Source organism: Equus caballus, chromosome 2 (genome assembly GCF_041296265.1).
Source record: "Equus caballus isolate H_3958 breed thoroughbred chromosome 2, TB-T2T, whole genome shotgun sequence".
Classification (NCBI taxonomy): domain Eukaryota; kingdom Metazoa; phylum Chordata; class Mammalia; order Perissodactyla; family Equidae; genus Equus; species Equus caballus.
In genome coordinates this window covers 31,125,879-31,264,834 of record NC_091685.1, presented here as the reverse complement: position 1 = coordinate 31,264,834, position 138,956 = coordinate 31,125,879, and the positions used below count along the sequence as shown (strand labels likewise).

Here is a 138,956-nt window from a genome sequence, read left to right as displayed (position 1 = left end):
GCAGACCCCCTGAAGGTCCCCAGAACCATTGTCGCAGGTCGTGTTCAGTTGCAGCTCTCCATGTGAACTCGGCAGGTGGTGACTGTAGCTGTCACAAGGGCTGTGTGGAGGCTGCACCACACGCTCTGGGATGCGCAGTGGTCTTCAGTGATAAGGGGAGGCCAGGAAGGGAGCACTCCAGTGTGGTTCTGAAGCCTCAGGCACATGCCTGGAGGAAGAGGAGGGAGGAAGGCTTTCCAGGTGGCATGTACAGAATAAACCAAGGCCCCGAGGTGGGGACAGGAAGCAGTGCGGCTTGACTGACATGCAAGACACGTGTAAGTCTGTGTGTTTGGGGGAAATGCTGGGAGAATGGTGTCAGGCAACGAGGCTGTGGAGGCAAACTGGGAAATCCGTGGAATGAATTTGAATTTCATTCTGTCCCAAGCTTCTCAGGCTTTTCTGGAAAATTCCCTAGTGGCAGAGGAACATAAACACACATTCCAGAGGGTCCTGAGTTATGTGCAACTTTTTTGACTCCAGAATATATCTCCGTATTTTTAACTTATAGACTTAACAGCAGCTACCATTATTTGTTGAGCTCTTTACGTGTGCCAGGCGCTATGCTAATCTACCCAGAGCATCTTATTTAACTTTTATAACAAGGCAACGAGCCAGATGCTATTATTGTCTTTGTTTTACAGGCTCAGAGAGGTTAAGTAGCACGTCCTAGGTCCCACAGCTTCTAGGGCAGATTTGGAATTGGAACCCAGGCAACTTGATTCAACACCTTGTCCTTTCAGCCACTCTACAACTGATGAAGTAAAATTAAAATGTTCAATAAAACGGGTGGTCCCGGAAGATGTTTGGTCGATGATTTCATGTACCCTACCTTGTGCTATGCTGTGCCCTCCTTGGGGACTTGAGTGCTGCAGTTTGGGAAGCCCATCATGCAGTCTGAGAGGCACTTGGAGTTATTGCTAATTTTTAGAGTGACAGTGACCAGTCACATCTGAGTCGTAGAAGAGGTGCCACGGCAGGAGGACAGAAGAGGGACTGGAAGTGTGAGCCTAGAGGCTGGGATGCTGCTGTCTAAAGCCCCAGCCTCCAGGGTGGGGTGGGGTCCCGGGGCATCACCCTGGTTCCAGGGCTCTGCTCCATCCCATTGGGCCTGGTACTCATCGTACACATCTTCCTATGGTCACCCATTCCCACCATGTGGACATGAGCCTGGCCATCGTGGGGAACAGCAGCAACCTGGTCCCCAGGGCCAGCACCTCCAGCGATGCATGTCCAGGGCCTCCGTGTAAGAACCTAACACAATGCATCCTCCCAACACCAAGGTGCCACGCTCCCCTGAGGCCACCCCAGGGTCTCTCTTCCCGGGTTTATGTCTCCACCCTGACTTGGGGTCCTGGAGCTGCCTGACGTGAAGGGAAGCCTCTGGCAGATGAAAGCTGTTGTCAGAGAGGAGGAAACTCCCATTCAGGCAGAGAGCACTTGAGCAACAATATCAGTTACCATCCTCAGATGTGTTTTCCATGTGTTGTCCCATTTCAGATATAAAACGCTTTCAGCTCATTTAAGTGTTGCAAAAACTCCAGGGGTAGGTACAATTATTCACTCTATTTTAAAGATGCGGAAACTGAGGCTCAGAAAGGTGAAGTCACTTGCCTGAGGTCACACAGCTCATAAGTGCCACAGCAGGGATTTGAACCCAAAGTCCAGCCTCTTAATCACTATTCTAACAGCCTCGTCTGAGCCTCAGTTTTCTCATATGTAGAAGGGGAAAACAGTGTCTCTAGTGATTATTAAATTACAAGTTTAGGTTCAGTGAGAGGTGGGAAGTGATGGGAAGTTCTCTGGACTCAGATAGACTGAGCCCTAATCCCAGCTGTGCGACCTACTCATTGGGTGACCTTAGTGATATCACTTCCCCTCTCAGAGTGTCGCTCTGTTCACTGTTAGAATGAGGACACGTGCTTGTCCCTACCTGGAAGGATTGCTGGAAGGAGTCAGTGTGGACGTCCACTGGCAATGAAGCAGGGTGTAGACTGTGGGGTTGGGGGGCGCTGTAGGCAGATGGAACAGCCAGAGCAAAGGCATGGAGGGTGTGTGTGGGGGGGGAAAACTGTGGTAAACGCATTTCATGAGATCCAGCTTGACTCAAACCTCACCTGCTGATGGCTCAACTCCCAGAGGACACCCCCATGCCCTCTGCCTCCCCAAGTCTGGTGGAGCTGTCTATCCAGCCTGCCTTATTCTGTCAACAAACATAGTCACGGCTGGGGGTGGGGGTGGCATCGTGGCAAAGGCCTTAGGAGATGAGAGACTTGTATTCCAATCCCTGCCCCACCCCTTACGGGCAGTGTGACCTTGCCTGAGTCACTTCACCTCTGAGCCTCAGTTTCCTCATCTGAAAAATGGTGAGAATATCGACTAACTGGAGGGCACTGTGGAGAGGGTTGAGTGAGCTCAGGTGTCAGTCCCCCTCTGAGGGCTCTCCAACCCTCCCACGTTGCAGGGACTGTGTACAACTGGAGCTCAGACACACAAGGCCCCCTGCTCAATACCTTCTTCTACGGCGTCCTTGTCACCCAGATCCATGGTGGCTACTTCCCAGGCACCTTCAGGTGGAAGCGAGTCCTAGACACGAGGCTGCTGGTCTCCTTGCTCAGCGTCCTGGTGCCCACACCCCGTGCGGGGCCCTGGCTGCCTCGTCTCTCTCCCGCACGCCCTGTGGGGCTCACACAGGCAGGTGCCCACCTCGTGGAGCACAGCCCCGTGCTCAACCAGAAGGGCTGGAACCCAGTCCCCAGCTCCCAGCTCCCACTTTATGAGGAAGCAGAGGCAGCCCTTACAAAAACCTTTTGGTTTTTAAAACTGGCATTACAGATATGCAGTACAGCAGTACCAGTTGGTAAATTATAAAAATATTTCTCCTCCGGTTGATAAATAGCAGCTGCCCCAAACCCTGTGAGTACCCCCAGCGCCCTGGCAGCCTCAGCTCACCCCAGAGACCCTCCCACTGTTGTAAATAATTCTCGAAAACATACTCCTGTGATTATATTGCCTTTTTTTTTTTTTTAGGAAGATCAGCCCTGAGCTGAGCTCTGCCTCCAATCCTCCTCTTTTTGCTGAGGAAGACTGGCCCTGAGCTAACATCTGTGCCCATCTTCCTCTACTTTATATGTGAGACGCCTACAGCATGGCGTGCCAAGCGGTGCCATGTCCGCACCCGGGATCCGAACCAGGGAACCCCGGCTCGCCAAAGTGGAACGTGTGCACCTAACTGCTGTGCCACCGGGCCGGCCCCTGCCTTTTGATAAATACTTAGAATTGAGTTACTGAGGCAAAAGGATGCACACTGTAAGGCTTTAGACCCATATTTCCAAAATACCCTGCAGAGAGTTTACAGCAATCGAAATTCCTGCCAGCAGAGTATGAGAGTGTCCATTTTCCCACAACTTCCCCAACAATGGTTTTCATAGTTTTTCTATTGCTTGACAGCCTGGGAGGTGAAAAATCGTATGTTTCAATTTGCATTTCTTTGATTGCTAGAAGTGTTGGAAGCTCTTTCTTGTTTTACTGGCTCTTTGCTTGTTTGCGTATTTACAGGGCCTCTTCTTCTTGGTTTGCCAGAAATCTTTGTATCTCAAATGATGCAACTGCAAAGTAACCTCTCCTCTTCCTCTCTGACCCCCTCCAGCCTCCTCCATGGAGTCAGGAGAGGAATCATTTTCACTCAATACAGGAATGATTTTTACGGGAGAAATCTTGAGAAGGTGGAAAACAAGAGATACTGAGAGATTCCAACTGCTTTTTATTTTGGGGGATTTCCCTTTCCCATCTACCCTTCCTCGCTTCAAACTGCAGAAAGGTTGCTGTATTCTTTGTAGCCAGAATAGCTGAGTCATGCCTCATGATAGGGCGTGATCTTTCTGGGCCAAGTGGGTCCCACCCAGCAAATCTCCTCACTCTTGAGTTGTGCTGACAGGTAAGACCCAATTTACTGTCATCTCACCAAGCCCTGACTCATGGTGTCTCTGCTGCTCACCAGCTGTATGTCCTTGAGTGGGTCCCTTAACCTCTCTGTGCCTCAATTCCCTCATCTCTGAAATGGGGTAAACACTAGCCACCTCTCGAGGGTTGTTGTGAAGCTCAGACACAGTAATGTGTAGAAGGCACTGGACACAGGGCCTGGCACAGTGTAGGGGCTTCAGAAACTTCTGTCAAATTAATGACTGATGGTGGTTTTCCTTTCAGTTTGTTCTTGTGTTGTGTGTGTGTGTGTCTTTGTTTAGCTTTCTCTTTTTTTAATTGACAACTTATTACTCAACTTTTCAGAAAAATAATAAACGAAATTCTGTGCTTTCACCTATGTGGTCTAGGTGCCTTTGGTGACAAGGAACAGAAATTAACTAGAGCTGCATAGAGAAGAAGGAAGTGGGGAGAGTTCATTACAAAGACTCAAGGGTGTTGCACAGACTCCAAGAGCCTGAGTGGGGATTCTCCTCTCTGCTTCTCCCTGGAGGTCTGGTGTCTTCCTCTCTGTTTCTCTCTCCCTCCCTCTTGACTGGCTTTCTCTGCCACAGTGGCCGCCAGCTCCCGCTTCTCCCAGTTACGGTCCCAACCACCTGCCGAGACTCGCTAACTGTCCCTAAATCCCAAAACCAGGTTCCTGTTAGAGAGGCTGTGATTGGCCCGGACTCAGCCGGTCCAACCAGATGTTGTCCCTTAAGAAATACACAGCGGTCACTGCCGGAGGGCAAATGAGTTACTCAAAGCTCCTTTTTATAGGCAGGGAAAGACTCGCTGGCTGAGAAGCTTGAGTTCCCCCGAGAGGTTGGGGCAGAGGTGACTAGAAACTGAATTCAGAGCTCACAGACTAGACCCCCGGAGGTCGGAGCGTGAAAGAGATCACGTATTACCTAGTCCGACCTCTGCCGCATTCTATACAGAAGGAACGAGGACAGAGGTGTGTGGTGCCCAAGGCTGCTCAGAGCTGGGACCAGAACTCAGGTCTGCTGGCACCTTGACTCAGTCTCCAGTTTTCAGAGGCCCAGACTTGATTTCTCCAAGAGCAGCGCTGTCTGATAGAACTTTCTACGACGATGGAACTACGTCCATGCCATTCAATGTGGTGGCTACCAGCCACATGTGGCTCTTGAACCCTTGAGATGTGGCTATTGTGGCTGAGGAAACTGACTTTTAAATTTTACCTTATATGAATTAACATAAACTTAAATAGCCACACGCGGCTTGTGGCTACCCCGTTGGACAGGACTGCCCCAGAGCTTGCAACCTCCAGCTCTCTTCGGAAATAAGACACCAAACCCCACCAGATAAAGAGCCAGAAGATAAGAACAGTTCATGCAAGAAGATATATAGGGAAAACTTATTTTGTCAAAGCATTTGGTAATTGCTGATTATTATGGAAATAGGAAACAAAATTGCTTTAAGCTCTCTCCTTTCTGTTAAATCAGTGAAAATAACAGATGTAAATTATAGCATTTAATCTCCCAACAACCTTGAGAAATAGATCATTTGCAATGTTCTCAGAAGGCCTGGGCAAGTAAATCATGTGTCCATCCCTTATGATCTGTGTGTTCTTGGACAAATGACTCCTCTTTGCCTCAGTTTCCTTATCTGTTAAATGGGATTAATATTACTACCGCCTGATAGGGTGTTTGCAAGGGGCAAATGAAAGAACGCATGTGAAGGGCTCAGGGTACCCGGCATGTGGGAGGCGCTCAACATACGTAAGCTGGGTTATTATCTCCATTTTACAGGAGGCTCAGAGAGGGCAACTAACTTGCTCCAAATTGCCCAGCTATTAAGGGTTGGGGCCAGGATTCATACTCAGGTCTCTCTGGCTCCAAAGCCTTCTTCCAAGCTGCCTCCCTGCACGGCTCAGAGTCCCCTAACACCCTCCTCTTTGTCCTCACTCACCCCTTCCTCACTCCCCTGCCTCCAGACCTGGTGATTCCGTGGGGTCTCTAGGCTCTGTGTTGTTCCTCAGACTGGGCTCTTGAGTGCCCCTGGGTACACTGGGAGCTGCCTGGGTTACATGTGGTGGGGCTGCTGAGCGACCTGCTGGATGGGGACAGAGCTCTCCTCCACCCTGGGAGGATGGGCCCTTGAAGGTGGAGAGGGAGAGCAAGGCTGGGCTAGGGGAAAGGAAGAGGAGGGGAGGAAACGGGAGCAGGAAAGCCGAGGATGGGAGAGAGGAGAGAAACACAGTGAGGAGAAGGAAGCCCGAGAGCAAAGCAAAGAATGAAAAAGGAGGGCACCCGTGGGAAAGGAGGGCAAGCGCCAGGGGAGAAAACGAAGCACATCTGCAGAACTCTTGCTCTGCGCTCCACGCTGTGCTCACCACTTCCCTGCCTCTTTTCATCCTCACCAGAAAACCATCACAATCCCCTTCTCTCAGGGAGTAAACCGAGGCACAGAGCGGTCAGGTGGCTTGCCCAAGGTCCCCCACAGTGCCACAGCTGCGGTCTGAGCCTGAGTCCCAGTTCTTCCCGTGAAGAGGGGAGGTGGGGAGGAGAATGGGAGAGGAAGATGGGAAGGGGGGGGAGGGGAAGTGCAGGAGGAGGGAAGGGAGAGCACCTGACCCTGGACAGGCTCCCCCTGGACAGGCTTGTCCTGTCCGCTGTTTCCTCCAAGAGCGCTGGCCACCCAGCGTGCTGGTTGAGGCTGAGACCACCACTTGGTCATCTTGTTTTTTCTTTCCAAGAGCAGGCTTCTCTGTGGACCTGATGGACACTGCCCCCGGGTGAGGCCTCTCCTTCCCCTCCCCCTTCCCCCTGCCACATCCACCCCTCCCACCTGGGTGAAGGGCAGGCTCTGATGGGATGTAAAAGGTCCAAAGTAGAAAACCCAAACAACGGACAAAAACTGGGACCCACAGGCTAAATCCGATACTCAGAGGGATCTGGGTTTGGTCCAAATAACCATTTTGTGAACTCTGAAACACCTGAAAGAACCAGGTCTGACAACACCAGAAGTAGTGGCCAGCCCTGTGTGTGGGTCTCCTGACCTTTAACCCTGCCTTTCATCCTGCTCTTGAGGTTGTTTGTCCTCATAGTAGAGAAATAGTTCTCTATGCCCCCGTTTCCATCAAACGTAAGACAACAAAAGCCTAAGTGGGATGGATGTTTCAAGGAAAATGGTAGCATCTTTGTGAAAGGAGGCTCATTTCTACACATTTATTTTAAACAAAGTGTCTGTGTTGCCAGAAGACAACTGATGAGTTTCAGCTGCCTGGCCCCTGGAGGGACTGAGTTTGCAATCTCTGTCCTGGATGGTTCTAGCAAGTGTTTCTCAAAGACGGGGCATTTTGTTGGGCAGTGCTCTCTCTGTTGGGTGGGAACATCTGTGCGCTGAATGATATTCAGCATGCCTGCCTCCCCCCTGCAACAGTAAATGTCAGTAGCGCCCCCCAAACCATGTAGGGTGTCCTGGGTGTAGGTTTTGACCCAGAAGCTCGTTGGGGGCTGGACCAGCATCTGGCTAGCCATAGCACCCAGCCCCGGGCCTGGCACAGGCTTAGTATTCAGCAAGCCCTTGTTCTGTTCTGGTCCGTCTTTCACTGAGGACCTACTATGCACCAGCACCATCTAGGCACTTCATATCTGTGATCTCATCTAATTGTTACAACATCCACTGAAGTCAGTATCAAGAAGCCTATTTTAGAGGTAAAAATGCTAAGACTCTGAGAGGCTAAGAAAAGTGCCCAGGGTCTCACAGCTGTGGAAGATCAAGGCCATTATTTGAACCCAGGCCTCCTGACTCTAAGACTTTTCACACCACAGCTGTGGGTCAGGGTGATCAGCAAAGAGTTGTAATAACAGCCCCCCAGCAGTCCCCCACTCCCAACTGCCCTGGTTGTTGTAAGAACATTTTAATCTGTGGTTTGTGGTTAGAGCTCCCCCATGTGTTTCTACTTTGTCATAAGCTTTTTAAAGGACCAATTATCAGCTTCATCAAGATTTATAATGAGGGGTCGTTGTATCTCCTTGAACAACCGCGTCGCAGAGAGGTAGGTGGAAACCCAGGCTCAGAGGGGCCAAGGGACCACGAAGGAGAAGAGTATGGCCGGGATGTGCGATCAATTAAGTCGGCCTGTCTCGGAAGCCTGTTTTCTCTGCCACGTTTCCCCGCATCAGATTGGTCTCCAGGCACGGAGCGCGGTCCTCAGGAACTGAGGTGTGGGTGGTTCCAGAACCTCTGGAGGACACCAGCTTAGTACTGGCCTCAGACTCCTGTCCAGGAGCTCCGAGCCTCAGCCCTGTGGGCAGCCCTTCCCTGAAGGAAGACAGACCCCTCCAGCTCATCATCCCCCCAGGTCCCAAACTAAATATTCACTCAGAAACCCGGTGCTGGAGGCTGGGACCACAGAGATGAACAGGGCTGGGGCTGGGGTCATGTCCCTTCCTTCCTTCCTGTCTTCAGACATTAATTCACTGGGAGGCAGAGCTGCGTTCTGGCTAAGATTCTGGGGTCAGACATCTTGAGTTCCCAGCCTAATTCTGCTGCTCTCTCACCAGTGTGGTCCTGTTCCTGAGCCTCAGTTTCCTCATTTTTCAGATCGAGCTAGGAGTAGCATAAAGGTGATGGTGCATACCGGGGCCAGGGCCTGGAAGGTGGTAAGCAGTCATTCTGCATTGTCAGCAAACTCAAGCTTCGCCACGGATCAGGCTCTGTGCTGGCTGCTGGAGAGAGGGTGAATCCACGTGGTTGGTGATGCCCAGGACCACCTAGGAGGCAGGTGTGTAAAAAGCTAGAGCCCCCACCCTTTCCTACCCACACCCTCAACGCCCAAGGACAGCGAACACAGGGACCTCCTCCTGACCCCAGGTCCCTCCTTTCACCTCCCACCCCGAGGCCTGCCTTTGACCCCAGGCCACCTTGTAGTGCCCAGCCTGGCACTAGGGGTGGTGAGGAGGATATCAATCATCATCTCAAAGGCCAGAGGCCTTTTGGTGGGCAATGTGCTCCTCTTCCTCGCCACTTGAAGCATGAGAGCCTATCCGGTGCAAACTGGGCTGCTGGGCTTTTCCCACAGAGTCCGAGAGCCAGCGGGAGCCAGTGGGGACGTCTGGATGCAAGGGGTGGGCCTGGGATGTGGGTTCTGAAAGGGGGGTGGGGTGGGCATCCTAGGTTCGAGGAGGCGTGAGGGGAGGAGCTCTGGAGGTAGGCACGTCCTCCTTGGAGCGGGAGGCAGGGGGGAAAGACCAGAGTATCCTCCCCAGGTGGGTTGGGGAGGCCAACCCTTCACCTGCCTTGCTGGCCATCTGTTTTCCTCTCCTGACTCACCCTCTGCTGGCTGAGCTGGCCTAGTCCCAAGGAAGATGAGCTGGGGGCAGGGGGTGGTCAATTCATGCCCTGAGCACCGCTGTCCTCTCTCCGAGCAGCCCCCAGCATGGGCAAAGAGAAGACCCACATCAACATTGTGGTGATCGGCCACGTGGACTCGGGCAAGTCCACCGTGACTGGGCATCTCATCTACAAATGCGGGGGCATCGACAAGAGGACCATCGAGAGGTTCGAGAAGGAGGCCTCCGAGGTGAGGCTGCTGTGCTCGAGCCTTCCCCCATTTCCAGCCTTGCTTTCCCTGGGAGAGATGCCTCATGGTGGGGGAGGGGACAGCCCCACCCGCTGAACACCTGCTGGGCTGGTGGATGATTTCCCGTTCCATCATGTCATGCAGGTGGTGCAGCTGCCCTTTTCCAGGTGAGGCAAATGAGGCTCAGGGGGTTAAATAGCTTGCCTGAAGGTGGAGCCAAGGTTTAAATTCTAGTGTGCGACAGGTGCCACACTGGATCTCAGGAAGTAAAGCTGCCAACATCCCTATTTAAAAGGAGGAAAAGGATTTATTTGCCATGCTTCTACCATGGACCTTGGGGTAGCCCCTTGGGATAAAATGGTGACCATAACAAGCCTTGGCCTCCCCCGACCAGGAACTCCTGGTCACGAACCCTCATGTCACACAACAAGCTCAGTAACGGGGTGGGTGCTGTGGGATCCCAGGGGAGGGATAATGAACACGGCCTGGGAGGCCCGGAAGACTTCTCAGAGGAAGGCACCTCTGCGTCTTGAGGAAACGGGGAGGGTGTCTGTGAGCCACGGGGAGACTAGAACACCTCAGAGCACCTGAGCTGGAGAGTGGCTGTTTGATGACAAGGACATAGGCCTTGAAAGCTCTGCTGAAGGAACCTGGCCACTGTCCCCACGGCCACTAACGGGCCGCAAGCATGGGAGTGAAGGGATCAGATGAGTCTTGTAGGAAGTGCCTGTGGGCTGCAGCACAGGGAGGACGAATGCAAGGGCCCAATGCTGGGGGCTGGGAAGCCAGTTTGGAGGTTGTTGCAGGTACTGGGTGAGCAAGGATGGTGGCCGGGGCTCAGGCAGTAGCGGTGGGCACAGAGAGTAATGGATGGAATCGAGAGACATGGAGGTAGGGAATCCACAGAACTTAGGGGGTAAGAGAGAAAGAGGAGTTGAGGGTGACCCTCAAGTTTCTGGCTGGGGAAATTGGATGGCCTGTGAATACCAGAGGCAGAGCTGATCGGAGGTCGCAAGAAGTGAACTTTAGATGTGTGACATTTGAGGCGTCTAGTGGGCAGTTGAATATTGAAGTCTGGAGCTCAGGATGGAAGCCCAGGTTGGAGACTAGGCCATGGAATGAGCAGGGACATGCCGTGGGAAAGGGAGAGGGACAGAGCCCTGGGATGGGTGGAGAAAGAGGAGCCCATGCAGGAGAATGAGAAGGGAGAGCCAGGGAGAGGGGTGGAAAACATCGGAGAGAGTTGAAAAAGCCTCTCAACGAGATAGGAGCGGTCTGTGGAATGAGCCGAAGTCTAAATAGGGAAGACTGGAAAGCGACCTCAACAGGTCATAAACTAGTGCCATGGGCTACATAGATCCCATTTTTCTAATCTTGACTTTCCAAGGTGTAGTCAGAATTGTTGTGGGGGCACCTACGTGGCCGGGGCTGTTGAGGAAAGCTTTAGAACCCCGAGAAAAGACGGATTGGTCCATACCCAATATGGTAGAAGCATAACCAAGAAGGTTATGGAAAAACAAATGATCTGAGGTAGAGGTTCTCATACTTTATGGTCTGGGGAGCTCTTTATGCGTTTAAAGGGACCTCAAAGAATTATGTAAATTAGATCTATCTATAGTTACTATATTCAAAATTAAAACTGAGTTTTAAAAATATTCATTTAAAAATAATGGAAATAAACCCCTTACATATTAACATAACTATCACTTTTTTGTGTTCGAAAAGTAACTATTTTCCAAAACAAAAATCTTAGAAGAGTGGCATTGTCTTATATTTTTGCAGGTATCTTTAATGTCTGGTTTAATAGCAGACAGCTGGATTCTCATACCTGCTTCTACATTCAATCTGTTGTAATTTCACATTGTGTGGCCTCTAGAAAACACGTCTAGGGGACCCTGGACCATTCTTTGAGAACTGCTTGTCTGATGTATATTCTAAACTATGAGGGACTTCATAAAAGCTCCTATTGCACCAAAAGCCAGGATATTTGGTTTATGTTCTCTCTCTCTCTCAATATGACCTAATTCGTTTTCTTGAAGCCAGCTGGTCTCTGGTCTTTCCGGTTCTCTGCTCTGCCTGTAGGGTCTAGCACAGCGCCGTAATTAGAGCTGAAATGAACAGATGCCCAGGATCTCTCAGCTGGCAAGTGGTATCATGGACCCTAGACCAATGCAGTAAACTGTATATGCTACAGACTTTATAGCAGCCTCATTTTTACCAGTGCTGAAAGAAGCTGAACTTACCCAAGGTCCCTGTAATTATCCGTCAAAGCTACCATTTCACATGGAGTCGTGGGTAAAAGCTTGAACTTTAGAGTCCGATGCCTTGGGTTCAGATCCTGGCACTGCTGCTTATTAGCTGTGTGCTCTTGGGCTAATCAGTGAATGTCTCTGTTACTTCCTCTGTAAAATGGAGATAATAAAACTTCACTGAGTGGTTGTGAGAATTAAGTGAGATAATCCGTGTTAAGTGCTTAAAACAGCACCACGTCCATTGTCGACATTACTTACGTGTTTGCTATTACTAACTTGAGGGCTTGCTGACTGTGTTCCAGGCCCCTGGGCCAGGGGAGGCACTTGATCATACGGCTCTGGGTCACTCTGACTCTAGAACCTACTCTAAAATAAAAAAGTATGCAAGTAATACATTCTATTATTTAAAAATTCAAAGGCGTCTCCATCACTGCCCTGTTACTGTCCCCTCTGACTCTCAGCTTATTTGGGAACTTTCTTCTTGGTCGATGGGTGGCTTTGGAGGTGGGGTGACCCTGGGGTTGTCCCTCCCACTTCTGGCCGAGATGGGCAAGGGCTCCTTCAAGTATGCCTGGTGCTGGACAAGCTGAAGGCAGAGTGGGAGCGTGGCATCACCATTGACATCTCCCTGTGGAAGTTCAAGACCAAGAAATACTACATCATTGTCATCGATGCCCCGGGTCACCATGACTTCATCAAGAACACGATCACAGGCACCTCGCAGGTACCACCAGGGTTGCCTCAGCCCTGCTCTGGGGGTGGGCAGTGGGTGTCCCAGGCCAGGTCTGAGCTGGGCCTCCTTCCTCTCTCTGTCCGTTGGGCCAGGCAGACTGCACTGTGCTGATTGTGGCAAATGATGTAGGCAAGTTTGAGACTGGCGTCCCCAAGGATGGGCAGACGTGTGAGCAGGTACCGCTGGCCTATGCGCTGGGCGTGAAGCAGCTTGTTGTGGCAGTCAACAAGGTGGACATCACGGAGCCTCCTTACAGCAAGGTGCGCTTTGAGGAGATGAGCAAGGAGGGAAAGGTCTATATCAAGAAGATCAGTTACAACTCTGCCTTCGTGCCCATCTTGGGCTGGCACGGGGACAACATGATAGATCCTAGCGCCAAGGTGAGGGCTGCTGGGGCAGGGCCAATTACGTGAGACTTTCCAACTCAAATCTCTGAGCTTCTCCTAGAATATAATACCCAGGATTTAGAGTGTGCTCATAGGCCAGTCACTGTGAATGATCTCCATCCCCATGGGATATGTGATTTGATCCCCATTTTACAGATGAACAAACAAAGGTAACTCAAGACTACACAACCAGTAAGCATAGACCTGCGCTGTCCAGTGTGGTAGCCACTGGTTACATGTGGCTATCTAAATTACTAAAATCAAGTAAGCTCAGTTCCTTAGTTGTATTAGCTACATTTCAAGTGCCCAACAACCATATGGGCTACCATACTGGACAGTGCACTTATAGAATATTTCAATCATTGCAGAAAGTTCTGTGGGGAAGTGCTGACAGAGTCTAGAATTCCAGCCCGTGCTCACAGCATCTAAGCCATCCTATCTCTCAAGACGGGTTAGGCAGTGTGGGGGCAATATGAATGTATCTATGATATGGTCACTGTGCTCGTGGATTCCAAAATCTAGAAGGGTTTAAAATTCCTAGAAGAGTGTCTCCCTACCAAGGAAGTCTAGCTCTAGCATCAGACCTGGGTTCAAGCCCCAGCTCCATTCCACAACCCCAGTAAAGAGATGAGTGAGGTATTAACACTCTGGGCCTTAGGACTTACTTCATGGGCTTGTGAGAGTTACCTGAGAGAGACTCCACAAGGGCATCTGTTCATGCATACAGTTGGTGCTCAAGTGCTAACTGCTATTAGTTGGTACATCGCTAAATCTTACCTTTTCTATAACTGACTTGAGGATTCTTAACCTTTTCCTCCACATGTACATAGCTATGTTTTTCTGATTATAAAAGTAGTGTCTAACATTTTTACAATGAGCATTTCATGTAGATATAAAGCATAAACTGCAATCTCATGGCTTATAGATAACCTAGTTTTCTAGTTCTTTCTAGATTATCCACAGCTGGACTCAAACTATACATAATGTTCTATAACACTTTTCACTTTTAAAATTTCCCTTGCCATTCATACATGTTGAATACTTAATGGGTGTTTTGTATTGCCTTTCAGACGTACAGTAGTTTGTTTAGCCATGTCCATTATTAAATTAAAATGGTAATTAATGATTGGAGAAACTACTATGTGCCAGACATCAGACGAAGCACTTTACATATACACAACCCCATAAAGAAGGCATTTTATTCCCAAGTCAAGTAAGAAAACTGGGAGAGTGTAGTTAATAGCCCAAGACCACCAGGTTCTAAGAAGGTTGTTTCTAGTTTTATTAAAAACTGCCATAAGCATCTTGGTAAATAAGTCTTTGCATGTGTCCTCAATCACTTAATTAAAGTAACTTCCTAGTGAAACAAAGGGTAGGCATTATTTTGGAGTCTTCTGACATAGATTGCCCAATTGTCCTTGAGAAAGATTAGAACTGCTGTTGGCAGTGTGTTCGTTTGGATGCTATTTGAATATTTGTGCACTGGGCACTGTCCTTGGTGCTGAGGGTACAGCAGTGAATGAGACACAACCCTGCTCGTGGCGTTTACAGTCTTGTTGGGAGTAGAGATAATATAGTGGATGATAAGTGCTGAGAAAAATTTAAAAGGTGTGGGGACATGATATGAGAGAGTTACTTTATATTGGGTGGTCAAGAGGGGCTCTTCTTAAATGGCATTAGAGCAGAAATCTGAAGATTTTGACGCCTGTTTCCCTATACCCTGAGTATTATGACACATCTCAGCTAGTGAGACAAAGGGGGTTCATTCTCCCATCCTTTTGAGCATTTATTAGGCAGCTGCTATGTTCTAGATGGCAAAAGAACACAGCGTGCAGCCAGTGGACTAGATAGTAAACTTGGGGTTTAGACTCAGCTCTCAAATGTCATCGGAGACCTTGGTTTCTCCATCTTCAAGTTGGGGATGATGCCAACCTCATAGGCTTGTTGTATGGGTCTTTGAATTACCAAGCTCATCAAACTGATGGAAGAGCTCATCCTCACTGATGAGCCTTGTGTCTGGGCAGTCAGCCTCATTATCAACTTATGGTTTGGCCATTTGCCAGTCATTGGGCCTTGGGCAACCTACTTCTTCTGACCCTCAATTACCCCTCTAAAAAGAAAGAATACTTTCTTTTTCTTACAAGTTTGAATTATTTATATAAAATTGCTTATTAAATCTTTTCAAAGCCTCCTACCTTCCCCTTCTCCCTCACCCTCTGTGAGAGTTGAGTATTAATAGAACTGGTAGCTTTCTTCCTTGGGCCACCAATTTTTGAGTCCATGAGGTGTTCTGTGTGGCTTCTGTACTGCCTAGCTCTGCTTCTCTTCCATGAAAGAAGGCTTCCTTGACTTTTGGTGGGAGCCCACCCACCAAAGCCTTCCCTGATCTCCCTTCCCAGCTCTTTCTCCCATGGCAGTTGCTGCCTCCTCCCCCTACTGAGAGTCTTACCAGGGACTGAGAATGACTGTTCACTGAGAGCTTGATGTGCGTGACCCGGGGGCCAGGGCATCTCTCCCAGGTCCTGCCTCTAATCTATAGTGCTGAGGAAGGGGTGGTGTTTCCTTTGACACTCGTGGGAGACTGAAGTTTCAAAGCCTAGAGATTTGCTCAAGAACTTATGGCTGGAAAGGAGGAACTTCATCAGGATTCTGATAGTCTACTTGACCTAAGGCCAAGCTTTAAAAAAGTGCTGACCAGCTCTGTGGCTTGGTCTGCCTGCCCACTTGGCCCTTAACATCAACCATTTGGTTCTTTCTGTACCTTGTCTGTCCTGGATTTCCAGTTAACTGATATGTCTTTGAGGGCAAAGACGGTTTCTCTGATGCACTCTGGCCAGGGTTTTTAGAGTTGAAAATATAATGTCTGCTTAAAAGGCATGTATACAATGCACTGTCATTCTGAATGTCATCCTCCTAGGTCTTATACTCAATAATGCCGCCTTTGCTTATAAGTGTGCTTCCTTGGTCTTTTGACCTTACAGCACTTTTTTTTTTTTTTTTTTTTTTTAGGAAGATTAGCCCTGAGCTAACATCTGCTGCCAATCCACCTCTTTTTTTCTGAGGAAGACTGGCCCTGAGCTAACATCTGTGCCCATCTTCCTCTACTTTATATGTGGGATGCCTACCACAGCATGGCTTGCCAAGCTGTGCCATGTCTGCACCCGGGATCCGAACTGGCGAACCCCGAGCCCCAGAAACAGAACATGTGCATTTAACCACTGTGCCACTGGGCTGGCCCCTGCAGCACATTCTTTAGAATACTTCTGTTGGGGAACATCTTAGTCTTCAGAAGGTATGAGTGTTAGAGTATTTGAGTCTTGTTTTCATTCTTACTCCCCCAGTACTGACTTAACTTTGCTGTATGTTAACAAGTCCTTTCTATTCTCTGGACCTCAATTTCCCCATCTGTGTAATGCAGATGGAATGAGATCTAAGGGCTATTCAGATTCTAGGAATCTAAGCTTCCTGAAATATATTGGCTCAATTCTGGGGCCATGCCTGTGAGAGTTAGAGTAATCGCCACCATTTAGTGGGCACACGGTACGTGTCAAGCACTGTGCTTGGTGAGCTGCGTGTGGTCTTCTGTGTCTTTACACTGGTCTGCAAAGTAGGCAGTGATATTGCCATGTCACAGATGAGGAAGCTGAGGCTCACAACGCCTAAAGAAATTGCTTGAGGTCCCATGTTAAGTGAGGGCAGATGCTCTCAGGGCTGTGTGAGCTGTACCCTTGGTGATTTTTCAGACGCCCTGATTCACTGGAAGATCACCAGGAAGGAAGGGACCATGGTAGGCATGACGCTGCTAGAAGCACTGGATTCCACTGTGCCCCCTACCCGCCCTATGGACAAGCCCCCGCAGCCGCCCCTGCAGGATATGTACAAAATCGGGGGTGAGAACAGGCCATGTCGGGGTACTGGGGATAGGGACTCACTGGGGTCTGGCTGCTGATGGCCTGGTTGCTCTGTCCCTCCAGGTATTGGTACCGTGCCTGTGGGCCAGGTGGAAACTGGCTTCCTCAAGTCAGGTATGCTGGTGACCTTTGCCCCCTGCAACATCACCATGGAGGTCAAGTCGGGGGAGATATACCACAAGGCCCTGGCCGAGGCCTTGCCTGGTGACAATGTAGCTTTCAACGTGAAGCACGTGTCTGTGAAGGACATCAGGCAGGGCAACGTGGCAGGGGACAGCAAGAATGATCCGCCCTTAGAGGCGGGGAGCTTCATCTTGCAGGTGGGAAGGCCCACTTAGGGGTGTCCTCCTGAGGTAGCCATACTACCTCATGCACAGGATGGGTCACTGGTCATTCAGGAAATGGTCACTGAGCATGTACTCTGAGCAGGGCACTTGACAGCAGTGCAGGTAGAGTCAGTCTGGGTTAGAATCCTGACTCTGCAGCTAATTTGCTGCTTGCCCTTGAACAAGACAATGAATTTTGCTGAACTTGCTGATTTCCAGAACGTGGTCTTGAGGCCTTAGAGTAGTTCTCAAACCAGGTGGATTAGAATCACCTGGGAAGTGTTTCAAAAATGCAGATTCCTAGGCCTCTCCCCAGTTGTTCTGATTCAGTAGGTCTGTAGAGAGCCTGGGAATCTGTATGTTTGGACCTCTCAGGTGTTTCCTTGGCCCAGAGTTAAAATATGAAGCCCTTTCTTAATGGAGCGTCTGACACATTCCTACATGCATGTAGAGGCTGGTGCGACCTGGCAGTGATATTGGGAGCATCAAATGAGATGATGTATAAAACAGCTGACCAGGGGCTACTTAACAAGTTGGTAGCTGCATATATCATTTTTCTAAATGGCAGGAGAAGTAGAACATATGATAACATCTATGTGTGTAGGTTTTAGTATCATTTATGCTCAGCTCTGCCACTTCCTAGCTATGAAATTTTGGGTAAGTTACTGAGGCTCCCTGCTGTGAAAATTAAATTGCAATGCATGAGATTTGCTTTGTGTGGAACTTGGTATACCCTATAAATGTGCAAACGTTCACTCTAATTCAAAGTGTGTCCAGGGGCTGGCCCCGTGGCCGAGTGGTTAAGTTCGCGTGCTCCGCTGCAGGCGGCCCAGTGTTTCGTTGGTTTGAATCCTGGGCGCGGACATGGCACTGCTTATCAAACCACGCTGAGGCAGCGTCCCACATGCCACAACTGGAAGAACCCACAATGAAGAATATACAACTATGTACCGGGGGTCTTTGGGGAGAAAAAGGAAAAAAATAAAATCTTAAAAAAAATAAAAAAAATAAAGTGTGTCCAAGGCGCCTGACCCCTTAGCTGGTTAGGGCCACCTCCTTTGAAGGATGCTTGGCTAATGCCCTCCCTGTGTTCCAGGTGATCGTTTTCAACCACCCCAGCAGCAATGCAGCTGGCTACTGGCCAGTTCTGGACTGCCACACTGCCCACATTGCCTGCAAATTTGCAGAGCTGAGAGAGGTCGACCAGCCCTCGGGGAAGAAGCTGGAAGACACCCCCAAAGCCCTGAAGTCTGGGGACTCAGCCATCGTCCAGATGATCCCAGGCAAGCCCATGTGCATAGAAAGCTCAGAGTTCCCGCCCCTCAGTGAGCCCAAGAGTACCTGGCCACCGGGGCTGCCCCTTTCTACTCCTGGCTCCAGAGAGCTGGTTGGCCAATGTGTGTCACCCAAGCCAGGTAGCAGAACTTGGTCTAAAGAATCTGAGTGCCAAGTTAGAATGGCCCAGAAAGGGAAAGCCTAGTGTCACAGAGCAAGGCAGGGGCCACTTTAGAGGCTTGCTACTCAAAGTGTGGTCTGTAGACCAGGCATCCCCTGGGAGTTGGTTAGGAATGCAGAATCTCAGGCTCCCTCCAGACCTGCTGAACTCAAATCTGCATTTTAACAAGATCCCCAGGTAACTGGCATGCCCATCAGTTTGAGAAGCACTGATCTGAAGGAGGCGAATAGAGTAGAGGTCAGTAGGGACTTTCTTTGTTCTTCCTACACGCTACTGTGGTGGTTTTCAAACCTGGTGAATTGTCAGAACCTTGATGGAGCCTATTAAACCCAGAGGCTCAGACCCTGGCAGACTTACCTGGTCAAGGCTGCAGCCTAGAAGGCTGTTTCTTAGATTCCCCAGGTATGGTATGCATGGCTTGGCTTGAACCATTAATCTAGAATGTTCTGAACTCAAATATATAGGGAATAGGCACTTATGTGAAGTGCTGGGTTCTGGGCTAGATATTTACAAATAAAGAAGTCCCTGCCCTCAGGGTCTCCCAGTTAAGGGGGAAGGAGATAAATTTCAAAAGCCTAATTTCAGGGGTAGGCCAAAGAGGCTGCGACATGAATCTTGCAAGGCTGGGTTAGTTCCCCCTACCTCTGCCAAAACTACCATGAGGCTTGAAGCCAGGTGCCAAAGCCCTTCCCTCCACAATTTGAAGTCAAGGGAGCACTCAAGAACCCCCAGAAGCAACTGTCAGGTTCACGGTTGAAGGTAAATGAGATCGATCCCATGGGTTGTAACGGGCACAGAGAATGTGATAGTCGCCTGGAGGCTGGGAGGATTAGGACGGCAGGGTGGTGGGTGCACTGGAAGCAAAGCTTTCTCTGACTTTTATTTATGGAAGCAGGACAGTCAGATGGCTAAGAATATAAGCACTAAAGCGTGAGACTTCTGGGTTTTCAACCATTAAAGCCAGGTACCGTCAATTTCTCTGCCTCAGTCGTCTTATCTGTAAAAGACATGATAATAATGAGAGGTACTGGGAGTCATTGGGAGAATTAATCAGCCTGCAAGTACAACTCAAAGTATCACTTACATGGCTCACTTGACCTCCTGTGCAAGTGCCCCAGAGCTTGTGCCCTGACCGAGTTACCCACTTGTTTCTCCGTGCCATTTGTCCTAGGTCACTTTGCTGTGAGTGACATGAGGCAGACAGTGACCGTCGGGGTCATCAAAGCTGTGAAGAAAAAAGCAGCGCCTGGTGGCAGAGTCACGAAGTCTGCCATGAAAGCGGCCAAGAAGTGAGGGGGGACAGCTGCTTTGGGCCCTGCAAGCCTCGGGCAGCCCCAGCGGAGCCACACCTGGGAGAGAGCCATCAAGGAGAAGCCTTGCGCTTGATCTTCTCTTGCATGGACTGCCCTAAACCTGCCCCTGCTCGCGCGTGTCTCTCTTTGCGGATGAGTTCGAGGCCTGGGAATAAAGCACAGCACGTCTTTTTTCCTCTGCCTCTACTGACCTTGATGTCTGGAGCCAGGAGGGAGCAGCTGGGGCGCTGGGTCTCATTCTGCCCCTCCACCTTCCTTCTGTGGGCCTGACGGGCGCAAGAAGCAGAGAGCCGGGCTCACGGGGAGGAAAAGGTGTGAAGGGGGAAGCGGGGGCAGCTTTGGCCCTGGTCTGGTTCATCAGCTGCTAGAACAGGACTGGACCCGGATGTTGGACCGCCTCACCTAAATAGTGTCTGTGAAAGTCACTAAACTTTTGTGAGCCTTGCCTGCTCATCTGTAAAATGGGAAAACAATGGTAGGTGCCTCCACAGAGATGTTGAAGGTTAAGTGAGCCAGTACCTGCTGGGCACAATAAATGAGCTTTAATTAGCCACTCTCATTAACACAGCGTGGGCGCCGGAACCAAGTGACAGCTATTAGGAGGAAGTTCTGTTGGATAAAAGTTGGAGGAGGGAAGGGACTGAGACCCAGCTTTGGAGGGTGAGCCCCGTGGTATATCTTCATAGATCCATGTTTCCCTCAGGGGACCTTCTTAACTTCACTATCACAATTTCAGAGCTAAAGAGACGTTGCAAGAAGTCCCATGTATCTTTCACTCAGATTCTCTAAATCTTAAATTTACCACATTTGCTTTATCCTTTTCTCTCTAAATATACATTTTTGTGTATGTGTGAGGAAGATTGGCCCTGAGCTAACATCTGTTGCCAATCTTCTTTTTTCCTTCCCAAAGCCCCAGTACATGGTTGTATATCCTAGTTGTAGGTCATCCTAGTTCTTCTCTGTGGGATGCCACCACAGCATGGCTTGATGAGTGGTGTGTAGGTCCCTGCCCAGGATCCGAACTGGTGAACCCTAGGCTACTGAAGCAGAGAACATGAACTTAATCACTCTGCCACAGGGCCAACTCCATAAATGGACATTTTTTTTCCTGAACCATTTGAAAGCAGACATGATGCCCCTTTACCCCAAATACTGAATGTGTATCTTTTAAACCCAAGGGCATTCCTATATAACCGAGGTCAAGTAATCGGAATGAGGCCATTAAACTAACATGGGTATATTTCTCAAATCTAAAGACTTTATTCCAATTTTTTCCAGTTGCTCCAATAACATAGCAAAGGAAAATCCAGGATCGTGTGTCGCATTCAATTGCCTTATCTCCTTAGTGCAAGTTTTGAAGCAGCCCCTCCACTCGCTGGGCCGTTCCCTGAGGTCTGGCTGAGGTCTCAGCTCCAGGCTAGCCAGTGGGAGCTTGATGGAGGAGGCTCAGAGGAGGGGCTTTTTGTCTTCTCCCTCCTCCATCAGCCCAGCTTCCCAGAAGTGCCCTTTTGTCCCTACAGATGAAACAAGGGGAGCTTGGGGCTTCTACCTCCCCTGTGATGATGAGAGAAAGGGATTATGGCAGCAAAAAAAAAGGAGCTTGGAGCCTTTTCCACCAAAGCCCTGAATGTTCTTCTTTTCCCATTTGCTCCTGATAAAGGAACTGGCTGACTCGAGGCCAGCTTCTGCCTGGGATGTGGATCCTGGCACTCCCTTGGGTCCCGCTGCTGGGGATTTAGTGTGAACCAGGGAGCCCTATTACTGTCCAGGATTGGAGTCCCTGTCTGTCAGAGACTAATCTGCAAGCTGTCTTTGTGCCTGCAGGATGACCCTCTCGAGGATGTACGGTATCTAACATTTTGTGGGGAGGGGTCGTAGCTTGGATAGAGTAGGTTTATATTAATAACAAGAGTAACTACTTATTGTGGGCTTACCATGTGCTCTACACAATTACCGCATTTAATTTTCACAACAATCTCATGTGATAGAAGCACCCATTTCAAAAATGAGGAAAACTGAGGCCAAAAGAGTTCTGGTTAGTAACCTGTCCAAGGTCACATAGCTATTAGCTAGCCAAGACAGGACCACACCTGCCTATCTTCACAGCTCAGGATTCTTAAACCACCGCTCCGTTCTAATTGTGTAAGTTCTATTTGTTTACATTGTTACAGAATAAATTATTTGCTTCATAATTTGCATAATAGATTTAACGTAGTTCTGGCTGTCTCATCACAAAAGAAGCACCAATGGGCACCGGAAGCTCAAGGAAAGGCCAGTTCCAGGAGCTTTAAAAACTATTTTTGGAAAACCCGGGTCCCGGTCTTCACCCAGCGTCGCCTGCAGTTGCCAGCGGCGTCCACGAGGGGGAGCCTGCGCTACGCTGCGCCAGATGCGCCTCTCTTCCTCTCCCTCATCTCTCTGGTTAGCTTGCAATAAAAGCCCGCCTCCTGGCCCATAAGGCTCTGGGCCGGAAGCTTCACTCTCTCTTCCTGTTCCTCGCCATGGCGGTAAGTGGCTGAAGCCTGGGTTTGCTTCTTTTCATCCACCTCCATCCACGGCCGGCCGAGGCCGCGAGGGCTGCCAAGCCCGCGGCCCGAGGAGAACGGAGCCCGCGGTGCTTGCCATGCCGAACCTGGTAGAGGCCATGCGGGCTGAGGGCGCGGACCTGGACCCTGTCGCCCCTCCTCCCGCCCTCTTAGGAGCGGGCTCGGGGCAGCGGCCGGGAGGGAGGGCTCTGGAGCCCGGCCCGTGCGCTGCAGCGAGGGCGAGTGGCGCGAAAGGAGGGGTTTGGGGCCCGGGGCCTGGCCCTGTTTCCGGTCCCGGGGACTTGAGACGCGCCCAGGGCTCGGGAACCTCAGCGGATCCCTGCACTTAGGGAAGGTGTCAGCGTCCGGCCGGCCCCTAAGCTGCTCTGGAGCGGGATGGGGATGTCTCCCCGCCACGTGCTTCCTGAGCAGTTACATTCTGTTTTCTGCTCCCCCCCACCCCCCGGCCTTCTGATGGGCGCGCTCTCCGTCACTCTCCACGCTGAGTCCCTTGGGGTTCATCCTCAGTGTCTTGGGTGCCTGTTCTAAGCTTTTGCTCATCCGTCCGTCAATGGGGAAAGGAGGAACGAGCTCCCGAGCTGTCGTCCTCCTTGATGCCTCGCAGACGGACAGGAGTGTGCCTCTCAGATCCTTGGCTTTTGTTGCAATTTGGGATGAGCGGAAATAAATAGGTCGAGTGTAAAAATACCGGGCGCGCGACTGTGGCGGGGCTGAGCGTGTTGACTCCTGCCCTTGCCTGTTGCAGCAGGATCAAGGTGAAAAGGAGAACCCCATGCGGGAGCTGCGTATCCGCAAGCTCTGCCTCAACATCTGCGTCGGGGAGAGCGGGGACAGGCTGACCCGGGCCGCCAAGGTGCTGGAGCAGCTCACTGGCCAGACCCCGGTGTTCTCCAAAGGTGAGTGGTGGCCCCGCGGTCCCCTGGATGTTTCTTCACTCCCTTCCTGTCAAGCCCGTTGAGCGCCCGTTTTGACAGCACACCTTAAAAACATTCCCTTCCGGAGCTCCCCCAGAAGTATTTTCTTTTCAAGATTGGACGTGGGGTTGAAATAGCAGGTTTCACACGAGCGAAGAGGAAGGCTAGCCCAGGTAAAGAGGATGAGGTAGAGTGGAAACGTTGGGAATGCAGTAAATGGTGTTAGGTCTGATAAGCGGTTGGGGTTGTGTAGGCTAGTTAGGAACAGGGCTGCGGACCTAGAGTAACTGGGTTCAAATGCTGGCTCCACCACTTGCTAGTCTGTGACTTTGGCCTGTATGGACTTCAGCTTATTTGTATCAAAGGAATGATGATGCTTGCTTTGTAAGATTATGCAGGATAGAATGAGTTAGTGTATATGAAATGCCTGCTACATACTGAGCACAATGTGGGCATTCCTATTGTTTTGTTACCTTTTTTTTTTTTTTTTCAAAGTTTCATTGCTTTAGGATAGTGGAATATGGCAAGTTCTTGGGTTCAGATCCTGCCAATTATTACCAGCTGTGATCTTGGGCAAGTTAATCTCAGAATCTTATCTCTAAAATGGGGATAACAGTACATTAAGGTTTTAGTAAATATTGGCCATTATCAATGTTTTGTTTTCTTTAGAACGCAATGATCATCTTCTTTTTGAGGGCCTATTTTCATCTACCCATTGTTGTGAACTTGCCCTTTTTGAGACTTTGACATTATGACTCAGAGCTCTTAATTGCTTAAGGATGGCTGAGTGACTTGGAAGTTGGAAAACCTCTTTTCTCTGAGATAAAACAGATGTAGGTGACACTGGTTAGAACACCACCACTCAGTGTAGATTGCTACTTAATGTCTCTCTAGAGTCATGGAGATGATGTCCTGGGGAAGAGGTGAGTGCAGTGGGAGTGTGACAACACCTGACTCCTTGTTACCCCTTACCTGCAGCTAGATACACCGTCAGGTCCTTCGGCATCAGGAGAAATGAGAAGATTGCCGTGCACTGCACAGTCCGTGGGGCCAAGGCAGAAGAAATCTTGGAGAAAGGTCTAAAGGTGAGGCTGATCCCATCATAGTGATGCTAAAGTGCCAGTGTAACATGTGTAGATGATTATAGTGGCAGTGGTTATACAATGTATTGTCTTTGGTGCCCTGATTTTTTTGAAGTTCAAAAGGGCACTTCAGCAGGGTTAAACTATATTTCACTATATTTGATGCTTTCTCTGGGTTTTTCCCGGCCCTTTGAAAGTTAGGAAAGTTCTATGAAAGCCATAGTTGGGATGTGATTTGGTGTAGTGGGAAAATCGAATTTTGTTCCTGGCCAAACGGTATCGAATTAGATTTCTGGGTGCTGAGTGTTGGAGGCTAAGCTAGTTATTTGGGGGGATTTGGGTTGACAAGGAGTGTGATTGCTGCATGTTTCTCTTCAGGTGCGAGAATACGAGTTAAGAAAAAATAACTTCTCAGATACTGGAAACTTTGGTTTTGGGATTCAGGAACACATCGACCTGGGGATCAAATATGACCCAAGCATTGGTATCTACGGCCTGGACTTCTACGTGGTATGAATATTTAATCCTTTCCACTCCTGGTCTGTGAGGACAGTGGAATCTCCTTTATTTCATCTGTGCTCTCTTGATGCTTAAATGTTGGATTGAAGCTTTGAGTATTGTCTGCCTTTGTCTTCTCCTGGGGAGATGTGCCTTGTTTGGGGCCGGTGTAGGGCTCCAGCACTGGCCTGGGTAGATGAGATCCTGCTGTTGTGGAGCTTACAGTCTAGGATCTGGCAGCAACGATAAGGTTAAAGGTAGATGAAGGAAACCATTCCACGCAGCCGCTGAATTGGAAATTTGAGAGTGTATTAGTGCTGCATTTGTTGTGTGGGTCTGCTGCACTGAGGCTGCTGTTTCCCTTAGCCCCTGGTGTTGGGGCGGCTTTCCATCCAGAGGATATAGAAGCCAGTGTTTGGTGGTGCGGCTGTTTGCTCAGGATTGGAATTTCACTATAGAAATGACCATTTTATGTTACTGCAATGTTTTGGTCCAACCATAAAACTAAATAACAAAAAACCGGGAGTCCTGACTAGCACAGAACCTGAATGATGGCTGCACTCATTAGATTTGAATATCCAAACATTGATGGGAACTGGGTGCTCACGGGGAGTTTGGGAATAGCAAACCTTTACGAAGCACTTTTGACCTGAAGCAGGAGGGAAATAGAACTATTGCTTTGTGCTTCTACAGTGCGCAGTTGTACAGTTCTGTAGTGCACAGCTTCTACAGTTTTCTGCAGTGCACGTGGTGGTGTAAGATTTTTTTAATGTTACTTTTAAAAATAAAAGTGCTTTGGAGATGGGAGAGCCGTGGTGGAGAATCCTTAGCTACCGTCGGAGGTTAGGAAGTGGGGGGGGGGTGTTGCAGGTTCCAGCCTCCAAATCAAATCTATAGTATGGTGGTGTGTCGTCCAGGATCCTGGTTACAGGTCCGTCAGACACTGAGATCATGGGTCTCTGCTCCGGAATTCATTGGGCCACCAAATGGACCCCTGAAGATGAGTCAGTCCAATGTGTGCGTCTTGTGCATGCGCTCTGGACTCTGAGCTGGCCGGGTGACTGTTGGTTATTCCTGGGACAGGTGCTGGGTAGGCCAGGTTTCAGCATCGCAGACAAGAAGCGCAGGACAGGCTGCATTGGGGCCAAACACAGAATCAGCAAAGAGGAGGCCATGCGCTGGTTCCAGCAGAAGGTAAAACTGATTTCTCTCAGGTGAAGTGGTGGAATGTGGTGTTGGTGAATGGAGTTGGGATTTGGGGGTGCCAAATCTAGCACCATTTGGTGGGTAGCAACGTTAAAGATAGAATATTTGGGTGCCTTGGCAAATGGGGGCTTCAGGGTTGGTGGTTTAAAAGAACACCCAGGACAAGGCCTTCTCCCTGCCCCCACGAATGCAGGTAGCTGGAAGGGGAGGAATATGGCTGTAATAGGAGCCCCTTTTTTCTCGGGGTATAGTGCAGTTTTAATAACTGGCCAGCTTCCAGTTTAGTCCAGAGAGGGACATGGGATTCAGAGCTGAAGTTCATGTAGCAGATTTGAATTCTCAAACGTTAGCCATTGCTGCAATCTTTGCTGTTGCTTCCTGTTCTGAAAACATAAAATCTCTTCTCTTTCAGTATGATGGGATCATCCTTCCTGGCAAGTAAATTCCCGTTTCTATCCAAAAGGCCAATAAACAGTTTTCAGTGAAATGTACATTACTGTTGTGTGTTCTGTGAAAGGAGCCTGGCCATATTCAAGTCATTGGACCTCAAGCCACTTAAAGCTTCGATGGGAGTAGCTGGTAACAGCCCTGTCATCCTCTGATCGGATGCCAGTGTTTCCTGGCAGATCCGAGCCTGAGCTTCGCAGCATTGCCTGTGCTCACCACACCCTTGTTGATGGGCTGTGGTGCCGTAGTCCCAGGGAAACTGGTCTTGGGGGGGGGGCATTGGGGCTGGGGTTTGCATTTACAGCCTTAATTAAAGGTGGGGGGCCGTGCTCCCGTGTTTCAGCGGGCTCTCCTGTATTCAGTGATTCTCTTCTTGACTGGAGACTTTACCAGTGCTCATGTTTGGTGAAGGGATCACAGGCTTTGGTGTGGTTCTTGGGATTAAATTTGTTGTAACTATTCAAATTTGGTTTTCCTTTAAGATGAGGAGAATCTATAGGGTTGTTGAGAGGCGTCAGTAGAGAGGAGGGTGGTGGTCTCTGAGGCAAGTTGCCTGGATTCAATTCCCTGCCCTCCCTTTTGTTAGCTCTTACCTTAAGGAACTTAATCTCTCTGCCTCAGTTTCCTCACTGTGTCATGGAGGCGATAATAGTGCTGTCTTCTGGGGGGTTAAATGATTAAATAGCTTCTAGAGTGGTTAGGCTTGGACCAGGCACGTGGAGCTCAGAAGGGGCTAATTTAATGTTTTTGTTATATGAGAAAAATGAACCAGTTTGCTTCCCCTGTGGTGTGAAAGGGGAGTTTTCTTGCCTGTACTTTTCCAGGTCACTGAAGCAGGGACATTCAAAAGCCGCTATTTGCCTGTTAGACACAATACTTGGCCAGTGGTTTATAGTTTTCAAACTTGAGTTTAAATTTTGAGCCATGTTAATTCAGTTCAGCAATTTATTCACTTGTGACTAATGAGTTAAATTGTCCTCAGTCCACCTTTCATTGCTGTTAAATGGTTCTTTAATTTATCTGCCTTTGTAGGTATTTTAAAACCCAGAGATTATTTAGTGTGCCTAATTTTCTATGAAAAAAGGACTTATTTTGTCTTCCTGATAATAAAGTCTTATCCAATAAGATCAGATCCGGATGCTTAAAGGGGAGAATCATGAAGTGTGTTACTGTGTACTGTTTGTTTCTCTTAAAATATCAATGTGCGTTCCCTTCTCAGTCTTTCACTGTAGGACCAGGGCCACCACTTGTAAATGGAGTGAAAACTTGTGGAGGAAACAGATTCTTGTGATTCAGCTTCGTTTTTATAGGAGAGAACCTCACTTGTTTTAACTTCTGTAATTACAGTAACAGCTGCAAATGAAATAAACATCTTTGAGAACAAACTAACTCTTGGTGAATATCCAACTAATTAGTGCTGGGCGCTGGCTGCTTGGAAAGTCGTGCTGGTTTCGTCTAAATCATTGCAGAAATATGAGCTGTAGAAACCCCCGAAGGCTGCTGCCGTCCTTGTGCACTTTCCTGTTAGCCCTGTGCTGTGTCTCTGGGATGGCTTTTATGTTTGCATTATTGTTTAATTTTAACAATGTAAACCTGCCTGCCCTTAATTTGATCCTGCTCTGTTATGTACTCAGTTGAGTTGACTTCCCGTTTAAAAAGAATTAAACTGCCTGGGCTCCTGGCCCAGTGGAAAGAGGGCTCCTGGGAGTTCAGAGATGTAACTGGATTTGAGTCCTGGCTGTAGCAGAGATATTTTAGGTGAATCGTGAAACTTCTTCAGAACTGGAGCACCTGGGGCTACTTCTCTTAACCAGTTTAGAGCAGCCAGCGCAGGGTGGTTAGAAGCTTGGCTTCCAAACAGATGTCACACTGAAGTCTGAAGCGTTGATGTGTTGGGTTGAGCTTGCTAGAAAGTGGATTTGGATCACCTCTTGAGCCTCACCTCAGACCAACTGAAGAATCTACCTTTTAACAATATCCGCAGGTGATTGGTTTGCACACTGGAGTGCAGAAGCACTGCCCACATCCTAACGCTAAACAAAGGTTGGAAGGACATACTATCCAAGGAGATTTCTTTAATAAATTTAGTTCTGTGAAGCTTTTGCTGTGTGGTTTTTTTTTCCTCATTTCTTCAGCTGCTGCCCATGAAAACTTGGATCAACATTAGGTGGCCCTCTACCCCCATATCACGTTGTGGTGGTTGTCTTCAGAATAAGTTAGTGTCCCTGGTGGGCATCTGTCTGTGTCCCAGTTCCAGGCCCAGAAATACTGGATGCTGCGTTGCTGAATGAATCTTCTAGTCCTGCAACTGCCCTTGAAGGCAGAGTTCTTATGCTGGTGCAATAATACCTATCCCCATCCTAGGGTATTTGAAGATTTGTGGGGTGAGCTTTTGATTATCAGAGTAACTAGGGCTGCTGTTGGCGTTAGTGCCCAGAGGCCAGGCGTGTCAAATTTCTGCCATTAGGGATAATCACACAAAACAAGCGAAGTGCTATGGGTTTAGGTAGTGGGTTGTCACTGATACTTAAGTAGATACTTGATGGGGCCAGCCCCCTGTGCAAACTCTAGGAGGTCTCAAGTCTGGTTGAGAAACAGCAGAGACTATAACTAGAGAAGAGAGTAAGTGGAGGAGAGTAGATCAGGCTAGTGAGGTGCCAGATCACAGAGCCTGCCATTGGAGGCTCCAGCTGCTGTGGCAACACTTTAGAAAGGGGAATTAGGGCAGAAACAAGGAAATCAAGTTACTGTACCAGAGTACTGGCATTTTCATCCACGTAGGATGGCCAAAGAGGAGAAATCAAAATCTAGGTAAGAGTAGTTAAGGGTTCTTTTCAAAGCTGTGATCAAAACCTTTAAAAAATTGTGTGTACATGCACATGTCACTGTTTTTTTGTTTTTGAGGACAATTAGGCCTGAGCTAATATCTGCCGCCAATCCTCTTTTTGCTGAGGAAGACTGGCCCTGAGCTAATACCCGTGCCCATCTCCCTCTACTTTATATGTGGGACACCTGCCACAGCATGGCTCAACAGATGGTGTATAGTTCCACACCCAGGGTCCGAACTGGTGAACCCTGAGCAGCTAAAGGGGAACCTGCTCACTTAACTGCTGTGCCACAAGTCCAGCCCCCATATGTTACTGTTTTGAGCTGTTAGAAGTAGAAAATATCAATCCACAGGGACTGTCTTTATGTAAATAAATAAACAAAATTTACACGCGGTAATCATAGGGCTAAGGACAGTAGGTTCTCTCCCCCACTGGAAGCACTAGTGAACATGGCTAGTGTTACTTTCTAGGCCTTTGTAAAAAAAAATGTTTAACATTGAGAGGAAACTATATCTAGAATTTTAATTTGTGTGTTTTTTTCCTCTACATAAGTATTCTCATGTCGTTACAGTGGCTCCAAATTATGCCATCTTTTGGATGTGTAGGACAAACTGCCTTATCTGTGCAGCCAGCACTAAATGTCAGGAATGGCAGTTCCCTGGAGCTGCTCTAGTAGAGGCTTTTTTTTGTCCTCTTGTCTTGGCCCTGTGTCCAGCGAGTTATCTGTAAGGTCCTTGCGTAGTATTTTTTTTTTTTTTTTTGAGAAAGATTAACCCTGTCAATCTTCCTCTTTTCTTGCTGAGGAAGATTGGCCCTGAGCTAACGTCTGTGCCCATCTTCCTCCACTTTATGTGGGATGCCTGCCACAGCATGGCTTGATAAGCAGTTGTGTAGGTCCGTGCCCAGGATCCGAACCAGTGAATCGTGGGCCACCAAAGCGATATGTGTGAATTTAACTGCTGCACTGCCAGGCCGGCCCCTGCATAGTATCTTAAAGCTGTTACATGGTATGGTATAGTTGAAAGAACACTAAGCTGGAAGGTCATCTATGTTCCAATTTCTGTCTTGTTTCCCCTCTTACCATCATGATCATAGGCAAGTAACAAGGTAACCTGCAGCCTCTCTGGCCCTCTCCAGCAGACTAGCCTATTTACTTTTGTGTATAGCCCTTTGTCTTCTGAATTTTGTGCTTTTGCCTTTTCCTGCAGCTTAACCACTCACTAGTGCCAATCTGTTAGACTCCAGGCATGTGCCGAGGTGCCCCAGCTAAATGGTGGGCAGAGACTGCAATCAGAAGGCTGCCAGAAGGGCTTGAGTCCTAAAGGGTTAAAGCCCAGGTCTTCTAGGTGAGTGGGGGGGTCAGAGCCCAGAAGCACCTACAAATAGTTGAAGCTGCCAGCCTCTGGGGACCTAGCTGGTGCCTGGGGGCACAGAACCACTTTCAGAGCAGCTTGTTATGGAAACCACAGTTCTGGTTGTCAGGGGAACCTGGCCTAAGGCACCGGGGGTACCAAGAGGACTGAACTTGAGTCTGTTCAAGATGCAGGTGAGGAAAGCTTGGAAAACAAACGCAGATGGTTTTTTTCACAAATCTGAACAAGAATGATGAGTTGTGAGTGTACCAATTGAGGACTTTATGTAACTTGATTTTAGAATATTATGTAATTATATTTATCACTTGATTTAATTTGCTGTGTGATAAATATGTCAGTAGTTACCTGGAGACAGTAAGTAGCTTGAGAGGCGAAGGCATTCAACAATTCAAGCGGAAATGATGTTGTAGACGTCCTCAGTTACCCAGCTGAATGTATTGCTTTGTTAACAAGACTTTTAATACCATGGTGACTGCCTCTGGAAGTATTTTCCTATAGTGTATTTCTTTTTTAAAAATTTTATTTATTTCTTTATTTATTTTGAGGAAGATTAGCCCTGAGCTAACTGCTGCCAATCCTCCTCTTTTTTTTCTGAGGAAGCCTGGCCCTGAGCTAACATCCGTGCCCATCTTCCTCTATTTAATATGTGGGACGCCTACCGCAGCATGGTGTGCCAAGCAGTGCCATGTCTGCGCCCAGGATCTGAACCGGTGAACCCTGGGCCACCAAGAAGCTGAATGTGTGCACTTAACCACTGCGCCACTGGGCCGGGTCACCTATAGTCTATTTCTATCTTTTGCTTTTAAAGATTGGTTCTGCTCAAACATTACATGGTATATCATAGTGGACAAGACACAGAGTTTGGAATTTAAACATCTCAAATCCCTTGCAGGTCCCTGGCTGACACTGTAGGTTTGTTTTCTATCATGAGTCCCAGTAGTTGCCACCTGGCCCCTCTTCCAACTTTAATTTTAGGAAATAGTTGTGCAATGGTTGGTACTCTCAGGGTGGTCATCCAGGCAAACTCCAGAGGAGGGCTATGCTTTCCTGGAAGTTGTTGGTATTCTTTTGTGACATGCACACATTGACCCACTTGGTTTTCACAACTTTATGAGGTTTACAGTGATGAGGACACAGATCGCGGCATAGACAAGGAAATGAATTGCCCAAAGTCACAAGTGGCGGTGGAACCAGTCTTCAAACCAAGGCAGTCAGACGCCAGAACCTCTAGACCTGCTATCTTTTTGTACAGGTTTATAGTTCTTAAGTAATAAGGCTAAACCACACGTCTGCCTCTTGAAATACACTTCCATCAGATTTTCCCTGAAATTAAGTTGACCAACATACAAAATGCTGTTTATCATTCTAGCCTGTAATTTCCAAGTTCCCAAGGAGGGCTGGCAATCAGAAGTGGAGTTGGTCTTTACTTATCAACAATTGAGTCTACGGGGACAAACACCCAGGTAGCCCCTGAATTATAATGAAAGGAAGAAACTTCCTCAGAAAGGGAGTTGTGTGCATTTTGTAGCTGACTTTCTGTGTTCTGAGTCATGAGGCTGTGTCTCATTGTGCATTCCCAGTGTCTGACCTTTGAGACCAGCTTGTTGGTCAGATTGGGCGCAGACAGCAACACTGCCACTTACTACCTGGGTGAGACCTTAGACAACTCAGCCAACCTCTCTGGGCCTCAGGTCTTGTGTAAAATAGGTCAGTACCTACCTTGCAGGGTTATTTTCAAGAACTAAAGGGAGTTTATGTAAATCACTGGGCACATGGTAGGAGATGTTGTCAGGATGTAAATACTATGTATGTATTGAGTAGGTATTCTGTGGGACCTGTTGTAGGCTTCAGTGTAAGGGGTGTTCTTCTGTGGCCTGAGTGCTACTGTTTCCTGGGAAAGTAAAGAAGTTGAGGGTGGGCGTTATTCCCTGTAAAGGTATTGAGTGAGCTTGGATTCAGGTTTCTTTGCCAGGCTTCTCTTCTTTCAAGGAGTTCCTAAAATCTAGAAGGAACTGGGCTTTGGGAGCAACAGCAACTTGGGGAGGGACCAGGTAAGCTTCCTGTTCTCTCGTTGGGCATTTCTCTCTCTTGTCATTCAGTCCACGAATATTTGAGTGCTCACCTACCTGAAGCATAGCATTGACCAGACATACAGTCCCTGCTGCTAAATGGACAAAAATACCTGCCCCTCTTCCTCCTACGTTTCAGGAGGAAAAACATCCAGTACCACTTTAATGTTATAAATAACAAAATAGGGTTCCTCCCCAATATAACAATACAATATTAATTATGCTTCTCCAAATCACCCCTTATTGCCACCAAGAAAATGGGGAGTTGGGATTTGCTCCTCCTGAGGGCATTCCATCCCCCTTCTCCCCACGCCAGTATTGAAAAGCACTGGATGAAAACTAGGGACAGGTTTGAGTTCACAGAGCGCAGTAGTCTAAGTGTGGCCTAGAGTCACCTGCGTTAGTTACAACTGCAGGTTCCTGAACTCCACGCAGGGGCTTGAACTTTGTGGGGCTTGGGAATTTGCGCTCTTAAGGACTGAAGGTTGAGATTTACTGTTCTCTTGACAGCTTTCAAAATATTTAAACAATTTTTTTCTTTTAAATTTTTTTGAGGAAGACTGGCCCTGAGCTACCATCCGTGCCCATCTTCCTCTACTTTATATGTGGGACGCCTGCCACAGCATGGCTTGATAAACGGTGCCATGTCCGCACCTGGGATCCGAACCAGCGAACCCCAGGCCACCTAAGCAGAGTGCGCCAACCTAGCTGCTATGCCACCGGGTCAGCCCCATCAAAGTATTTTAACCACAGCCCATGATAAAAAAAAAAAAAGAAAATTTAGGGGCCAGCTCGGTGGCATGGCGGTTAGATTCACATGTTCCGCTTCGGCAGCCCAGGGTTCGCCGGTTCGGATCCCAGGTGCGGACATGGCACCGTTTATCAAGCCATGCTGTGGCAGGCGTCTCACATATAAAGTAGAGGAAGATGGGCACGGATGTTAGCTCAGGGCCAGTCTTCCTCAGCCAAAAGAGGAGGATTGGCAGCAGATGTTAGCTCAGGGCTAATCTTCCTTAAATAAATAAATATTTTATATCACCGTTTATTACATATATACACTCACCTCTGAAAAATGTTTTGTGAAACAATACCCTTACCACAGGCAAAGTATCATCATTTTATACTCTGTTCTGTTTAATTTTTTTCCTAATGCTGATTCTAACCCATTAAATCTGCAGTTTGAAAACTCTGCTACACTGTGTAGTCAATGACTGGTTTCAATCACCAAGGCAGAATCTCTGAGCTGGAAGCCCTCAGGGGTCCTGTGGTCCAGCAGGCCCTAGTCCTCATCCTTGCCCAGCACTGGGCTGGTTACCGGAGAATCACATAAGACATTTATTTAAAATATAGATTCCAGGCCCTAAACCCAGAGAGCTTAGAGTGAAATATAGGAACCTATTTTTTAACAAGCCTCCTAGATGATTTGTATGCACAGCCAGGTTTGAAAATTCTGGGCTGCATCCCGTGTGCTGTGAGGTCCTCTAGAATGGCGGAGGACTTGAATTTGCCCGTCTCTGCTGTATAGAGGGCAGGGTTCCTCAATTTGCATATCACCTTCAGATGACTTATGAAATACTATTATTTACCAGATATTTTCTTTAAAAGTCACAAAAGAGCCTGTCACTACTGAATTTACAGATTTGACATATTTATTATATTACTTTCTAATATGCTAAAATAAATATGTAACTGTCTAAAAAAATGTCTCCTGTTAAAGTCATTTGTTCAATAACTTCTTCGTCGAGTGCCTGGGAAATGCTTGGCACTGTTCAAGGTTCCTAGGACACAATGTGAACAAAGATCCCTGCCTTCGTGGAGCTTGCAGTTTAGCGGAGGGAGATGGACAATAAGCAGTGCAGGAGTGAATTAGAAAGTATGTTACAAGATGAGGTATGCTGCAGAGAAAAGAAAAACAGAGTGGGGGGCTGGTCAGGATAGGCCTTGCCAAGAAAGTGAAATTTGAGAAGGCTTGAAGGGAGTAGGAGTTGGCCAAATGGATCCACGAGGAAGCGCTCTCTAGAGGGAACAGCTGGAGCAAAGGCCCTCAGACAGGAGCACGTGGCACAGAGACCAGCAGCGCTAGGCAGGGTGAGGGGAAGAGTAGGGGGGGATGAGGCCAGAGAGGTGGCGGGGGAGCAGCGTGGGCCGTTTGTAGGCCATTGTAGAGACTTTGGCCGTCACTCTGAGTGAAATGAGTCCCTGAGCAGGGCATCCCGTGATCTGACTTCATTTAAAAACGAACTGCCATGTTGATACTGGAACGTGGGGAGGGCATGGGTAGGAGCAGGAAGAGCTGTTGGTACTAGTGCAGTAGCCCAAGCGGCCGTGTTGGCTCTGGCGTGGTGGGGCATTGGAGGTGGTGAGGAATGGTCAGATAATGGATACGTTTTGAAGGTAAACCAGCACCATTTCTTTGAATGGATGAGGGATATGAGAGAAAGAAAATTCAAGAATGACTAATTTCTAGCCTATCCAGTAGGAGAAATGGAGTTGCCGTTAGTTTAGATAGGGAAGGCTGAGTGTGAAGCAGATTTAACAGGAAGCTAGGAATTCCATTCTGAACATGTTGAAGAGGTCTATTAATCATCCAAGGGGAGATGTGGAGTAGGCAGCTGGGAGGCTGGAGTTTGGGCCACAGATATGTGTCTGAGGGTCTTCAGTGTAGAGATACCCATATTTAAAGTCTTGAGACTAGATGAAATCATAAGGGAGTGAGTGTGATGAAAAGAGAAGAGGACCTGGACTGAACCTTGGGGTATTTCAGCATTAAGAGAGCTGGGAAAAGAAAGGGAATTGGCAAAGGAGACTGAGAAGGAGGGACCAGTCAAGTAGAGGAAAAAACCAGAAGAGTTTAGTATTCTGGAAGTCAAGTGAGAGTATGTGAAGGAGGAGGGCACGATGAACTGAGGAGTGTGCTGCTGACGGGTCAGGTAAAATGAGGACTGAGAATTGACCATTGGATTTCACAACGTGGAGGTCAGTGACCTCGACTGGAGCAGTGCTGATAGGGTGACAGGCATGAAAGTCTGAGTGGAGTGGGCTTAAGAGAGAATGGTGGGAGAGTGACAGGAGACAGCTAGTATAGACAGCTCTTATGGGAAGTTTTGCTGTCAAAGGGATTGAAGATGGTAGAAATAACTTTTTCTGGTAAAAAGTTGGAAAAATCCAGGAGAGAGAAACCTCTATGTGAGAGAGGGGAGCCTTGCGGTAGCAATATCCTTGAGTATGTGAGGGGGGTTGGCTTTTAGCACACAAGTGGACGGATTAGATTTTGATAGAAGCATGGCTGGGGTGTGGTAGTAAGTCGAGAGGCTGAGTATGTGGGTGCAGATGTTGGTAGGTGGTAGATGTGGAACAGAGCTCTGCGGAAGTTCTCTTCTGATTTTCTCAGTGAAGTAGGAGAGTAAGGATGGGGCAAGAGGTGTTAGGCATTAGAAAAGGATTGAAAGAGTCACCTGGAAGAGTCCTGCACCAAATATGGGGGAATGCTACTGAAGCACAGGTGCTCTCTCAATGGAGAACCCATGGATGAAGAAACAGGTTTGAGAGGTGAAGGGCTGTGTTCAGGATCACACAGCTGGTTAACAGCAGCACCAAGCCTCACCCGAATTGCCTAGTTTCCTGGTCGCATACTTGATCCGCATGAAACTAATCTTTTCCAAGGTAGAATCCTCTCGGCGCTCCCTGGTAGTGTCTCAACCTGCAGCTCTGTTCTGACAGAGAGAGCTGTCCTGTGAGCGGCTTTCTCATCTCTGCCCTTGTTCTCTGGATTCAGTCTTGGCTGTCTTCCAGCTTGGCACTGTATCTTTGTGCTGTGGATCAGTGATGATTGAACTGGAGTGTGTTAGAATCTCCTGTAAGACTTGTGAAAACTGCATTGCTGAGATCCCACCCTCAGAGTTTCTGGTTCAATACAGTCATGCGCCACAGAAGGACATTTCAGTCAACGACGGGCTGCATATACGACTGTGGTTCCGTAGATTAGTACCATATAGCCTAGGTGTATAATAGGCTATACCATCGAGGTTTGTGTAATTACATTCTATGATCACACAACGACAAAATCACCTAATGACATATTTCTCAGAATGTCTCTGCGTCCTAAAGTGACACATGACTGTAGATCTGGAGTGATGTCTGAGAATTTGCATTTCTTTTTTTTTTTAAGATTTTATTTATTCATTTTTTTCCTTTTTTCTCCCCAAAGCCCCCTGGTACACAGTTGTATATTCTTAGTTGTGGGTCCTTCTAGTTGTGGCACGTGGGACGCCGCCTCAGCGTGGCTCGATAAGCGGTGCCATGTCCACTCCCAGGATTCGAACCGACAAAACACTGGGCTGCCTGCAGCGGAGCACGCGAACTTAACCACTTGGCCACGGGGCCAGCCCCAGAATTTGCATTTCTAACAAGTTCCCAGGTGATGCTGAAGCTCCTGATTCAAGAACTATGCTTTGAGGACCGCAGAACTAGACTAGACATTTCTCTGTTGGGTTTAAGTTCGTGAACTTGGATTCTGTCCTTTACCGTGCCTTAGGAGTACGTCCCATTGACTGAGTTCTAACAATGTTTGCTGAGCTCATTCATTCAGCAAATTTATACTGAATACCCACTGCCTATGTGTTGGGATCTGGAGATACAGCAATGGAAGACAGTCTGTCCTCAAAGAACTTGGAATGTAGTGGGGGAGACAAATCAACACCAGGCTTCCCCAACTTTTTTTCCCCCAGATTTATTGAGGTATAATTGACCAATAAAATTGTGTATATTTAAAGTGTACAATGTAATGATTTGATATGTGTATACATTGTGAAATGATTACTACAATCAAGTTAATTAACACACCCATCACCTTCCATGGTTACCTTTTATTTTTTTGGTGAGAACACTTGAGTATACTTCTCCAACTGTATTTATTCCAATACTGCCTTCCTTTATTATTTTTATTCTTGCCGTATCCACGTATGACCTGCATTATTACCTAATGCTTCTTCTAAATTGACACTTGTTAAGTTTATATCTGTTTATTTTCTGCTGTAAATAGAACATCGCTATCACTAGCTGATTGGATTCTGTTGCCTGCTGGCAGGCTCTGGGCCTGAGGCTTGCTGTCTTCAAGAATGAGTAGCAGTAGTTGGAGAGGTGCTAAGGAGAATTATTAATAGCTATCTGCTCCTGAGCTCGCACCACGTGCAGGCAATGTGTCGTTAACTCTCGATCCTTAGCACGACCCCGTTTGTACTGTTGTCATCTGTGTAGGACCGATGAAGAAGCTGAGGCACAGAGAAGTCAGTTGTCTCTCAAGCAGCACAGCAGGGGTTGAACCCAGGCAGTCTGGCTCCGGGCACCATGCTCCTCACCACCACCTAGTCCCCACCACACAGTGAAACCTCCTTGTAGGCAGAGATGGAAAGAGAATTGGAAAGAGAATAACTTTCTCACTTTGTCGTTCAATAATATTTATTGTTGTGTCCATGTGCCATCTAAAATCATGCGTGCCTCCACAGTACTCCCCCCACGCTTTAGGATATACAGCAGGTTAGAAGACTGTAGCGTGTGGTGTGGCAGGGGTGTGCTTAGGCTGTTCTGTGAACACTGTATGTGTGTGTTGTGGGGGGCCGGGAGAGACGACAAAAGTCTCACTTGACTTAAATCTCAGTGTCACGAGTGAAGCAGGCAAAGGGAAGTGTTAAGGAAAGCCTTCAGGCAGGGCAGTAGTGATCACTAAGGTATGGAGCAAGAAGAAGGATGTTGAGTTGTTTGGTGTGTCTGGAGCTGAGAGAGGCATCGGTGGCACGACAAGAAGGCTTCAGGAGGCCAGTCAGCTGTATGCGGAGGGCACGGGCTCCGGAGCCACAGAGATCTGGCATGGAATCCCAGTCCTGGCTCTTAAGAACCTTCTGATCTTGGTGAGTTTCTTAATTTCTCTGAATTCAGTTTCTTCTTCTTCTGTTTTTTTTTTTTTTTTTTAAGATTTTATTTTTCCTTTTTCTCCCAAAGCCCCCCCAGTACATAGTTATGTATTTTTAGTTTTGGGTCCTTCTAGTTGTGGCATGTGGGACGTGCCTCAGCGTGGCCTGATGAGTGGTGCCATGTCCGCGCCCAGGATCTAAACCGGTGAAACCCCGGGCCGCTGAAGCAGAGCATGCGAACTTGACCACTCGGCCACGGGGCCGGCCCCCCTTCAGTTTCTTCTTTGGTAAATAGGGATAAATGTTCCCATCTGACTCGGTTTTTATGAGGAGTAAAAGTAAGTGAAGTTATCATGACGTTAATGGTCATTATTATCAGTGGCCTTTGTGTTTAGAAAGTGCATCCTAGCAGCAGTGTACAGGGGCATCAGGTCTGGGCAGAGGCAGAATGGATTGCCACATTCCTGACGCGAGATGGTGTGGCCTGACCTGAGGCAGTTGGAGAGGGGATGGCAAGGAGGGGCAGCTGAGTGATATCTGCTGTTTGCAAATCTTAGTCAAAATTACTGCTGTTTGCAAGCAACCCTGAAAGTCTGTAGCAAATTTTAATTTGTGATTTTTCTGAGACATCCTAAGAGATGTCTATTATGAAAATCATTTGCTAGTGAGAGTGAAAAGAAAATGATGTGCTCTAAGGAAGATGGTTTCTGAGACAGAAGCCAGGTAGGGACAGAGTGGAGGTCAGACTCAGCAGGCTTGGATCCGTGATGTGAGGTGGCCTCTGTGTGGGCAGAGGACTGTGCACTCTGCAGTGAAGACAAAAAGCCGTTTATTTTCCTCCCTGTACAAATTACTCATCCAAGGAGAAGGGAAAGGCCAGGCAAAAGCTGAAAAGAGAATTTGCCAGCATCATAAAGCACTGTGGTCCTGGGTTTATGTGATCAGTGGGTATATAAGGGTCTTTTTTTTTTTCCTAGTTATACTTTGATATTTTGGAAGCCATTATATGGAATATAAATTTGGGGAATTCTCAAAAGTCTCCTATCCCTCCAGAATATTAAGTGTTCTCTGTAGAGTTGGTGGGCTTTGGTCTGTAGTTTTCAAGGCTGTACTTTTCTCCTGTTTTCAAAGACGGCAACAACAAACGAGGAAGTCGTCAGGTGCAGGTTCTGAAAAGCAGTTAGAGGCCGGGGAGCTTAGCTTGGGGTATGTTAATGTGGTATCCTGATCCAGCCTGTCAAGGAATTTGCCTCTGATCAGAGCGTATCTGCAGGACTGTGGTCAGTTTGGGGGTTTATATTTTAACAGGGAAGTGGACATATTAAAATAAGGCCCAGGGAGGGACTCCACGTATAAAGGAGAAAAGGTGTCTGGACTGTCTGGGATCTTTTGTACAAATACAACTCATTCATCCAAGCTAGAAACATATAATTGTCCAGACTAGGGGGTTCAGCCCAGACTGACGCCCACTGAGCCATAACAGCTGTTAGAGCTGAAATAAAAGGGCCTTAAACTCAGACCTGCCCTGTACTGTTGAACTTGAGCTTCTGCATTAACCTCTCTGAGCTTCAGTTTCCTTATTTGCAAATGAGAGATAATGCTGTTGCACAGGATTATTGAGAACTAAATGAGATCGTACCTGTACAGCATCTGGCGTATAGTAGGTCCATAACAAGCGTTGGCTCCGACACGCTTAACAGGCAACTTCTAAACAGCCATTGTTTAGAAGAACGAATAGAATGGGTAACATCTATCTAGTTATTCCTCTAACAAGTATTTATTGGAGACTACTGTATTTTGGGCACTGTTTAAGCTCTGGGTGTACCTACTCTCGCGGAACTTGCATTTACTAAACCAACAAATATATAATATCAAGCATTGATTAAGTGGTATGAAAGATAGCTGGGTAGAGAATGATGGAAGGTGTTAAAGAGTGGTTAGGAGAGACCTCTGAGGGGCTTACATTTGAGAAGACCTGAAAGAAGTGAGGGAGGCAGCCTTGTGAATATCTTAAGGAAGAGCTAATTCTAGAGAGAGGGAACTTGCCGGGACCTTGACATGAGAAAGGACTTGGCCACTTGGAGAAACAGCAAGGGAATGGAGAATGGAAAGAAAAGAGGCTGGAGAGACCACTTAAGGACTCTAAGGCCGTGGTGATAAAGATTTCGGATTTGTGGTGTGATGGGAAGGTGTTGGGGGAGGTTTGGAAAGGGAATTGAGGTGATCTGATGTAGCGCCCACCCATGGCATTTCATCTACTTTACCTTTTTTTTATCTTTTTATTTTGAAATAGCTTTAGACTTACAGAAGAGTTGCAAAAAATAGAAGTCACACTCACGCAAATGAGTACAAGTAAAATGGGGAAGATGGGTATTGTATCAACGTTAGTATCCTGGTTATGCTACTATACTATAATTTTGCAAAATAGTACCATTGGGGGAAACTAGGCAAAGTGTGCAAGGAATCTCTGTATTATTTTTTACCACTGCATGTGAATCTACAATTATCTCAATAAAATTTTAAATTAAAAAAATAGTAGAGAGCTCTTATATACCCTTTACCCCGTTTCCCTTGATATTAACATCTTATGTAACCATAGTACATTGGCCCAAATTAAGAAGTTAATATTGGCACAATACTAGACTTTATCTGGATTTCTCCAGTTTTCCTACTAACGCCGCTTTTCGGTTCCAGGATCCAACCCACACCCCACATCGCACTCAGTTCTTCTCTAGCCTCGCTCTTACCCAGTCTGTGGCAGTTCTTAGTCTTTCCTTATCTTTCATGACATTGATACTTTTGAAGAGTACTGATCAGTTACTTGTAGAATGTCCCTCAGTTTGGGTTTGTCTGATGTTTTCTCATGATTAGATTGAGGTTAGTGCATTTTGGGGAAGGATATCACAGAAATGATGTGCTTTTCTCGGTACTTCATGATTGGCGGGTATGTAATGCTGATATTTTACTAAAGAGGTAGGAAAAGAAAGTATCTGACTTAAATAACTTTGGAAAATAATGTTTGATTGGACATTGTAAGGCTAAAGACAAGAAGAACTGTACACTACCAGCGCAGTATTTTAGTTGGTAAGTTTGTTTATTAGACTGGGAGGGGGGGAAGAGAGAGGAGGAGTCTGAGTTAGCAATTCTGAAATTATATTTCTTCTAGGATTGAACCAGAAGTAAATATATTGGAAATAATGAGAGCCAGGTTTCTCAGGGTTAAAAAAGAAGTGATGAAAAGAATTCTCAGTAAGCAAAGGGGAAAGGCTAGAATGAAGGAACCCTGTGGTGCTGGATGGGAGTTGGAGGTCTTGGCTGGAACTCGATACAGAGATGTGTGTGCGTGTATATACATGAGTTTGTATAAATACATAAGTTTCTAACTCTTTCTGCTGAGATGGCCCAGCACCACCTTATCCAAGCGATCAAGATTATCATCACTAGTAATAAGACATATGTTTTTTTCTCTTTTCTTTAAGATTTATTTTTCCTTTTGCTCCTAAAGCCCCCCAGTACATAGTTGTGTATTTTTTTTTAATTGTGGGTCCTTCTAGTTGTGGCATGTGGGACACCACCTCAGCATGGCTTGATGAGCGGTGCCATGTCTGTGCCCAGGATCCGAACCGGCGAAACTCTGGGCCACCAAAGCCGAGCACGCGAACTTAACCACTCAGCCATGGGGCCGGCCCGTGTTTTTAAAAAGTAGTTGTGAGGAGAGCAGGCTGTAGGGGTAAGGACTGGGTGTGGAGGCCCTTGCGATGAGAGTGAGTGACTGGACTAGGTTGGCCGTGGTGAAGACACTGAGCAGGGTGAGATTCTGGATGTTCGATTCTGCATCTGTTTGAAGATTGGATTGACAGGATTTGTTGATGGATTGGATCGGATAAGGGGCCTGAGAGAGAATGACATCAAGATTGCCACCTGGGTTTGGCTTGAACAGCTGGGTGAATGACTGTGCTAGTTCCCAGTGGGGAAAGACTGCAGAAGAAGCAGGTTCAAAGAGAGCAAATCAAGAGTATGGTTTTAGACACGTGATATCTGAGATGTCTTTCAGTCATCTAAATGGAGATGTTGGATAAGTGGGGAAATAGGTATAAACCAGGGAGCTACCAGGATACAGAATGAATCAGTTTATGCATCGTGTGTAGCAAACTGCTCCTCAAACTTTAGTGGGCTTACAAATCCCCTAGAGCTTAATTACAACAGAGATTCCTGGGCCTCCCAGGGATCGTGATTCAGCAGATCCGAGGTAGAGCCGAGAATTTGCATTTCTAACAATTTTGCAGGTGATGCTGATGCTGCTGGTCTTCCAAGCCTGTTTTGAACAGAACTTGGGGCTGGCCTTTTCCCCTGTGTATTCCGTTTTTCCTTCCTCTCTCTCAAAGAAGGCAAAATATCATACTCTGGAGGACAGGTGACTGAAAGCCGTATGCCTCAAGTAATTATTTCTTTTTAAAACAGATAACCTGAGTTTCCTTTACTTTATTTTGCATAAAATCACAGCATAAGTGAAGGGCAGAGTCAGAATTTGAACTCAAATCTCTTGAGTGCTTTGCATTATACCCTCTGCCATATGCAGGACGCTCAACCTTAGACAAGTCTTTAAGCTCTCCCTCTGTTTCCTGCCTGGCTCAAAAGAGATGGTACACGTGAAAGTGCCATGCGAACTCTAACACAGCGTACCCCTGTGAGGGTCCCATTATCACCATTTCAGACGGGGTCAGTGTTTGTCAGTGTGCCTGACCCTTCTGATCTGGGAGCAGTAAGGACTCAGCTCTGATTGTGGACTGAGCCTCTGTGGAGAGAATGTGTGCAGTATAACGAGTTCCTCTGTGCTCTAGAATATGTTCCTTTGGTCTTTGTTTTAGAAATTGCCCCCATGGTGATCAAAACCACAAAGGCTTTCAAAAACAGATTATCATGCCTCTCATCTGAGCACACATGGTATGGCGGGGGACAATTAGGGGGGAGACAGGGGGGAACTGACATTCTACTGACAGCATCTGCTTTGTTCCAGGCCCTTTCCGTATTGAGAGAATCTTTACAGTTGCTCTGTGCATTATATAATATTCCCATTTTACGGATGAGGAGAGGCTCAGAGCCACCACCAGGAAGTGGGGGAGCTTGAATTCTAACCCTGTTCCTTCTGGCTCAAAGCAGCTTTCACCTTGTGTCTGTTGCCTCAAGAGGAAAAGCGAAGCATAGGTACTTGGGCTCAGTTTTATATGATTCTACCTAAAAGCTTCAAGTTGAAGACCATGGGGAGGGTGAGCCCCACGAAAAGGCATGAAAACCTAAAAAAGTGGGGAAAACAAGAAAAACGTATGGGCACCCTCCTTGGGACCTCTGGGAGTGGAAACCCCTGTCGGGAACTGCTGCCCCTGCCCTCTGTTTACATCCGCTTCAGGCTCCACCCTTCACCCAAGTCGGCTAAAGTGCCATTTGTCCAATCATTTAACAAACATTGATTGAAGCACCAGCCTGTGCTGGTCCCAGAAGGAAGACAGACCGTGGTTCCTCCCTCATGGCACTAAAGGCTGCAGTGGAGGAAGGGGACAGGGAGAGTGTAAAAGAATGGACAAAAGCAGGATATATTAAACATGCAAGTACCATTTGACCCAGCAATTCCGCTTCTGGGTATACACACAAAAGAATTGAAAGAAGGGGAGCAGGTATCTGTACACCAATGTTCACAGCAACGTTATTCACAAGAGCCAAAAGGTGGAAGCAACGCAGGTGTCCATAGATGGACGCGTGGATAAACCAAGTGTGGTCATCCATGGGATGCTATTTGGCCTTAAAAAGGAGTGGAATTTTGACACCTGCTACAACATGGAGAACCTCGAGGACATTATGCCAAGTTAAATAAGCCAGACATGAAAGGACAAATATTGTATGATTCCACTTACGTGAGGTACCTGTAGTAGTCAAATTCATAGAGACAGACAGCAGGACAGTGGTTACCAGGAGCTGGGGGAGGGGAGCATGGGGGGTTACTGTTTGCTGGTGTTGAGTTTCAGTTGGGATGATGAAAAAGTTCTGGAGATGAATAGAGATGCTGGTTGCATGACAATGAGTGTACTTAATGCCACTCAACTGTACCTAAAAATAGTTAAAATGCAGGGCTGGCCCCATGGCCGAGTGGTTAAGTTCACACACTCTGCTTTGGCGGCCCAGGGTTTTGCCGGTTCAGATCCTGGGTGTGGACATGTCACCACTCATCAGGCCATGCAGAGGCGGCATCCCACATGCCACAACTAGAAGGACCCATGCTAGAACACACAACTATGTACTGGGGGGCTTTGGGGAGAAAAAGGAAAAATAAAGTCTTTAAAAATAGTTAAAATGGTAAATTTTATGTTATGTATATTTTACCACAGTGAAAAAAAGTAACACATTTGGGGCTCTGTCTTGAAGAAAATGAAATGAAAATAGATTCATCTTACATTTAACCAACAAAAGGTAATATAAATAGGCACATGGCAGCTTTCATGGTAAGTACTACAGAAGTGCTCCCGGGAGCTGGGAGAGAAGAGAACAGGTGAACCTGCTCTGGGTAGTAGGTTAGGGAACCGGGACAGGCTTCCTCAAGAGAATGGCATTTAAAGCAAACCCTGAATGAGTCAGCTTGGTGACAGTGGGGTGGGTATGTGTGGAGGACAGAACTTTGCACGTGGAAGGAAGGAACAGCAAGGGAGGCCAGGAGCAATACAGGCCCTGGTGCAGCGGAGGCATCGCAAGGTTTGTGTGCAGAGCAGAGAGGAGGAGGCAGAGTGGGGAGGGGACGCTGGGCTTGCAGGGCCTTGCAAAGGATTTTAGGCTCCTCCCAGGAGTGAATGGAATCCACCAAAGGGTTTGAGCAAGCGATTTTTATTTCTAATTTGCAAGCCCACTGACTTAGTTGAGACTAAGTAGAAAGAGAAGGACATAAAAATTTATTGAGAGATTACTCTGAACTAGTTAGCTGCTTCACCTACCATTCAGCTGTCGTTAAGCATAACACTTGGCACAGACGAGGTGCTCGATGATGATCCAGAGGGTTGAGTTTACAGACGAGGCTCAGGCTGGTGAAGCCATTTGACCCAAGATAGTGCCACATATGGGATCTGAGCTCTGTGCTTTAAAGGGTCCTTCCCTGGACCTCCTCTACGAGCTGTGCTCCCCCCCTACGGGATGAGAAGGCCACGTGGCCCAGGAATTGTGCCAACCCAGAGCCCGGACCCCCTTCCAACCCAGACCGTAAGTGCCCAAACCCCACATTTCCTTGCTTAAGTGACCCCAGCTCTCTCCCAGAGCCTCTTCTGTGGGTCCCTCCTCCTGAGAACACTGGTATATGGACCCCTAGGCCCACAGGGTGGCACAGGGGCAGCTGGACGTGGGAGTGCACCTTTGGAGCTGTGACTGGTGTGTCCTCCCCGGGGAGCCTGAGGCCCTTGTGCCGCAGGGCAGAGCCCAGCACAGTCTTCTCTTGTGGCTGCAAACCTTTTAACAAACATTCTCTGCCACGTCTGGAGGCAGGAAGTCTGAAATGGGTCTCAGTGGCTGTAATCTGGGTGGTGGCGGGGCTGCCCTCCTTTCTGGAGGCTCCAGGGGAATCCACATACTTGCCTTTTCCAGCTTCTAGAGGCCACCCTTGTGCCTTGGCCCGGGGCCCCCTTCCTCCCTCTTTGAAGCCAGTAATCGTATCACTCCAACCTCTGCTTCCATCCTCATGTCTTCTCTGACTCTGATTCTTCTGCCTCCCTCTTTCACTTGTAAGGAAGGACCCTTGTGATTACATTGGGCCCACCCCAATAATCCAGGACAATCTCCCTATCTCAAGGTCAGGGGATGAGCAGTCTTAATTCCCCCTCGCCACTAAAGCAGCACACTCACAGGCTGCAGGCATTAGGCTGTAGACATCTTGGGCAAAGGGGGCATCATTCTGCCTACCACAGGTGGGAAGAGAAGCGGGCAGGTCAGGGGCCACTTTTCCTTATGCCACCATATTCCCAAGAACTCTGGGAATTCTAAATTCATCCCAGCCTTCCAGTCATCATGAAGGTATATTTATCAAGGTAGGAGAATAGCATAGGAACTGTTTTAATGGTTTGTTAGTTTAACTGATAACTTTTAGATATTTAGACATATGGTGTATGGGCCTCCATTTGTACCCGTACCACTGGCCCTGCAAATATTAGGGGTAGGCCTAACCCAACGTCACATAACAAGCAAGTGTCCAAATTGGAACATACAAATTAGACCGCAGATCATGTTATTTCCACCACACAAGGCCACCTCTTCAAAGGCAACAGGCTGCCCCTACTGTCTTACTCAGTTCTGATACTGTGTGTCTCTCTCTGCCTCCCTGCTGGTGATAGGGCTGTCTGTCTTTGAACCTCCTGTCCAGAGCCTGGCTTCTTGAAGCTTCTGGAGCTGCAGTCCTCCTCTAACTAGTTTCCAGTCTGTTCGTACCTTATTCACACCAAGTTTGCCCTATGTGAATATGTGGGTCATTCGAGTTCACTCCCATGCGGATTCCCCAGGCAGTCAGCACCCCCATCAGGGATACGGAGACAGTTCACTCACTGTCCCTCCCCTCAAGGAGCTCGCAGTCTCCCGAGGGCGCCCGACCGTGAAATGGACAGTGACCACAGTGACGAGTACGAGGATAATCAGGGCAGATCTGGGGGTGGGGTCAGGCAGAGCCTTTTCAGAGGAAGTGGTCCTCAGGCTGAGTCTTAACTAGACCAGGAGGCTGAGGGCTGGAATTTGGGGTTGAAAGAGTGGCATAGTCATAGGCCCTGAGCCTACAGCAGGGCACGTTTGGGGAATCCCAAATTGGTCTTGATGACTAGATCAAAGACAGGAGGTGTGAGGAGGCAGAAACGAGGCTTAAATACTAGGAGCCAGATGGACAAGCGGCTTCATGAGGGGCCTTAATGTTGTTCTTCGCTTAGACTCGGGGCCAGTGAGGTGTCTGGTACACAGCAGGCGCTCAGTAAATATTTGCTGAGAAATGGAATGACGTGGAGTTCCTGCACACCACACAGAGGAACCTGCACTTTACATCCTGGAGGCCAGCGGTTCTCAACCCTGGCTGCACATTAGAATCACCTTGGGCGGCTTTAAAAACTAAAAATCTGTGCCCTATGCCAAACCAGTTTCATCTGAATCTCAGGATATGAGGACTTGGTGAGTCCAGATGGTCTTGAAAACTCCCTGGGTGATTCTAAGGTGCCTCCAGGGGGAGAATCAGGGCTTCAGGCCACAGGAGACCTTGGAAGGGTTTTACCCAAAATCAGATTAACATGTTAGGAACGCCTGAATTGACAGCTCTGCGGGAAAGGAATGGGGCTGGCTGCAGAGGTGGTGGTTGTTGAGATGTTGTTTTAGTGATCCAGGTGGGAGAGAATGAAAGCCCCAAGAAAGGAGATGCATGAAGCAAGTGGATTTTGAAAGAGGTTAGAAAGATACAATCAACAGGATTCACTGACTGGGCATAGATGGGTAAGAACCTAGGATCGCCCCCTGGCTTCGGGCTTGGGCAACTAAGGTGAATAATGGTGCTGTTTCCTGGAAGTGGATGTACGGGCAGAGACAGGGTTAGGGAAGATTTGCTGCCTTAAACCTAACAGGCCTCCACCAACAGCTGTCTGCTCTCTCACTGGCCTTCTGACTGGTAATCCCCAGCCTTTCCCTCATCTTCACCTTGCCTCAGGCCCTGCGTAGTTCCAGCTGCTTCTTTTCTTCTTTACCGCCTTCACTGTCCACTTGTGGGGCTGGGCACTTCTCCCGCAAAATCTGGCTGCCGACAGCGAACACGGCTCTTTAGCTCCTCTCCTCTGTGCTGCCCCAAAGACACTCTCTGGGCCTGTTTTCTTTAAAAAAATAAAAGGGGGCTACAGGAATAGGGGGCAGCAGGGAGAACGTTTCCCCTACTGTTATCAAAGAAACACTCATTTAAGAACATTTGGAAAATACTAAAAAAAAAATCACTTACCTCATACCTTATTCCACATAAGTCTGGCCACTGCCATCATTCTGGGGTGTTTCCTGCCCCCCTCCCCTTTTTCACAAGACATAAATTATTTTGTTTTGTTCCTTTTATAGTTGTAATCATACTGGTGAAACTGAACTGACTATGAAAATAATGAGGCAGCTTAAGGGAGACAGTTTGAGTGTGGTGCAGAGAAAGCAATAGAAAAATATACCCAGTGGAGGCAAGGGCATGGAAACAGGCACTCACAAAGTGTCGTAGAGGCGTTTCAGAGGGCAATTTGACAATATCTATCAAAATCTCGTATGTGTGACCTTGACCCCATAATTCTACTTAGAATTATCCTATGGAAAACAAGTGTTCAAATGCACAGATTTAGGTGGACGAGGATGTTTGGAGCATCAATTTTTTAATAAAACAAGGAAAAGCTGGAGCTCTAAATGTTTATAAGGAGATAAATAAATTACAGAATGTCTATGGAAATGGAGTACCACACTGACATGGAAAGTGCTCCACAGCATATTGTTAAGTGGGGGGAAAACACGTTGCAGGATGGTATGTGGGAGCCCAGTTTGGTATTAGAGGCAGACACAAAGTGCTTATGTCTTGCGAGGCAGGCACTGAAGTGTGCACAGCCGGGACGCGAGGAGTGAATTGGCGGAGGTGGGGACTCCAGAGGCCTGTCAGGGTTGCACTGAGACTCAGGCTCTGCGGTGAGACTGCTGCTTCAGATCCCAGTCCTGCCTCTTACTAGCTGTGTGACCTTTGACAAGTCATTAGCCTGCTGTGCCCTCATTTTCTCACAAGTAAAATCGAGTAAAATAATTGTTCCTATCTCATAGGGTTGAAGTGGGAATTAAATTATTTAGTGCATGTATAACGCTCAACAGTGCTTAAGCCTGTGAATATGCTTAATCAGTGTGACTAAATCAGAGATTCCTGAGTTTGCGTTCCGGCTTCGTCACTCATTGGGCAAATTTCTTAACTTCCCTGAGCCTCAGTTTCCTGCAGGGTAGTAGGGATTTGGGGAAATAGCGTGTGAATATCTTGCTGGAGAAAGGGTCCCTGGCTGTAGTTCCTGGCCCCATTGCAGAGTTGGTAATACCAGTCTCTGGACTTTATCCCTGAGAGTGGATGCCATTAAGTCTCCAGCTGAGGCGGGGCACACTTGAGTGCTTCCAGGACTAGAGATCATGGAAGTCGGCTGCAGCAGCCCCAGTGCCAGAGGCCGGCCGGGAGAGTGGTGTGGATGTGGTAAGAGGCAGAGGTCAGCTACTTCTCAGCTCCAGCCACACCTTGGCTGGTAGAGGCTGGGCCAAGAGCTGCAATCTTACTGTTTTTCAAGAGAAGTTGTGAAATCTCCTAATTTTTAACTCTTGGCAATTAGTTCAATTTTGTAAACACTGTGAGGGCAAACAAAATGTGGCAGCAGGCCATGTTTAGCCCATGAGCTGCCACTTTGCTATCTCTGCTCTAGTTTTTCTCTGCTTGGGTTAGCAAAATATTTACTAGGTGCCTGCTGTACCTATACTCCTTGCCTGGTCGTGTTTATTGTTCTGCAACCTCAGGTCTGCTGGTTCAGTGTTCCTACCAGGTATAATTCAATCTGGTGGGTTTGAAATGGTATTCCATTGTGGTTTTTATTTGCATTTCCCTGATTACTGAGATTGAACATCTTTTTATGTATCTGTAGAAGTTTCCTCTTCCTCAGTAGAATTTTTGTTTCAAGTCTTTGGATCATCCTCTGATTGCTGATGGATTTAGGGCTTCCCTAATGGAATTTTTCTTCTGAATAACGTCACACCCACAAGACTGGACTCCTTGTTCAGGTTGGAGGCTGTCTGCACATCTTAGGAGGCCCAGCACCAAACACAGTGCCTGCCACAGAGTAGGGGCTCAATAAATATTTGAATGAATCGAGTCCTGTTTCAAGAGTATATTTCTTTCTTTATTTTGCAGTTCTCGGCACAAGTATTTCTGATTTGGCTATCAACTTATTCAACAAGCACAACTCCCCCACTTTGATGAGAAAACAGACTGAGAGAGATTTGTTTGTGTCTTGCCCCATTCAAACCAGGAAGTAGAAAGAGGAACTGGCTGCTCTTACAGGAACAGTGATTCTTTTAGGTGATTAGGGAAGTGTCTTTTGAAAGGGGTTTTGGAGCTTGAGAGAGTGCAAGATTGAAACTGGGATAAGCAACTGCATAGAAATTATCCTGACAATGAGGCTGAGGAGGATAAGCCTGAGATGTGAGGCCCCCTTGGTAGCTGGTGCATATCATATTCATACCTGGGATTGAATGTGCGCTTTTCCCCATGACATAGAGGGTCCTGCCTCCTTCACTGGTCAGTCACAAAGTGAAGCCTCTTTCCTGGTGAAGTGGGAAGAGCGTTGTTTTCACAGCCAGAGACCTGGGGGCCAGTCCTAGTGGTTCCCGTTACCTCAACAAGCCTCAGTTTCTTTTTCTGTAAAATAGGGACAATAATATTCACCTCATCAAGGCTATCCTTTAAATGAGGAAACGTTTAAAGCACCCGCTTCTGCTAAGCATACTAAGTCTCCCATTTGATTTTTGTCGTTGTTACTATCACCAGCCTGCCTTCATCCTAGGTCGGAGGGGCCTCTTATCTGGTGAGGAGGGACCTAACACCATATTTGCACAGAATCACTCTGCTGTCTTCTTCTCTTAGGCATCTCTGCTCCCAGGAGTGGCCTTCCTAGGGATTTGCTGATCGAGCCTGGTCTTTGTCGCGGCGCTTTCACTGATTCTTGGTTACACAGCAATTTCTCTAGAGAGTAAGTTCCTTGAGGGCTGCGGGGTGGTCACGCTGCTTTGAATGAGGTCGTTCTGTATGGCTGGAGGTCATGCTGGTTTGAACATGGTGGTTCTCTATGGCTGGTTTTGCATCTGTGCTCAGATTACCTGCTTTTTGTCTTCAAGGTAGAAGAAAATGCCAGCCTCACAACCCCTTTAGTCAAAACCCACTGGAAGTATTGGCAGATGTGCTTATCAATTTCGGGGCTCCTTGACCAAGATTGGGGCGAGGGGGAAATACACTGTGAGCATTGCCTTTTCCCTTGGCTCTCCTTCATATGCCCTCCACTCAAACCATACTTCATTTCCCCCAATACTGCAGACTCTATTGGACTCCAGTCCCTTCACACCTATGGTTGCTTCACCTGGGGTCCTTCCACTTACTTCTCACCTGGCAAATTCCTTCCTTCTCATCCTTCAAGATGGAGGTCAAATGACCCCTCTCTGAAGCCCCCTCTGGCCCTCCAGGCAGCATTAGGCCTCTCTTCTTTGCAGATACTCATTCGCTCACTCACTTGGTTAGCCACAGCTCAACGGAGGGGCTGCTGGGGGCCAGGCTGAGGCGACTGGGATTCACAAAAAAAAGAGTCCTTGCCTAAAGGAGTTCTAGGCTAGCAGGAGAGACAGACCCAAGAATGCAGACAGATGTGTTGACTGTACCATGGAAGCTCTGAGGGGAGTGCCTTACTGGCTTTGAGGGACAGAGGACAGGAAAGGTTCCTGAAGGCGGTGACACCTGTGTGCTAAGAATGTGTGGTATCCAGGCGGAGGGACTGGCAAAGGGCACAGAGGAGAGAAATAATGTGGTGCGAGCAGGACAAAAGCAAGCAGTTGATTTTGCAGGAACACAGGTGAGGGCCAGAAAATGTAGGACTTTCTAATAGGTTCAACCATATGAAATTGTCATTTTTGTAGGTCCAAACAAAAGTAGTCAGATATCATCAATTTCATATGGTTCAAGCTAATATGTCACACTGAAGATCTTATATCTTAGTGTTTCCCAAACTTCTGACATTCCTCAGCCACCTTCATGATTTTTACCTTCCATGAGTTCCTAGCTACTAAGTATCCACTTAATTTTTATTGAAAGAGGCTCCCTTTTTTTACTTAATTTATTTTAAAAGGAAACTTTATGTCAAAATGAAAAAAAGTCACTCGACATAGAAAGAAGCTAATTGTAAAAAGAAACTCAGTGAAAACAAAACTCTTATTAGATCCTCTTGCCCACTATGCTCTGCCTAAAACGTTCCCCTCCCACAAATAAAAGGGGCCTAAGCCATTGTTAGAGGCGTGTGCGGTCAGACAGTTTGAGAGAGTCAACCTCAAGGTGTGAGGGCCCAAGAAGCTTTGTGGCAGTAGGAATTTAGAGGAGAGGATAGAATCAAGAAATGTTTGGGAATGAAAATCACTAGGATTAGTTTGATGTGGTAGGAGAGAAAAGAGAAGTCAAGGTTTTCAGGTTTCTAGCCTGGAAGGCTTGGGGATAGATGATGGTGCCAGCTATAGACGTGGTAAACAGTGATTTAGGGGGGAAGATGATGAGGTAAATTTTGCACGTCTTGTATTTGAGATGCCCAAGAAAAAGCCAGGGTGAGGGTTCAGAGCAGAGCCATTGTGTACAGACAGTCCTTGAGGCTGATGGTGTGAGCCCCCTAATAGAGGAGCAATGGAGGCAGCCATTTTGGTGACTGTGTTTTGCTGCAAATCTTCCCAGCCTAAGAATAGATCTTTGCCCTCCCCCATGGAGGAATAGATGCAGGTCCCAGGAGGCAGCAGTGTGCTTAATCATCTCTGTCTCAACAGCTCCTTGCCCACCAGAGGAGAGTAGATTTAAGGAGAAGATGGCAAGTTCCATCTTGAACCTGCTAGAGTCCTAGAGCCATGGGGGGCATCCAGGTGGAAATGTCCATCCAGACAGATTCTGAACTCTATCCAGGCAATCTGAAGTTTGAGACTAACCCTATAGATTTGGGAATTACAAGCATATAGGTGGTGGTAGAAACCGTGAGAGTGGATGAGAACACCCAAAGTGTATCATAAAAGTAACAGGCCCAGGACTAAACCCAGAGGAAATGTAGCATGAAGGGGAGAGAAGTGGTGGAAAAGGAACAGAATCAGGAGAGGGAAATGTCATGGAAGCCAACAGAATGGAGTTTCCCGGAGAGGAGAAATCACCAATGTCAGATAGAGCAGAGAAGTGTGCCACGATAAAAACACCTTCAGGTGTTGCAATTGGGGTTTTACTGCTGACCTTAGAAAAGTTGTTTTCAGTAGAGTGGTGAGAATAGAAGCCAACATTCATATTGGATTGAGAAGATGAACAAGCATAGACGTCAAATGTAGACTGTAGGGGCCGGCCCCGTGGCCGAGTGGTTAGGTTCACGCACTCCGCTGCAGGCGGCCCAGTGTTTCATTGGTTTGAATCCTGGGCATGGACATGGCACTGCTCATCAAGCCACGCTGAGGCGGTGTCCCACGTGCCACAACTAGAAGGACCTACAACAAAGAATATACGACTATGTACCGGAGGGCTTTGGGGAGAAAAAGGAAAAAAATAAAATCTTAAAAAAAAATGTAGACTGTGTTCTGGGGAAGGTATAACATACCTTTGTTATTTATTCATTCAACAAATGTTTATTGACTGCCTCCTATGTGCCAGGCACTATTCTAGGTGGTAGTGAATAAAGCAGGGAACAAGAAGTTCCCGCTTTCATGGCGCTTACATTCTAGGGGTGGGGAGAGAGAGAATACACAATAAGCAGGTGGAGATAAGTTCTTTGAAGAAAATGAAGTGACAGAGGGGTGGGTGTATGCTATTTTATATAAGCGGTTAAGTAAAGTCTCTCTGATCAGGTGACTGTTAAAGGGATTGTTGAGTTTGTTTTAAAGCACAGTATCAGATTAATTGCAGTCCTTAATTCTTTTTTTTTTTCTTTTGAGGAAGACTAGCCATGAGCTAACTGCTGTCAATTCTCTTTTCACTGAGGAAGACTGGCCCTGAGCTAACATCCGTGCCCATCTTCCTCTACTTTATATGTAGGACGCCTACCACAGCATGGCTTGCCAAGTGGTGCCTTGTCCACACCCGGGATCCGGACTGGCGAACCCCGGGCCGCCGAATCAGAACATGCGCACTTAACCGCTGCAGCACTAGGCCAGCCCTGTAGTCCTTAATTCTTGATACATTGTCTACAGTGTTAAAATAATTAGTTTAGGTCATACCACTCCACTACCTAGGATCCATAAAACTTTACAATCAAATACAAATTCTCTACCATGTCCTCTAAGGCCTTCAATAATCTGCCTTCCTCACCAAATTCATCTGGTACTACCTTTTCCCGTTCTCATTCCACTCCAGCCATACACACCAAAGATGAATTGAATGAATAAATGAATGAATGAATGAATGAAATGTGTCAATTGTATGGTGTCTTCCCAGGTGGCTTCTCTGGCAACAGGCAGCAAGCCAATTTAAGGTCAAAGAGCTCGAGCTTTGGTGCCAGACAAACCTGGCTTTGACTCCTGGCTGGGCTGCTTACAAGTTCTGTGACCTTGGGTGTGTCCAAATCCTCAGTTTCCTCATTTGTGAAATGGAGATTATATGGTATCTATATTGCAGGATTGTTTTAAGGATAAAGTTGATAGTTAACACAAATTGCTTAGCATAATGCCTGGCACGCTGTAAATGCCAAGAATCGGTAGTATTATTATCATCATTGCTACTGTTGTTACTTTGACCGATTAGTCCTCCTCACTTAGCAGATGAGGAACCAGGCTTGGCCAGAGCTGTGTGGTGAGTCTCAGGGGTGCAGGAGGGGTGGTGTGTGGCCAGTGTGGACTTTGGAGCTGAGCAGACCTTGGTTCACGTTTTAGACTTGTAACTTGCTGCATTTGAGCTAGTTGCTCAGCCTCTCTGAGCCTCGGGTTCTCCATCCTTAAAATGCCTCATGAGATGGTTGGAAGGTGGAGAGAGGATGCACATAAAGGTAGCGCAGAGCTGGGCGCCCTAGAAGCCGCTCTTCAGGCAAGCAGCAGCTGTCCTTCCCGATGCTGCTGTGGGGCTGCTTTCTTAATATTCTCTACATAACCCGGGAGGTATTAATTTTTTCTTTCTTCCTAAAGAGAGGGAGGGAGACACAGACCTCTCTGAGAATTTGTAATCTGTTGGCATTCAAACTCAGAGGGTTCATAGACCCCTGCTAACACTCGGGGGAGAAGATTTAATCAGTCCAGACTTAATGCAATCAGTCGACCTCTCCATCTTCCTCTCTCCTCCTCCCCTTTCTTTCTCTTTCCCGTCTGGCCCCATCAGTTCCAGGCTAGCTGCCTTTAGCTCACACTTTTTCTAACAACTTCCTTCCAAGGGCATTCTCAACAAAGGCCACAACCACACTCAGTTTCTGGGGCCGAGGGCATGGTGTCACTTAAATTTCCTAAGCACCAATGTCCTTATCTATAAAATACGTAGTTAGGATTAGTTAAACTAACAGGATTGGCTGATCACACTGTGCCAGGTGTGTTCATACACAGTCTCGTTTAATCCCCACAACAATGCTGTGAGGTAGCTCTTTCATCCACCTCCGTCAACATTTATTGAATGCCTACTGTGTTCTAGGTACTGTTTAGCGACAGTGATGCCTCATGGAGCTTACATATCGGGAAGGGACTATAAAAACAGGAACCACTAAATAAGATAATTTCAAACTGTGATAAATGTAACAAAAATAAAACAAAGAGCTAAGGGAAAGTGTTTCTGTTACTAGCTAGATACAATTTATATAAATTCATGGAGTATAAAAGTATCAAAGTGTATACCTGTTACTTTTTGGTTTTTATGGAAGCTTGTTTTCCTGGTAAGTACAGATTCTCAGCAGGCCGCTCTCCATGGGCTGCATAGAATGCTGCAGCTGCCCCCTTAGCCAAAGGGCCTCAGGGGGTTTTCTGGCCTGATATACTTAAGTTGTTAGTGGAGAATTTGGTCCAATGTCAAGGCAGTCTATAAAAGGTGTGGATTTTGAACCTCAGACACCATTCCCTGGAGCTGGCAGTCTCCACTTGTATTACTCTATTTGAGGAGGGCAAATTGAGCCTTTGAAACCCAGAAAGATGTCATCCCTAAGTAAATAACCAGCTGAGCATGTTTGAAGGATGTGAAACAAAGATGAATGTAGTCAATTCAGAAAAATGAGCCCACCGGGGAAGAGAACAGTGGCTACAACTGTGCAGAACAAAACTGCCCAGATGGAGGGTTTTATGTTCCCCTTTAGAGCAGAACACAATATTCTCTTTACCAAGGCAATGAATTTTCCCTGATAATTGCTGCTTTTAAAAAAATACCTACTGGGGGCCAGCCCTGTGGCCAAGTGGTTAAGTTCATGTGCCCCGCTTCAGCAGCCCCGGGTTCACTAGTTTAGATTCTGGGTGCAGACCTACACACTGCTCATCAAGCCGTGCTGTGGTGGCATCCCACACAGAAGAATTAAAATGCCTACAACTAGAATATACAAGTATCTACTGGGGGCTTTGGGGAGAAAAAAAATACCTACTGTATGCCAGTGTTTAACATAACATATTATAAGCCTCACAAGAAATATATGAAGTAGGAGGAAACAATTTCAGCCATTATAGGTGACTTGACCAGGAGCCATAGTTAGCACTGGTAGAGTTGGGGTTTGGAACTCAGGTTATCACTGAGCCCCAACCCTCTGTCCTTTACACCTACCATCCAACCAACCTTAGATCCTGCCTACTTGGTAGGATAGAGGAGCGGCTGAGCCCAGGCCAGGAGAGGTCCAAGGGCGAGCCCTCCACCCACCAGTATTCCTCACTCAACACACTGTCCAGCCCACAGAATCTCACTCCCCCATTGCATGACAGGCAACAAGGACTTCCGTCACTATTGAGGACAAGATGGTTGGTGTTTTTTGTTTTTTCACTTGTCTTTCAGTGTTTTAAATGACTCTAGCACCAGCCAGCCTGGGATTGCTCTTTTCCAAAGTTAAAATACCTTTAGGTTATTTTCATTATAAAAGTAGATCATACTTGTTGCAAAAACTCAAAAGTGTGCATAGCAGAAGATGAGAGCCTCCCTGGCCATCTTTCTTCCCTAGGCTAGCCTTACACATGCCTTCTGAGCAGAATAAGATGGGTCTCTTCATTCTTCTCACAGGTGGCTCTAAAGTGCTGGTTAAGAGACCTAGAGAGTCCCCCTCAAGGTTTCAGATGATACTCTGGGCTAGCCTTAAGTAAGTAATATTTAGCTCAGTTTTCAACAGACCTTCATGAAATGTCACCCATGTGCTAGATATTACTGATCCAAGATGGAGAAAACAGCCTGTGACCTTAGGGAACTCATTCTGGTGTTGAACATCTTGTGTAAACCACGGATTGCAATGGAAATCCCTTAGTGAACACAGACAGAGTACCATTTTTAGAACTGGTTCAAAACTTTGTTTTTAATCAGAATGACACATACATAATGAACTGATCAGAGAAGTATTCATATATTCAAGTGTAAGAGTTCTTTACTTTGTAGGTAAACCTGACTCAGGCTGACATAGATGGGGTGGCGGGGTGGGGAGCACCCTCTCCAGTAGCCCCCAGCAACATGCATTATTTCTTTTCATTCTGATTGTTAATATCTCCCTGGGTAACATGCGCAAAATGTTCCAGTGTCCTGAGTATATGCCAGGTCAGTTAGTCAGCAATTCTGCTTCAAGAATCGGCCTGTTTTCCATTACACCAATGCTACATTTTCAAAATGGAAGGAATTTAAAGTGTAGAAGCATTTGCTGTGCAGAGGAGGGAGACTTTAGGGCCAGGACTGGAATCCAAGCCTCCTCACACCAGGGCGATGCCTCCTCCATTGCACCCACAGCTGAGTCTTAGGGCCCCAGCTGGGGGGTCATTAATCTTGTGTGGACTTTTTACCCAGTGCTGATTTTATCGGCTGTATCGTGCTGGGCAGAGAGATTTAAAGTTGGATCCGTTGGTTACTGCACTTGATAAACAAACAGCCCAGTGGCAAGACAGAAGAATAAATTGACAATTTATCTACACCCTGAAAGAGGTCCGTTTTGAAAGGAGGGGCACCAAGCAGAGGGGTGGGAACAAAGCAGGGAGGCTTCTCAGCTAGCCAAGGAATGAAAGCTCATTCGAGCAAATAATTCATGTGAAGTTTCTTTTTCTTTTTCCAGAGCCGGGACCTGGAAGAGCCTCTGGGCTTTTCCGCTTTGGTGACAGGTGAGGTTAGGTACGTTGCCAAGTTGCTGCTGGAGATCAGATTAGGATCTAATCTCATCACATGAGATGTAATTAATGCTACTATTTTAAGTCACTTCTCAATGGTTTAGTTCTTTTTAATAGCAATAATAGTAACAGTAAAATTTAGTGCTTCTAGCATGAGGTTAGGGCCCTCAAGATGGTGTCTTGGGCTGGTCTGACTCAGGCTGTACTGAATTCAGGCCCAATTTCAGAGGAAATAGCCATTCATTCATTCATTCATTCAAGAAATATTTGCTTGGTGCCTATGTACCAGACGGTGTTTGGGGGGGAAATGAGACACACCGGCTATTATCTCATGTCGCTAAACTGTTTTGACTTTTGACAAATCTCTTTCTCTCTGGGGTTCCATTCCTCGACCTTATTCAAAGATGCACACTCACAGGGGACCTAGACTTTTTAGATTCAAATTCCAGCTTCACTTCTTTGCTGTTATGTGACCACATGCAAGTTGAGTTGGTCTCCCTGAGCCTCAGTTTCCTCGTCTGTAAAATGGGGATCATAGAACTCGTTTCATTGGGTTGTACTGAGGGTAACATCAAAATAGCCCGACCACTGGCGCTTCGTGCTCTCGACCCGGGCCGGGCGCCGTCGTTACCCCGCGGATCCCGATTGGCGGCCGGGCCTGCACCGCGGACGGGTGCTCCGCGGGGCGTGCTCGCAGCCCCGGGCGGGAGGGGGCGTCAGGCTTTCCAAGGCCGGGGGCCGGCGCCGAGACGCCGCGGAGGCCCTCCCGGCCCGGGCTGCCCAGCTGCAGGGCGCGGAGCGCGCGGCCCCAGCGGCCCCTCGGGGCGCACCGCGCCGTCCCGGGGGAGGGGCCCCCCAGCTCCCGCCCCGCGCCCGCCGAGCCCGGAAGGGGCCGGTCGCGCTTCCGTCTCCGCCGGGGAGGCCCGGAGGGCGGAGCCGCGGCCCGAGGACGCGACGCGAGCCCAGTTCCGGCGAGGAGGCCGCGCCAGTGACAGCGATGGCGGCGGAGTCGGCGCTCCAAGTGGTGGAGAAGCTGCAGGCGCGCCTGGCCGCCAACCCGGACCCGAAGAAGGTGAGCGGCGGGCGTTGGGCGCGGCGCGGCCCCCTAACGGTCGCGGCCCGGCCCGGCCGGCGGGGCTCGGAGCCGGGGCGGCGGGCGGCGCGCGGCCTGCGGTGGGAGGGACGGCGGGCGGCTCCGCGTGCCAGCGCCGCGGTGCCCCGGAGCGCGGCCCCGGCTCTGCCGTCCCGGCGTCTGCGGGCGCGATCGGGCGGCGGGGACGGTCCTGCGGCGCGGGGTGCGCGCGGCGCGGCGGCTGCTCCTGCGCCGCCTCCAGACGCTCCGGGACTTTCCGGCTCCGCGGTGGAACGTGGGCCTCCTCGCCTTCCCCGGAAAGCCCTCTCCCAGCAAAACAAAATGAACCCCGCGCCGCCTCGCTCTGTGCGCCCCTCACAACTTAGGACGCAGTCGGGAGAAAAACAAAATTAGAAGTTGCGGCCGGATTTCCATCTGGCCTTGAGAGAAAGGTGAGCGCTACCCTCTCTCGTCGCTGCGAGGGATGGGCAACCATTTTTAATGGTGCTCAGCTAGTTTTGCTTTAACTGTTTTCTTAAGTTCAATGCATTCTTCTTCCCGTCCGGCTCTCTGTTATCCAGCTTCCTGGTGGCTGGGAGAGCGTCTTGGGGGTGTTGGATTTTTTTTCAAAATTGAAATACAGCGATGAAGACACTTAGGGTCTTTGACATTCCCCGTCAGCGTTCTGGCTCGAGCGCACAGTTCCCGAGAGTTGGCTCTGCAGCCCCGGGGCGCCGTGTGAAGAGGAAGTCATCCAGGGTGGCAGCGGGGATGAAGCGTTGGCGGAGGTTTGGATTCTGATCCGTTTGCCGGCCGTGGACGTGGGGGACGTTTCTTGCTGAGCCTGTTCCCTCACCTGCTTCTTCCCAGGACGAAACTGAAAAGAGGAAGCGCCAGGCTCATAGGACATGCTCAGTAGCTACTAATTGCCACTCTACAATTTTTCTTGAGGGGCCCCTTTCTTTTCACGTATTCCCAGCCTTTCATAGGTGAGGGGTTTCCCCCTCCATTTCTACAGGCTGCACACAGCCTCTCAACCATCAGACCACTTTTTAACTCTTCTCATGTATACCAAGCTCAAAGGTCCACTTCTTCAGGAAGCCATTTTAGTTTTAAATCTGTGAAAACTTAAATGCTTTCAACTGCTTTGTGTTATATTTTCTATTGTGGCTTCAGAACCTAGTAGCCAGGAATATGTACGAGTTTCTTTTTACAATAATCCTTTGTGGACATGTAATAAATGGTCATTATTCCTGAGTACTAGTTGGTTTCCTAAACTTCGTAGGTTTGTGACTGATTTTTAAAACCTTAAAGCAATATTATGTAAATCCTCTACCGATTTGGTCTTTATTTCTATGAGGTTAAAAACAAATGCAGCATGTAGTATCTATTGTCATTTTTCCTTTCAGATTTTGAAGTAGCTTTCCTAGTAGTTGATATGCATGAAATTTCAAATTAGGAAAAGATTTGTTTGGCTTTTCTTCCTACTTGAACTATTAGTGATTATTGTGAGTATTTGGGCTTTCTCTTCCCATATAGAAAATTACTCTTAACTTGTGGCTTTGCATTATGAAGTAAGCACTATGAAGATGAGAGAATGTTGAGAGGTTATTTTTGCAAAGAGCACAATAGTTCGCATTCAGAAATGAGCTAAGTGCAAAGGGGAAACTGCAAGCTGGCACACTGGCCTTCTTCTCAACCTTCTGTTAACCCAACAAGCTCCTACAGGTTGTTCTTGAAATTGCAAGATGATTATATAGCAGTACTGAATCTGCAAGTAAATCTTGATTTCAAACCATTATTAGCCAAAGGGTTGATTCCACACCTACGTTCATGGATTTTTCTGGTATTAAACATTGGTGTTGAAACTGTCACGCTGTTTTCGCTGTAAGTCCATCTGTGTATGAGCTAGGCTTACTTGGGGAAAAGGTGTCAGGCTGACCAGGGTCACTTGGTTCCTATTATTAAATTGGAAACAATTTTCATTGCTCGTAAAGTTACCTGTCCTGAGTTACATTTTGAATGTGAAAACTACCAAGAACACAGTTGGATGGCAAAGTGGAGAATGAGGGGTCCACATTACGAACATCTTTTGCTCTTTGGGTTGAAGGAGTGTGCAAAGGACAACCGAGATTCCAAAGCATGTATGTGCAAATGTTTGACATTTCTCATAACCTGTTATCACTTCTTGCAAACTCTACAATTGGTCCCTTGGTTTGACAACAGCAAGTTTCCATCTATCTGAGGATGCCCAAATGCTTTTACCTTGTTATTGCTTTCTTCTTTCTTGAACCTCATTGAAAATAGAGGGGCTCTGAAGCCCTTTTTCTTTTATGTTGGGCTAAATCAGTTTGAAGATCCCCAGGGTTTTAGTTTTGTCTGCTTTTAAATTGCCCCTTTTAACCCAAATCAAAGCAGGAAGGCAGCATGCGCACTTCCAGTTAGTGCTAGGCTCTGAGATGAACACAGCCTCAGTGACTTCTGACCCATCCTTATATGTTGACTTTGTAGAGGTCCTGGGACTCTTTGTCCCCATGGTGACCTCCTTTACTTTATGGACTGTAAACTGTCTAACAAGCTAATACAGAGGAGGAGCTCTTCTGCTCTGTTTAGGCATGCTAAGAGGCACATGAGCTACTGCTCTGTTTTCTTTTCCTAGTTTATAAGGACAGGGTCATGTTGGATGTTTCTCCTGGCTTTGTAGTACGTGCTGTGGTAGACACACTCGACTTACTAGCTCGTTAGGCAAATGACCTAACCTCACTGAGCTCGATTTCAATATCTGTAAAATGGGGAGAATAATATCCACTTTATAGGGTTGTTTAATGAGGACGAAATGAAGTAACACATGTAAGAACTTAGTATAGTAGTTGACACACAGTAGGTGGTATATAAATGCCTTCCAGGGAATGACATTAGGGGAGACAACCTGTTTTTAACCTTTACAGTGATTCTAAATTTTCCTTTAAGAAAAGGAATTGGCATTAATCTTCGCACCCGTAGCTTGGGTGACAAGAAATTCACATAAACTTCCTCCTGAGTTGGATAATGGTGATCGGATTTGAAGTGGAGGGTAATTTTCACTCAACTCTGAAGGTGAAGCTCCCTAGGTACACCACTTGGCTTCTCATTTGTTCCCAGTCAAACAAGATTATCACTTTGATCCAATTGCTCTGCCTAGCGACCACGTTCAGTAATTATTGAAGTAGAATGACCAGAAAAGCATACTTACTACTCCACCTAATAGCAATATGACACGCTAATTATAGCCTGGGCTACACATGGAAAAAGAACAGATCTTGTTATCTAATGTTTAAATGTAAAGGTAGTCACAGTTACCTGTTTTGAACTGCTTCTACTTGGCAGCCCTTCTCGGACGGTCAGTATCTTTATGTCCACATAAACATCTAAAGAAAGGCATAGCCAGTCGTGCTCTGGGTAGAAATGGAGCAAGTAGGAATTGGCTGGGGAATACGTGCTTGAGGATCAAGGGTAGACATTTAAAGAGCTGTCAGTTGATGAATGAAATGATTAATCATAGGCATTTATTGAGCTTTTTGAGTGTTCCAGGCACTATGGCTAAGGATGCGCATGGTTTGTCTCAGTGAATCCTCACAGCTTGTGCAGTAGAGACAGGGTCCAGTTCCTACTGTGCAGATGAAGTAACTGAGGTTCAAAGAGGTCACCGGCTTGCACAAGATCACCAGGGAAGGAGGCGACAGAGCCAAACTGAAGCCTGTCTCTAACTCCGGAACTCTGTCTTAACAGCCCTTCTATCCTGATTTTGACCTAGTTTTAGAGACTACAGAAGGGAAATGTGGCCAAACCCAGATCGCTTTTCTAATCTACCCAGACATTTTGTGTTCACCATTTGCAACAGCAAAGCTCTGCTTCTGGCAACTTGAAATTGGTCTTGGCTTCCCACTTCTGTCCAAAAACCAATTCTGTTAAACACTGGGACTCTTCCTGGAAACACGATGCTCTTTTTCCTGTAGAGACCTCATCTCCTTTTTACTTTCCTCTGTGCCAGGTCTATGGGTAATTTTCCTAAAGTTGGTACCTTTCTCAGAAATTCTCTCTCAAAACTGGGGCAAGACTATAGTTGCTGATGACTTTTATTAGAGTTGGCAGGTTTGATTCTCTTCTCTAAGTCTTATTTCCCCTTTGGTGTAGCATAGTGGTTAAAAGCACGGAATCTAAAGCCACAGACCTGAGTGAATCCTGCCCTATTTGCATCCTGGGGCAAGTAACTTAACTTTCCTGACCTTGTTTTCACACTTGTAAAATAGGGTAATAATCATACTTAGTCCTGTATAACACTTAGAACTGAGTAAGCACTTCACTGTCAGATAATATTCTTATTTCTTCCAGCAAATAATTATGATTTTGTAGAAATTAATGTTCATTTTATTTTCTCTGCAGCTATTGAAATATTTGAAGAAACTCTCTGCCTTGCCTATTACAGTAGACATTCTTGCGGTAAGGACTGTGTAACTTTAGACATTATATGACTATATCCCATCCCCTCCTCACTGGCAGAGATTGGACAGTCAGATTAAGAGCATGGGCTTTGGAAGTGAAAGAAACCAGACATAAGGCCACATTATTGTATGGTTCTATTTATGGGAAATGTCAGAATAGGCAGATCCATAGATAGAAAGTAGATTAGTGGTTGCCAGGGGCTGGGGGAATTGAGAGGAACAGGGTTTCTTTTTAGGGTGATGGAAATGTTTTGGTATTAATGGTGATGGTTGCACAGTATTGTAATCATTTGGAAACCACTAACTATACACTTTAAAATGGTTAAAATGCTGAATTTTATGTTACATGAATTTTATGGCAAAAAATTTTTCTAAAAATTAGAAGAACAGGCTGGCCCCGTGGCCGAGTGGTTAGGTTCACGCACTCCGCTGCAGGTGGCCCAGTGTTTCATTGGTTCGAATCCTGGGCGCGGACATGGCACTGCTCATCAAACCATGCTGAGGCGGCGTCCCACATGCCACAACTAGAAGGACGCACAACGAAGAATAGACAACTATTTACTGGGGGGCTTTGGGGAGAAAAAGGAAAAAATAAAATTAAAAAAAAAAATTAGAAGAAGATTGACTTTGTCATCAACTAGTCCTGGATTCAAATCCAAGTTCTGTGACTTTAGGTTGTTCTTTTTTTGTGCAATGGGGCAGATTCCTGCCTCACAGAGTTGTTGTAAGGATTGATGCACTGTATGCAAAGCTCTTAGCTCAGTGCCTGGCATCTGCCATTATCACTCTTGTCATTACTGTTAAAGGTTTAGAGGCTTTTTTTTTTTTTGAGGAAGATCAGCCCTGAGCTAACTACTGCCAATCTTCCTCTTTTTGCTGAGGAAGACTGGCCCTGAGCTAACATCTGTGCCCATCTTCCTCTATGTTATATGTGGGACGCCCACCACAGCATGGCGTGCCAAGCGGTGCCATGTCCGCACCCAAGATCCGAACCGGCGAACCCCAGGCCGCCGAAGTGGAATGTGCACCACCAGGCCGGCCCCTAGAAGCTTTTTAATTCAGTGTTTTCCTCTTCTGAATCTGGTATGCTTTGCTACTGTGTGTCATCAGAGGTTTGGGGCATAGGCACAAAGTAATTTTGTATTGAGACTTGCAAGGTATGTTTCAGGAAGGAAGTATTGATATGTTGAGTTTCTCAAAGCAAGAGGCCTTATTTCTTTAGAAAATTGTGAACCTTGTTCTGCAACCTTCTAACAATTCCTTTATCAAATCTGTAGGAAACTGGTGTTGGGAAAACAGTAAATAGCCTGCGAAAACACGAGCACGTTGGAAACTTTGCCAGAAACTTAGTGGCCCAGTGGAAGAAGTTGGTTCCTGTGGAACGGTAAGGACATTTACTCTGTAGGTTTGTTCAACTTCGTGGTTAAATCTGGTACTCAGAGTGTTTGCAGACAGAAAAGTTTTTCTTTATTATTCTTTCTTTGCCTTCATATTTAAAATATTTATTTTGTCTTATTATTATAAAAATAATCTGTGTTTGGGGCTGGCCCAGTGGCATAGTGGTTAAGTTCGCACACTCTACTTTGGCAGCCCAGGGTTCACGGGTTTGGATCGTGGGCACAGGCCTATATACTGCTCATCAAGCCTTGCTGTGGCAGCATCCCATGTATAAAGTACAGGAGGATTGGCATAGATGTTGAGTGAGGGACAGTCTTCCTCAAGCAAAAAAGAGGAAGATTGGCAACAGGTGTTAGCTCAGGGCCAGTCTTCCTCACCAAAAAAAAAATATAATAATCTATGATCACTATAGAATATTAGAAAATATTAAAAAATAGAAATAATAAAAATTTCATGTAATTCCAAAGAGAAGCATTATTAACATTTTGGCATGTTTCTTTCTACCCTCTTCTTCAAAGACATTTTTATATGGTTGTGAACAAACTGTATAAATAACAGCCTGTTTTTTATGTAACAAGTTAACTGTGTCCTTTTCCACTTATTGAATATTTGTGTTTTCCCACTTTGAAAACTTAGTCGAGTGTCTTTGAGCAGCACTCATTTTCCTTTTTCCCAAGAACCTAGTTTCTAACTCTGCATCCTCTTCATCTCTTTTGCGAGTTCAGGTTCTGTGATTTTGTCCTCTGAGTAAGGATTACAGTGAGATTTATATCTGCTTTGTCTGCTTTTTCTTTTATTTTAGGAACACTGAGCCTGACGAACAGGACTATGAGAAGACCAGTTCCCGAAAGCGCCCGAGGGACGCCCTTCAGAAGGAGGAGGAGATGGAAGAGGACTACCCAGAAAACTGGAAAGCCTCCAGTAGCCAGTCCTATAGTCCGGATCACAGACAGAAAAAACACAGAAAACTCTCGGAGTTCGAGAGACCTCACAAAGTGTCTCACAGTCACGAGAGGAGAGACGAGAGAAAGAGGTGCCGCAGAGCCTCGCCAGTCTACTCTTCAGACCACGAATCATCTGACTATGGCCACGTCCAGTCCCCTCCGTCGTCTGCCAGTCCTCATCAGATGTCCGTGGACCATTACAGATCCCCGGAGGAGGACCATGAGCCCTTTGTCCCACACCAGAAGCCCGGAAAAGGCCACAGTAATGCCTTTCAGGACAGACTAGGAGTCAGTCAAGAACGACACCTGGGCGAACCCCAGGGCAAAGGGGTCATGAGTCAGAACAAGGAGCACAAATCTTCCCACAGAGAAAAATGTCCCGTGGATGCCAGGGGAGATGAGAAGTCGTCCCTGAGCAGAGAGAAGTCCCACAAGGCCGTCTCCAAAGAGGAGACACGGAGGCCGCCCTCCGGGGACAGCTCGAGAGAGAAGCCGCCCTCGAGTGGGGTGAGGAAGGAGAAGGAGAGGGAGGGCGGCACCAAGAAGAAGGGTCTGCCCGCCTCGGAGGCGGCTTCAGACAACCCCGTGAAAAGACCAAAGCACAGAGACTCGGAGAAAACCAGATCCGACAAAAACAAGCCCGGCGTAGACAGCTTAGACGCGGGGAAGGGGGCAGGAGACCTGTTGCCCAAGGTGAAAGAGAAGGTTTCTAACAACCTAAAGACTCAAGAGGGGAAAGTGAAAACGGCTCATTCAGATAGAAAGTCAGTGGGCTCCCTCCCTAAAGCTGAGGAGGCAGACGCGGATGACGAGTTTGAGCAGCCCACCATGTCTTTTGAGTCATACCTCAGCTATGACCAGCCCCGGAAGAAAAAGAAAAAGATTGTGAAAACTTCAGCCACGGCTCTTGGAGAAAAAGGACTTAAAAAAAACGATTCGAAAAGCACTAGTAAAAACTTGGACTCGGTTCAGAAATTACCTAAGGGGCACGAAAACAAGTCAGAGAAGCTTCAGCTGGCTGGGGCTGACGCAGCCAAGCTGAGAAAGGTAAGCCTTCCGCCCCTTGGTGGCTTCCCGTTCCCGGCCGCTGGCCCCGCAGGGCTCCCTGGACCCACCCTGCTGCTGTTTTGCTTGGCTGGCTTTTAGTGGCCTGTTGAACTTCAGTTTGAAGTAATTTCCTCTGGGCCTCTAGCTGCCGGGGTAGGTAGTACCCAAGATAAGTATTCTCTGAGGTGTCCCGTTGTGCTGGGCCCATCTATGTGTATTTCCTGACTCAGGTGCTGTGAGACATGGCTGCCACCCCTCCTCCAGCCTGGGGCCGCCTGGGAAGTCCCCTGCCCCGTCCACACTGCTGGGAACTGACTGTAGGGAGGAGAGCTGTGCTGGCAGAAAGGAGCTCTCCAGTCACTGGTCTCTTTGCAGGTCCCCACCGAGGCGTTGCCCGACCTCCCCTTGCCCGTGATACAGGCCAATTACCGTCCACTTCCTTCCCTCGACTTGATAGCCTCCTTCCAACCAAAGCGAAAAGGTAATTTTCATTTTTTAAATGGAAAAAGATTTTTAAAATTCATTCATGATCTGCCATCAGATTTGGATGCATTTCCTCATCACGCAGGCTCTAGAGTTGCATGGCTTGGGTTTGAATCCCGGCTCTGGCTCTACAAGTTATGTGAACTTGGGTAATACCTTAATTTCCTTGGACTTCAGTTTTGTATTCCGTAAATGGCAATAAAAATAACGGTGTGTGCCTCATAGGGCTGTTAAGTGGATTAAAAGTGATAATCCTGGTAAAGCTCTTAGCTCCAGGTTTCTTCACATAGTGAAGTTCAATAAATCTTAGCGGCTGCTTACTAGTAGCCCTTTATTCTGTATGTTCTACATGAGCTTTTTATCTTAAAAAAAAGTCTAGTTTTAATAGCAAAAGCAATAGAAGCCATATACGTGTCCCTCTGCCAGAGGCTGACAGATAAGTCACGGTTCACCCACACAGTGGCATCCTGTGGGCTGCGAAAACGTGCGAAGTCTATGTGCTGACATGGGATGATTTCTACAATGTGGTAACGGAAAAACAATGATAGTGAGTATGTTATTAATTGGTTAAAAAGGAATAAAATACATATTTGCTTATTCTCGCATCAGCTCTCTGGAAGGATACACAAGAGGCTGGTAGCACTGGTTGCCTTTGAGAAAGGGAACTGGGAGCCTGAGAAATGGGGTGGGAAGGAGAGTTTTCACTGTGTTCCTTAGTGCCTTTTGTGACTTACATTCTGCTTTTCTTGCCTTACAGCCCTCTCATCACCCCAGGAAGAGGAAGAAGCTGGATTCACTGGGCGGAGAATGAATTCTAAGATGCAGGTGTATTCCGGTTCCAAGTGTGCCTACCTCCCCAAAATGATGACCTTGCACCAGCAGTGCATCCGGGTACTTAAGAACAACATCGACTGTAAGCCTCACACCCCCCTCCTTTCTCAAGCATGTTGTGGCACTGGGGCCTCAGCCGCTCCTCACTGCTGTCACCTTTGATTCTCTTGCAGCGATCTTTGAAGTGGGAGGTGTCCCGTATTCTCTTCTTGAACCCGTTTTGGAGAGGTGTACGCCTGATCAGCTGTATCGCATTGAGGAATACAATCACGTGAGTGTCCTGTTTGGGTGGGAAGACGGCAGTTTTCTGGCTTGTGTCTCCAGGAATGGCTTTGTCTCTGTGAAGCTGTTGCAGCTGCAGGGCAGGCCAGCGGTTGGGCCACTGTTCTGGGCATGTTTGGTTTGCCAGTGGGCCTTTAAACAAGCATCTTTTCAGCACCTACTCCTGGCATCTTAAGTGGGCCTCTTGGGCTGGAATCAAGGTGGGATTCAAAGGGAGTGAAACATACTTCCCGCTCGTCCCTTGAGCTTGCCTGGTCATCACAGAGGTCAGGGAGAATTCTGGCAGCACAGCCCCTGGGATCTGGGGCATGAACCGAGCTTTGTGTTGACACACAGGTGTCCGGTGAACAGAAGAGAGCACAGATTGGCTGGGTGTCTCTAGAGACATCTAGATGTAGCCAGAAATCCCTCTGTAACGCTGCAGTATACTCACTTGATTGCATTAGCTGTCTCTCTGATTCGGGGGATCTGTAACTGACCCTCCTTCTTCGCTGGCCCCCTTGACAGTCCAGCTGAGGGCAGTGCTGGGGAAATGCCTGGACTTTACCTCCTCCCACTTCTGCCCTTCACTGATTTTCTAAAGGAAAAACTGATCTTAAACTAGTTTTTCTGTTGTCTCCTCTCCCCTCACAATGCCCCAAAGCAGCTAGTACAATGCCTCACACTTAGCATTGTTTTAATTTAGTGATCTGATTTTTTTCTAGAACTGTGGTATTTTAGTATAACACTATACTATGAGGACCAAAAAATCATTAGGAACCTGGTCATGCCTAGGTGATTAAGGATAGAAAAGAGATGTGTAACCGTGCTTGCATATAAATGATGTCCCGGTTCTGATTTTAGGTATTAATTGAAGAAACAGATCAATTATGGAAAATTCATTGTCACCGAGACTTTAAGGAAGAAAGGCCAGAGGAGTATGAGTCATGGCGGGAGATGTACCTGCGGCTCCAGGATGCCCGAGAGCAGCGGCTACGACTGCTGACGAAGAACATCCGATCCGCACACGCGAATAAGCCCAAAGGTAAGAGGAAGAGCCGCAGGGCCTCGGGGGCCCTAAATCTCTCTTGTATTTGCCGAAGGGGCAGGGGTGGGGTGCTTCTCCTGCCACCACCCGTGCTACCCTACAGGGGCATTTTCAGGGTTGATAATCCCCTAGTTTGGGGAGCACTTAAAAAGCCTTTGTCTCTTAATAGTGTAGATTATTAAAATAATACCGTCTCTGCTCAAGAAGGCAGGTATTGATCTCCATATTTCTCCACAGGCCGACAAGCAAAGATGGCCTTTGTCAACTCTGTGGCCAAACCACCTCGCGATGTTCGGAGACGGCAGGAGAAGTTTGGAACAGGGGGAGCGCTTGTGCCCGAGAAGATCAAGTACGATCTCTGCTCCCCGTGGTTTCTGCACGCTTAGGGAAGAGGCCCCAGGGGCGTGTCATTCAGCCCTAAGAGGCAGCCAGCAGTTTATTTTTGGGTGAAAGCACGGCGGTGCGGAGTGAGTTCTGGAGGCCGACCTTGACCTCCCTGAGCCTCAGCTGCTTTGACTGCAGTGTGGGCCAGATAATTCCTCCTGCCTCTCGGGGGGTTCCGGTCACATGGAGAACAGGCCCTGGCTTCGGGGAAGCATGCTTTCCTTTTCCCCATTTGAACAAATAACATATTACTGTCATGACTTTAAGTCATATTAGCATTTTCAGAATGCAGATTTACACCTAAACAGTGAGAAGTTAGTGGAGATTATCATTCCTTCTGAAGGGCTAGTGCCCTCTGAGCCACCGCCCGAATCTAGGGTACTAGGGTCCACGGGCAAAGCCACACAGCCGAGTCCTCCTCAAACAGGCCAGCTTCAGACTGCTGGTGCGGATTTCTCCTACTCAAGGCTAACCAGCTGTGTTCTGCGTTACAGGATTAAGCCAGCCCCGTACTCCACAGGAAGCAGCCACGCTCCCTTCAGCAGTGGCAGCAGCAACAGCTTTAACGCCAGCCCCGAGGAGCCAGCCTACGACGGCCCGAGCACCAGCAGTGCCCACTTGGCGCCTGTGGTCAGCAGCACCGTTTCCTATGACCCTAGGAAACCGACTGTGAAGAGTGAGTAACTTGAGGTTCCTACTCAGGTATTTCAACGTCATTAGTGCCACATCGTATTTTGTGTATTAGATGTAGCACACGTATGACACCTTGCATGTAGCTCGTCTAAATGTCAGTGCCTCCCTTCCCCTGCTTTGTTCATAATGCACAGTATCTTTTAAATAATGATCAGAGTGAATATTCATCTTGGCACTCTGCTTTTTTTAACCTAAGCGTAAACTTGTTTCTCCAGGCAGGAGAGACGAGGTTCTCTCTAAGGTTCAGGACTATCATTATTACAGCTGAATGACAGTCCATCAAATTGAGGTTTTTATAACCTTATAACTGCAGCTTTCAGGTAGTTATCTTTTATATCTAGTTGGGTCTATTTTGTATTTTATTACCTTTGCTACCATAGACTATCCCTAGTATTCTAAGGGAGTGTCCTAACTTAAGAAAAGCATTATTCTGTATTCACTTCAGGGCCCAAGGGAGGTAGAAATCCTCGCTTAAGACCTAGCTGTGCTTAGAGTAACCCTTGAGAGTGCAGGCTAGCCCTCCATGGGTGGCATTTGCATTTAGCTCATCTTAGACCTGTTGCTACAGTGGACAGACGGGCCAGAGCGGGGTGCTTTTTGCTGGTTTGGATATTGGCAAGGCAGAGTTAAATTTTGCCTCAGAGTGGCCTTTCGAGTCTGGCAAGGATTGAATTCCAGTTCTGCCACTTACTGTACAACCAGGGGCAAGTTGGCCAGTCTCTCCGAGTCTTGATGGGGTTGTTAGAGTGATTGTTCCGGGCCTGGCGGGTGCTCAGGTAGCGTCAGCCCTGTGTTGCTGCTTTTACCTGCTGTCAGCAGATAGCTGTCACTTGGATCCATTTGCCTGGCGGTGGAGACGCAAGTGTGGTGCAGGGCTGGGCTCTGATTGTCACCCAACCAAGTGAGACATACACCCAATGGTGGTATATGTCTAAACTGCCACCAGTCAGAAACAACTGCCTTATTTCTCTTTACACAGAAATTGCCCCAATGATGGCCAAGACGATTAAAGCTTTCAAGAACAGATTCTCCCGACGATAAACCGAGGTCTTGCCTTGGAGATGGAGTTTGGGTCGAGGAATATAAGGACAGCAGGGGCTGGGGAATGGAACTTGCAGAGGAGACCAGCGTCTTTGCTGTGTGGAACCTCTTGGTCTCCAGATCCCGTGCCGTTCGCAGGTGCCGCGCCTGCGCGCCCGTGCGCTGCGGCCACTGCCTCCCTGCCTGGAGAATCCTTCAGAATTCTGAAGAAGATGTGAAGCCTCGGTCTCACTGAGGATTTTAAGGTCAATTATACTTTTGTTGTTAATTAGCTTCTTTGTAAACTATAAGACATAGTTTTAATTAATAAATATTGTCCCCAGATTGTATTTATATTACCCCCAGGGTTTTTTTGGTTTTTTTGTTTGATTGTGTTTGGTCCTCTACCACACACTTAGCCTTTCAGGGCCCTTTATTAAAGTTAGACAGAAGCCTAGTGAAAGCCATTCCCCGGTCCCGGTTCAGCTCTCCTGAGTGGACTCCGGTCTAGAGGGAGGACTGGCGTCCCCAGAGCCTGCATGGTGCCAGCTGCACGTGGGCCAAGGTGTGGGTCCTGGGCCGCCTGTCCTAGAGGGGAGCCTCGACGTGGAGACAGGAAGTGTTCAGGTTAGACCCTCACCCTGAGACCCTGCTCAGTGTTGCTTTGAGTTCCTATGCAGGTGCATCTCGTTCTTACTCATCAAATAGTATTTATTAAGGGAGGTTATTTGTAAAGTTCTAGAGTCTTTCCCCCATTCTTTTTGCCAGTTCCCACTGTTTTTTGAGGCTCACTAGAGGACACAGAACCTTGAGAGATGGATTTGCACAGAACCTCAGCATTTCTGCCATTTCTAATTTCTGATTCACAGCTTGAGGGCTTTTCTCCTCCCCTCTTTTTCCTTCTCCCCACTAGTGTGGGGAAAAAACACAAACACATGGCAGGGCTCTTCGTAGCCCCCCAAATACAACTTTGGAGTTTTCAAAGACAGCGCTTTCATCTCTTGTTCCCTGTGACTTGCACTAGAAGTGGATGGTTTTGAAAGGTGTGATGCTGTGTTGGAAATTGGCTTTGTTTTTGCCTTTCTTTAAAAAGTAAGATCATGTGATTGGAAGAGCACAATTTGCTTTGTTTTGTAGCAGACACTCTCACTACTTTTTGAGTGTTTAAGCCAGAATTTGGAGGGAAGGGCCAACTGAGGGGAAGTGTGTGAGCTGTAGCATCCGGATGGGAGAGAACCACAAGGGCATCCGTCAGGTTTGGGAGGACGGTGTCATTGCCCTTCTTGGCTGTGGAAGAGCACTGATCTAGCAGGAACCCACTTGATTGTGACCCAGGTGGAAGCAGATGCTATAAATTTGAGGCGCCCATCCTTAAGAAACCTGACAATTAGACTGAGGGCACGGTTAGTGTGACAGCCTGAGGAGCTTGGCAGTTAGTCCCCGCAATAAGTTCGCTGAAAGCCAAGAATCTGGAGCTCACTGTTTTCAATCATCCTGGAAACCTCGGTTAGGCCAACGGAAGATTCCAGAGCAGCGCAGGAAATCTGTACAGCAAAGGCTGCATTGTTCAGTGTGCGTTGCTGCGCAGGTGCCTGTTGTGATGGGACACAACTATTGCTGTGTTTTAATTTGCTGTATTTTTGAATTGGGTAAAGTATTTCTCTTGGTTGTCGGTATTACCATTCCACCCCTACCCTGCTCCCCAAATCTGATACTGGGAAGCCTCCTCCCTGAAACCAAATGAACCTCGGGCAGGTGCCAGACATCGTTGCCTAGATCAGCTCCCTCTAGGTGCCCAGCATCTCGAATTTGTCTCTTAGCTGTGTGTTCAAGTCTTTGTCATTGAACCCAGTGTCTCCTCTTTTAGGTTCAGTTGTGTATGACTTAATTTCTTTTATTAGGAGTCTTTAGGCCGGGAGGGAAGAAAGGACACGTATTTGTTCATCCCAACATCACTACCCATTTTTGGCACATAAAGATTTTTGATCACCTCTGTTTGCATAGTGCCACATCTTTCCTGCCTTCTCCTCCAAGAGTGTCTGCATCAGGGATGCGACTTGGCGAGAAGAGTGAGGAGGGAAGAGGAAAAACTGAATTTCTAAAGGCCCTCCTGCCCTGGGTTATTGACATGGCTGCAGAGCAGACACAGGATGATGTTGAACCTTTGGTCTCATTTGTGAAAACTTGTGCAATTTTTTTTTTTTCTGTGCTACACTACATACAGATCACCAAATTACAAATTAATCCTTTGTGATCCTTGGTGTAATAAGCAGTTTCTTTGGGGCTTTCTCTTTCTTTCCGGGAAGTGGGAGGGAAAGGAGCAAGGTATCATCCTGCTCTTCATTTGTATTTTGGTCCCAAAATGTAAATACAATTTTCTATGTTACTTTTTTGTGGTAACTACCAAGATGAATATTTTAATTAGATAAGTTATATGAAAAGGAAGGAAAATTCCATGTCTAAATAAAAAACAAAAAACCCCATGTACTGTTGTCTTTCTTCCCTTCTCCTTATTGTGTCAGAGAATGGAAGTCGGTCACAAAATGTCTGCCTCCTGGGTGGGATTCCAATCCTTGGGCCGGGCCATAAAGGGCTGGGTCTCTGTCTGGAGCATGGCAGGACCGGGAAATGGGGACTCACGGGGAGGAGCCCTGTGAGCTGAGGGGGGAAACTCAGATGAAAACAAGCACCTCGTGGGGACCAGGCACCGTCCCATTTTTATACTTGGAACCCTGGGACTGAGCTGTTAAACCCCCTTTAAGTTAGAAGCTGAGGCTCAGAGGCTGAAATAACAGCCAAAGCCGCATAGCTAGTGAGCGGCAAAGGAAAGGATCTGAAACCCAGATTCTCTGACTGCAAAATGTATGTTACTGCACCTTTCAGTCATTTCTTCGGGGGATGTGAAGGAGCTCAGTCTTACGATGGCTTCCTAGTGAAAGCATAATGAACACTAACGCAGAAGAATCGAGCCAGCAGGGACTTAGAAGGAGCAGCTGTGTTGGCCCCGACGGCGCTGCAGCAGTTTCAGCCCCGTGAACGGAGCCAGGGCTGGGTTTCAGCCCCGGCTTACATCCAGTGGGTGGGACTCTACGTCAGATCTACATCTCCCAACAACGCGGCTTTATTTCCCTTTCCTCTCTCAGAAGAGGGCATTCTTGGTTTATGGTCTGGACTTACTCTTCCCAATTCTTTACTGGATCTAATTCTCACTGTTAGAAATTACTAAGCATTGAATTAACGGAACGTGGCATCTAGGATGACTTCACCCAGGGTCTGTGCCTTCTTCCTTAATTCAGCATTTGCTGAGCCAGGACCTGTGTTACACTCTGGGATAGAGAGTAACACAATCACGTCTGGTGCTCATGGTCAGGTAAGAGTAGCTGACCTCATTGGTAATGCACCTACTGTGTGCCACGCACCACTCTGGCTTATAGACTTTATCTCGATTATCACAATGGTCCTACAACGTAGGTGGTCATGGCCTCATTTTAAAAACTGAAGTGCCTGGAAATGAAGAACTTGCCCAAGGTCACACAATCGGTGAGCAGCGGTGCTGTGTGTTGACCTGACTCCAAGCACATGTTCTCAGTCACATTTTCCATCTCATACAAACACACATACCTGACGTTAGGCTTCTGGAGCAAAGCCGGCCCCCCATGCAAAAAGATGCCTGGGCCAAGGCCCTAATCATTTCTAAGAATGGTGTCTTCTCTCTGCTGCACGTAACCAGGCCCAGAAGAACCCTCTACTGGCTTATCACCCAGACAGATGTCCCCTTCACAGGGTTTCTCCACGAGGGTTCTGCATCCACTTGAGTCTCTCCCTGGTTATTTGGCTAAATAGTTAGACACGCAGTTTGTCTTCATAGGCCCCAGACTTTTCTTTCTGTGATGCCTACTGTCTCCACCCTTCTCAGAAACTTCCGAGGAAAGTTCAGGCCATCAAAATTTCACATAGCTGTGCCTGTGTTTCTCAAGCATAGAATCCCGGAGTTGGAGTCCCGAAGTGTGCATTAAAAAAAAACCCCAAAAACCCAAGGAGTCCTCAAAATGTACATTAAAGTTTGAGAACTGCTCCAGAGAATTTGCCACAAACAGTTTAAAAGCTCTTCACAGCTGGCCCACGGTCAGCGCTGGGAAGCTGGACATTCAGTCACACAGCACATACTTGTGTTGCCCTCTCTGTGTCACTAAATAAGATGGACACGGCCCCTGCCTTCATGGGGCTTTCATCTAGCAGGGGACACAGCAATCGACTGACTGCACAAGTCACTGTTTAAGATACAGATTTCTGGGCCCCACTGCACACGTCCGTTGGAGTAGGTCAGAGGTAGGATCTGGAAATGTGTACTTTTTCTAGGCCTCCCCAATGAGTTTGATGAGCAGCCTGCTTTGGGAATGCCTAGTGCAGTGGAAAACCAACGCAGGCGCTTTGGAATGAGTCACACTCAGGTTCCACCCCCGGCTCCACCACTCTTTAGCTCTGTGACCCCTCTCTGAGCCTCAGTTTCTTCATCTATAAAATGGGAATAATGACACCCCACAGGAATTCTTCTAAGGTTTCAATGAGAAAAAGGGGGCTCAATAAATTTTAGTGTCCTTCCTTCATTCCCTCTAAATGTGGAATGAAAGGAAAAGTTTTGTTCCCTGTCAATGGGAATTGAAGCTTTAGGGTCACAAGCTAAGAACTATTTTGAGGTCCGCGAGTCCTTCCTGATAAGTGAACCCTTCGCCCCCGCTGCCCTGACGGGTTAGTTCCACTCTTCTGTTTTTGGACTCCTATCTATTCTTTCAGATCCCATATACTACAGCCCCTAACAACCATCAAAAAGGCAGCCTCTACCTCATTTCCTCTTATCTCGGGGCTCACAATCTCAAATACCAGGAATTTGGTGTAAGACAATGAGGCGTGGTGGGAACAGAAAGAAAACGAGAGCTACTTCCACAGCTCCACCCGATCATTTCCAGGTGGAAGGCAGGGCCCAGAGTGGCCGCCACATCTTCTGAGTTTTAAAGACAAGACAGAAATCTAGATTTCTATGTAAAATTTCCCAGTTTTTAAAACCCTGTGCCCCAACTATATGCGATATATCAGAAAACCTATATGAAGTGGATAATCGTCCAGACAAATACAACTTACCCAAATTCACTCCTATAGACAAGTCTAAACAGACTAATCGCCACAGAAGAAATAGAGAAAGTTGCTATAGGGCCTCCCCTGCAAGAAGGCTCCAGGCCCAGGACTGTTTCAGAGGGGAATTTTTTCAACCTCAAAGATCAGATAAGACCAGTGCCCTTACACCATTCCAAAGCAAAGAAAAAGAGGGAAAAGTCTATTGAAGCTGGTGTAACACTGATATAGAAACTGGATAAAGAATGATGCGACTATCCTCAATACTAGCAGAATCTAAGAGCAAGTTAAAGCAAAGAAATGATGCCGCAACAGGGTGTATTTAGGACTGGCAGGACAGTCAGACTATTAGGATGGGCTAGGACAGTAGTTCTCAACTGCGGGTGATTTTGCCCCCAGTGAGACACTTAGCAAACAATGTCAAACATTCCACGACGCACAGGACAGCCCCTCACAGCAAAGAACTATCTGACCCCAAATGTCAATAGTGCTGAGTTTGAGGAACCCTGGACTCGGTCATGTCGCGGAAACAATTCCCAAATCTCAGTGGCTCAAAACAACACAGGTTTGTTCCTCACTCACACTGCTTGTCTACTGTGGGTCTGAGGGGGCTCTGCTCTATGTCACCCTCACTCAGGGATCCAGGCTAAGGGAGACACCATCCCTGTGCTGCTAAGATTTTCAAGGCACAAGAAGGTTGCGCTGGCCCCTAAGCTACGTCCAGAAGTGACATCCATCATATTTCATTGACTGCACCTAAATTCAAGGGGACAGGGAAGCACAATCCATCCACGTGCCTGGACACAGAGAACTAGAAATATTTGCTAACAGCATCAAAGACTCCAAAGGGAATCATGGCAGCTGGGACTCTCAGGTGATCCACACAGCCACCCAGCTTCAAATCTCACACTTCCCAGCTGTGTGCCCCTGAGCAAGTCACTAAACCTCTCTGTGTCTCCATTTCTTCCTCCAAAAATGAGAAAAATACATCACCCTTGCAAAGCCATCATATGAGTTAAAACATGCAAAGTGCTTAGAACAGTGCCTGGCACACAGAAAGAGCTCAGGACATGTTAGCCAGGACGTTGATGATGAACTAGGTGAAACATCCAACAAGGAAGGGGCATTTAGTAAAGGATTGCTGTTATGACTGAAGCTCTGAGGAAAATGACTCGTCCAAGGTCACCCAGCTCATAAGTGCAGCATGGCAGTTAAGAGCCTGAGCTCTGGGGGTCTCAGTTTGGCACATAGTAAGTACTCAGTAAATGTTAATTAATATTTGGAAAAGGTCCAGCGTGGTTAAGAGTATGGACTCTGGAGCCTATTGCCTGGGTTTAAATCCTAGTTCCACTACTAACCAGCTGTGTGACCTTGGGTAAGTTACTTAGCCTCTCTGTGCCCCAGTTTTCTCATCTATAAAATGAGGATAATAATAGGACACTTGCAATTACGAAGATTAAAAAATAATATAAGTAAAACCCTCAAGACAGTGCTTGGCACATTATTAGTGCCATATGGTTGTTAGCTATTATTGTTACTATACTTTCCGTTGGCCACAAAGAAGCATTCAAAAGTAACAGAAAAACAGTTTGCTTCTCCTAGCCTACGTGAGACAGAAGAGAAGGGAAGATGGATACAAATTCAGCAGTCCTTGAGCTACAGAAATGTTTGCAGATGGAGCCTAGGAGTAGGAGAAAGAAAAAACATGGAAGCTTTTCCTACCTGCTCCAGGGTAGTCCTAGAAGTCTGAGAATTGCCATCTGTCCTCAGACATCCCTGCAACACAGGAGTGCAAGAGCAGGGACAGGCAGAGTCAGCCGAGGGAAAGGCATTACTCTAAGTTAGCCTGCAAACAGTTGGTCTCTTCCAAATCCAGCCCCCTTAGCAATTGCAGTTTCTCCTATAACCAGACGGAGGCGCTGAGCTGAAAGTCTTGCTCAGCAACAGTAAGAGCCGCTTAACCTTTTCCTACCCGCCAGAGGTTGTTCCAAAGAGTTTCCCTGCATTATCTCATATGAATCTCATAACAAAACCCTACTAGGGTACTCTTATTATTCTCATTGTATATATGACAAATCTGAGGCTTAGGGAAGCTAAGCAACTTGTCCAGCAGGTCATACCTAATATTTGTGGGATCAGGGCAAGGGTACAAATGAAGACATACTTAAGAAGTTATAAATGGAGCTAAGGAACTGTTAAATAAAGTACAGTCTATTCTGCTACCTTGACAAATGAACCTCCACAATGACCTGGAAGGCCACATTCACATTTCTGGGCCTCCTGGAGCTCTGCAATAGAAGGTGGTGGAAAGGGAGAGAGTAGGACCCTAGCCCCACCCGCTTTCTCTTCATGCCCCTAAATATGCGTCCCTGCAAAGGGCTTTCTGCATCCGTGTGCAGATGTCCTAACCAGCATGCTCACGTTCTGTTCCAGGGTTTCTAAGTTGAAAGGGTCCATCAGGTATCCAGCACAATAAAAGGCAAAAGAGCCACAACAAAGCACAACATTATCACATTTCAGAATACTAGTGACCAGGAAGAGAGCAGGGGGGAAACCATACACAGAATCAGGATTCAGAACGGCATTGTACTTTTCAAAGCTAGAAGAAAACAGCAATATCTTCAAAATTCTGAAAAAATTTTATCTTCAGCCAAATTACCAATTAAAGATAAGAGAAGGGGCCAGCCCAGTGGCATAGTGGTTAAGTTTGCATGCTCTGCTTCAGCAGCCAGGGGTTTGCAGGTTCGGATCCTGGGTGTGGACCTAGCACTGCTCATCAAGCCATGCTGTGGCAGCGTCCCACATAAAATAGAGGAAGATGGGCATAGATGTTAGCTCAGTGACAATCTTCCTTAAAAAAAATACATATATATATATATAAGAGAAGAATAAAGACATTTTCAGTGGTCATTTAACATATGCGGTAGTGTGGTAGCCAGCCTTTTGTGAGGTCCCCTCCCTGGTATTTGCACCCTTACATAGTTCCCTCACACTTTGAATATGGCTGACCTGTGGAACCATGGGACATTGCAGAATTGACAGTATGTGACTAAGCTCAGGTAGCCTGCTGGGGACATGTGGCCCCATCCCCTCAGCTGACAACCAGACACGTGAATGAGGCCATTCCAAATTATTCAGCACAAGCCAAAGTGGTCCCGAAAAGAGAAATACCCAGGTAATCTACAGAATCATGAGAAATAATAAATGCTTGTTGTTTAAAGCTCTAAGTTTTGGGGTGATTTGTTACATAGCATAAGCTAATTAATTCAACATATTTACCTCATGTGTACCTTTTGTTTCGGGAAACTATAGGGTGTGTTCAAAGTCTGGTTACTTCCTAACCTTAGCTGATCTTGGGCAAGTTAATCCACCTCTTTAAGTCTTGGCTTTCCTCATCTTCAAATTGGAGGTAACACTGGGTAATACCACCTGTCTCTTAAAGTTCATGTGACAAATAATTGAGACGAACTACATAACGTGCCTTAGCATAATATCTGGCACATACTTCTCAACAAATCAGTAAATGATGACAGCGATGAAAATGACAGGAAAGAAGCCAAAAGTGAGTAGATTTCCCAGGTAAGGCCTGTGTTAGTCCTGCAGTGGGATGTGGTCTTTCCGAAGGAAGGCTACTGAGTGTATCACTGAATTAAACAAGTACTTACTAAGTGTTTACCATGTGCCAAGCCTGCAACTGTGATGTGAAAGCAGGAATCACTCATGACATTGAGCTATTTTGAACCAGAACCAAGCTTGCCTATTTCACAAAGAATTGAACTAGGACATCAAAAATATGTCTGAATGGAACTTGAGCAGACAGATATTTTGGTTTGTATTTCACCAGCCCCAGTCTCGTCTGGACACTCCAGAGCCAGAAGCAAAGGGCAGGGGATAGCCAGACTACCCCATAACTCTCTCTACATCCTCTGTCGTTTCCCTTCCCCGCCAAGGAGTAAGGATGCATTCTATCCTGAAACTGAAATCATTTCAACTCTAAATAGTGGCTTTCAATTCTTGTGACCTCAACCCACAATATGAAAAACATTTTACATTGCACCTGAGTACATGGACCCAAAACTGAAACACAAGTTTCATAAATTGAGACTTAAAACGTGTAAATTTTTTATCATATTCTATTTTTTGAATGCTGGTCGCAATCCTCTAAGTGGATTTTAAGACCCATTAATGCATCACAACCAGCTGTTAGAAAAAATTACTCTAAAATATCACACGGGGAGGGGACTTAAAGGTCATCTAGCCCAATCTTTGCACTTTAAACGGGGCTGAGACTCAGAGAGGTTGTCACTTGCCCAAGGCCACTCAGTTAGCAAATGGCAGTGCTTGGAGTTGAGCCAAGATCTGACTCAACTACTGAATTCTTAGCATGTGTCAGCCACCATGCTGAGTTCTTTAAGGGCATTATTTAATACTCACTGCGATCTTATGAAACAGATATTATTACTCCCACTTTACAGATGAGGAAATGAAGTGTCACGATGGGGGAAATGACTTATTCAGAGTGTCACACCGTCAGTAGCAGACCCAGGACTTGTCTCCAGATCCGGCTGTCCAAAAAGCCCACTATGAAGAAAGTTGTTATGAAAGTGGGTTAGCGAGCTCTAAGCGCCGAAGTCTGCAGCTGTGAGCCAGCGATGATGCTGCGCTCCCTACTCTTCGGGGCCCTATCATTGCGCACGCTTTCCTCCGCCAGCTCCCCCAAAATGCTGGCGGTAAAATAAAAGAGCACAGACTTTAGCCTACGGGGAAGGAGGATTCGAAACCCGACCCCACCATCTACTCGGAACACCAGCTTCATCCCTCTGCCCTTCAGTTTCCACATCTGTGAAGCTGCGCTAGCAACAGCATCCGCCCCGAGTACTGAAAGAGTCAACATTAATCCCATGGCATCTGCAAGCGCGGGCCAAAGGCCAAGCCTCCCAGAGCCCCGCCCACTTCTCCCCGGGCGCATGCGCGGCACAGGGGCGCCTTTTACGACGCGGCGGGCGCGGCGCGCTTGGCGGCCGGAGCGGGGAGAGCGCGGTGTGGGCGACGGCGGCCGCGGCGGCGGGGCCGAGGGGACGCGCGGGTGGCGGCGTCGCCATGTCGCATGGCCACAGCCACGGCGGGGGCGGTTGCCGCTGCGCCGCCGAACAAGAGGAGCCGCCCGAGCAGCGCGGCCTGGCCTACGGCCTGTACCTGCGCATCGACCTGGAGCGGCTGCAGTGCCTCAACGAGAGCCGCGAGGGCAGCGGCCGCGGCGTCTTCAAGCCGTGGGAGGAGCGGACCGACCGCTCCAAGGTGGGCTTTCCGGGGCCGCGGCGGGCGGGGACCCTCGCGGGGCCTCAGGCCGCCCGCCTGCTCTGTCAGCCTCGTTCTCGAAGTTAAAAATAACGACAGCCCGGTTGCCAGGCGCTTTGCCGTGCCCGTCTCTTGCCAGCCCTTTGGGAGGCCACCAGGATCGGGTCTCCCATTTGGCAGGTAGAGAACTGAGGCCCAGAGAGGGAAAGGGGCTCTCCGGCTTTGCACAGCCAACGTTCTGTTCCAGGGTTACAGGGCTAGGGAGGGAGGATGGCCATGAGGGTGTTCTCCATAGCGTTTGACCCCGGGTCCCTATGGCTGCCGGATCATATCACCTGATGAAGACGAGAGACCAGCCTAGGGAGATGAAGCAAGCGCGTCATCCTGTCTGCACCATAGATCATTTTGGGGGGGTCACAGAGCCGTTTGAAAGCTGGACCGCTTAGGCACAGATCTTGGCACACAATTTCAGGAGGCTAGCTGGCCCTCGAAGTTCATTTCCTGGGCTCCCCGTTAAGAACCGTCTGATTGGATGGTCTGTGGCTATTAATTTATTAACATCAGGTTAACAAGTGCTGGAAAACCGAGGGAGGTGGACTGTTTGCAATGCGCTCCACTTGTAGAACAGGGTGGGAGCTACCTGAAATTCTAGGCTCTCAGAAAATATTTGTTTCTCTCTCCTTCCTCCTCCCCATCCCCTCCAGTTTGTTGAAAGTGATGCGGATGAAGAGCTTCTGTTTAATATTCCGTAAGTAGCTTCTCGGTGCTTGTCTCAGGCTAAACAGTCTGTACGCAGTTGCCCTATCAGGGTTCATTCCCTAGTTGTATCAAGAGCCCACATCTGTTTCTAGAAACCGCGTAAATGACGGTGGCGGGTGTGAGGAGGAAAGCATCATAGGTTTCTTGCTGGATATTGAAAAGAGATGTATTTGTTAAAAGATAACTGAGAAGTCAAGGTAGATTTTTTAGAACTGCAGTATGCCAGAGGCACATAGGATCTTCACGATTATCTAGTACAAGTCTGACACATGGGTAAACTGAAGCCCAGCAAGGGGAAGGGTTTTGCCCAGCCCCACACAACTAAGTAGAGATTCAAATCCAGGTGGACAACCTTCTCTTTTGCATTCTGGCAGATTCACAGGCAATGTCAAGCTCAAAGGCATCATCATAATGGGAGAGGACGATGACTCACACCCTTCTGAGATGAGACTGTAAGTGGCAAGGGCTTAGGCCCCCAAGGAGCTCCTAGTTCCCTTTCTCTAGTAGCACTTTATTCCAGAATAATAGAATTTTTTCTTTTTACTGGGTTAAATATCCCCTGACTCCCTTTAAGAAAAGATCTTGTTCTGCACACACTTATCTCTTCCCGAGTTAATGGCTTTTAGGTTAAGCATCTTTAGGGCCAACAGCTTATCTCTTTTCAAAGTGCTTGCTGTGGCACCATTCATTCAGAGAGCATCCTATAAATGCCAACAGTTGATGACTTTGCAGTTTTCTTAATAACCCAGCTGCAGATCTCAAGTGATCTTTATGAATTCTACTTTTGGGGTTAGCTTCAGAATTTTCCCTTGCTATTTCGTGCAGTTCTAATCCTTGTGTGTGTTTTGTTGATGTGGAATTACTCTGAGTTTGCATGGCCTTTAGTTAGCAAGGTTCTCTATACCTCTTGCAACACTTCATCTGTTGCCACCAGAGCTGACGCTCCCTTGTTGACAACTTGCCTTATGCCAGCATAGCCTCCCTAAACGAAGGGGAAAACCACTTTCTGAGTGCTGGAGAAACAAATATCAGAAGATCTTTACATAAAAAATTTCATCTGAAAAATTTATCAATTTAAATGAGAGACTTAAGAAATTGAAACTATTTTTGAATGTTAGAGACATGAATTTGAAAGCAAATCCACATAATTATTTTAAGGAAACAAAGTACGTTCGAGTTGATTCTTTTCGGGACTCACTTACTTGGGAGATGGATTGGCTTGAGAAGACTAGACATCCATGTTGCATTGTGGTTTAGAATGGACTCTGGAATAAATTGCTTGGGTTCAAATTCTGGCTGTACTACTTGCTAGCTGCATGACATTGGGGCATTACTTATCTTCTCTATATCTCGGCTTTCTCATATGTAAAATGGAAGAGTAATAGTCTGAACCTCACAAGATCGTGGAGAGAATTACATGAGATCTAACATGGAAAGAGCTTAGAATAAGTCTGGAACGTAGTAAGTGCCCAGTCTTGGGAGAGCAGGTGCAAATACTTTCATAGCCCCAAATTGTAAGCACTTCACATGTATTACACTGCATTGAATCTACGATGTCATTGATTGTAAAAGGCACCATTATTTTATGTACCATTAATTAAAAAATAGTGCCTCTTCAACTATGACATACCATTGACACATCCACAAAAGTTAAATTGAGACTTAAGTCAGTGAAATTTGAATACAGACTCGGTGTTAGATGATATTAAAGAATTGTTGTTAATTGTTAATTTTTGTAAAATTGTATCCTGGCTTTTTTTTTTTTAAGAAGTCCTTACATTTTAGAGATACATACTGAAGTATTAGTGAAATGTTATGTTTGGGATTGCTTTAAAATATCAAGCACAAACAAAATGGGTGTGCTGGGTAAAATCGGCATAATGTTGGTTATTGAAGCTGAGTGATAAGTATATATTTGTTATATTTTTCTCTCTGCTTTTGCGTGTGTTTGAAATTTTCCATAGTAAAATTTTTTTAATATGTGTCTCTTAGAATTGATTCAACTTATGTCCGCATCAGCCGATGAGTTATGTACTATCACTGTCCTCATTTTACAGATGAGGAAACTGAGACACAGAGAGGTTAAATCACTTGCCCAAAATTACACAGCTGGTAAGTGACAGAGCCAGGCTTTAAGCCTAGGAAGTCAGGCTCCGGAGACCCTGCTTTGAACTACAGCACGACACTGCCTTTCATAATGCTGCTCATAAATGTTCACTGTTATTATTATTCTGTGCATCATTCTTAGAAACACTTTGAAGCAAACATTTGCTTTCTTAAATTATATGCATTTTGCTGCAGCTACTATCTAGGCCCCTCCCATGTGGGAGTGTCAATAAAACACTCTAGAGATGGTGGGGGTGTGGCTCAGTCCTTTAGATTTGTGAGCTAGAGGAGACAGCTGTTTCTTAGATATTTCTTTGAAAAATGTTTTCCTCACTAGCAGTTTTACTTGACTTTCCAAAGCCTGTTGTGTCCTTTTCAAAGTGGAAATCCCCAAATGGTATTTTTTTAAGAATTGTAAGATGACTCAGTATATCAGGTAATTTTGAACACAGAAAAATGTTTGAGCGTTGGGTTACCTGATCATGTCTCTTAACTGTGTTTAATATGTTTCTGCCAAACTATTTTTTCCCATGAGTAAGCTGTTGAACATCCTCGGCTTGATCTGAATGTGCTGAGTTGCCTGTTTTCTCCATGCATTTGCTGCACGTGACCTCGTTTGAGCCATCTCTTTGTGTATTGCTTCTCATGTGATCTTAACCCACTCAAAGATGCCATTGGCTTATGTTGCAGTTCTCAGCTCTTTTCTTGTTGGATTAAAGATATTTGTGTATAAATGCCTGTAAAATGCTGTTTCCAAAATTTGTTCTCCTTCCGATAGAACCGAAGGCAGTTGAGGAGTCAGTAGGAAGTTTTGAAAAACTGAAAAATGTGATAATGCACATTTGTTGATTTTTCTTCCCTTTCCTTTCTCAGGTACAAGAACATTCCACAGATGTCCTTTGATGATACAGACAGGGAGCCAGATCAGACCTTTAGTCTGAACCGGGATCTTACCGGAGAACTAGAGTATGCCACAAAGTAAGCACTGGGCCTGTCTTCCGCTGTCCGTGGCTTTTCCCGAGGAGCAGCAGGCGCTCCCTCATTTGCAGCGAGCATACATACGTCAGTGCTTCCAGGGCTTGCAGTTTATTTTTGGCGCATCTCTTGCCCTCTTAGCATCAGAAATAAGTTAAAACAGTGGAGGAGGCTTGACCCTTGGCTTGGTCAATTTTTGGCAGAGATTCGGTGCAAGCCACAGACTTGTTAACTTGTATGCAGTTAGCAGATCTGAATGAGCTCCTAGGATGGTCTTAGGAAAGATGTGTTTTCAGAATTCCTGCTTGCATAGTGGCCTTACTGCAGGCGAAATCACACATGCCGGCCTTATCTCTTCATTAGTTCTCTCTTTTCCCTGAGGGTGAGGTCAGCACTGAACTTGCTTTTGAACCCCTGCCTGGCCATAAGGCATTTCTCATTCCTGGTCCTTGAGGGCGGGGACAGTGTTGATTCCTTTTTCTATCCCTGTTGCCTTGGGCAGGATCTGGCAGATGCTCAGTCAGTGTTCATTGAATTAATTGCTTATCCAAAGGAGAAGAATGAGACATAAGACCCAAAGAGTGTTCTCTGACATTTGTCTGGGCTTTACCACAAGTTGGAGCTGGAATTGTTGACATGGCTGTGAGATTCTCATTGAACTCTAACCTGTGTCTCCTCTCCCCACTGCTTTCGTCCTCTAGAATTTCTCGTTTTTCAAACGTCTATCATCTCTCAATTCATATTTCAAAAAACTTTGGAGCAGATACCACAAAGGTCTTTTATATCGGCCTGAGAGGAGAATGGACTGAGGTAAGATGGGGTTGGAAACATTATTGCCCCCTCCAATGTATGTATATATGTGTATAGATATCTGCATGCTGTGCTAGTGGGAACCTTAAGGAAAGGAAAAAGAGCAAGTGAGACAGTGATTGCTCCCAGTCCGGTTATAATTTTTCTTGGTTTCGTCACTAAACTATCCATCTCATTTGACAGGATATAGGGATTTTTAAGGGGGTTGAAATAATACAATTGATATCAATTCAGTTTTTATAATTTAGAATTCTTTCCTTCATTCAACATGTTTGATAACTTTTCTTGTTCCAGGCACCAGAGATAAGATGATAAACAAGATAGACGAGGTCCTCTTCTCTTGGTGCCTCCATTATAGTGGGGGAATGAATCTTCTCAGTTATGGGGTGAATCATTGATAATGATTTTTTGCAGGCTTCTCAGGATAAAAGTATCAGAAGGGAGAAGAGGGTGGATGATGGCTTCTAGAAGTGAACCTGAATAAGGACTACTCCAGTATGTGGTCTGGGAATGACCAGCTGACCCAGCCTCTCAATTTTCTTGCAGCTTCGCCGACATGAGGTGACCATCTGCAACTATGAAGCATCAGCCAACCCAGCAGACCACAGGGTCCATCAGGTTACCCCACAGACACACTTCATTTCCTAAGGGCTGGCCGAGGCTCCCACACTGTGTCAGTGAAGATGTACGACATCCTGTTGGGAAGGACAGAGAGATGGGCTCCAGAGAGAGTTGGCTGCCACAGCCTCTGCCAAGCTTTGTCTTTGGGGCTTGCTGCAGAAGCCTGGCCTGTGGAAGACACCACACCACCAGGGAGGGTTGTGTGGGTGCTGAGGGACAATCATGATTTTCTAGGGCCCTGCAGAAATTGGGTCTTGGGCTGGTCAGCATCTGACAGTTATGGATAATGCCAGCCTTTCCAGTCAATGTGGCCATGGAATCCCAAGTGTCTTGTTGCTTTCTGGCAGGATTTTTGTGTGACTTGTTTTTTTAAAAATGGAAACTTTCTGGGCTGCAGTAAACTTTCTGAAGCCTCAGCGTTGTGTTTGTATTAGCCATAAGGAGGGTCTCCAACTAGAAATACTTGTTCCTGCTTGCTCCTTCTTCCTGTCATCGTTCGGCCTTCTTGTCAAGTTGCCAAGCTTGAAGTTGTCTGTCATGCAGTAGAGTCTCATGGTTATAGCTAGAAGAGCAGGAATCTCCTGATGTTGCTTAAGAGCTTGAGGAGAAAGTCTTTTTTCCTGCTGCCTAGGTAAGCAGTCTGGGGAGAGCATGGGCATCATTTCTGTGTTTGTGGGTATCCTGGTCGTGGTAAGATTGGGACTTAGGTAAGATTCCTGTTGGGACATCCTTAATGTTTATTAGCTTCTAACTAGTGTTGTAAGCCCAATGCCAGAATTTGGAGATCTCAGTTCTTCTGTTTATGGCTTTTTATTCACTGTGACTAATAAGCTTCCTAATAAATCCTTGCCAGACTTAATGTTTGTATATTCTTTTGAGTTCTTGGTAGTATGTGAAACTTGTACTTTACTTTGGGAACTGTATGGAACTTTGAAATTTGTTGTTGTTGTTGTTTTGGACTAGGTAGATAAATGCCACAATTATATCAAGACTAGATCAGTTTCTCCAGAAAGGTCAAGCTTAATTCACTCCTACATCCATCCACCCGTATTTCCTAAATAGGAAGGTGAGGTTAAAAACCTGTATTCCATTTCTCATGAAAGGAGGTAACTTGTGGAGAGTGACATTTACAAAAATAAGGGAGAACAGATTCTGGAGCTCATCAGAAGAAATGTGGGTGAGGAAAGTAAGTGAGCAGCACATGCAGTCTGAAGGTGGACCCAAAACTTTGGACTTAAATTTTGAAAGTCAGTACAGCAATTGGAGAGAATTTAATCTCAGAAGAGGAGCTTTGAGATGGTCAGTATTCTCCTCCCTTGCAGAAAATAGAAACAATTGGTCATGGGAATTTGTCTTGAATCTGATCCTCTTGAGAGAATTCCTCTGAGGGATTGGCCCATACTGTTGTTAGGAGGACATGCCCACTGTTTCTCCAGCCTGTCTTAGAGAAAGCATGCCACCACCAAGCCTTATCAAGCTTCAAAATTTCTAAAATGCAGCCTGAAATCAACCAGAATGCAAACACAATTCTTGATGCACTAAGGGTCCTACTCACTCCTCAGCCACAGCCTCTGTATTTCACTTGGATCATTTTGGAGATAAAAATTAAGGGCTGTGTGTTTTAATTTGGAGTTGGGGGAAAATTAAGTTAGAAATCTTAGAGCAGACTAGTCCTTCATTAATGCCACTAATTAAAGCACTAATCACAGGCAGCCCCTGGGGCTGGGCCTCTGAATTTGAAGTTTCACTCTGATGAATTTTCCAAAGTGCCAGGTGTCTCAGGTGACTGGGTGCAGGGGGAATTGTTGGTTCTTCCACAGGCCCACCTGGCAGGGATTCTTTTGGGAGTGGGGGCAGCTGTGTTGTCTTCATCCTCTCCCTTTTCTTCTGACATCCAGTACTGGGGCCTTGGCTTGCTGTGGTCCTCTGGACCCAAAGATTTCCTCTCGGAATTCTGGCATTTTAGACTCTCTGACCTGTTGAGGACTTAAGACCAAACTGCCTCTCAACCTGGGAAAAAGTGCTTTGTTAAGCTTCCAAGTTTACTGTTTTGTTTTAGTTCAAAGAAAAACTAGTGTAGGTTACCCTGGGAGAACGCGTCCTCAGCCGCTGAGGGATGAGTATGACTCACATCCTGTTTGCATTTGCCTACATGTTTTCTCCAGGACAGGGGCCTTCAACTCAGTTTGCTTCCCCTTCCAGCCTTTCTGTGGACCCCATTTCCACTTTTCCAGGGCAGCAAGCAACAAAGGGTGACTGAGTGGTGACCAAATGAAGTCATTTTTGTTTTTAACACCTGGATCTCATCAGCGGCTTTACTTTGTGCACTGCCTGCATGGCGTTCTTTGGGAGGGCAGAGCTAAGACGACACTGCCAATGCCTGTCCAGATGTCCTGATATGGCCTCTGTTATTTCCCTAGGGTCCTTTGTAGAGTCATTTACGCCTCACGCTGTGACTTTACAGTGTATACAGCATTTCCACGCGACCTCATTTGAGCCTAACAGCAGAGCTGTGAAGTAGGCAGGGTGGTTATTATCACCATTTTGTAGTCAGGCAGTAGGTGCAGAGAGGCCGTGTTACAGCGTAATCCTGAGACTGCTGTTTACTTCCCCTCCCTGAGCCTGTTTTCTCATCCTTAAAATAAGACTGGAGAACTAGATGGTCTCTAAGGGTCTTTTCAGTTCAGTGTATGATCCATCTGTGATCCTGGAATAGGGCATGAAAGCCAGTGGTGGGTACCCAAGACTGATGAAGTGCGGCGCATGGGGATGGCAAGGTGGGAAACTGTGCCAGTGCGAGGAATGCCTCCCCTTCCGGACAGGCTTCCTCCAGGAGCCTGACGGGTGCTGCTGGCGCGTGGGAGTCACACACGCGCTGCCTAGATTCCGCAGGTGACCCGTGTCTTAATTACGGGCATGGGCCCCACCGTATCCAACATGGCAGCTCCTAGCTGGAGAATCCCCGACGCCCACTTCCGGGTTCCGTACCGCTGGCCAGGCTACTTCCGGCAGCGCGATGGCTGGGTTCCCGGGACTCGAACGGAAGTTCCGGCGGGGGCGGCGGAGGGGGAAGAGTGTGTGTCTGTGCCGGAGAAAGAGGAGAATCGCCGGAGAGGTTTCGAAACCCCCAGGGAGTGGAGGTACCCTGCTCCGGGACCAGCAGGTGGAGGGAGGGCACTAGGAGGCGAGCGGACCACCGCGGGGGGCTTGGCGCATGGGGAGGGGGAACCGCGACTGCGAGGGATGGGGGTGGGGAGTGAGGTACGAAGAGGCGCTGGCCAGTCCGGGGGACTTTGCGGGTAGAGAGGGGCAAGAAAGGGGAGTGATGCGAGGGAAGTCAGGGTCGGAAGTGGAAGATCCCGTTGTGGGGCGGGGGCTCCCAGGGTGAAAGATAGAATGCACCTTTGTGAGCAGGAGCGGGTCTTGAGTCAGGATAGAAAATGTCACTGTGGGGAGGGGGCGACCCTTGGTTAAAAGAGAAGTTCCCATTGTGGGGAGTGGCAGACTCTGGATCAGGGTGGACGTTTTTACTGTGGGAAGGGAGACCCCAGGTCACGGGGGAAGGCACCCCTCGGAGATGAGGGATCCTGGAGTGAGAGGTGGAAGTCCCCAGTGGAGAAGGAAGGGAACCCCAGCTTAGGAGGAAAGGTGCACTCCCCTGTGAGAAGAGGGACCCTAGGGTCAGAGGTGAGAGGTCACACTGTGGAGAGGTGCACTTCTGGGTCAGAGATGGAAGGTGAAAGCCTGTTGAGGGGGTGGGAGGGATGGGCACCACTGAGAAGGGTAGGCACTTAGGGGCCGGCAGCAAAGCTTGTGGGGAGTTTGGAGGATGCTAGGGGTGGGAGGAGCCAGCCGGCCTGACATTCTTTTGTGTGATTGGGAGTCCCAGAGTGTAGTCAGGTGGGGGACCTGTTTGGGGTCAGTGGGCAGCAGCAGCAGCAGGTAGCCCCATTCAGGGGGGTGTGGGGCACCAGTGAAGAGGTGGGTCGTGGATGGGAGTCCATGTGCCTCCTGGGAACATGGGCAGCCCCCAGGGGCTCTGAGAATAGCTGGAAGTGCTGTGATGGGGCTGGATGGGAGGCAGGGTGGAGAAAACGTGTGTGGGGCCGGGGGGTAGGAGCTGGAAGCATTGTCACCGGCATTTTTCTCCCCTTCGTTTCTCAGCAGGGCTGGGAGTTGGGGAGGAGGGGGACCCAGGGGCTCTAGAGAAGGGGGATGATTGGAGATCAGGGAGGAGGCAGTTACCTGCTGGGGACTGTTAGGTGTGGGGAAGGCAGCAGGGGCTGTCCTGGCTCCTCTGCCCACTGCCCCTAAGCCCTGCCTCTGCCCATCTCCAGCAAGCTCAGGCTGTGCAGGGGGCCAGAACCAGGGCCACTAGGGTGGCTGCCTCTGCTCGTCAGCCCTGGAATGGAGGCAACTTCCTTCCCGCGCTGGCCCGGGACTTCCTGCCTGCCTTTTGTTTGTGCTCAGGATAGAACCCGGGGTGCTGTGGGGGGCTGACGGCCTAGGTGGGCCCTGGGTTTAAGGCTCTGCCCCTGTGTCAGGAGTCTGTCTCCTGCCTGGTCTTGCTCTTGACTGCTGCCCTGGCTTTGCACAGGCCCCAGCCGTGGAGCCTTGCAGTGTATGTGTGGTAACACCATGTCTGTGCCCCTGCTCACTGATGCTGCCACTGTGTCTGGAGCTGAGCGGGAAACGGCCGCGGTAAGTGTCCTCTCCTCCTAGCCTGGCTCCCAGGCCAGCTGGGGGACTGGCTGGAGGGGGCGTGGGAAAAATGGAAGTGGCAGTGATGAGAAGGGAGCATCCTGAAGCCAGGAGGCGGTGGGGGGGGAGGGGGGCTGTTAATAACCTGTTGGGCCTGTTACCTCGGTTCCCCTCAGGTCCTTGGGGGTGGGGAAGGGGTGGCCAGAAGTTGGAGGACAGAGTGGGAGTGACTCCTGCCCTCTTCCTCATCTCCCCATCTCTGCTCCTTTCTCAGGTTATTTTTTTACATGGACTTGGAGACACAGGGTGAGTGAGCTGGGGAGGGATGTTCCTCAGGCAGGTGCGGAGGGGCCCAGTGGGCAGGGCTGGAGAGGCCTGCGCCCTCCCTTTCTCCCTCTCCCCCTCTCCACAGCCGTGCCTTTTCTCCCTTACCTCCTACAGGCACAGCTGGGCTGACGCCCTCTCCACCATCCGGCTCCCTCACGTCAAGTACATCTGTCCCCATGCGTGAGTGTCACCCCAGCAAGGGAGGGGCTGAGGATGGGGATCAGCTGGGGGGTGGTCCTGTAGTCCCAGGCCTATTCTCTCCTGCCAGCTGCATCCTGGGGCCTGGGCCCAGGGCAGTCAGAAGTGCCATTTTCAGCCTTCCCTCCTGTAGAGCCCTCAGGAATGAGGTCCCCCCACCCAGCCCCAGGCCTCCTAGACCTGAGGCCGCCTAGAACCAGGACCTCCTGTGCCCCTTCCCCAAGCACTCACCAACTGAGCTGGAACCCCGTCACACCCAAGTGTTGGGCTCTGCTTCTCCATCGCTACTGCTGATGCCCCAACCACAGCCTCCAGCCCCATGTGGCAAGTTGCCTGGCAACACCTTAAACACAGGCCCTGCCTGTTGGGAGGGGCCCCAGGGGCTGCCCTGCGCCCTCTCAGGCTCTCTGCTGTGGCTTTCTCATCCCTCCTGAGCATGATGGCCCTTCTTGCTCTCTCTCCGCAGGCCTCGGATCCCTGTGACACTGAACATGAAGATGGTGATGCCCTCCTGGTGAGTTTCAGGAGGGGGATGGGAGCTGAGGGAGCTACAGGAGGCTGGCCAGGGTCTTCCAGTAGCTGCTAATGCCTCTGCTTCCCCAGGTTTGACCTGATGGGGCTGAGTCCAGATGCCCCAGAGGACGAGGCTGGCATCAAGAAGGCAGCAGAGAACAGTAAGGCCCCAGCCCCTCCTCAGCATCCTCCCTCTCCCCCTCGGTTCCCCAGGAAAGTGCTGGGCAGTACCTCTGTCTGGCTCCCTTCCCTGGGCCCTTCCAGCAGCTTTGCCCCCACCTAGTCTTGCCCCCTCCCCCTAGTCAAGGCCTTGATTGAGCACGAGATGAAGAATGGGATCCCTGCCAATCGTATTGTCCTGGGAGGCTTTTCACAGGTGAGAGGAGAGAGAGGGGGGTGAGGGGTGAGGGGTAGGGGGTGGTAGGTGAGCTGCTGAGCCCTCATGACCTCTCCTTCTCTCTTCCCTCCAGGGTGGGGCCCTGTCCCTCTACACGGCCCTCACCTGCCCCCACCCTCTGGCTGGCATTGTGGCATTGAGCTGTTGGCTGCCTCTGCACCGGGCCTTCCCCCAGGTGAGTGTCTCCACGACCCTCCTCCTGCCCGTTGAGTCTCCCTGTGGCTTGGGGATTGTGCTGAAGCACTGGCTTTGCCCTCTGAGTCCTGTCTGGCACACAGGCAGCCAACGGCAGTGCCAAGGACCTGGCCATCCTTCAGTGCCATGGGGAGCTGGACCCCATGGTTCCTGTACGATTTGGGGCCCTGACGGCTGAAAAACTCCGGTCCGTTGTCACACCCGCCAGGGTCCAATTCAAGACTTACCCAGGTGTCATGCACAGCTCCTGTCCTCAGGTCAGTGGTGTGGGGCCCCTTCCCACTCCCACCCCTCGCCCTCCTCCCTCCAGCCAGGAGCCTCTCACAGTCCCCCCTCATTCCCAGGAGATGGCAGCCGTGAAGGAGTTTCTCGAGAAGCTGCTGCCTCCTGTCTAACCAGAGTTGCTGGCCCCCAGCACAGTCCCTCACCTCATGGGGGACCCAGCACGTGCGGCACCATCTTGGATCTGAGCCGGTCGAGCCCGTCCCCACCCTCCCTGACCGTCCTCTTCCCATGGGCCTCTGGAGCAGGCAGGCCGAGGCCTGGCCAGGCCTTCCTTCCTGGCCTCAGTCACCAGGCTGTCTGCCGCCGTGGGTGGGCTGCTTTCTTATCCCATTTCCCTGGAGGTGGGCCACCCTGGCAGCAGTATTGAGGGGCTGTAGGCAGCGGGAGAAAGGGGCCCAGCCGCTGACCCACTCACTCAGGACCTCACTCACTAGCCCCGCTTTGGGCCCCCTCCTGTGACCTCAGGGTTTGGCCCATGGGGCCCTCCTAGGCCCCACCTACCACCCCCACCCCAACTGATTCTGCCCAGATAATCGTGTGTCTCTCCTGCCTCCACTCCAGCTGCTTCTCAATCATGAATGTGTCCATGGCCCCGGGCCCCCTAGCTGCTGTGGGCTCCCTGCCTGGGCAGGAGTGTTGGTGAGGGGGCGGAGTCCTTCGAGGGGGCCTTCCCTCAGCCATTTCTGACTTGGGGCTGGGCCCTGCCTCCCCATTCCCCTCCTCCCCTGTGGGCCTGGAGCCTGCAGGGCTGCACTGAGGCTCAAGGTCTCCCCCGGCTGTCTCACCCCCACGCTGTCCCCACTCGAGGGCCAGGGGGTGGTGGGGGAGGAGTTGTGTCTCGTCTTCTGTCTCCATGTGGTTTTGGGTGTTTTTCTTGTTGTGTCCTGGATTCCGATAAAATTAAAGAAATTGCTTCAACTCTCAGGCATGGCTGCTTCTGTCTGAGGGATAGAGAGTGACCACATGCAAGAATCTGTCCCAGTGTAAGAAAACTTTTTATTTTAAATACTTTGGAAAACTTCTTCATAGCAGTATAAATTAGCGCCTGGGAGGAGGGTGTTTTGTTTCAAGGCCCTGCCTCCCCATCTTGTTCTTGGAGATCCTGATGGGTTCCCAGACTCTGAAAGAGAAGAGTTAGAGACCCCCGACTCCAGGTCACTGGGGCCCTTGGCCTCATGCCTGGTGGGCTGAGCGGGCCCAGCTGGGGTTTGAGGTAGCAGAGCCTCTGAGACCCCTGGGTTCCTGCCCGAGGCTGGAGAGCAGGCAGTTGTTTCTCTTTTCCTTTCCTGGACCACGGCAGGGGAAGGTCTCAGGCCTGCGCGCCAAAGCCTGAAGGGTTCTGCTTCTGCCAGCGCCAGAGATCTTCACCTGTGACGGGGTGAGATGTGTGGTCAGGGTCCACACTGGAATGCAGGGCCTGCACCACCTCAGGCAGCCCAGGGTGGGCATGCCCAGACCCAGTCAGCTCCTTCTTAGCCCCTAACTCTCCCAGGGGTCAGGCCAGCACCCAGGGTCAGGGGCTGCGGCTAGCACTCACACATCCTGTCCAGCCCTAAGGCTGCTGTCCAGCCCAGCTCCTTGAGGGCCAGGCTGGGGTTGGCATAACAGGCAGCCACATCACCTTCCCGCCGTGCCACCACCTTGTACGGGATCTGCAAGAGAAGGGGCAGTCGTAGCTTAGCTGAGCTGGCCCCGGCTTCACCCACCCAGCTGCTGACCAGCCCCTCGAGAAATGCAGGTGCAGAGCAGGGTCTCGCTCGCAGGCACCCAGTGCCAAGGCGGGCTGAGTAGATGGGGCAGTGCTGGGGTGCGCATCTTGGAGGCTAGTGGGAGGGGCCCAGGTCTGCTGCACTGAGAGTTGGGTGGGAGTGGGGTAAACAGCAGGCCTACCTTCTTCCCAGAAGCCTTCTCCATGGCCTGGACCATCTGCAGCACTGAATAGCCCGTGCCGGTGCCCAGGTTGTAGATCTGCCCAGCAGAGGTAAATAGAGATTGTGGAGGGGCTGGACTCACTCCCCCTCTGGGCCCCATTTGCCCAGGACTCCATCTTCCTCTCTCCCCTCCATTCTCCCTTCTCTCCCTACCCGGCAGCCACACTGCTCCTTCAGCTTCCTCAAGGCCGCGATGTGGCCCTTGGCCAGATCCACGACGTGGATATAATCCCGGACACCTGCAGAGGAGGAAGTGGTTGGGTGGGAGGGCTCAGTATAGTCTGTTCCACCTCAGTCTTCCTCCTGGCTCTCACTCTTCGGTCCTCCTGGTCCTGGGCTCACCTGTGCCATCCTCTGTGTCATAGTCGTTGCCAAAGACATTCAGTGCCTCCCGTCGCCCTATCGCCACCTGGGGTGGAGGTCAGGTCAGCTCTTCCCAGGCCCTTGACACCAGCTAGCTGTACCCCGTCAACCCTAGGGCCGCCCCCTCCTTCCCCTTCTCCCTTACCTGCGAGACATAGGGCATGAGGTTGTTGGGGATGCCCTGGGGATCTTCACCGATGCAGCCGGAGGCGTGGGCGCCTATGGGGTTGAAATAGCGCAGCAGCACTGCATTCCAGGCCTGTGGGACACAGGTCACATGGGTGGGGGCCCAGGCGGTGTGAGCCAGCTGAATCCTGAGCCCTTTCCCCCACCCCCTGCCTGTTCTCTATCTCTAGAAAGGAGCAGAGGATCAGGCCCTCCCCCTAGTGCTGTGACCTTGGGCAAGTCACCGCTGCTTCCCAAGCCCTAGCTTCCTCCTTGCTGGGAGTTGCTCAGGATCCCGTCCTCAGGCTCATGGGGAAGCCATGAGGAGTCCGTGCGCGGAGCCCAGGCTGGGTCAAGGTGGGGCCCTCACCTTGTCTGCCTGGCACAGGTCCCGGATCATTTCCTCAATGAAGAACTTGGACTTGCCATAGGGGTTGGTACAGCCACCCGTGGGGTGGGCCTCGTCCAGGGGCAGGTACTGAGGGTTCCCGTACACGGTGGCTGAGCTGCTGAACACCAGGTTCTTCACCCCGTGGGCCCTCATGGTCTGGCCATGGAAGGAGGTGTCAGTGGCCTCTGCCCCACACGTTATTCCCACCCGCTTCCTCCTTCACAGGTGGGTGAGGCTGAGGTATGGGCACTCCCATGTACAGATGGGGAGACTGAGGCTGAGAGGCAAAAACACGTGTGTCTAAGATGATACAGCCTGGGCCCTGTCTCACTGTTGCCCCAGGCCCCTAACCATTGTGTCTGGCACTGCCCACCTGGTGAGAGGCCCTCCCACTGTCTGTGTCCTTGCCCGTCTCACCTCTAAAAGCTGGATGGTTCCTGTCAGGTTAACTCTGTAATAATCCAGAGGCTTCTGCACTGACTCGCCCACAGCTTTGAGCCCCGCAAAGTGGATGACTGCCATAAAGCTGTGCTGCAGGGGCAAAGCCGGGGTCAGAGGTTGCTTTACAGGCCTTGACCCTTGGCAGTGCCCGCTGCCTGCCTGCCAAGCACCCACCTTCTTGAAGAGACGCTGTAGGGCTGCCTGGTCCAAGATGTCCATCTCCTCAAACTCCACAGAGCGGCCTGTCAGCTCCTGCACCCGCCGCAGGCTCTCAGGCATGGAGCCCTCTCCTGGTTGAGCACGTGGAGGCCATCGACATCAGAGGAGCTGGGGTCCTGGGTTCCCAAGAGACTAGCCGGACACCACCCCCCCTCCCCCCAAAGGTGGAGGTGGAAGCCAGGGTTTTCCTTCCATCCTCTCCAGAAGCCCCAGCCCCCTGCCCTTGTGCTTACCACGGATGGCATTACAGAAGTTGTCGATGACCACAGGCAAATAGCCCGCCTCCAGCAGCTCCAGCACTGTGTGGCTGCCGATGTAGCCCGCCCCGCCTGTTACCAGCACCTTCTCTGCCATCGCACCTGACCCAGGACACAGAGTCTCAGAGGTGGCTGAGGCTGCCTGCTAAGGGCCTCCTTCTAACTGGAGTCTGGCCTCTGGAGGGAGGCAGTGGTGTGTCCTAGTTAACAGGGTGGCTCTGGAGTCAGGCCTGGTCCAAGTCCGGATACCACCACTTCCTGGCCTTAGGCCTTGCAGAGCCCTTATCCTCTCTTGGCCTCAGTTTCGATCTCTTAAGACGGAGCTTATAATTGTACAAATGTCTGGTAGTTTCAGGGTTCCATGAGGTGATTTTAAAGGCCTGCCACATGGTACAGGTGGCGTGCCTGACTCACAGGCACCCTGTTGTCTAGACCCAGTTGACACGGGGCTGGGAATATGGAAGCTGAGGCTCGGCGCTGCCTTCCCCAAGGTGTCTGGGGACTGGACAGTCCTGGGCGGATGGAAAGAGGGCAGCAGCACTGAGAATCCAAGAGCCCGGGAAGGGGCTCTGTCTGCTCAGACTCGGGCTTCTCAGTTCCTCCGCCATCACTAGGTGTAGACTGGCTCTTGGCTCAGTGACTAATACCTCCTGCTCTAGGCAGCCCCCTGACTCCCTCTCCCTCAAGGGGAGCTGGGAGGAAGCAAGAAAGTCATCCGATGATCTCAGGTTGGCGTGCTTTGCCAGGCAGGCTGAGCCCAGCTCCGGGGCACAGCACTGCAGTCCTGGAGTGGGCCACACCCCACCCCACCCTGGGGCAGCCAGGCTGGCTCAGCCTCTGCTCATGCCAGGGCCAGACGGGTCACTCCCAGCTTGGAGCTGAGGATCCCACCCAACTCTAGGCGGCACTGAGCCAGGCGGTGTAGACGTGGCTTTCGCCCCAACTCCACTGCCAGGTGTGCAACTCTGCCCTGAACAAACTCTGAGGGCAGAGCAGGGAGGAAGCCCCAGACACTGAGGCCTTTCATTCGGCCTGGCCTGCAGCCTCCTTCCTCCTGGCTGCCTCAATCCCCTTCTGGGCACACCCTGCTCCAACCCACTTGACTGAGTGCCCGCTGCGTGCCAGGCTCTGTACCACGCACTTTTGCATTATTTTCTTGAATTCCCCCAACATCCAGACAAGAAAGGTATTATTACTGGCACTTCACAGAGAATGATACTAAGGTCAGGGAGGTGAAGTCATTTGCCTGAGGTCACCCAGCTAGTGTTAGTTGGGCTAGAATCTGGATCTCCAGGCTCACAGCTCGGCCTCTCACCCCAAGCAGTTCGCCCTTCCCCCCACTGCTTCCTGCTGGACTCTGCTCCCGACGCCGAAGCCGCCCCCACCCCCTCCCCGCCGAGCTCCACGCACAGTGCGGACCCCCGGGAAGTGGTCGCGGAGAGGCCCTGGGAGGCAAGAAGGCAGGTGAGACCTGTCTCGCCTCGGACCGGCGGGGAGACCTCGATCAGCTGTCGCCTCCTCAGTTTTCCCGGTCTGTATAATGGAGGGGAGAAGGTCTGGGTCGTGAGCGCTCGAGCGTGCCGGGCCTCGGGCTGGAATCGGGGCCGTGGCTCCGCGGGGGCTGAGCTAGGAGTCCCCAGGCCGGGAATGAATGAACCCGGCCGCCCCAGCCAAGGCAGCGGGTGCTGGGAGCTGGGACGAGCGGGGCGGGCACGCCCGCCCTGGGGGAACTCTGCCCAGAACGCGGCCCGGAGCCCTGAAACTCTCCCTCGCCCCCGGCGGACCACCCGGCCCCTCGCGAGCCCGCCCAGCCCCCCATTCGCCTCCAGAACCTGATCGGGACCGCGCGCCCCAAGATGCCTCCAGCGGCGCCGCCTCCCGCGCCCCGCGTCTGGGTCCCTTTAAGAGCCGACGGCCCACCTTGGCCCCGCCCCCTCCACGCCCCCAAGGAAACGTGTCACTCAGGAGACGGCACTACGGGGCGCCGGGCGGACAAACGGCGCTGCGGCTGCGAAGCGCCTCCGCGGCGCGCTCCCGCAGCGGGCAGGAGCGAGCGGGACAGTCCTGGCTGCGCGACTGGCGGGCGGAAAGCGGCCGGGACCTGGGGCCCGAGAGCAGGGCGGCGGAGGTCCGCGGCCTGTTCGGCGCCCGGCTGCCCGACGACCCCGGACCCCGTCCACCCACAGGTTCTCCCAGCCTTTGGTGTCTGCCAGACCCTTTCCTCCGAGTCGGCCTGGCATGAACACACAACTGCCTGGAACAGTGGCAATGGGGGCGTCGCCCAGAAGCCGCTGGTTCTGGGAAGTCGAGTTCGAAAACCCTCCAAAGAGCTGGAGCTCAAGTAGGAATCACAGCGCCGATTACGCTCCGCCGGCACACAAACCGTGTGCGGCCAGGGATGGTTTGTCCGCACCCTACCTGTCCTGGTGGGTTAGAAAATGAGGTCATGTTCCCGTTTAAAATAAAGGGAGGGCATACTGAGAGAGGAAACCTGAGCAAAGCAGCAAACGCACAAGGGCTTCCCGCAGCCTGGGGTGCCCGGCAAGGACGACTGACAGGCGCCAGAGCCTGGGGTACAGAAAGCTAAGGGCACCCAGACCCGGAGGAGCAAGTGGCAGCTGCTGCCAGTGGAGGAGCTTGTGCGACAGCCCTGGTCAGAGCCTACAGTCTCAGAAACAGCGCCTCCAGGGGGTTCTGGCCAGCCCTGAGTAAGCCCAAAGCTGCCGAGTTCTGGTCACTATGAATTTGGAGCTCAGGTGGGAAGACAGAGAAAATCCAGAGATTAATAACTGAAGTCCACATTTTCCTCTGAGTGCAAATGTAAAGATGTTTTATTCCCCCACTCTCATACATACACATCTGCACAACAGAATACTGGAATGTTTCTGTGTCATTAAACTGTAGTTACATAAGCTGATTTCACAAATCACATTTAGAGTAGAGATTTTCCAGAGGTGCTGGCGTTGGCAGGTGGCCACCAGAGCTCAGCCCTCACCTCCTTCAGCAAATGCCTTCTGCCAGCTTGGGAAAAAACTCCATACCCCTTTGCCCTATGACATCAGAGAGCAATGTCCCCAGGGCTACGGCAGGGTCGCGCTGGGTAGAGGCGCCTGCTGGCAGATTTACTTCACCCAGAGATGAGACTTGAGGATCAACCCAAGCTGGGGAACTGGGTTCCCAAGTGCCCTGAGGCACTCAGCTCCCAGGCTGCTGGGTCTGTGGTGAAAGGAGCCCTCCAGGAAGGAGGAGCTGAGGCCGCGCCCCTCGCCTCCTTTCTTCCAGGACAGACTAGCGCAGGGCTGGCGGAGGTGCCTGCTCTGGTAATTGCACTCCCAGTGCCACGCACTCCCTGGTGCGTCATCCCCGCGTGCCCCTGTTCCTACACAGGCCCCGGGGCTCTGGGTGGGCAGAAGGCTCACAGTTTACAGGTAGCCTGAGCCACTTTCGAGCTGGTTTTTCTGTTCAGGGCTTGACAGATAAAGGTCCCAGCTTCCAGGAGCTTCTGGAGGTTCACACCCTTCGAGAAACAAGTCAGAAGATGCAGTAAGTCATGACATGCCCTCAACACCCAGGGAAACAGACAACTGTGATACTGGAAAAGTAAGGGTGAAGACAAACAGGCTTTGTTCCTCTGATGTGGGACACCGGCTGCCCGTGAGGTCGTGTCCTTCTGGCGTCTGGGGTTGGCCCTGTGACTCCCCCTGTGTAAGATGCCTCAATCTGTGCCACGGCTCGTAGTGCTGCCACCAGGGTAAGATCTCATGCGTCTTATCCATCTCCGGGGCCTAGCACAGGGCCTGGCCCATGGTAGTCAAAGACTGCATATTGACGTGAGGACTGTGAGGCAGAGAGAGGCAGGAGGGCAAACACCAACTAAAAGGGCCGCACCAAAACCTCTGTTCATCACAATAGCTCAGACTGTCCCGTATGCTCAGCTCTGGGCCAAGCATTCTACATTTTCCTACCTAATCCTCCTAACAGCCCTATAAGACAAGTGCTATTAACATTCCCATTTCTTAGCCCCAGAGAGGTGAAGTAATTTGTCAGGTCACACAGCCTGTGAGTGGCAGGATTAGGTTTTAAACTCAGTTCCGTCTGATCCCAAAGCACAGATGCTATGCTGCTTCCAACCCACACTGAGGGCCCTTACTGACTCTGACAGAGCCCGGGGGTCTGTCTCACTCCACTGCCCTCATTTTTCAGAGAATGAAACAAAGATCCAGGGGGAGCTGACTCATTTCAGGTCACAGGCCGACCAGGGCTCCTTCCCCACACCACAGCACCTCCCCGAACTGAGCTGTCTGTCACTGAGCCTGGCCTTGTGGCCTCAATCAACCACACTCTGCCATTCTGAAAACATCCCTAATCCCCAGCACACTTCCCCTCTTAACAGCACCCCGCCCCCCAACCCTAAACAAACCCCATGGGCTTCTGTCCTCTGGCTTCAGGCTGAGCTCCGGGCAGTTCAAGGCTACCACCACCAGGGGGCAGGCGGGCTTACCGTGTGAATGCCCAAGCCGGCCAGCATGTAGACGAGGTCCTCAGTAGCTAAGTTTCCCGATGCCCCCTGTGCATAGGGACAGCCTCCAAGTCCTGCTACAGAAGAGTCCACGACACTCACCCCCATCTGGAAACATAAGGATGGTGAGACATGGCTGTCACTGTGGGGACCAGAGCCTACAAAGCTAGTCCTTATAAACCTCTCAATCAACTGCTGCCTGAAATTCCACTGAGTTTTATTCATTCCTTTGGCTAAGAATTCTGTAAAGTGAAAATCCCACTGAAAGAAAGTGACAGTGTTTCTCCTTTTAGTTCCTGGAACAGTGTGAGTCTTCTGTGGACATAGTGTTTCCTTTGCCAGGAATATCTTCCCTCAGTTCCTTTCATGGCGGACTCCTTCTCACCCTAAGGTCTCAGCCTAAAAGCCACTACCTCAGAGAGGCCGTTCCTGATCACCAGCGACCTAAAGTAACCCCCTCGCCTGCTGAGATTTCAGGCCCGTTGTTAAGGCTGCTCTCACTTCAAGTCCGGCCCCTCACCCCACGGGCCCATTTCCCCAGGCCAGGTGCTGCTCGCTCTCCTAGGTGACTGCCACGTTCTCCTCTCTCCTAATCCTCTAACAGACCCTAACCTTGACAACCACAACTCTGAGGAAACAGACCCAGAAGGCAACAGAGTCCCCTGGCTTAAAGACATGAGCCTCTAGGAGATAATTTGAGATTAAAAAAAAAAGAAAGAAAGAAAGAAAGAAAGAAAGAAAAAAAAGTGGCCCAAGACTGCCCTAAAGACAATAGATTAGACTTGGCCTAAGGCTACAGCAAGGGAGCCTGTGGTGAGACACTCAGAACTTCCTAAGAGCTGCCTGTCCATGGAATCATCATTCTGGGCCAGCCCATCAGAAGCAAACCTCAAGGGAAACCCATTCTGAGGTCTTAGTCCAATCTTCAGGCTACAACATTCAAGGTTCTCCCTGTGAGCGACCTCTGCCTACTTCCCTGCGTCCTGTCTCCTCGCCCGCCCCCTCCACATATGCGCGTGCATGCATGCACACACACACACACACACACACACACACACACACACACGTGCATGCTGTCACAGGGCAGGGTCCGTCCAGGAGTCCTCCCTGAACCCCAGCTTAGTCCCACAAAGCGGTGCTGCCCAGGCACCTTCCCGCTCCCCTTTCAGCCGCTCAGCTTCACGGCCACAGGCCTCTTGCGGCAAATCCTCTCCGACCTCCCCAGCTGGGGTGGGCGCCCTCCTCAGTGCCATGCTCCCTATCTCTCCCTGGCACTTGTCACAATATATTAGGATCATCACCTAGCTCCCTCGACTGTCTCCCCTAACAGACAGATGGGCGCTTTCACGGCAGGGGCTCATGTCTGTGTCCAAGGTGGCCAGCCCAGGGCCCGGCACACAGGCATCAGCATTCCACACAGTGAACGCTGGCTGAAAGAATAAAGAGAACAGGGCTGTCCCGCTGCCATGCCCTTTGGGAGAAGGGACACGTGCCTTTCTCCTAGGAGATGCCCTGATTACCTGCAGGGCCATCAAGGTGTTGGCCAGGGCCTGGCCATAGGTGTCATGGCAGTGGACAGCCAGGGCAGCCACAGGCACCTCCTGCATGACAGCAGACAGCATATCCTTCATGCCCCCGGGGGTGCCCACGCCGATGGTGTCCCCCAGGGAGATCTCGTAGCAGCCCATTGAGTACATCTTCTTGGTGACCTGGGGAAACAAGCAGGCGCTGGAGGACACCAGATTCCTCCCTCCACCAGGGGTCCTTCACCTGTGCAGAACATCTGAAGCACTAAAATCCTATCGGATCGCAGGCTCCTTACAGCTTTGAGTGGGGATGATAATTCTCATTCTGCTCCAGAAGCCTGGGACGTAAGGGCGCGCTGGCCGCTGGTGCGGGCGCCGGTGCTCCAACTCCTGGGCGCGCCTCCCACCCACTCAGACTTCAGTCCTTCACTTACCACCTTCGCACTGTGTCAGACCCAGGCACCGGCGTCAGTGAGACTCAGTCCTTTCACAGAGCTTTACCCTCACGAAGAAGATCTGTGAAGTCATGGGTCTGACGTGCTAGTTATACAGTTTTAATAGAAGTACCTAACTGTTTAAATGTTTAGAAGCCCATTTGCAAACCCGTAAAATCACTGCAAAACCAGAGCAAGGTCTGCCCCGCCTGAGGAGATGCTGCCCCCACTGTTCTGCTGGAGAAGGCAGAGGAAGGACGTGGCAGGCACAAGGGCCCAGATGATACTCCACAGTGGTCTGCTGGACGGAGGAGCCGGTGAGCACCCCCACTGCCCACGTGGGCAGAGCTGAGGCGCCGCGGCAGCCTGTGGGGCAGAGGGGCAGAGGAGGGGGCAGGCTCGGCAGTGCCGTGATGCTGGATTAAAATCCCAGATCTGCCGCTCCCTAGCTGTGGGACCTTGGCAAGGGACTTTGCTGATTTCTGAGAAACAGTGGGGAGCCTCTGTAGGGCTACGGTGAGGCAGCGGCACTGGGAGGCTGGGGCCTGGGCCCAGCGCCGCTCAGTCAGCGGCTGCTCCCGTCACCACTCCTCACTCCTGGATGCTCCATGGTGTTGTGGGAAGAGCAAGTGGGCCTTGGAGGGAAACAAGATGGGGGTTGAGACCCGGTTTCACCATCTGCAACCTGCATGGCAAGGTGGTCAGTCTGTTTCCTCAACTCTCAAGTCTGCAGGGTGGTTCTGAGGACTAAATGACACGAGCTCTTGGGTTGCTCAGACTCAGTCCCCACGCTGGTTCTTCTCAGAGCTGACTGGTTGCTGCTCAGAGGCTGTCAAGTGGCCTCTCTGGCCACCACGAGGAACTGCAGGGACCCGTGGGGGAGGAACCCCTCTGTAGAGCATTATCACCTCAACCATCACGTGGACTGAGCAGGATGGAAACAATTGCTGGCTTCCACGCCGGGGTGGAGGGCAGGGGCTTCCGAGGCTCCCGGCCAGGCAAGGAGGGGGCCTCCAGGAGCCAGCGCAGGGCTGTGCTCTCAGAGGGGCTTAATGAAGGAGCTGGGTGAACCAATGAAATCAGTGACCCGCCAGGAAAGGGGGAACCCAGGCCCTCGGAGCAGGCAAGGCCCCACCCCTCAGAAAAGACCCCTCCGACGTGCACACACACACACACCTCAGCGACTTTGGCTGGGGAGATCTTCCCTTCATAGGGGCAGCCAAGTGCACAGGAGACGTACCTGTGGGAAGACAGGGGAGGAATGGTGTCACAGCCCCCGAGCTCTGTGGCCAGCAGGCTGGGGCAGGGTGGCTGTCTGACACCTCCCCGGTTTGCCCGCAATCAGAAGCTGAAGCTGGGCAGGAGGCTACGTCGAGGCTATGTCAATGATGGAGAGCCAGAACGAAGGTAGTGCCACTCATCAGTGCCAGGAGGGGGCGGTGGAGAGCCACAGCCAGGGAGGGAGGGGACTGAGAGGCCTGTAGCTCAGGAAGCAGGGGTCGCACAGGTCTCAGGAGAGGCAACCAGAGAGCAGGCAGAGGAGGAGAAGCTGGCCAGGGCAGTGTGAGCAGACACCAGAGCCCCAGAGACGAGAGGGAAAGTGGCATGTGGGACGGGGCGGCTGGGGCCCATACTCAAAGGTGGGGACCGAGGACTGATGAAACCAAAGGCAGGAACAAAAGAGCTGGGCTGGCCTGAGCCCAAAGGATCAGCTGCTCTGGTGCGCTGCCAGAGGATTCACACACTCATTTATTCAACTGGCATTTACTGAGTTGCCCACCATGTGCCAGGCACTCGGGCAGCGCCTGGAGTGAGCAAGACTGACTAGGTCCCTAGCCTCATAGAGCTTATTTCAAGTCAGGGAGAGAGCCGATAAAAAGACGACGAATGAGTGAATGGGATGATCTCAGAAAGCGATGTGCTATCAAGGAGGAACAGGAAAGTGTGACAGGAGCAACTGGAGGGGGCCAAGAACAGCTAGGGTGGTCCAGGAAGATCTCTGTGGAGACACGACGCTGAGCTGAGAGAACGGGGAGAGCCATGGAAGGGCACTGCGGGCAGAGAGAGGAGCCAGGGCAGAGGCCCTGAGACGGAAGAGCGGGCGTGCTCAGACAGAGAACCAAGGGAGAAGAGCTGAGGCGTGGAGAGCAAGGGGCAGAGGAGGACGACATGAGGTCGCAGAGGCGGGCACAGGCCGCGGGTCAGCGGCCCCTGTGAGCTACGGTAAGGAGTCTGGGTCCCGGAGGCAGGCAGCTTCTATTCTCACCCGCCCCGCTGGAGATGAGGCGCCGCTAAGACCTTTCCAAGTCTAGCGAACTATTCTGCATGTTAAGAGGCATAATAAATGTTTGCTGGATAAATAACTGCAGACTCAAAGATCTGTAAATTTTTCCATTTTAATTCTCCCCCTTATTCTCCAGTCATTGCTGAGCAATGAAAAGACAAGACAGATACTGAGGGAAGAGCACAGGCTTCTGAGTCAGGCAGACCTGACGAGCCGCCGCTTCCCCACCCATCCATCTGCCCATCAGTTCCTGAGCACCTACTGTGTGCTAGCCCTGAGCCAGGAGAGGGAGCACACCAGGACTAGGAAAGATGGGGGCCCTGCCCTCACGGAGAGCACGGTCTAGTGGCAGTGGGAGGAGGGGAGAATTTAACAAGCTGCTAAGTGCCACATTAGCAGATGTCCAGGGAACTACGGGAGCACAGAGGAGGGGCACCAACTTCAGCTGAAGGACAGAGAAAGCTTCTTGGAGGAACTGGCATCCATGAGGGGACCTGAAGATGAGCAAGAGTTAGCCCTGACAAGTAGGCTGCAGGAGGAAAGGAGTTTTGAGTCCATGGAAAGTGCGTGCAAAGGCCCAGAGGCAAGAGAAAGTGGGAGCATGTGAGAAATGGAAAGAAGCTCCAGCTGGGCTAGAATGCAGCGTGCAAGGGAAGCAGGGCAGAAGCACGCAGGGAGAGACGAGGCTGCAGAGAGTGGAGGGGGCATGTAAATCATGCTGAAAAGTCTGGAGTCAGGGCGTCACTGACAGGTTTTCAACCAGGGAGGGATGTGATCAGATGCGCACTTTGACAGAGTCCTCTGGCTGCAGTCTGGACAGCTGGGTGACCCTACAGCAGACTCTTCATCCTCCTGAGCCTCTGTCTTGTCATCTGTAAGCGGGGACAGCCCCTCCTTGCTGGGCAATTGTGCGGCTACAGTTAGGTAACGCAGGGACCACGCCTGGCACTGCTGCTACTAAAGACATGAAGCTGGAGACTTAGAGACCTAGCGGATTCTTCAGGGATCTGTCAAGAGTTGGTGGTGGAGCCAGGATTAAACTGACCTCCACGAACCCCGTTTAGTGGCCTGTCCTGCTAGATCCGCTGGTGAACAGACCCCAAAGTCAGGTTTGGGGAAAGCAGTTGCTAGGATTTCTTCTGACCACATTCACTTGGGAAAAGCACCTAGGTGTGGAGCTCCTGCCTGCACCCAAGAGGAGGAGTTGGCAGGGGAGGGTTGCTGGAGTCAGAGCGCAGCCCGCTCCAGAGGGTACGAGGAGAGGGGACCAGACTCACCCTCGCACAGGGATGCTGGCCGCCCGAGCTGCCTTCAGGACTTCACCGAACCGCTGAATGCTCTCCTCGATGGAGCAGTTGATGTTCTTCTTGGTGAAGAGCTCCGAGGCGGCTCCAAAGACGGCTACTTCCTTGGCTCCCGCGGCCACCTGCCAACAGCCAGGTGACTTCCTCTCAGCATTTTCTCTTCAAAGAACAGTGACACAGAATGGCCAAACCCTTGTCTTATAATGGATTTTATGATAAATGAATGTTAGAGGCTGAACCATGTCCTTCCCAAAAAGATCTGTTGAAATCCTGACCCCCAGGACCTCAGAGTGGGACTTCATTTGGAAATAGGGTCACTGCAGATTAACTAGTTAAGATAAGGTCATATTGGTCCCTATTCCAATATAAGTGGTGTCCTTATAAGACGGCAGCCATGTGAAGAGAGAGAGACACAGAGCAGAAGGCCAGTGAAGACGGAGGCAGATGCTGGAGTGACGCATCTACAAGCCAAGAAGGCCAGGGGCTGCCAGCTGCCACCAGAAACTAGGAGAGGAGAATGGAGAAGCTCCTCTCCCTCAGAGCCCGCAGTAGGAACCCACGCTGCCAACGCCTTGATTTCAGATTTCTCACCTTTAGAACTGTGAGAGAAGACATTTCTGTTATTTTAAGCCACTTAGTTTTTAGTATGTTAATGGCAGCTGTAGGAACTTAATACAGTGAATTATATTTCAATAATAATGAAATCTTGGGGGGCCGGCCCGGTGGTGCAGCAGTTAAGTTCACACGTCCCACTTCTCTGCGGCCCGGGGTTCACCAGTTCAGATCCCGGGTGCAGACATGGCACTGCTTGGCAAAAGCCATACTGTGGCAGGCGTCCCATATATAAAGCAGAGAAAGATGGGCATGGATGTTGGCTCAGGGCCAATCTTCCTTAGCAAAAAACAAAAAAGAAGAGGAGGATTGGCAGCAGTTAGCTCAGGGCTAATCTTCCTCAAAAAAGAAAAAAAAAGAAAAAGAAAGAAATCTTGGCCTTCCCCCAAGGACCAAGACTGTTGCTGCCATCACCACCCTGGAAGTCACTCTTAAAAGAAGCTTTTTGCCTAGGGGGCTGGCCCTGTGGCTGAGTGGTTGGGTTTGCACGCTCCACTGCAGGCGGCCCAGTGTTTCATTGGTTCGAATCCCAGGCGCGGACATGGCACTGCTCATTAAGCCATGCTGAGGCGGCGTCCCACATGCCATGACTGGAAGGACCCACAACTAAGAATATACAACTATGTACCAGGGGACTTTGGGGAGAAAAAGGGGAAAAAAATAAAATCTTTAAAAAAGAAGCTTTTGGCCTAAATTCAGAATCAACATCTCCAATGATGTTTTCATCTAAAATTATAAGAAAGTTGGCAGATACTAACAACTATTTTTGAAACTCTTGTGGAGACCTTGATTATCTTTCTTTAAAGAGGAAAGAGGTAATAACATGAGCTAATATTTATGAAGCAATTTTCTTCTGCCAGGCTCTTGCCAAGGGATGTACATGCACTCTATCTTCCGAGAGCCTCACAACGTTGGGTTCCACCATAGCCCTATTTTATAGGCGGAATCTGAGGCTCAGAGAGGTTAAGGAGCTTGTCAAGATCAGAGAGCTGGGAGTGGCAGGGCCAGGACTGCTCCCGCGTCTGTCTGACGGTGCTCATTACCATTGGAGACAAGTCATTCACAGAGACATCCCAGGACAGGGACCAAGGCCATCCATCTCACTTCAGGGGCCCCCACCCACAAGCTAGTCTCTTACCGCTGCCTGGAAGCCTTTGAAATTTGGGGTCAGGACTGGGTAGTTGATGCCAGGAAATTTCTGGATGCCCTTCAAGACTTCAGTGTGGTCAGCCATCTGAGAGCCAAAGGAGACAGTGCCCAGTCACTGCCAGGGTCATGCAGAGCGCTCCAGCACAGAAAACCTTTTTATTGTAAAACCTCTGTTCGCCAGAACCCGCGGAGAATGAGTCCTTTTGCAGAGCCGAGTCTCCCCAATGCTTTTAGTTTGTTTGCAGATGGGCTAGAAGGCTCCCCGGTGTGGGTGATACCCCCAGTTTCTCCATATGGCCCATACCGCCAGCTTTACATGAACAGTAACGGCAGTAACACCACGACCAGCCGTTGACTGAGAGGGTCCTCCGAGCCAGGCACCAGGCTCAGCTCTCTCTGTGCTATTTAACGCTCGGCTGGAACAGGATCTTTCTTCCCACCTGACTGTCTCTGTGAAGGAGGAGTTGCTAGTCTTTCCCTTTTACAAACGCAGAAACTGCGTCTCTTGCCAGGCCTAAAGATTCTAGACTTCTAGAGCCAGAGGACACCTGCGAGGTCCTTTTCAACCTGGAGAGGGGAAGGCCTCCCCAAGTCACCAAGCAAGGCAGGGCAGAGCTAAGCCTGAGGCCACGCCTCCTGCCTCCTGGGCGAGGTTCCCTTGCTGGACGGCGCTCCTGCGCATCACCTGAGACCTCGCAGAACCAGACGCCTGCATAGCTATGTTCAGGGCTTCTACTCACGTCCAGAAAATGCAAAACGTTACAGCCTCTCATCTGAGAAACACCCCTTGCTGAGGGCTAGGGCTCACCTGGGGAACCCACTTAGGGGACACAAAGCTGGTGGCTTCTATAACGGGAAGTCCTGCTTCAGAAAGCATGTCTATCAGCTTGATTTTCATGGCAGTGGGGACGATATTCTGTAATGGAGAGGGAAAGAGCAGAAAGGCAGGTCAGCGAAGATGGGAATACAACGGTCTCAGAGAGCAGTGCCTGTCATTTCCAGGCCTTTGCTCCAGCAGGCACTTCACTGTCCCAACTTCCAAACACCAACACGCATTCACGTGTAATCCTCGCCCACAGGCGGGGTACACCGCATGTCTTCGAGTTCTACAGACAGCATTTTGCAGTGGAGGGTTAATATTTACCTGAAAAGGAGTTAATATTTACACAAAAACAATATTTTTCTACCATACAGGCTTTTTCTTAAGTAAATGTTTGTTAATTTATGACCTCATTATAAACAAATTGAGAGCAACGTGTCATGGCCTGAAAGGGCACATAACTAACCCTCTGGGTCCTATGAGATGGGCCCCCAAAATATCACACCCTCCCCTTTTGTGTCTCCCAACTGGCACAGATCTCATCCTCACCTGTTCAGCCTATTGCTTCTTTCTGCACCCCCACCCCCGCCATGTCTAGCTGCTCACCACACTCCATGGGGTCCTCTTTCCAAATCTACATCATTACCCCATGCTATTATGGCATGGTCTCACTCTACCAATTCATCCCACTCAGGAATCCTTCCAAAACACAGTCTCCATTATGTCACCTGCCTGCTCAAAAGCCTTCTATGGCTCCCTAGTACTTACAGGATTAGGTCAAAAATCCTAAGAATCCCAAGTCCTTCTTGCCAGGCCCTTGCCCAACCCCCATCCAATTCCTCTCCCACCACTCTACCTTAATCCATTCCACAAGGAATTTTTGAGAGCCCTCCATGTTCCAGGGATTGTACTAGGCGCCAGGGACACAGCGGTGAGCAGAAGAGACAGGATTCTGCTCTCATAGAGCTTACGGTTTATTGTTTCTAACAAGTACTATTTTTTTTTTAAAAGATTTTATTTTTCCTTTCCCCCTCTAAAGCCCCTGATACATAGTTGTATATTTTTAGTTGTGGGTCCTTCTAGTTGTCGCATGTGGGACACCGTCTCAGCATGGCCTGAAGAGCGATGCCATGTCTGCGCCCACGATCCAAACCAGTGAAACCCTGGGCCGCCACAGCAGAGTGCGCGAGCTTAATCACTTGGCCACGGGGCTGGCCGCCAGCACTCACGATTAAAGCAAAGCTACCCATGCTTTAAAAAAAAAAGGAACAAGCTGTTCGTCTTGAAAAACTAATTAATACATCATTATTTCAGTAAAAAAACATGCCAAAACCGAAAGAAAAACCCCCGTAAAACCTCCGAGAGATAACACTATTAACAGCCCACCATGTAACTTTCTAGGTCTGTGCAGTCCAAGGCATGAGACACTAGCTATAAGTGGTTATTTAGTTTAATTAAAATTACGTAAAAACAAAAATTCAGTTCCCCAGCCACACTAGCCACATCTCAAGTGCACAACAGCCACATGTGTCTAGTGGCCACCACACGGGATGGCTCAAGTCTAGAACATTTCCATCTTCACAGAGAGTTCTATTGGACAGCAACGTTCTAGATCCTTTGCTAGGTAGATGCTCCCACACATATATATACTTTGTTTCTAACGCAAAACTCTAAGATTAAAAAATATATATACTATTTTATAATCTGCTTGAGTCACTTAATATATGCCTGTGTAATGAACAGCTTCATAATATTCTATTTTATGGAAAGTCATTAATGTATTTGATCTATCTTTCCCCACACTGAGCAATGAGGTTGTTTCCAACTGTTGTGTTATTCAACAGGGTTGTAAGGAACATCCCCGAAGACAGATCTTTGAATGTGGCAGCACTTACCCTCCAGCCTGCCCCATGGGGCCGTGAGATGGACTTGGGGACACCACACCTGTTGCACCATCATCTTGGATCACTTAACTGTCCCAGCTGTCTGCCTGGCCTCCGCGACCCGGCCCAAGTCCAGCATCGCGATCACGTCTGGTAAAGCTCTATCCATCCCATCCCCACTGCACCTACCACATGGACCTCTCAACGCTCGAAACCCCTTTTTTGATTGATCCATCTTTACCTTTTCATTTTGTAGTCCGTCTCGGGGACCAACTTCCACAATTTTCACTCGTTTTGGGAAAGTACCCACAGATGAGGTGCTGACCTTTGGTTTAAAAGAGAAAACAAAAGTAACAGGAAGAGACTGTCACAATTCTCCAGGGGCACAAATCTAAAAGAATGGTTGCGTCTTCACTAACACTGAGACAAGAAGCAATTTCTTACCATTTAATCACATTTGGTCTGTTTTAGAATTAAGAACAAAAAGAATATTTCACTTAGAAACAGGAATGAGCAAGAGATTCACGCTCCCGGTACAGGCCCTTTTCCAACTCCTCTAAGTCCAGACCCATTTCCAACGGCTTATCTGATAGCTGACCGTTCAGGTTGTTTCTTACACAAACCTGTCTGCACCTCTCAAACTTAGGACTTCCCAAACAGAACTGTTTCATTACTGCTAAAGCTCAGCCTGACTTCCTCTTTTCTATCTCAGTAAAAAGCATCCCATGCATCCTGTTGTTTAAGCCAGAAAGCTGACTCATCCCCTCCCCCATTCACATGGCCTATAAGGTTCTTACCATTTGGCTCCTGCTGATCTTTTTTTTTTTTTTTTTTTTTAAAGATTTTATTTTTTCCTTTTTCTCCCCAAAGCCCCCCCGGTACATAGTTGTATATTCTTCGTTGTGGGTCTTTCTAGTTGTGGTATGTGGGACGCTGCCTCAGCGTGGTTTGATGAGCAGTGTCATGTCCGCGCCCAGGATTCGAACCAACGAAACACTGGGCCGCCTGCAGCAGAGCGCGCGAACTTAACCACTCGGCCACGGGGCCAGCCCCCCTGCTGATCTTTTTTTTTAATTTAATTTTTTTTGAGGAAAATTAGTCCTGAGCTAACTACTGCCAATCCTCCTCTTTTCTGCTGAGGAAGACTGGCCCTGAGCTAACATCCATGCCTGTCTTCCTCTGCTTTATACGTGGGACGCCTACCACAGCATGGCTTTTTGCCAAGCACTGCCTTGTCTGCACCTGGGATCCGAACCGGCAAACCCTGAGCCAACGAGAAGCAGTACGTGTGAACTTTACCCCTGAGCCACTGGGCCGGCCCCTCCTGCTGATGTTGATGAACTTACTGCTTCCTACTGTTCTACACGCCACCTCCCCCCCGCCCCTTGCCCCCACGGCGGTCCAGTCCCACAGCAGGGCCTCAGTGCTGACTGTTCCCTAGGCCCAGAATGCTCTTCCCACATCGGGCTCCCTCTCACCTTTCAGTCGTAGATAGGCCTCCCCTGACCACCCTTTCTAAAACTGCCCATCCCCTCACCCTTGTTATTTTCTACTTCAGGGCTGTAACTCCTGCCTTCAGAGCACTGCTAAATAATCCCTCCAGGACAACATAAGCTCTCTGAGGGACTCTGTCTCAACTTTCACTTCATCCCTCATGTTTGGCCCTGTGCTTGGCACAAAGCAGGCACTCACTAAAAAGTTACTGAAATAACAAATAAATGCACGCAGGGCAGAGCTGCCCCAGAGGAGGGCAATTACTGGGGGCAAGAAGGAGTAGTCAGTCTTGGACTCTGTGGGGATGGACGGATGGAGAGGGCTCCGTTCTGTTACAATCGCAAGCTGGGTGATGACAAGGTGACTGGGTTCGAGGGGAGGTGACACCTTCAACTGCTGAAGACATGAAAAAAATGGCCTTCAGTCTCCTCTATATAAACTCTGCCCCAAATCTTCCCTTTCTCACCACCAAGTGATACAAGGCTTATTTTCCCTCGTTCCCCATCTTTTCTTAATGCTCCAAATCTTCAAACTAACTTCGTTTTACCAGATTCAATCCGGATGAAGATACTGCAATAGGGTGAGGAGAAAGGTGCACTGTGTAAGCTGCTGGGATCCGAAACTCTTAAGGAAACATTCCCTGCTATGGACCAGCTGGAACTTGAACAACTCACCTGACTGCCCTTGGTTTTAGCAGCAGAGCTTCCTAGAGACTAAGGTGATGCGCCCTTGAATTCCATGAAGTCAACAGGCTAAGCGGGAAGGTCTCCCTCCAACAGGGACGTTCAGCCTGTGCTGGTACATGACCCTGAAATGATCCCACTGGGACGTAAGCTTCCTGAGGCAGGAACCGTGTTTCACCCATTGCTATACTTCCGAGGCCCCGGGACATCACGGGGGCTCAATAAATAACTGCTGAACGTTGTTGAATGAATGTGGAACTTGCTTCCAAGTCCCTTTTATTGGAAACAGAATAAACTTAATTCCACTTCCTTCTCCAATAACAACTCTTCATATAATAACAACAAAATAACAATTCACATTTATTAAGCATTTAATTTTTGACAGGCACTTATAAGAGCCTTCTACCTATTAACCCATTTCATCCTCTCAACAACCTTCTTAGGTGGGAACCATTATCCCCATTTTACAGTGGGAGATCTGAAGCCCAAAGAGATGAAGTAACTTTCCCAAGGTTACATGTTTACCTAGTCACTGAGCTAGTATCTGCACCTGGCAATGCGGGTGTAGAGCGCATGCTCTTAATCCCTAGGCCACGTTGCCTTTTTGCCACCCTTCGGCCCTCCCAGGTTTCCTGTCTTGATTAGACACCCACGTCCTTCCCTCTGTAAAGGTCTGCTCAGAGATGATCTAACCACACAAGTCCTGAGCCACAGCCTTCCGGGCTACAGTGTATCTACATCAACACCTAATACTGACGGAAGGCCAGAGCTAACTCCAGCATCAGGACCTCATTCAGTCCCTACATGGCGGGGCCTATCATACCGCAACTGCACAGAGAAATAAACCACCTCAGAAAGATTACCCCGAATCACCCAGCTGGGGAGTGGGGAAGTTGGGTCCTGACCGTCTGCGTCTGATACCTAGTCTACGCTGGTAACCCCCTGAAGGGCCCATCACCACCATCGCATTACACTAGGCATTTTTTCCAAAACACCTTAATATCATCTCATTTAGTTTTCTTAACTTTTCAAGTTGGAATTACCATCTTTATCACACAGAGGACAACTGGTGGAGGAGGGGGCCCAGTAGACACTAAAGTGGCTTTCTGAGAGGGGCCCACGGCCAAGGCGGTGTACGTCTCCCCACTGCGGTTACAACTCCTAAACTCTCTAAGGCAAAACCACGAGCGACGACCACTCACTGAGAGCTAGAACAGCCTCAAACGCTTTACCTACACTGTCTTTAATCTCCAAAACCCCGAGGGACGGTTTATCCGCGTTATATATGAGAAAACCGAGGTTTAGAGTCAACAACTGCCGCTCAGCCTAGAAAGTGGCAGACCCACTGGGACACGAGCACAGCTCGAGCTCTAACCGACACAATTGCTTCAACCTTTCGTGCAACTAGCCTCCTAGGCTTTCCCTCAACCACGGAGCGTGAGAGGGGCGGCAACACCAGGAGCGAACAGGCCCAAAGTAAAGTTCAGGGAAACCGCGGCCCGAACCTCGGGCCCCCGCGCCCCGCTCGGCGCGCGGGGACGGCTCGCCCAGCGCCCCGAGACGCCCCAGGAGCTGCACACGGACGGGGGCGCGGGGGCGCCGCGGCTTGTTCCGCGCGGAAGGGACGGGACTCGCAATGCGCGCCGAGGAGCCTGGAGAGTTCGGAAGCTCACTTAGCGGGAGAAGCTGCCAGGGTCACCGGGAGGCGATCGGGACAGGGAGCTGGGACGCCCGGGTAGGGCAAGTGGCGCCCGTCCCTGGGCCTCAGTTTCCCCATGCCCCTCGAGGGATTTGGGAGGGACAGAGAGGGCCCTTCCGACTCTGGCCTGAGGCTGTCCGAGAGCAGCCGCCGCGGGCCACGCGCCGACCGCGACCGTCGCGGCGCCGGCAGAGCCCCCCTCGGCGGCCGGGGCACTTACAGCCCGCAGGGACGCCAAGCCCGCCAGTCGCCGCGGCAGCCCCTTCCGCACTGTCGCCATCTTGGCCCGGCTTCCACCGCGGCCGCCGACTGAGGCCCACGTGACCGCCGGCCGTCAGGGGGCGGGGCGACGTGGGGACGCTCCGCGCTGGCCCCGCCCCCGCTCCGCCCCCTCATCGATTTTATTCCTTCTGGTGGGTTCTTTTTTTGTCCACTTTGTCTTTTCTGAGCACCTGTTATACGCCGGGCAAAGGGAGGCGCCGGCACTCTAAAGATGAACAAAAATTAACCGAAGTCTCTGACTTCATGAGTTTAGAATCCAGGAGGTGTGGGGAGACATATTAATAACACACAAATAGTTGTGTAATTACTGCCTTTCACAATCTCGAGATGAAGCATTACTATTTGCCAATCACTGCTCTGCGTTCTTTGAGCGTATTAACTCATTCAGCACGATCTTCAGGATTCAAATGCAGGCAGCTGACTCCAGAGAGAAAAGGATCCTTTGATTTCATACCGTGAAGGATGAGTAAGATCTATCCAGGTAAAGAAGTTATGTGAAAAGCTTTCCAGACAGAAAGCATAGCACACGCAAAGGCCCTGAGGCAAAGAAATGGAAGGCTTAGAGCAGTGTTTTTCAAAATGCATGCTGTGCCCCATTAATTGGTCATAATATCAATTTCGTGGGTACCAACTTTTTTAAAAAAATACAATAGAAACTATCAGAGTGCATTGTATAAATAGTAAAGCTAAATACTGCTTTGTAAGACTTTTGTTATTATATATGTCAACCAGGTTGCAATGTGAAATACATTTCTAACTGTAGGCTGCCATTAGAAATGTTTGGAAAACACTGTTTTAGAAAGATGAAGACCAGAAGGATTGGAGGGTAGGGAGAGAGTAGGAAAGGGACGTAATAGTAATAGTGAGACAGGAGAAATTGGCAGGGAGCTTACCACGGGACTTTGGGGAACAGGTTAATAACAGCTATCCCAGTACCAGGGCATTTCAAAGGTTTTAAGCAGGGAGATATAATCAAATTTGCCTTTTGTAAATAGTCACTGTGGCTACTGGGTGGGTGGATATCCAAGTGGTGAGTGCACTGACTGGCACTCTCAGGGGAGGCAAAGAAGGCCCTGTCCCTGCCTTCAAGGGGCTTAGATTTCACCTGGGGAGAGAACATGACATAGTAAGTGTTCTTTTATGCTTTTGCAGCACTGAAAATTTCCTCCCTCATAACAGAGCACTGCTCATAGAATTCTCAAACCTGCAGCTAGATGGCTCAACTTGACCCCAAAATACTAGCATGGCATTTAAAATAGATACAACTTTCAAGACTTGTACACTGAAAAATACAAACCGTTGCTTAAATTAAAGAAGACATAAATAAATGGAAAGACATCCTGTTGTTCATGAATTAGCAGGTTTAATATTAAGATGTCAGTACTACCTAACATGATCTACAGATTCAATGCAATCCCTATCAAAATGCCAATGACATTCTTTGCAGAAATAGAAAAATCCATCCTAAAATTGATATGAAATCTCAAGAGACCCTGAGTAGCCAAAAAGATCTTGAAAAAGAAGAACAAAGTTGGAGGACTCACGCTTCCTGATTTTAAAACTTACTATTTTAATTTTAAAAATGTGGTACTGGCATAAAGGAAGACATATAGACCAATGGAATGGAACTGAGATCACAGAAATAAAGCCTCGAATATATGGCCAACTCATTTTCATCAAGGATCCCAAGACCATTCAATGGGGAAAGGAAAGTCTTTTCAACAAATGGTGCTGGGGAAATTGCATATCCACATGTGAAAGAATGGAGTTGGACCCTTAACTGACACCATATACAAAAATTAACTCAAAATGGATCAAAGACCTAAATGTAAGAGCTAAAACTATAAAACTCTTAGAAGAAAACATAGGGGAAAAGCTTCATGACATTTGATTTAGCAATGATTTCTTGGTTATGACACCAGAATCCCAGGCAACGAAAGAAAAAATACATAAATTGGACTTCATCACTTTTGTGCATCAAAGGGTACTATCAACTGTCAAGAATAAAATGGCAACCTACAAAATGAGAGAAAAAATTCGCAAATCATATATCTGATAATGGATTAATATCCAGAATATACAAACTCCTAAAACTCAATAATAAATAAAACAACCAACTCAAAAATGGGCAAGGACTTAAATAGACATTTCTCTCAATAAGTTATACACATGGCCAATAAGCAGATGAAAAGATGCCCAACATCACTAATCATTAGAGAAATACAAATCAAAAAACATAATGAGAATACAACCTCTCACCTTCTAGAATAGCTATATAAAAAAATGACAAATGTGGGCAAGGATGTGGAGAAATTGGAATCCTCAGACATTGCTGGCGGGAATGTAAAATGGTGCAGTCACGATGAAATACAGTATGGCAATTCCTCAAACACGGAATTACCATATGATCCAGCAATTCCACTTCTAGGTATATACCCCAAAGAATTGAAAGCAGGGCTCAAACAGATATCTATACACCCATGTCTCTAACGTGTATTTGCAATAGCCAAAAGATGGAAACAACCCAAATGTCCATTAATGTATGAATGGATAAACAAAATGTGGTATATATATATACACAGTATAATATTATTCAGCCTTAAAAAGAAATGAAATTCTGATACCTGGTACAACATGAATAAAGGTTGAAAATATTATGCTAAGCTAGACACAAAAGGACAAGTACCGTATGATTCCACTTGTATGAGGTACTTAGTATATCAAATGCATATAGAAAGAAAGTACAGTGGTTACCAGGGGCTGAGGGGAGAGGGGTATGGGAAGTTATTGTTTAATGGGTACAGAGTCCCAGTATGGGAAGAGGAAAACATTCTGAAGGTGGATAGTGGAGATGGTTGCATAACTGTGTGAATGTACTTAATGCCACTGAATCGTATACTCCGAAAGGGTTAAAATGGCAAATTTTAAGTTAGGCATATTTTACCGAAATAAAAAAGTACACACATACACACAATGACTGTTGTTAGGAAAGGCTTGCCTTGCCGGTTCCTGGGCCCCACCACTCCTAGTTGCATCACAGATAGTTGGACTCACTCATTTCCTGGCTGCCTCCTGAAAGCACTTGTTGGTAAATTATGCGAGTGTAAATTAGTTACGAGCCCAGCTCTGAGGCGAATGCCTAAAGGACACAGTGGTTTGCTGTGGTCCACAATACCAGCTACGTGGCTGGAACCAAGTAAAGAGTAACCGAGATAGTCGTACTAGCAAATGTGCGAGAGTCTCCTCAGGGCCACCCTCAGAAGGAATCTTATTTTAGCTCAAGATGTGAGAAAAACAACTGAAAAAACTCCAAGGAAGTAGAATAAAGGACAAAATAAAAAGTAGAAGTCTGAGTGAAATAGGAAAAAAGTGACAACTGAGAGAAAATCGTCCAATTAAAAAAAAGAGGAAACCGACTCTTTGAGACTAATAAAATTGACAACACTGTGTGACCATATTCATCACAAAAAAAAGGCATGAATAAAACAAGAGGACAGAATTAAAGACACTACACTGTTCAATGTACAAATTTGTGGACAGTAAAGCTAAAAACTTGGTCAAAATGGATTTTGTAGAAAATCGTAACTTTAAAAAGTGGCTCAAAGATAAAAGAATGTTCACATCCACTAGGACGGCTATAATCTAAAAGACAGTTATTACAAGTGTCGGCAAGGATGTGGAGAAATTGGAACCTTCATACATGACTAGTGGGAATGTAAAATGGTGCAGCTGCTGTGGAAAACAACTTGGCAGTTCCTCAAAAAGCTAAACATAGAGTTATCAAATGACCCAGCAATTCTACTTCCAGGTATAGACCCAAGAGAATTGGAAAGCAGGAACTCAAAGAGATAACTTGTACATCAATATTCATAGTGGCATTATTCACAATAGCCAAAAGACATAAACAAATCAAATGTCCATCAACTGATGACTGGATAAACAAAATGTGGTATATCCATACAATGGAATGTTATTCAGCCCTAAAAAGGAATGAAATTTTGATGCATGCAACAACATGAATAAACCTTGTAAATATTATGCTAAGTGAAACAAACCAGACACAAAAGGACAAATTTGCATGATTCCACTTATATGAAATATCTAAAATAGGCAAATTTATAGGAACAGAAAGTAGATTAGAGATTACGGGGGGGACTTGGGAGCGTGGGTGGCGAGGAATGGGGAGTTACTGCGTAGAGGGTATAGAGTTTCTCTTTGGAGTAATAAAAATGTTAGAAATGGTGTTGATGGCTGCCTGACATTGCGTAAGTAATCAGTGCCACTGAATTGTACTCTTAAAAATGGTTAAAGTGATAAATTTTATGTTTTATATATATATATATATTTTATCACAATTAAAAAGTTAAGAGAGTTATCATATGACCTAGTAAGTCTACTCTGGGTATATACTCAAGAGAAATAAAAATGTATGTCCGCACAAAAACTTGTACACTAATGTTCATAGCAGCCTTATTCATAATTAGCCTAAAAGTGGAAGCAACCCAAATGTCCATCAAGTGATAAACAGATAAATGAAATGTGGTATGTCCATACAGTGAAATGTTATTCAGCCATAAAAAGAAATAAAGTTCTGATACATGTTAGAACATGGACCAACCTTGAAAAATTATGCTAATTGAAAGAAGCCAGACACAAAAGCCCGTATATTGTATGACTGCATTTATGTGAAGTACCTAGAACAGACAAATTTATAGAGACAGAAAGTAGATTAGTGGTTAGCTAGAGCTAGGAGCGTGCTGAGAGAAGATGGGATGAATGTTAAAAGGTACAGAGTTTCTTTTTTTTTTGAGGATGATTAGCCCTGAGCTAACTGCTGCCAATCCTCCTCTTTTCGCTGAGGAAGACTGGCCCTGAGCTAACATCCATGCCCATCTTCCTCTACCTTCTATGTGGGATGACTACCACAGCATGGCGTGCCAAGCGGTGTCATGTCTGCACCGGGGATCTGAACTGGTGAACCCTGGGCTGCCAAGCGGAACGTGCGCACTTAACCGCTATGCCACCAGGCTGGCCCCCAGAGTTTCTTTTCGGTATGATAAAAAAATGTTCTAAAATTGATTGTGGTGATCATTGGACAACTCTGTGAATATACTAAAACCCACAAAATTGTACATTTTAAATGAGCGAGTTGTATAATGTGAAGTATATCTCAATAATGCTGTTTTTCAAGTTGCAAAAACATAATTAAATACATAAAGGAGGAGAAAGTCCCTGAGATGACCAACAATGGAGTCCTGTGGGCCTCCAAGTTTCTACCCGCTCAAGGCTGGCCGTCGGGGTCCACGGCCCAAGGAAGCTCCCATCACTACAGCGTCTTAAGCCGGGACAAGCTCTCCTCAGCTGCACCACATGTCCCCTGCTGGCCACTGTGGCAGGATTGCCTACCTTCAGAAAATTCCCAGCCCATTAACAGACTATGGGAGTCATTTCTGTTGGTTTCCTAAGATAAGCACAGTGAAAACATAATTTGTCAGTAGGACTGGTGGCAGGTGGGAGAAAGCGGCCTCCCAAGGTTCCCAGCTGAAGAGGTGAGACACGCCTGGGGCCTCAGTTTTGTAAAGGGTTCAATCCACTCTCCCCTGCACACTGGCCTGGCCTGGTAATGCCAACGCTGAATTATCTGAGAAATTTGAATTGAGGGCAAACCTTGTAAGGAGTTCAATTTACTTGTCTCCACTGAGAATCCCAAACAGATTTACTAAAGACATTTGATATAATCTCAAAGTTTTAAGAGTTGGGGGACACACTTTGAGCCTCCATTTTATAAGGAGGTCCATCTACACGTGTCCACAGCAAACAATCCTGGCCGGTGACCCTCCACCGAGCTATTCCACATGATCAGCGAGGCTGAAGGAAAACAATGCACCTCAGACCTCTATATTGTAGGAAGTTGGATCTACTAATCTCCATCAGAACCATCCTAGAATCTGGAATCCTGTCCAACAGTGTAGATTTACTCCGGACATTAAGATGCAATCTGAAAGACTTAGAGTTGGGGACATAGTTTGGGACTCGAGTTTGTAAGGAGTTAGATCTACGGGTCTCCATTGGAACCATTAAGCCCAACAGTACGGATTTACTTCAGACATTTGATGCAATATTTAAGACAAGAGCTGGGGACACATTTTGGGACTCAGTTTTGTAAGGAGCAGGATCTGCTGGTTTTCATAGCAGTCATTCTTTTTTTTTTTTTAATTGAGTTATTGATAGGTTACAATCTTGTGAAATTTCAATTGTACATTAATGTTTGTCAGTCATGTTGTAGGTGCACCACTTCACCCTTTGTGCCCACCCCCCACCCCACCTTTCTCCTGGTATCCACTAAACTGTTCTTGGTCCATAGTTTTAAATTCCTCATATGAGTGGAGTCATACACAGATTATCTTTCTCTCGCTGGCTTATTTCACTTAACATAATTCTCTCAAGGTCCATCCATGTTATTGCAAATGGAATGATTTTGTTCTGTTTTGCAGCTGAGTAGTATTCCATTGTATATATGTACCACATCTTCTTTATTCATTTGTCTGTTGATGGGCACTTAGGTTGCTTCCACGTCTTGGCTATTGTAAACAGTGCTGCAGTAAACATTGGGGTGCACAGGACTTTTGGGATTGCTGACTTCAGGCTCTTTGGATAAATACCCAGTAGTGGGATGGCTGGATCGTATGGTAGTTCTATTTTTAGTTTTCTGAGGAATCTCCATACTGTTTTCCATAGTGGCTGCACCAGTTTGCATTCCCACCAGCAGTGTATGAGGGTTCCTTTTTCTCCGCAACCTCTCCAACATTTGTTGCTATTAGTTTTAGATATTTTTGTCATTCTAACAGGTGTAAGGTGATATCATAGTGTAGTTTTGATTTGCATTTCCCTGATGATCAGCGATGATGAGCATCTTTTCATGTGCCTATTGGCCATCCGTATATCTTCTTTGGAGAAATGTCTGTTCATGTCTCCAGCCCACTTTTTGATTGGGTTGTTTGATGTTTTGTGGTTGAGTTGCGAGAGTTCTTTATATATTAAGGATATTAAGCCTTTGTCAGATATATGACTTGCAAATATTTTTTCCCAGTTAGTGGGTTGTTTTTTTGTTTCAATCCTGTTTTCATTTGCCTTGAAGAAGCTCTTTAATCTGATGAGGTCCCATTTGTTTATTCTTTCTATTGTTTCCCTTCTCTGAGAAGGCATGGTGTCCGAAAAGATCCTTTTAATACTGATGTCAAAGAGTGTACTGCCTACGTTTTCTTCCAGAAGCCTTATGGTTTCAGGTCTCACCTTTAGGTCTTTGATCCATTTTGAGTTTATTTTGGTGAATGGTGAAAAAGAATGGTCAATTTTCATTCTTTTACATGTGGCTTTCCAGTTTTCCCAGCACCATTTGTTGAAAAGACTTTCTTTTCTCCATTGTATGCCCTCAGCTCCTTTGTCAAAGATAAGCTGTCCATAGATGTGTGGTTTTATTTCTGGGCTTTCAATTCTGTTCCATTGATCTGTCCACCTGTTTTTGTACCAGTACCATGCTGTTTTGATTACTGTAGCTTTGTAGTATGTCTTGAAGTCAGGGATTGTGATGCCTCCTGTTTTGTTCTTTTTTCTCAGGATTGCTTTAGAAATTCGGGGTCTTTTGTTGCCCCATATGAATTTTAGGATTCTTTGTTCTAATTCTGTAAAGAATGTCATTGGGATTCTGATTGGGATGGCGTTGAATCTGTAGACTGCTTTAGGTAGAATGGACATTTTAACTATGTTTATTCTTCCAATCCATGTACATGGAATGTCTTTCCATCTCCTTATGTCGTCATCCAATTCTCTCAGAAAGGCCTTGTAATTTTCATTATATAGGTCCTTCACTTCCTTAGTTAAATTTACCCCAAGGTATTTTATTCTTTTTGTTGCAATTGTGAATGGTATTGTATTCTTGAGTTCTTTTTCTGTTGGTTCATTACTGGAGTATAGAAATGCTACTGATTTATGCAAATTGATTTTATACCCTGCAACTTTGCTGTAGTTGTTGATTACTTCTAACAGTTTTCCAATGGATTCTTTGGGGTTTTCTATATATAAGATCATGTCGTCTGCAAACAGCGAGAGTTTCACTTCTTCCCTCCCTATTTGGATTCCTTTTATTCCTTTTTCTTGCCTGATTGCTCTGGCCAGGACCTCCAGTACTATGTTAAATAAGAATGGTGATAGAGGGCATCCTTGTCTCGTTCCTGTTTTCAGGGGCATGGGGTTCAGTTTTTGCCCATTGAGTATGATGTTGGCTATGGGTTTGTCGTATATGGCCTTTATTATGTTGAGGTAGTTTCCTTCTATGCCCATTTTGTTCAGAGTTTTTATCATAAATGGCTGTTGGATCTTGTCAAATGCCTTCTCTGCATCTATTGAGATGATCATGTGGTTTTTATTCCTCAGTTTGTTGATGTGGTGTATCACGTTGATTGATTTGCAGATGTTGAACCATCCCTGTGTCCCTGGTATGAATCCCACCTGATCATGATGTATGATTCTTTTGATGAATTGCTGAATTCTGGTTGCCAAAATTTTGTTTAGAATTTTTGCATCTATGTTCATCAGTGATATTGGCCTGTAGTTCTCTTTTTTCGTGGTGTCCTTGTCAGGTTTTGGTATCAGCGTGATGTTGGCCTCATAGGAAGTGTTCCATCTTCCCTAATTTTTTGGAATAGCTTGAAAAGGATGGGTATTAAATCCTCTCTGAAAGTTTGGTAGAATTCCCCAGGAAAGCCATCTGGTCCTGGGGTTTTATTCTTTGGGATGTTTTTGATTGCTGTTTCAATCTCTTTCCTTGTGATTGGTCTGTTCAAATTGTCTGCCTCTTCTTGAGTGAGATTTGGGAGACTGTAGGAGTCCAAGAATTTATCCATTTCCTCTAGGTTATCCATTCTGTTGGCATATAGTTTTTTGTAGTATTCTCTTATAATCTGTTGTATTTCTGCAGAGTCTGTTGTTATTTCTCCTCGCTCATTTCTGATTTTGTTTATTTGAGCTTTCTCCCTTTTTTTCTTTGTAAGTCTGGCTAGTGGTTTGTCAATTTTATTTATCTTCTCAAAAAACCAGCTCTTTGTCTCATTGATCCTTTCTACTGCCTTTTTCGTTTCAATAGTATTTATTTCTGCTCTGATTTTTATTATTTCTCTCCTTCTGCTGACTTTGGGCTTCATTTGTTCTTTTTTCTCTAGTTCAGTTAGGTGTGCTTTAAGGTTGCTTATTTGGGATTTTTCTTGTTTGTTAAGATGTGCCTGTATTGCGATGAATTTTCCTCTTAATACAGCTTTTGCTGTATCCCATATGAGTTGGTATGGCATGCTATCATTTTCATTTGTTTCCAGGTATTTTTTTGTTTCTTCTTTAATTTCTTCAATGATCCATTGCTTGTTCAGTAGTGTGTTGTTTAGTCTCCACATCTTCGTGCCTTTCTCAACTTTTTTCTTGTAATTAATTTCTAGCCTTATAGCACTATGATCTGAAAAGATGCTTGTTATTATTTCAATTTTTTTAAATTTGTAGAGGCTTGCCTTGTTTCCTAACATATGGTCTGTCCTAGAGAATGTTCCATGTGCACTTGAGAAGAATGTGTATTCAGCTCCTTCAGGGTGGAGTGATCTATATATGTCTATTAAGTCCAATTGTTTTAGTTTTTCATTCAGCTCCACTATTTCCTTGTTGATTTTCTGTCTGGATGATCTGTCCATTGATGTGAGTGGGGTGTTGAGGTCCCCTACTATTATTGTGCTGTTTTTAACATCTTCCTTTAGGTCTGTTAATAGTTGCTTTATGAATCTTGGTGCTCCTGTGTTGGGTGCATAGATATTTATAAGCGTTATTTCTTCTTGATGAAGTGTCCCTTTGATCATTATATATTGTCCCTCTGTGTCTCTCTTTACCTGTCTTATTTTGAAATCCACTTGGTCTGATATGAGAATTGCAACACTTGCCGTTTTTTCCTTGCTATTTGCTTGAAGTATTGTCCTCCACCCCTTCACCCTGAGTCTGTGTTTGTCCTTGGGGCTGAGGTGTGTTTCCTGGAGGCAACAAATTGTTGGATCGTGTTCTTTAATCCATTTTGCCACTCTGTGTCTTTTTATTGGAGAGTTCAATCCGTTCACATTGAGAGTGATTATTGATGCATGTGGACTTAATGCTGTCAATCTGTCGCTCATTATCTTGTTTTCCTGTGTTTCTTTTCCTGTGTGCTTTAGACTATCCATTTAATACTGCAATTTCTTATGCTGGGTTTCTTAGATTTTTCCTTATCTATGATTTGTGACTCTGTTCTGTACTTTATTTTAGTGTCTACCTTGAAGTTTGTATTTAGAATCTCGTGTACAATATAGTCTATTCTCTGGTGGTCTCTTACTTACTTGACCAATACTGATTTAGACCCTTTGCTCTTCCCCTCCTAAATAATTATTTTCATTTTTTATTCCAACTCGTCTTATTAATTTGTAGTTAGAGTGCTAAGATCGTCCTTGTTTTGGTAGTTTCCTTACTTTTACCCTAATGCTATAGTTGAATATTTGCTATCCTGTTCTGGTTCTATCCATCGGTCTCCCTAGTCTGTGGCTTGTGTCCCCTTTCTCCCTTTTTTCTTTTTTCAAGTATGAGAGCCTTCTTGAGGATTTCTTGTAATGGAGGGCTTTTAGTTACAAATTCCCTTAACTTTTGTTTGTCTGGAAAAGATTTAATTTCTCCCTCATATATGAAGGCAATTCTTGCTGGATAGAGTATTCTTGGCTGAAGGTTTTTATCCTTTAAAGCTTTGAATATATCACTCCATTCTCTCCTAGCTTGTAGGGTTTCTGTAGAGAAATCCGCTGACAGTCTGATAGGGGCTCCTTTATAGGTTATTCTTTTTTTCCCTTACTTCCCTGAGTATTCTTTCCTTATCATTCCTATTTGCCAACTTTACTATTATGCATAGCAGCCATTCTTGTACGCCCAACAGCGCGGATTTCCTCAAGACATTGCATGCAGTATCAACGACTTAAGAGTTGGGGCCTGACTTTGGGATTCAATTTTTAAGGAGTGGGAGCTACTCTTCTCCATGAGCATCATCTTTGAATCATGCCCCAAAGCACTCCAGACATTGAGTATCTTCCGGAAGATTTAAGAACTGAGGACACACCTGGCTCCGCGATTTTGCCAGGAGTTGGATCTATTCGCGGATGCACGCAACGGGATTTACTGGGCCACTTTCCACATAACCAGGGAGGCTGAGATGCGGAGCCATCCAACAGGTCTGAGAAGCCACCCGGGGCCATCTTGTCGCCCTTGCATCTCCTTCTGGTGGGAACCGGCGATTGGAAATTAGAGCCGTTGGAGCTGCGCCTGTTGAGTCTTAGGCACAGCTTTTGCTAATTTTGTTTTAAGTAAGTTATATCTTTTGTTGTTATGGTAAATGGAAACTTTTCATTGTTTTCTAGTTTCTGGACTGTAGAAATGCAATTGATTTTTATCTATTGATGAACAACCTGCTAAGGTATCTTATTAATTCTAGTACTTCATTTGCATATTCTTTGAAGTTATCTGTATGGACAATCACATCATCCAAGAACAATGACAGCTTGGTTTCATCCTTGCTAATCATTACGCCTCATTTCTTTTACTTGTTTTACTGCGTTAATTAGGACCTCCCAAACAACTCTGAATACAAGCAGTGATACCGGGCACCCCATCTCACTCCTGGTTGGAAGCTTGCTTGTAAACATCTCTCCTTTAAGTATAATGTTTGCTGTAAATCATTGGTTTATACTACTTCTAGTCCTGCTTTGCAAGGAGTTTTTTTTTTTTTTAATCAAAAATGTGTTTTGAATTTTATCAAATGATATTTGGGAAACTACTGAGAATATCACCTAGCTTTTCTCCTTTAATATAGTGAATTCATTGATAGATTTTCTGATGTTAAAGGTAGCCTTAAAGACCAATTTCAACATGATTTATTATGCTTTTATGACCGATGCCTGGATTCAGTTGGCAATATTTTGCTTAGAACTTTTTGGATATTTGTTTCTTAGTGGATAGAGCTACGCTTTTATTTCCCTTTTCTTCTTTATTTGTGGCATCAGAGTTATTGTAGTATTAGGAACGAGCTGAGGAGTGTTCCCTTTGTCTATTGTCTGAAAACAATTTAGACTTCCAGCCTCTGTGGAAGTTCTGTGGGACACATCTGTCAAACCATCTAAGTCTGGTCTTTTCTTTTTGGGAAGATTGGGCACTACTGATCCAGTTTCTTTAAATGTTAGAGGACTTTCCAGTTTTCTGTTTCTCCTTAAGTCATTTGCTTAATGCTATTTTCTAGGAATGTGTTCATTTTATGTTTTAATTTTTATTGGTATAAAATTATCCACATTATATCCTTTTAATCTTGGTGTATAGCGTGTCCTATTTAATTCTCAAAATTGTTTATTCATGCCTTACCTCTTTTTCTAGTTGTCTGTTTTGTTAGTATTTCAAAGAATCAAAGATCATTACTGTGTTCTACTTTTTTAGTTTCTGCTTTGAATTTCGTTACTTCTACTTTCTTTGGATTGGTGCTCTATTTTTCACCCCTCCCCCCAGTTTCTTTACAATGACTCATTAAATCTCAGCCTGTAATTTTTTCAATGTAAATATTTAAAGCTATACATCTCCTTTAAGTTCTCTTTTTCTTTCTTTTGTGTGTGGTAGGAAAACATTTTTTTACATGTGGTACTAAAACACATGTAAAGTTTACCATCTTAAGCATTTTAAGGGTACGGTTGAGTTGTGTTAAATACAGTCATAATGTGCAAGCACCACCACCATCCATAACTATTTTCATCATGTAAAACAAACTCTGTGCCCATTAAACAATAACGCCTCCCTCCCCTCAGCCCCGGCAACCACCATCCTTCCTGTCTCTATGATTTTGACTATGCTAAGTACCTCATATAAGTGGAATCATACAGTATTTGTCTTTTTGTGGCTGGATGATTTCACCTAATGTCCTCAAAGTTTATCCATGTTGTAGCATGTTGCAGAATTTCCTTCCTTGTCAAGGCTGAATAATATAGAGATATATATTTTAGCTGTTGTGCATAATGCTGCCATGAATGTGGGTGTACAAATAATGTCTTCAAGACTCTACTTTTGTAACCAAGCAAAAAGGGGCTCATTCTGCTCACCACAATCCGGTGCCAATCAAAGGCAAACAAGCTGGTGGCTGAGAAAGGAAAATTTATACGATTAGCTAGCACAATTGGAAGATGGCGGACTAGAATCCTGAAGAACCATCTTAAAATCATACAGAATCTTGTGGGAGTTCTGTAGGGGAAATGGGCAGAGAAGGAGGGGTTTAGCAATGTCGACTATCTGGTGTGACAAACTTCAAGGCACCACATTATCTCTTTCTTCTGTCATTTGTGATGGGACCAATGCAGAATTTTTCTTTCTGGAGGTTGTCGTGTTCCTGGGGAACTCAGAGAACAAAGTTGTCTCATCACAGCTGGGAGATATACGGAAGCAAGAGTCATAGAACTAGCAGCTCATGTATTTTGTAAAAGTGAGAGGTGCTTACTCATCTAGGCGATGTGCAGGCTAGAATGGATGCAGAGACTAGTGAGTCAGGGCCATGGTTACAGTATGGCTTCTGTCCCTACGATGGCTGCCGTCATGTTGACTTAAGATCTAGCTGTTACACTTTCAGTTCTTTTAGGTATATACCCAAAAGTGGGATTGCTGGACCATATGGTAATTCCATGTTTAATTTTTTCAGGAGCTGCTATATTGTTTTCCACAATAGCTGCACCACTTTACATTCCCACCAGCAATGCACAAGGGTTCCAATGTTTCCACATCCTTGTCAACACTTGTTATCTTCTGTTTTTGTTTTTATATAGCTATCCTAATGGCTGTGAAGTGATATCTTGTTGTGGTTCTGATTTGCATGTCCCTAGTGATTAGTGATTTCGAGCATCTTTTCATGTCTTTTTTTTTTTTTTTTAAGATTGGTCCTGAGCTAACATCTGTTGCCAATCTTCCTCTTTTTTTTTCTCCCCAAAGCCCCAGCACGTAGTTGTATATCCTAGTTGTAAGTCATTCTAGTTCTTCTGTGTGAGATGCTACCACAGCATGGCTTGATGAACAGTGTGTAGGTCTGTGCTCAGGATCCAAACCAGCAAACCCTGGGCCACTGAAGTGGAGCTCACAAACGTAACCACTTGGCCTTGGAGCAGGCCCGTCATGTCTTATTAGCCATTTTTATATCTTCTCTGGAGAAAAGTCTATTAAACGCCTTTGCCCATTTTTGAACTGGTTTTCTTTCTGGTTAGTTGAGTTTTAGGTGTTCACTATGTATTCTGGATATTAATCCCACATTAGCTATATAATTTGCAAATATTTTCTCCCATTCTAAGTGTTGCTCTTTTAACTCTGTTGATAGTGTCTTTTTTTCCACTGAGTTCATAATAGTTTACATCATTGTGAAGTTTCAGTTGTACATTATTTCTTGTCTGTCCCCATATAAGTGCTCCCCTTCACCCCATGTACCCATCCCCACCTCCCTTCCCCTGGTAACCACTGAACTGTTCTCTTTGTCCATGTGTTTGTTTATCTTCCATATATGAGTGAATTCATATGGTGTTTGTCTTTCTCAGTCTGGCTTATTTCGCTTAACATAATACCCTCCAGGTCCATCCATGTTGTTCCAAGTGGGATGATTTTGTCTTTTTTTATGGCTGAGTAGTATTCCATTGTATATATATATCACATCTTCTTTATCCAATTGTCAGTTGATGGGCACTTGGATTGCTTCTATGTCTTGGCTGTTGTGAATAGTGCTGTAATGAACATAGGTGTACGCAGGTCACTCTGGATTGTTGATTTCAAGTTGTTTGGATAGATACCTGGTAGTGGGATAGCTGGGTCGTATGGTAGTTCTATTTTTAGTTTTTTGATGAGTCTCCATACTGTTTTCCATAGTGGCTGCACCAGTTCGCATTCCCACCAGAAGTATATGAGAGTTCCCTTTTCTCCACACCCTCTCCAACATTTGTTATTTTTACTCTTAGTGATTAATTATAGCCATTTTAACAGGTGTAAGGTGATATCTTAGTGTAGTTTTGATTTGCATTTCCCTGATGATTAGTGATGTTGAACATCTTTTCATGTGCTTATTGGCCATCTGTATATTTTCTTTGGAAAAATATCTGTTCATATCCTCCGCCCATTTTTTGATCAGGCTGTTTTTTTGTTGTTGTTGTTCAGTTGTGTGAATTCTTTATATATTATGGACATTAACCCCTTATCGGATATATGACTAGCAAATATTTTCTCCCAATTGGTAGGTTGTCTTTTTGTTTTGATCTTAGTTTCTTTTGCCATGCAGAAGCTCTGTAGTCTGATGAACTCCCACTTGTTTATTTTTCTTTTGTTTCCCTTGTCTGAGAAGACATGGTATTTAAAAAGATCCTTTTAAGTTTGGTGTCACATGGTGTACTACCTGTATTATCTTCCAGAAGTTTTATGGTTTCAGGACTTTCTTCAAGTCTTTGATCCATTTTGAGTTTATTTTTGTGTATGGCATGAGATAATGGTCTACTTTCATTCTTTTGCATGTGGCTGTCCAGATTTCCCAACACCATTTATTGAAGAGACGATCTTTTCTCCATTGTATGTTCTTGGCACCTTTGTCGAAGATTAGCTGTCCATAGATTTACAGTTTTACGGGCTGGCCCCGTGGCCGAGTGGTTAAGTTTGCATGCTCTGCTGCAGGCGGCCCAGTGTTTCGTTGGTTTGAATCCTGGGCACGGACATGGCACTGTTCATCAAACCATGCTGAGGTGGCGTCCCACATGCCACAACTAGAAGGACCCACAATGAAGAATATACAACTATGTACTAGTGGGGTTTGGGGAGAAAAATAAAAATCTAAAAAAAAAAAGATTTACAGTTTTATTTCTGGGCTTTCAGTTCTGTTCCATTGGTCTGTGTGCCTGTCTTTGTACCAGTACCATGCTGTTTTGATTACCATGGCTTTGCAGTACATTTTGAAGTCAGGGATTGTGATGCCTCCAGCTTTGTTCTTTTTCTCAGGACTGCTTTAGCAATTCGGGGTCTTTGGTTTCCCCATATGAATTTTAGGGTTCTTCGTTCTATTTCTTTCTTCTTCTTTTTTTTTTTTAAATATTTTATTTTCACTTTTTCTCCCCAAAGCCCCCTGACACATAGTTGTGTGTTTTTAGTTGTGGGTCCTTATAGTTGGCATGTGGGATGCTGCCTCAGCATGGCTTGATGAGCGATGCCATGTCCGCGTTCAGGATCCGAACTGGTGAAATCCTGGGCCACTGAAGCGGAGCATGGGAACTTAACCACTCAGCCATGGGGCTGGCCCCTCTTTGTTCTATTTCTGTGAAGAATGTCGTTAGGATTCTGATTGGGATTGCCTTGAATCTGTAGATTGCATTGGGTAGTATGGACATTTTAACTATGTTTATTCTTCTGATCCATATGCATGGACTCTCTCCAACTCTTTATGTCATCATCTATTTCTTTCAATAATGTCTTATAGTTTTCATTTTATAAGTCCTTCACCTCCTTGGTTAAATTTATTCCTAGATATTTTATTCTTTTGGTTGTGATTGTAAATGGAATTGTATTCTTGAGTTCTCTTTCTGTAAGTTTGTTATTGGAGTATAGAAATGCAACTGATTTTGGTAAGTTGATTTTGTTCTCTGCAACTTTACTGTAGTTGTTGATTATTTCTAATAGTTTTCCAATGGGTTCTTTAGGGTTTTCTATATATAAGATCATGTCGTCTGTAAACAGAGAGAGTTTCACTTCTTCACTTCCTGTTCGAATTCCTTTTATTCCTTTCTTTTGCCTAATTCTCTGGCCAAAACCTCCAGTACCATGTTGAATAAGAGTGGTGAGAGTGGGCATCCTTGTCTTGTTCCGGTTCTCAGAGGGATGGTGTTCAGTTTTTGCCCATTGAGTATGATGTTGGTTATGGGTTTCTCATATATGGCCTTTATTATGTTGCGATAATTTCCTTCTATCCCCATTTTGTTAAGAGTTTTTATCATAAATGACTGTTGGATCTTGTCAAATGCTTTCTCTGCATCTATTGAGATGATCATGTGGTTTTATTCCCATTTTGTTAATGTGGTGTATCACACTGATTGACTTGCAGATGTTGAACCATCCCTGTGTCCCTGGTATAAATCCCACTTGATCATGATGTATGATCTTTTTGATGTATTGCTGTCTTTGGGTTGTCAATATCTTGTTGAGGATTTTTGCATCTATGTTTATCAGCGATATTGGCCTATAGTTTTCCTTTTTTGTGTTGTCCTTGTCAGGCTTTGGTATCAGAGTGATGTTGGCTTTGTAGAATGTGTTAGGGAGTGTTCCATCTTCCCTAATTTTTTGGAATAGCTTGAGAACGATAGATATTTAATCCTCTTTGAAAGTTTGGTAGGATTCTCCAGGGAAGCTGTCTGGTCCTGGGCTTTTATTTTTGGGGATGTTTTTGATTACTGTTTCAATCTCTTGTGACTGGTCTATTCTGATTATCTATTTTTTCTTGATTCAGCTTTAGGAGGTTGTAAGAATCTAAGAATTTATCCATTTCCTCTAGATTGTCCATTTTGTTGGCATATAGTTTTTTGTAGTATTCCCTTATAATCCTTTGTATTTCTGTGGTATCTGTAGTAATTTCTCCTCGTTCATTTCTAATTTTATTCATCTGAGTGCTCTCTTTTTTTCTTTGTAAGTCTGGCTGGGAGTTTGTCAGTTTTATTTGTCTTCTCAAAGAACCAGCTCTTAGTTTCATTGATCCTTTCTACTGCCTTTTTTGTTTCAATTGCATTTATTTCTACTTTGATTTTTATTATTTCTCTCCTTCTGCTGACTTTGGGCTTTTTTTGTTCTTATTTTTCTAATTCAATTAGGTGTAGTTTGAGATTGCTTATTTGGGATTTTTCTTGTTTGTTAAGGTGAGCCTGTATTGTGATGGATTTCCCTCTTAGTACCACTTTTGCTGCATCCCATATGAGTTGGTATGGCATGTTTTCATTTTCATTTGTCTCAAGATATTTTTTAATTTCTCCTTTAATTTCTTCAATGATCCATTGGCTGTTCAATAGCATGTTGTTTAGTCTCCACATCTTTGTCCTTTTCTCAGCTTTTTTCTTGTACTTAATTTCTAGCTTCATAACATTGCGATAGGAAAAGATGCTTGTTATTATTTCAATCTTCTTAAGTTTATTGAGGCTTGCCTTATTTCCCAACATATGGTCTATCCTTGAGAATGTTCCATGCTCACTTGAGAAGAATGTGTATTCTGCTGTTTTTGGATGGAGTGTTCTATATATATCTATTAAGTCCGACTGCTCTAGCTTTTCATTTAATTCCACTGTTTCCTTGTTGACTTTCTGTCAGGATGATCTATCCATTGATGTGAGTGCAGTGTTGAGGTCCCTTACTATTATTGCATTATTATTAATATCTCCTTTTAGGTTTGTTAATAGTTGCTTTATGTACTTTGGTGCTCCTGTGTTGGGTGCATAGATATATTTATAAGTGTATGTCTTCTTGGTGAAGTGTCCCTTTGATCATTATCACTACCCCTCTTTGTCTCTCTTTACCTGTTTTATCTTGAAGTCTACTTTATCTGTTGTAAGTATTGCAACACCTGCTTTCTTTTGTTTGCCATTAGCTTGGAGTATCATCCTCCATCCCTTCACTCTGAGCCTGTGTTTGTCATTTGAGCTGAGACGTGTTTCCTGGAGGCAGCATATTGTTGAGTCTTGTTCTTTAATCCATCTTGATGCTGTGTCTTTTTATTGGAGAATTCAATCTATTTACATTTACGATGATTATCAATATGAGGGCTTAATGCTGCCATTTTATCTGTTGTTTTCCAGTTCTCCCGCATTTCCTTTGTTTCTCCTCCCATGTGTTTTGGTCTACCAATTGAGTTATGTAGTTTTTTATGTTGGGTCTCTTTGTTTTCTCCTTATTTATTATTTGTGTCTCTGTTCTGAATTTTTGTTTAGTGGCTACCATGAGGTTTGTATGCAAAATCTTGTAGATAAGATAGTCCATTTTATGATGGCCTTTTATTTCCTTAAACTAAACTGATTCAGTCCCCATCCACTTCCCGTCCTGTTATTTTTGTCACATCTTATTCCATCTTGTGTTGTGAGTTTGTGGTTAACATGATGAAACTATCTTTGGTTTTGGTGTTTTCCTTCCCTTTATCTTTAATGGAATACTTGAGCATTTGCTAACCTGTTCTGATGTATAGCTACAATTTTCTGATTTTGTCTACCTATTTATCTCCTCAGTACTGGCTTTGTAACCCCTTTCTCCTTTTTTTTTGTCCAATATGATGGCCTTCTTGAGAATTTCTTATCGGGGGGGGGGTGTGTCTTGTGGCTATGAACTCCCTTAGCTTTCGTTTATCTGGGAAAGTTTTTATTTCTCCATCATATCTGAAGGATATTTTTTGCTGGATAGAGTATTCTTGGCTGAAATTTTCTGTCTTTCAAAGATTTGAATATGTCATTCCAGTCCCTCTTAGCCTGTAAGGTTTCTGCAGAGAAATCCACTGAAAGCCTGATAGCGGTTCCTTTCTAAGTTGTTTTCTTCTGCCTTGCTGCCCTTAGTATTTTTTGTCATTCAATTTTGCGAGTTTCACTACTATATGCCTTGCAGTAGGTCTTTTTACACTGACGTATTTAGGAAGTCTGGTAGCCTTTTTCACATGGATTTCCATCTCCTTCCCCAGGTTTGGGAAGTTCTCTGCTGTTTCTTTGAACAGGCTTTCTCCTACATTCTCCTTCTCTTCTCCTTCTCGAATACCTATAATTCTCATGTTGCATTTCCTAATTGAGTTGGATATTTCTTGGAGACTTTCTTCATTTCTTTTTAGTGTCAGTTCTCTCCTCTATCTGGAGCATTTCAATATGTCTACCTTCAATTATGCTGATTCACTCCTCTATAACATCTGCTTGAGAGTTCAGGGAATCCATATTTTGTTTCATCTCATCCATTACATCTTTCATCTCCAGTATTTCTGATTGGCTTTTCTTTACAGTTTCAATTTCTTTTGTGAAGTAGCTCCTGAACTTGTTGAATTGTTTCTCTACATTCTCTTTTTTTTTTTCAAAGATTGACACCTGAGGTAACAACTGTTGCCAATTTATTTTTCTTCTGCTTTTTCTCCCCAAATCCCCCAAGTACATAGTTGTATATTTTAGTTGTGGGTCCTTCTAGTTGTGCTATGTGGGACACTGCCTCAACGTGGCCTAATGAGTGGTGCCAGGTCCGCACCCAGGATCTGTATGGGTGAAACCTTCGGCCACCGAAGTGGAGTGCATGAACTTAACCACTTGGCCATGGGGCCAGCCCCTACATTTTCTTTTAACTCGAGTTTTTCATGATAGCTATTTTGAATTCTCTGTCATTGAGATTACATATTTCTATATCTTCAGAATTGATTTCTGGGTCCTTGTTTTTTCCTTCTCATCTGGAGCTTTAATATAATTTTTGATATTGCTAGAGGGTGTGGCTTTGTTCTTTTGCATTGTGGTATTATTTGGTCACAGTTACCACCTATCACCACTGGGTGGGGGGTCAAGAGCTGCATGTTCTGAGCCGTCTGTGTCCTGCTGGGATTCCAGGCACTGGAGCTGGCAATGGGCCGGGGAGGGGAGTGACAGGCACTTTCTTCTTTGTGCTCTCGTAGGCTTACTTGCTCTGCTCTTGCTATGTGCTCTCCTGGGGTGTTGGCTTGATGAAGTCACCTCTCGCAATAGCTTTCACCCCGGTAGGGGACTTTCCCCTAGGCTGTGAGGGACCTCAAGGATCTTTGATGTTCCCACAAATGGGTGCTCCCTCCCCACTTCCTTCCCTCTTGGAGGCCATGCACAATCCTCGGGTCACAGTCTTTTGGGGAGGAGCAACGCTTTCTCTTACCCTGTTCCACCTCCTCCAAGGGGGGCTCCAGCACCTCCACCTTCTGATATATGGCTGTGTGGGTCTCTAAGACGTCTTTTGTGTTGTGTGGATGTTCTCTGTTGGAATATGAATGTCTTTTTCATTGTATTGTGGAGAGAAGAGTTCATCAGGAGAGCTTACTCTGCCATGATGCTGATGTCACTCGGTCTTTTTCTTTTTTTCTTAGATTGCCACCTGAGGGGCCGGCCCAGTAGTGCAGCAGTTAAGTGCACACGTTCCACTTTGGCAGCCTGAGGTTCTCCAGTTTGGATCCAAAAGCCATGCTGTGGTAGGCCTCCCACGTATAAAAGAAAAGTAGAGGAAGATGGCACAGATGTTAGCTCAGGGCCAGTCTTCCTCAGCAAAAAGAGGAGGCTTGGCAGTAGTTAGCTCAGGGCTAATCTTCCTCAAAAAAAAAAAAAAAAAAAAAAGATTGGCACCTGAGCTAACAACTGTTGTCAATCTTCTTTTTTTTTCTTTCTGCTTTTTCTCCCCAAATCCTCCCAGTACACAGTTGTATATTTTAGTTGTGGGTCCTTCTAGTTGTGGCATGTGGGATGCCACCTCAGCATGGCATGACAAGCAGTGCCATATCTGCACCCAGGATCAGAATGAGTGAAACCCTGGTCCGCTGCAGTGGAGCATGCGAACTTAACCACTTGGGCATGGGGCTGGCCCCTTGGA

At 47.5% G+C, this 138,956-nt stretch overlaps 6 protein-coding genes, 1 long non-coding RNA gene and 1 pseudogene across 14 annotated transcripts; 5 read left to right on the top strand and 3 right to left on the bottom strand.

Annotated features, from left to right (window-relative positions):
• Positions 1-9,406: 9,406 nt before the first annotated feature.
• LOC100057825 (elongation factor 1-alpha, somatic form-like) lies at positions 9,407-20,227 on the top strand (annotated as a pseudogene).
• A 1,913-nt stretch (positions 20,228-22,140) lies between these two features.
• On the top strand, positions 22,141-26,664 carry RPL11 (ribosomal protein L11). 2 transcript variants are annotated; one of them, XM_023635518.2, is made up of 6 exons: positions 22,141-22,434; positions 23,219-23,369; positions 24,366-24,472; positions 24,848-24,979; positions 26,051-26,161; positions 26,586-26,664. In XM_023635518.2, exons 1-6 carry the CDS (start codon positions 22,429-22,431, stop codon positions 26,613-26,615), a joined length of 537 nt encoding a protein of 178 aa, XP_023491286.1. In that variant the 5' UTR covers positions 22,141-22,428; the 3' UTR covers positions 26,616-26,664. The 2 variants fall into 2 exon arrangements, with proteins under 2 accessions (XP_023491286.1, XP_023491285.1); XM_023635517.2 differs by having other exon boundaries at positions 22,428-22,562.
• Positions 26,665-46,833: 20,169 nt separating this feature from the next.
• On the bottom strand, positions 46,834-93,756 carry LOC106782784 (uncharacterized). Of its 2 annotated transcripts, XR_011432583.1 has the most exons (5): positions 93,661-93,756; positions 82,069-82,215; positions 53,846-54,090; positions 51,069-51,244; positions 46,834-48,659 (listed from the first exon to the last, which is right to left on the bottom strand). It is a non-coding gene; the product is annotated as an uncharacterized lncRNA (long non-coding RNA). The 2 variants fall into 2 exon arrangements; XR_011432584.1 differs by lacking the exon at positions 53,846-54,090.
• Positions 59,819-74,987, top strand: ELOA (elongin A). 2 transcript variants are annotated; one of them, NM_001252407.2, is given in 11 exon segments: positions 59,819-59,914; positions 64,337-64,393; positions 65,673-65,779; positions 66,596-67,784; positions 68,160-68,265; positions 69,025-69,180; positions 69,272-69,369; positions 70,224-70,404; positions 70,645-70,756; positions 71,286-71,467; positions 72,464-72,525. In NM_001252407.2, coding segments are annotated over 11 exon segments (2,325 nt in total). In that variant the 5' UTR covers positions 59,819-59,839.
• Positions 82,605-89,062, top strand: PITHD1 (PITH domain containing 1). Its single transcript, XM_001504214.7, has 6 exons — positions 82,605-82,932; positions 83,637-83,680; positions 84,066-84,143; positions 86,671-86,775; positions 87,474-87,582; positions 88,129-89,062. Exons 1-6 carry the CDS (start codon positions 82,735-82,737, stop codon positions 88,228-88,230), a joined length of 636 nt encoding a protein of 211 aa, XP_001504264.3. The 5' UTR covers positions 82,605-82,734; the 3' UTR covers positions 88,231-89,062.
• Positions 90,780-95,743, top strand: LYPLA2 (lysophospholipase 2). Its single transcript, XM_001501350.7, has 10 exons — positions 90,780-91,343; positions 92,801-92,904; positions 93,179-93,210; positions 93,346-93,411; positions 93,896-93,943; positions 94,033-94,103; positions 94,245-94,318; positions 94,413-94,514; positions 94,618-94,791; positions 94,879-95,743. The coding sequence occupies exons 1-10, from the start codon at positions 91,220-91,222 to the stop codon at positions 94,927-94,929; spliced, it is 846 nt and encodes a 281-aa protein (XP_001501400.5). The 5' UTR covers positions 90,780-91,219; the 3' UTR covers positions 94,930-95,743.
• Positions 95,744-95,795: 52 nt separating this feature from the next.
• GALE (UDP-galactose-4-epimerase) lies at positions 95,796-100,533 on the bottom strand. 3 transcript variants are annotated; one of them, XM_005607358.4, is made up of 12 exons: positions 100,419-100,504; positions 99,997-100,119; positions 98,563-98,688; positions 98,285-98,400; positions 98,087-98,200; positions 97,649-97,825; positions 97,259-97,372; positions 97,093-97,159; positions 96,904-96,989; positions 96,710-96,787; positions 96,357-96,471; positions 95,796-96,187 (listed from the first exon to the last, which is right to left on the bottom strand). In XM_005607358.4, exons 3-12 carry the CDS (start codon positions 98,681-98,683, stop codon positions 96,129-96,131), a joined length of 1,047 nt encoding a protein of 348 aa, XP_005607415.1. In that variant the 5' UTR covers positions 98,684-98,688; positions 99,997-100,119; positions 100,419-100,504; the 3' UTR covers positions 95,796-96,128. The 3 variants fall into 3 exon arrangements, with proteins under 3 accessions (XP_005607415.1, XP_005607416.1, XP_001504256.1); XM_005607359.4 differs by having other exon boundaries at positions 100,058-100,119; XM_001504206.7 differs by lacking the exon at positions 99,997-100,119 and having other exon boundaries at positions 100,419-100,533.
• Positions 100,534-101,393: 860 nt separating this feature from the next.
• HMGCL (3-hydroxy-3-methylglutaryl-CoA lyase) lies at positions 101,394-117,339 on the bottom strand. Of its 3 annotated transcripts, XM_023635514.2 has the most exons (10): positions 117,214-117,320; positions 115,286-115,419; positions 113,359-113,442; positions 111,223-111,330; positions 110,404-110,499; positions 108,627-108,775; positions 106,242-106,305; positions 104,626-104,814; positions 103,088-103,213; positions 101,394-102,103 (listed from the first exon to the last, which is right to left on the bottom strand). In XM_023635514.2, exons 4-10 carry the CDS (start codon positions 111,310-111,312, stop codon positions 102,002-102,004), a joined length of 816 nt encoding a protein of 271 aa, XP_023491282.1. In that variant the 5' UTR covers positions 111,313-111,330; positions 113,359-113,442; positions 115,286-115,419; positions 117,214-117,320; the 3' UTR covers positions 101,394-102,001. The 3 variants fall into 3 exon arrangements, with proteins under 3 accessions (XP_023491282.1, XP_001504254.1, XP_005607413.1); XM_001504204.6 differs by lacking the exon at positions 115,286-115,419 and having other exon boundaries at positions 117,214-117,339; XM_005607356.4 differs by lacking the exons at positions 115,286-115,419; positions 117,214-117,320 and adding an exon at positions 113,562-113,814.
• Positions 117,340-138,956: the final 21,617 nt, after the last annotated feature.

What these genes read in the sequence shown, in the direction of transcription:
- RPL11 (XM_023635517.2), top strand. An exon ending in GACCCCGGTGTTCTCCAAAG is followed by an intron (nt 23,370 to 24,365) that starts GTGAGTGGTGGC and finishes CCTTACCTGCAG; the next exon opens with CTAGATACACCGTCAGGTCC. An exon ending in ACGGCCTGGACTTCTACGTG is followed by an intron (nt 24,980 to 26,050) that starts GTATGAATATTT and finishes TTCCTGGGACAG; the next exon opens with GTGCTGGGTAGGCCAGGTTT.
- ELOA (XM_070246135.1), top strand. Translation starts at nt 66,678, where the DNA reads ATGGAAGAGGACTACCCAGAAAACTGGAAAGCCTCCAGTAGCCAGTCC. An exon ending in ACTTAAGAACAACATCGACT is followed by an intron (nt 69,181 to 69,271) that starts GTAAGCCTCACA and finishes ATTCTCTTGCAG; the next exon opens with CGATCTTTGAAGTGGGAGGT. An exon ending in CTTGTGCCCGAGAAGATCAA is followed by an intron (nt 70,757 to 71,285) that starts GTACGATCTCTG and finishes TCTGCGTTACAG; the next exon opens with GATTAAGCCAGCCCCGTACT.
- PITHD1 (XM_001504214.7), top strand. Translation starts at nt 82,735, where the DNA reads ATGTCGCATGGCCACAGCCACGGCGGGGGCGGTTGCCGCTGCGCCGCC. An exon ending in AGCGGACCGACCGCTCCAAG is followed by an intron (nt 82,933 to 83,636) that starts GTGGGCTTTCCG and finishes CATCCCCTCCAG; the next exon opens with TTTGTTGAAAGTGATGCGGA. An exon ending in TGAGAGGAGAATGGACTGAG is followed by an intron (nt 87,583 to 88,128) that starts GTAAGATGGGGT and finishes ATTTTCTTGCAG; the next exon opens with CTTCGCCGACATGAGGTGAC.
- LYPLA2 (XM_001501350.7), top strand. Translation starts at nt 91,220, where the DNA reads ATGGCTGGGTTCCCGGGACTCGAACGGAAGTTCCGGCGGGGGCGGCGG. An exon ending in CTGAGCGGGAAACGGCCGCG is followed by an intron (nt 92,905 to 93,178) that starts GTAAGTGTCCTC and finishes CTCCTTTCTCAG; the next exon opens with GTTATTTTTTTACATGGACT. An exon ending in CAAGAAGGCAGCAGAGAACA is followed by an intron (nt 94,104 to 94,244) that starts GTAAGGCCCCAG and finishes CCCTCCCCCTAG; the next exon opens with TCAAGGCCTTGATTGAGCAC.
- GALE (XM_001504206.7), bottom strand. Translation starts at nt 98,683, where the DNA reads ATGGCAGAGAAGGTGCTGGTAACAGGCGGGGCGGGCTACATCGGCAGC. An exon ending in CTTCTGTAATGCCATCCGTG is followed by an intron (nt 98,401 to 98,562) that starts GTAAGCACAAGG and finishes GTGCTCAACCAG; the next exon opens with GAGAGGGCTCCATGCCTGAG. An exon ending in TGACACAGAGGATGGCACAG is followed by an intron (nt 96,990 to 97,092) that starts GTGAGCCCAGGA and finishes CCTCCTCTGCAG; the next exon opens with GTGTCCGGGATTATATCCAC.
- HMGCL (XM_001504204.6), bottom strand. Translation starts at nt 117,273, where the DNA reads ATGGCGACAGTGCGGAAGGGGCTGCCGCGGCGACTGGCGGGCTTGGCG. An exon ending in CCCCAGCCAAAGTCGCTGAG is followed by an intron (nt 104,815 to 106,241) that starts GTGTGTGTGTGT and finishes TTGTTTCCCCAG; the next exon opens with GTCACCAAGAAGATGTACTC. An exon ending in ACACCTTGATGGCCCTGCAG is followed by an intron (nt 103,214 to 104,625) that starts GTAATCAGGGCA and finishes TTATGTTTCCAG; the next exon opens with ATGGGGGTGAGTGTCGTGGA.